The 144179-nt window shown below is 40.2% G+C and overlaps 1 protein-coding gene across 3 annotated transcripts; it reads right to left on the bottom strand.

Annotated features, from left to right (window-relative positions):
* Positions 1-45270: 45270 nt before the first annotated feature.
* On the bottom strand, positions 45271-126035 carry Agl (amylo-alpha-1, 6-glucosidase, 4-alpha-glucanotransferase). Of its 3 annotated transcripts, none has more exons than XM_004663950.2 (34): positions 125949-126035; positions 125290-125439; positions 105633-105843; positions 104164-104330; positions 102392-102595; positions 95210-95391; positions 94723-94834; positions 91641-91764; positions 90642-90744; positions 90455-90552; positions 88996-89135; positions 85358-85545; positions 82312-82435; positions 80964-81127; positions 80116-80217; positions 79857-80012; positions 79591-79741; positions 77729-77853; positions 77529-77641; positions 77285-77419; positions 75204-75334; positions 71239-71375; positions 70733-70866; positions 69986-70161; positions 66043-66145; positions 62288-62513; positions 60056-60167; positions 56770-56905; positions 55163-55275; positions 54150-54361; positions 52195-52292; positions 47137-47224; positions 46903-47036; positions 45271-45766 (listed from the first exon to the last, which is right to left on the bottom strand). In XM_004663950.2, exons 2-34 carry the CDS (start codon positions 125369-125371, stop codon positions 45649-45651), a joined length of 4599 nt encoding a protein of 1532 aa, XP_004664007.2. In that variant the 5' UTR covers positions 125372-125439; positions 125949-126035; the 3' UTR covers positions 45271-45648. The 3 variants fall into 3 exon arrangements, with proteins under 3 accessions (XP_004664007.2, XP_044993910.1, XP_044993911.1); XM_045137975.1 differs by lacking the exon at positions 125949-126035 and adding an exon at positions 125517-125593; XM_045137976.1 differs by lacking the exons at positions 105633-105843; positions 125949-126035 and having other exon boundaries at positions 125290-125396.
* Between the last annotated feature and the right edge of the window lie 18144 nt (positions 126036-144179).

Below are 144179 nucleotides of genomic sequence, written 5' to 3'. Positions count from 1 at the left end.
TTTCCCTGATGACTAGTGACGTAGAACATTTTTTTAGATGCTTATATGCCATTCGTATTTCTTCCTTTGAGAACTCTCTATTTAGCTCCATAGCCCATTTTTTGATTGGCTTGTTTGATTCCTTATTATTTAACTTTTTGAGTTCTTTGTATATCCTAGATATTAATCCTTTATCAGATATATAGCTGGTGAAGATTTTTTCCCATTCTGTAGGTTGCCTCTTTGCTTTTTTCACTGTGTCCTTTGCGGTGCAAAATCTTTGTAATTTCATTAGGTCCCAGTGGTTAATCTGTGGTTTTATTGCCTGAGCAATTGGGGTTGTATTCAGAAAGTCTTTGCCAAGACCAATATGTTGAAGGGTTTCCCCTACTTTTTCCTCTAGCAGTTTCAGGGTTTCAGGTCTGATGTTAAGGTCTTTAATCCATTTGGACTTAATTCTTGTGCATGGTGAGAGAGAAGAATCTATTTTCATCCTTCTGCAGATATATATCCAGTTTTCAAAACACCATTTGCTGAAGAGGCTGTCTCTTCTCCAATGAGTATTTTTGGCATTTTTATCGAATATCAGGTGGCTATAGCTACTTGGGCTTACATCTGGGTCCTCTATTCTGTTCCACTGATCTACATGTCTGTTTTTGTGACAGTACCATGCTGTTTTTGTTACTATGGCTCTGTAGTAGAGGTTAAAATCAGGTATGGTGATACCACCAGCCTCTTTTTTGTTGCTCAGTATTATTTTAGATATTCGAGTTTTTTTTGTGATTCCAAATGAATTTTTGGATTGATTTTTCTATTTCCATGAAGAAAGCCTTTGGAATTTTGATAGGGATTGCATTAAATGTGTAGATTGCTTTAGGTAAGATTGCCATTTTCACGATATTAATTCTTCCAATCCAGGAACAAGGGATGTTTCTCCAATTTCTAGTGTCTTCTGCAATTTCTCGCTTGAGTGTTTTAAAGTTCTCATTGTATAGATTATTTACTTCCTTGGTTAGGTTTATTCCAAGGTACTTTATTTTTTTTGATGCAATTGTGAATGGGAGTGATTCTCTGATTTCATCCTCTGTGTGTTTGTTGTTAGCATATATGAAGGCTACTGATTTCTGTGTATTTATTTTGTATCCTGCTACATTGCTGTAGGTTTTGATCAGCTCTAACAGCTTGCTAGTAGAGTCTTTAGGGTCCTTGATGTACAGAATCATGTCACCTGCAAATAATGATAACTTGATTTCTTCCTTTCCAATTTGTATCCCTTTTAGGTGTGTCTCTTGCCTTATTGCTATGGCTAAGACTTCCAAAACTATATTAAATAAAAGTGGGAACAGTGGACACCCTTGTCTTGTTCCTGATTTTAGTGGAAAAGCTTCCAGTTTTTCCCCATTTAGTAATATGTTGGCTGTAGGCTTGTCATAAATAGCCTTTATGATATTGAGATATGTTCAATCTATTCCCAGTCTCTGTAGGACTTTTATCATGAAGGGATGTTGGATTTTGTCAAATGCTTTCTCTGCGTCTAATGAGATGATCATGTGATTTTTGTCCTGCAACCCGTTTATGTAATGTATTACATTTATAGATTTGCGTATGTTGAACCATCCCTGCATCTCTGGGATAAAGCCTACTTGGTCAGGGTGAATGATCTTTTTGATATACTCTTGTATTCTGTTTGCCAATATTTTGTTGAGAATTTTTGCATCTATGTTCATGAGGGAGATTGGTCTGTAATTTTCTTTTTTTGTTCTATCTTTGCCTGGTTTTGGTATCAGGGTGATGCTGGCCTCATAGAAGGAGTTTGGTAGAATTGCTTCTTTTTCTATTTCCTGGAAAAGCTTAAGAAGCAATGGTGTTAGCTCTTCCTTAAAAGCCTGGTAAAATTCAGCAGTGAATCCGTCCGGGCCTGGGCTTTTTTTAGTTGGGAGATTATTGATAACTGTTTGGATCTCCATGTTTGTTATAGGTCTATTTAAGTGATTAATCTCATTTTGATTTAATTTAGGTAGGTCATATAGATCAAGGAAATCATCCATTTCTTTCAGATTTTCATACTTTGTGGAGTACATGCTTTTATAGTATGTCCCTATGATTGTTTGAATTTCCTTTGAATCTGTTGTGATGTTACCTTGTTCATCTCTGATTTTATTAATTTGTGTCTCTTTCTTTCTTTTGGTCAGATTTGCTAAGAGTTTATCAATCTTGTTTATCCTTTCAAAGAGCCAACTCTGTTTCATTAATGCTTTGGATTGTTCTTTTTGTTTCTATTTCATTAATTTCTGCCCTAATCTTTATTATTTCTTCCCGTCTACTGATTTTTGGTTTGCCTTGTTCTTCTTTTTCCAAGGCTTTAAGGCGAAGCATTAGGTCGTTTACTTGCGACCTTTCTAATTTCTTAATATAGGCACTCAAGGCTATAAATTTACCTCTTAGAACTGCCTTCATTGTGTCCCAGAGATTTTGGTATGTTGTGTTCTCATTATCATTTGACTCTATAAATTTTTTGATTTCCTTTTTGATTTCTTCATTGACCCATTCATCATTTAGTAGTGTATTGTTTAGTTTCCATGATTTTGTGTATGCTCTATAGCCTTTCTTGCTACTGATTTGTAGTTTAATTCCATTGTGGTCAGATAGAATGCAAGGAATTATTTCAATTTTCCTGAATTTGTTAAGATTTGCTTTGTGTCCTAATATATGGTCTATTTTAGAGAATGTTCCATGTGCTGCTGAAAAGAATGTATATTCTGCAGCCTTTAGATGAAATGTCCTGTATATATCTGTTAAGTCCCTTCCTTCTATGACCTCATTTAGTCCAGATGCCTCTCTGTTTATTCTTTCCCGGGATGACCTGTCAATTGATGAGAGTGGGGTGTTAAAGTCACCCGCCACTAATGTGTTTGGTGTTATCTGTGACCTTAGTTCTAATAGTGTTTGTTTGACGAATTTGGGAGCCCCCATGTTAGGTGCATATATGTTTAGGATTTTAATGTCCTCCTGTTGGAGTGGGCCCTTAATCAATATAAAGTGACCTTTGTTATCTTTCTTGACTAACGTCGGACTAAAGTCTACCCTGTCTGATATTAGGATAGCAACCCCTGCTTGTTTTCTAGGCCCATTTGCTTGAAACACCGTCTTCCAACCTTTAACCCTAAGATAATGTCTATCCTTTGTAGAAAGGTGAGTTTCTTGGAGACAACAAATTGTAGGATCCTGCTTTTTAACCCAGTCTGCAAATCCATGTCTTTTCGTTGGGGCATTGTGGCCGTTGATATTAAGAGATATTATTGAAAGGTGTGTATTTATGTTTGCCAATTGTGTGTGTGTGTGTGTGTTTGTGGTTCTACGTGCACTCTCTTCTGTTAACTAGTACTTGAGTATTGCTTGTTTTTTCTAGGTTCCTTATATGTGTGCTTTTCCTTTTCTTCAGCATGGTGGATTCTATCAAGTATTTTCTGTAGAGCTGGTTTTGTCTTCAAATACTCCTTTAACCTGCTTTTGCCATGGAATATCTTTATTTCTCCATCTATTTGAATGGATAAATTTTCAGGATAAAGTAACCTTGGTCGACAGTTGTTATCTTTCAGAACTTGCAATATATCACTCCAAGCCCTTCTGGCTTTAAAAGTTTGTGTTGAATAATCTGCTGTAATCCTGATGGGCTTGCTTTTGTAGGTAACTTGATTTTTCTCTCTAACTGCTTTCAATATTTTTTCTTTGGTGTGTGTGTTTGGAACTTTGATTATAATATGGCGAGGAGAGGTTCTTTCTGGGTTTTGATGGCTGGGGTTCTAAAGGCTTCCTGTATCTGCATTGGCACATCTTTCCCAATTTGGGGAAAATTTTCTTCTATGATTTTGTTGAAGATGCCTTCTATGCCTCTGGAGTGGAGTTCTTCTCCTTCTACTATGCCCTGAATTCTTATATTGGATCTTTTCATAGTGTCCCGAATATCTTGGAATTCCCACTCATACTTTTCTATAAGTTTGTCTTTCTCTTTGTTGGACTGCATTAGGTCTGCCACCTGGTCTTCTAGTTTAGATATTCTGTCCTCTCCCTCATCCATCCTACTGGTGAGATTTTCTACAGAGTCTTTTATTTCATTAACTGTGTTCTTCATTGCTAGTAATTCTGACTGGTTTTTCTTTATTATTTCTATTTCCTTATTTATGTCTTGTATTGCCTTCTTTATTTCATTAAATTGGTGTCCTGCATCTTCTTTGATTCCTTTGATTTCCTCTTTGATTTCTTCTTTGATTGTTTTGATGTGTTCTTTGACCTCTTTGAACATATTTATAATCATTCTTTTGAACTCCTTCTCAGGCATTTCCTCTAACTCTTTCTCACTGGAGGACATTTCTGATGCATTAATACTTTTAGGTGGATTTATATCGTCTTGCTTTTTAGTGTTTCTTGTGTTATAATGTATATATTTTTGCATCTTGGATTAAGTTAATGCTTGGATTTTCTAGCTAGCTGTGTATTCTTAGCTGTATCAATTGATTTGATGTAATATATTTTCAGGGTAGGACCTTAAGGTGTTAGGTGTGGCTCTTAAGACTCTCAGAGTATCTACAAAGATGTTCTTAGGGTTTGAGTTTCCCTGCTATAGGAGTATTCAAGCAGGCTGAGTTGAATAAAATACAGGTAGATTCTGAAATTTAACTAAACACTGTACACATTCAATCAAAAACAGCCCCGAGTATGTATGCAAGAGTGGTTATTATAATGACCAGATCCTCTATCAACAGAGAGGTTAAGATTTCTGGTCTGTCGAGGGATCCAAGTCAGCTTGCGACCAAGTGAGACCCTTCCCTCGTGCAATCCCAGTTACCTTGGATGATTTTGGTCTCAGTCAAGTTGCTGCCTGGGTCATCGGGCTGCTGTTCTGATTTCTGGAGCTGGGCACTTGCTTTTCCTGTGGGGTAAACCGAGCCTGGCAAGTGTGGCCCTGCAGATCAGCACCCCTGCTGCTGGAACTGCTGCTTCTCAAGCTGCCCCTGCTGGGCTGTAGCCACTGCTGCTGAAGGTGTTGCTGCTGGACCCACCGCTGCTGCTGCCTCTGCTGCTCCTGTAGCTGCCACTGCTGTAGCCACCACCACTGCTGCTGCTGCTGCTGCTGTATCCACTGCCGCTGCTCCTCCTGAAGCTGCTGCTGCCGAGTCTGCTGCTGCTGCCACTCCTGGGTGTGCTGCTGCTGGTGCTGCTGTTACCGGTGCTGGAGCCGCTGATGTTGCTGCTGAACTCTGCTTCTGCTTGGGTCCTGCTGTCAGCCCAAGTTGGCGTGGCCGGGTCCTGGGCCGCTGCTTTGTTTGCCGGAGCTGGGCTCAGGCGGTGGGGGAGGGGAGGGAGCTGCAGCTGCTCTGGTTCTCTCGCTGCTCCAAACGTTCTTCTACCTCGCGGTCTGCTCCTCCGCTGCTCGCTGCCGCTCTCCCCTCACGTTTCCCGAGTTGTGGAGAGCGCGGTGTGAGGGGAAGCACCCGCACCTGACTTTTCCTGCGGCTCGAGCCGAGCCTGGCAGCTTTATGGTGCGCCGCGGCCGCGGCAGTTGGCCAAGCTGCTGGAGCCGCTTTTCCCGCCTGTGCAGGCTCTGGATGCTCTGGAACTCTTCTACTTTTCCGCTGCCGCTTCAATTTCCTATACACCTCACTTTTTAGTAAAAGTGTGTATTTTGCTGAGTTTTTTTGGTCTATTTCCCCCCTAGGCTGCTTTGGCGTGGTACCTACGCCGCCATCTTTACCAGAAGTCTAGTTCAGACTTTTTGTAATTGATAAATTTATTTATATTGTCATGTTTCAAATCAAAGTTAATTAAACAATACCTATATTTCCTATTGTTAAATTCTGACTACAAAAAAACCCACAAAACAAAACAAAGAGGGGAACCTAGGGGGACTGCTAACCCAGGGAAATGAAGACAGACAATTAGAATCCAGACAGTCTATTTATAATTAACCATTAAGAAAAACATATGAGCCAGGCGTGGTGGTGCATGCCTTCAATCTAGCACTTGGGAGGCAGAGGTAGGCGGATCACCATGAGTTCAAGGTCACCCTGAGACTACAAAGTGAATTTCAGGTCCACCTGGGCTAGAGTGAGACCCTACCTTGAAAAACAAACAAACAGACAAACAAAAAATACAAGCAGAAGTTAGAAAATAAAACTTAAATGGTCTTATGGGTGCTGGAGAGATGGCTTAGCACTTGCCTGCAAAGCTTAAGGACCCAGGTTCAATTAGGTCCCACTAAGCCAGATGCACATGGTGGTGCATGCATCTGCAGTATGTGTAGCTAGAGGCCCTAGTGTGCCTATTCTTTTTCTCTCTCTCTGTCTCAAATAAATAAGTGAAAATAGATTAGAGAAACGGTCTTACGGTGAGAGTTTGTGTTGGTAGTTATAAGATGAACTGACTAAGGAAGATAAACTGGAGAGGAAACTTTAAGTGTTTGTAAATGTATGATAAAAAAAGATTGTTACAGAATGGTTACATATACTATAAGGTAAAAGTATGTACATAAAGGTATAAATAAAAGCAAGGCACTCAGGAGGCAGTAGTAGGAGGATTGCCATGAGTTTGAGGCTGCCCTGGGACTACAGAGTGAATTTCAGTCAGCCTGAGCTAGCGTGAGACCCTATCTCAGAAAACAAAACAAAAAAAAAAGGTATAAATAAAATATGTAGATGAAGGTATAAGTAAGCTTAAACAGAAGGTTAAAGACAAAGTTGATTAAGTCTTAAGGTACTTGATCCCATTAAAGACTCCCTGAGATATATAAAATGATATATAAAATTTTCCTAGGGCTTATATCAAACTAACAAAAGATGGTCCTGGCTGGCAATAGGATGGTATGGTATTCAGGTGGTAAACTTAAAAACTTTAACTCATTGATATTAAACTGATCATGATAATGGTTATAAAAGACTGGCTTTGGGCTGGAGAGATGGCTTAGCAGTTAAGCACTTGCCTATGAAGACTAAGGACCCCGGTTCGAGGCTCAGTTCCCCAGGTCCCACGTTAGCCAGATGCACAAGGGGGTGCACGCGTCTGGAGTTCGTTTGCAGAGGCTGGAAGCCCTGGCGTGCCCATTCTCTCTCTCTCCCTCTATCTGTCTTTCTCTCTGTGTCTGTCGCTCTCAAATAAATAAAGAAAAAATTTAAAAAAATTAATTAAAAAAAAAGAGACTGGCTTTAAAGTTCCCAACCAAGTTTACTATATTCCTCTATTTGTCAACCTTTTACTATTTAATAAGATTATTATATCTGAAAAACAAACAAAAAAAGCTGCAACTTAGAATGGTCCCTGTCTTGTTCATGCTGTTTTACTGGGTGATTATCACTGAGATTATTGTCTAAGGTGATTCAGTCATATAACTTTGTTCTTAGAAAAACTGAGGAAACTGCTCCTGTCCTAGGAAAGCCTATAGTATACAAGCAATGTTAATATAGTTTGTCTAGGCTTTATATATTCTACCATTCATCAATATTGCCTTATGTTAAACTTAAAAAATGGCTCAATGATTAAAGGTAGTTGATGAAAAATTCACTTTATATCTATCATAATGTCTCTAATGTATGTTAAAATCAAACTAATTTAGTTCAACAATGACCAGGTTTGGCTATGTATAATCAGTCTCAGTCAATTGTCTCATTTCTTGTTTTTAAGTTCATTGCTTATAGATATATTATACTTCAAACATATTCCCTGCTCTAAAAAAAAAAAAAAAATCTTAAATGCTGCTGTTGTGCTTCCAGTTTGGGAGGTAACTGGTACCCACACAGGTATCTAATCTAATCAAAGATGTTACCAAATACAAATGCCAAAACGTTATGCTGCCTTACTTGACATGTTCTGCCTGTACTTATAACTATTACGTATTTAAAGAATAAGATGTGCCTGCCTTCTAAAAAAAAAACTTTGTTTCTCTGTATTTCTGTTGCCTCAGTTGTTTACATAGTTCCAATGCTTCTCTATAATAGTATAAATTTATTTATAATGTCATACCTCATATTACAATAAAAGAAAAGTTAAAGGCCTCTGACCCAAGTTATGTCCTGTATTGTAATAAACTTTTATGCTAAATATGTCCCATACTACGTAGTCTTTTGTACTGACACTGTAGTTTTTATACTGTATCAAGGCCATAGTTTGCAGTACAGCTTTTGGCCAGTACTAAAATTATCTTATGTTCCTTCTTAACTCCACAACACAGCTACAGATATCTCTCTACTAATTAACCATTTCTCAGACTTTGGAAGAGATTCCCCTGGACTCATGCTGATGTAAAAATAGACTGATTCTTCACTCAATGTCTGGTACCAGTTCTATAAGCTTTTGTTTCCTATATCAATATCAAACTTAACAAGATCAAGATATATATTTTTAAATTTTTATTAGCATTTTCCATGATTATAAAAAAAATCCCATATACTGGGGCAACAGGAAAAATAGACTCCTTTGAAAGGGCCTGAGTGCTCAAGGAGTGTCCTATTCTTTAAAGTCTGCTTTATTCCCCCATGGATTAAAAAATTGGCACCCTACCTGGTATTATGGAGTATATGAAATGCAAGAAAGAGAGGGTCATTGAATTTGCAATACAGTCTTGTGTTTTGGAAATTGCCATAGGCAACGTGAAGCAGGCTTGCTGTATGCCTGCATAGAGACCCCATGGGACCATGTGGATGAACCAAGGCTTGCAGTGGAGACCCAGTGGAGATACTAGAACCACAAGATGACTGCCAAGGAGAGCTGCCAGCCCCCGATGAAAGTTGCCACGGGCAGAATTGGAACTCCAGAGAGTTGTTGTTGGTTAGAATTATTGGACTTGGAGGCTTGTCACTGCTGAGAGTTGTTGGACTTGGAGCTACAGAGTTTGGTGTTTGCCCAGTTTAAATCATGTATTGTTTGAGAATTTCGTTGCTATGCTTAATGCCATCTTTAGCAGTGTGAATGTTTATTCTGCATCATTATGGATTTTTTAGGTTATTTTTTGGTATTATAGCTCACTTAAAAGATCATGGACTATGGGGATGTATGAACATTATTGGAATTGATTAAAAAACTATAGGCAATTTTAAAGTTGGAATAATGCATTGCATTTTATATCATGTATGGTTATCAGTTTATGGGGGCCAGGGGTAGAATGTGGTGGTTTGATTCAGGTGTCCCGCATAAACTTAGGTGTTCTGAATGCTAGGTTCCCAGCTGATGGAGATTTGGGAATTAAAGCCTCCTGGAGGCAGTGTATTGTTGGGGGCAGGCATATGGATATTATAGCCAGTTTTCCCATGCCAGTGTTTGGCACACTCTCCTGTTCCTTTTGCCCACCTTATGTTGGCCAGGGGGTGATGTCCATCCTCTGATCATGCCATCATTTTCCCTGCCATCATGGAGCTTCCCCCTCAGGCCTGTAAGCCAAAATAAACTTCTTTTTTCTCACACACACAAAAAAAATCCCATGATAATTCCCCCCCCCCACTTTCCCCTTTGAAATTCCATTCTCCATCATATTACCCCCCATCACAATCATTGTAATTACATATATACAATATCAACCTATTACATACCCTCCTCCCTTCCTTTCTCTACCCTTTATGTCTCTTTTTTAACTTACTGGCCTCTGCTACTAAGTATTTTCATTCTCACACAGAAGCCCAGTCATCTGTAGCTAGGATCCACATATGAGAGAGAACATGTGGCGCTTGGCTTTCTGGGCCTGGGTTACCTCACTTAGAATAACCTTTCCAGGTCCATCCATTTTTCTGCAAATTTCATAACTTCATTTTTCTTTACCGCTGAGTAGAACTCCATTGTATGAATGTGCCACATCTTCATTATCCACTCATCTGTTGAGGGACATCTAGGCTGGTTCCATTTCCCAGCTATTATAAATTGAGCAGAAATAAACATGGTTGAGCACGTACTTCTAAGGAAATGAGATGATTCCTTCGGATATATGCCTAGGAGTGCTATAGCTGGGTCACATGGTAGATCAATATTTAGCTGTTTTAGGAACCCCCACACTGAGTTCCACAATGGCTGGACCAGATTGCATTCCCACCAGCGGTGTAGAAGGGTTCCTCTTTTTCCACATATCCGCCAACATTTATGATCATTTGTTTTCATGATGGTGGCCAATCTGACAGGAGTGAGATTGAATCTCAATGTAGGGTTTTTTAAATTTATTTTTTATTTTTTTGGTTTTTCGAGGTAGGGTCTCATTCTGGTCCAGGCTGACCTGGAATTAACTCTGTCATCTCAGGGTGGCCTTGAACTCATGGCAGTCCTCATACCTCTGCCTCCCGAGTGCTGGGATTAGAGGCATGTGCCACCACGCCCGACTCAATGTAGTTTTAATCTGCATTTCCCTAATGACTAGGGACATAGAACATTTTATTAGATGCTTATGTGCCATTCGTATTTCTTCGTTTGAGAATGCTCTATTTAGCTCCATAGCCCATTTTTTGATTGGCTGGTTTGATTCCTTATTATTTAACTTTTTGAGTTCTTTGTATATCCTAGATATTAATCCTCTATCAGATATATAGCTGGCGAAGATTTTTTCCCATTCTGTAGGTTGCCTCTTTGCTTTTTTCACTGTGTCCTTTGCAGTGCAAAATCTTTGTAGTTTCATGAGGTCCCAGTGATTAATCTGTGGTTTTATTGCCTGAGCAATTAGGGTTGTATTCAGAAAGTCTTTGCCAAGACCAATATGTTGAAGGGTTTCCCCTACTTTTTCCTCTAGCAGTTTCAGAGTTTTAGGTCTGATGTTAAGGTCTTTAATCCATTTGGACTTAATTCTTGTGCATGGCGAGAGAGAAGAATCTATTTTCATCCTTCTGCAGATATATATCCAGTTTTCAAAACACCATTTGCTGAAGAGGCTGTCTTTTCTCCAATGAGTATTTTGGGCATTTTTATCGAATATCAGGTGGCTATAGCTACTAAGATCAAGATATTTTAAATACTTGTGTTTATTTATTTTATTGATTTGTTTATTTTAGTTTTTCAAGGTAGGTTCTCTCTCTAGCTCAGGCTGACCTGGAATTCACTCTGCATTCTGAGTGTGGCCTCAAACTTTGTTTAATTTTTTATTATTAACAACTTCCATGATTGTAAACAATCTACCATAATAATGCCCTCCCTCCCCCCACTTTCTCCTTTGAAACTCCATTCTCCATCATATCCCCTTCCCTTCTCAATCAGTCTCTCTTTTATTTTAATGTCATCATCTTTTCCTACTATTATGATGGTCTTGTGTAAGTAGTGTCAGGCACTGTGAGGTCATGGATATCCAGGCCATTTTGTGTCTGGAGGAGAACATTGTAAGGAGTCCTACCCTTCCTTTGGCTCTTACATTCTTTCCGCCACCTCTTCCACATTAGACACTAAACCTTGGAAGTTGTGATAGAGATATTGAAGTACTGAGCACTGCGGTCACTTCTTTCTAGCATCATGAGGCCTTCTGAGTCATCCCAAGGTCGCTGCCATATGAAATGAGAATATTCTCTACCAAAAGTGAGAGTAGCATTAATATATGGGTTGTGAACGTTAAGAGAAGTACTTACTGGGCAGTTTGATAAGCAAATTATATACATTTAGTCAGACACCAGCAGACATTACACCCCTAGGGCTCATGACTACCCCTGTTTTAAGTTGTCAGTATCAGGGATGTATTCCCTCCCATGGAGTGGGCCTCCAGTCCAATTATAGGCAGTTGGTTTCCACCATGATAGACATGCCACTATTGCATCTGTTGGCTCATTTGGGCTGGCTGCCCAATTATAAAGCTTGCAGGGTCCACTGTTGAGTATCTTCCCTGGTGATTTCTCTCTCTCCCATTGAAGTGCATACAGAATGGCTTCTTCCAGCTTTCTGTCAGCTGGTCTACATTGAGGAGGTTATCAGCTCAGTTACAGCAGGATTTCTCAGTGACCTTGCAGCCCAAGTATGTGGAGTCTTCAGCAATAAGGTCTTACCATCTATTTCTGGTGGGAAACCAAGGGCCTTGGCAATGGCCTATAATGCTTTGGGGGCATAAGGGATATCCCTGGCCAACAACTCAATGGAATGTATCCTATCCCTGGCACTGAAAATTTTCTAGCAATAATCTACAGCTCCTGAGTGTTTCATTGTCCAAAACAGCAGGTTTCCATATGATTTATTTATATCCTCTTAGATTTTGATTAGCCCTCCCTCCACTTTCCTTTACTCAATCTCTTCCCCTGACCTCACTTGGGTTGTTTCACCCCCGTTAATCTATTCTTCTCTTTACACACATACAATACCATCCTATTCAGGACCCTCCTCCTCCCCCCCCCCCCATCCGTTCCTTTCTCTTCCCTTTATATCTCTTTTCTAGCTTACTGGCCTTTGCTACTGAGATTTTTTCCTACTCACACAGAAGTTCAGTCATCTGTAGCTAGGAACCTCAGATGAGAGAGAACATGCAACGTTTGGCCTTCTGGGCCTGGGTTACCTCACTTAGTATAATCCTTTCCAAATCCATCCATTTTCCTGCAAATTTCATAACTTCATTTTTCTTTACCACTGAGTAGAACTCCATTGTGCAAATGTGACATATCTTCATTATCCATTCATCCATTGAAGGGCATCTAGGCTGGTTCCATTTCCCAGCTATTGTGAATTGAGTGGCAATAAACATAGTTGAGCAAGTATCTCTAAGGTAATGAGATGAGTCCTTTGGATATATGCCTAGGAGTTCTATAGCTGGGTCATATAATAGATCTATTTTCAGCTGTCTTAGGAGCCTCTACACTGATTTTCTCAGTGGCTGGACCACATTGCATTCCCACCAACAGTGTAGAAGGGTCCCTCTATTTCCACATCCTCACAAGCATTTATGGCCATTTGTTTTCATGATGGTGGACAATCTGACAGGAGTGCTATGTAATCTCAACGTAGTTTTAATCTGCATTTCCTGATGACTAGGGATGTAGGACATTTTTTTAAATGCTTATATGCCATCCATATTTCTTCTTTTGGGAACTTTTTATTTAGTTCCTTAGTCCATTTTTTAATTGGCTTATTTGATTTCTTACTATTTAATTTTTTGAGTCCTTTTTATATCCTAGATATTAATGCTCTATCAGATGTATATCTGGCAAAGATTTTTTCCCATTCCGTAGGTTGCCTCTTTGCTTTATTCACAGTGTCCTTTGCCGTACAAAATTTTTGTAATTTCATGAGGTCTGAGCAGTTAACCTGTGGTTTTATCACCTGAGCAATTGGGGAAGTATTCAGAAAGTGTTTGCCAAGACCAATATGTTTACTTTTTCCTCTCACAGTTTCAGAGTTTCAGGTCTGATGTTAAGGTCTTTAATCCATTTGGACTTAATTCTTGTGGATGGAGAGAGAGAAGAATCTATTTTCATCCTTTTACAGATGCATATCCAGTTTTCCCAGCACCATTTGATGAAGAGGCTGTCTTTTCTCCAATGAGTATTTTTGGCATTTTTATTAAATATCAGGTGGCTGTAGCTACCCGGACTTACATCTGGGTCCTCTATTCTGTTCCATTGATCTACATGTCTGCTTTTGTGCCAGTACCATGCTGTTTTTGTTACTATGGCTCTGTAGTATAGGTTAAAATCAGGTATGGTGATACCACCAGCCTTATTTTTGTTGCTCAGTGTTATTTTAGATATTTGAGGTTTTTTGTGATTCCAAATGGATTTTTGGATTGTTTCTTCTATTTCTGTGAAAAATGCCATTGGAATTTTGATGGGGATTGCATTAAATGTGTAGATTGCTTTTGGCAAGATTGCCATTTTCACAATATTGATTCTTCTGATCCAAGAACAAGGGATGGTTTTCCATTTTCTAGTGTCTTCTGCAATTTCTCACTTGAGTGTTTTAAATTTTTCATTATAGAGATCATTCACTTCCTTGGTTAGGTTTATTCCAAGGTACTTTATTTATTTCATTTTTTTTGGAGAAATCTGGTCGTTGTTTCTCAATTTTTATTAACATTTTCCATGACTATAACTTTATTTTTTAATGCAACTATGAATGGGAGTGATTCCCTGATTTCATCCTCTGTGTGTTTGTTGTTAGCATATAGAAGGCTACTGATTTCTGTGCATTTATTTTGTATCCTGTCACGTGGCTATAGGTGTTTATCAGCTCTAACAATTTGCTGGTAGAGTCTGTAGGGTCCTTTATGTATAGAACCATGTCATCTGCAAATAATGATAACTTGATCTCTTCCTTTCCAATTTGTAATCCCTTTTATGTGTGTCTCTTGGCTTATTGCTATGACTAAGACTTCCAGTACTATATTAAATAAAAGTGGGGACAGAGGACACCCTTGTCTTGTTCTTGATTTTAGTGAAAAAGCTTTCAGTTTTTCCCATTTAGTAATATGTTGGCTGTAGGCTTGTCATAAGTAGCCTTTATTATATTGAGATATATTCCTCTATTCCCAGTCTCTGTAGGACTTTTTTTAAAGAGATGAATTTTTTTTTTTTTTTTGCTTTTTCGAGGTAGGGTCTCACTCTGGCCCAGGCTGGCCTATAATTCACTATGGAGTCTCAGGGTGGCCTCAAACTCAGGGTGAACCTCCTACCTCTGCCTCCCGAATGTGGGGATTAAAGGCATGCACCACCATGCCTGGGAAGAGATGAATTTTTAAAAATTTTTATTTACTTATCTGCAAGCAGAGATACAGAGAGACAGAGAAAGAATGGCCATGCCAAGGCTTCTAGCTCTGAAAATGAACTCCAGATGCATGTACCCCTTGTTCATGTGGCTTACGTGGGTCCTGGGGAATCAAACCTGGGTCCTTTGGCTTCACAGGTAAATGCCTTAACACCTAAGCCATTTCTCTAGCCCTCTGTAGGACTTTTATCATGAAGGGATGTTGGATTTTGTCAAATGCTTTCCCTGCATCTAATGAGATGATCATGTGATTTTTGTCCTTCAGTCCATTTAAATAATGTATTACATTTATTGATTTGTGTATGTTGAACCATCCTTGCATCTCTGGGATAAAGCCCACTTAGTTGGTGTGAATGTTATTTCTGAAATCCTTTTGTATTCTGTTTGCCAATATTTTGTTGAGAATTTTTGCATGTATGTTTATGAGGCAAATAGGTCTGTAATTTTCTTTATTTTGTTCTATCTTTGCCTGATTTTGGTATCAGGGTGATGCTAGTTGGTAGGATTCCTTCTTTTTCTATTTTATGGAAAAGCTTAAGAATCAGACCATGTTAGTTCTTCCCTGAAGATCTGGAAATATTCACCAGTGAATCCATCTGGGCCAGGAATTTCTCTGGTATCTGTTGTGATGCTGCCTTTTCCATCTCTAATTTTATTAATTTGTGTCTCTTCTCTCTTTTTTTTATTAATTTATTTTTGTACTCAGTGAATACAGTCAAGTTGGTACCGTTGTTAGCTTCCTCCCTGTCCTCCCCCTGCACCACCCCCTCCTTTTTGAGGTATATGGGTCATGATTGTGGAGTTAGCCCTCAGTTATGAGTAGGAGGAAATTTTTTTTTATAGTATGTCCCTATGATTTTTTGAATTTCTCTGGTATTTGTTGTGATGCTGCCTTTTTCATCTCTAATTTTATTAATTTGTGTCTCTTCTCTCTTTCTTTTGGTCAGATTTGCTAAGGATTCATCAACCTTGTTTATCCATTCAAAGAACCAACTCTTTGTTTCATCGATCCTTTGGATTGCTTTTTGGTTTCTATTTCATTAATTTCTGGCCTCCAGCTGTACAGAAAATACTTGAAAGAATCCTCTATGCTGAAGAGAAAGAAAAGCACATATATAAGGAACCTGGAAAAAACAAACATTACTCAAATACTAGTACAAAAGAGCAAAGGTAAAACCAAAAGATCTACAAAAAGAATTGCCAAAATAAATACACACCTTTCAATAACATCTCTTAACATCAATGGCTTTAATGCCCCAACCAAATGATGTAGGATTGCAGACTGGGTTAAAAATCAGGATCCGGGCTGGAGAGATGGCTTAGCGGTTAAACACTTGCCTGTGAAGCCTAAGGACCCCAGTTCGAGGCTTGATTCTCCAGGACCCATGTTAGCCAGATGCACAAGGGGGCGCACGCATCTGGAGTTCGTCTGCAGTGGCTGGAGGCCCTGGCGCTCCCATTCTCTCTCTCCTGCTCTCTATCTGCCTCTTTCTGTCTCTGTCACTCTCAAATAAAAAAAAAAAAATCAGGATCCTTCCATTTGTTGCTTTGTTGTTGTCCAAGAAACTCAACTTTCTACAAAGGATGGACACTATCTTAGGGTGAAAGGTTGGAAAACAGTGTTTTAAGCAAATGGACCTAGAAAATAAGCAGGGGGTGCTATTCTAATATCTGACAAGGTAGACTTCAGTTCAACATTAGTTAGGAAAGATAAGGAAGGTCACTTTATATTGATTAAAGGCACACTCCAACAGTAGGACATTTCAATCCTAAACATATATGCACCTAACATGGGGGCTCCCAAATTCATCAAACAAACACTATTAGAACTAAGGTCACAGATAACACCAAACACAGTTGTAGTGGGTGACTTCAACACCCCACTCTCATCAATTGACAGATCATCCTGGAAAAAATAAACAGAGTGGTATCTGGGTTAAATGTGGTCATAGAAGAAATAGACCTAACAGATATATACAGGACATTTCATCCAAATGCTGCAGAATATACATTCTTTTCAGCAGCACATGGAACATTCTCTAAAATAGACCATATATTAGGACACAAAGCAAATCTTAACAAATATAGGACAATTAAAATAGTTCCTTGCATTCTATCTGGTCATAATGGGATCAAACTACAAATCAATAGCAAGAAAAGGCATAGAGCATACACAAAATCATGGAAACTAAACAATACACTACTAAATGATGAATGGGTCAATGAAGAAATCAAGAAGGAAATCAAAAAATTTATAGAGTCAAATGACAATGAGAACACAATATACCAAAACCTTTGGGACACAATGAAGGCAGTCCTAAGAGGCAAATTTATATCTTTAAGTGCCTTTATTAAGAAATTAGAAAGGTCTCAAGTAAACGACCTAATGCTTCACCTTAAAGCCTTGGAAAAAGAAGAATAAGGCAAACTGAAAATCAGTAGACAGGAAGAAATACTGTCTCTTTTATTTTGTTGTCTTCATATTTTCCTTCTATTATGATCGTCTTGTGTAGGTGGTGCCAGGCACTGAGAGGTCATTGATATCCAGCCCATTTTGTGTCTGGAAGAGTACATTGTATGCAGTCCTACCTTTCCTTTGGCTTTTACATTCTTTCTGCCACCTCTTCTGCAATGAACCTTGAGCCTTGGATGCTGTGATAGAGATGTTTCAGTGCTGAGCACTTCTCTGTCACTTTTTCTCAGCACCATGGTGCCTTTTGAGTCATCACAGAGGTCATTGTCATCTGAAAAGAGAAGCTTCTTTAACCAAAAGTGAAAGTAGCATTAATGAATGGGTATGAACACAAGAAAAGTGCTTACTGGGCAGTTTGGTGAGCATATACACACATCTAGCCAGATAACAGCAGGCGTTACACACCTAGGGCTCATGTCCTTCTCCACCATGGGCTTTTTTTTTTTTTTTTTTTTTTGAGGTAGGGTCTCACTCTAGCCCAGGCTGACCTGGAATTCACTATATATTCTCAGGGTGGCCTCAAACTCACGGCAATCCTCCTACCTCTGCCTCCCAAGTGCTGGGATTAAAGGCATGCGCCACCACGCCCGGCCACCATGGGCTTTTGACTAGGTTTTCAGTATCAGGCAGTCCTCCAGTCTAATTAGAGAGCCGTTTGTTTCCCCTATAACAGACATGCCACTATTGCACCCATTTGGTCATTTGGCCTAGCTGGACAAAGTTAAGGTTTGCAGTGTCCACTGTTGTTTATCTCCACTGGTGGCTTCTGTCTCTCATAAGGGCTGCATGCAGTGCAGCATTTTCCAGCTTTCTGTCAGCTGGTCTACAGGGCAAAGGTTTTCAGCTTAGCTCCAGCTTGATTTGTCAGTGATCTTGCAGCCCAAGCATATGGAATCCTCAGCAACAAAGAAGTTTTTTCTGTGGTTTTTGAGGTAGGGTTTCACTCTACCCAGGCTGACTTGGTATTCACTATGTAGTCTCAGGGTGGCCTTGAACTCACAGCGACCCTCCTACCTCTGCCTGAGTACTGGGACTAAACGTGTTTGCCACCATGCTTGCCTATTAAAGAATTTTTTTTTAAAGTTTTTTTTTTTTTAATTTTTTATTTATTTATTTGAGAGAGACAGACACAGAGAGAAAGACAGATAGAGGGAGAGAGAGAGAATGGGCGCGCCAGGGCTTCCAGCCTCTGCAAACAAACTCCAGACGCATGTGTCCCCTTGTGCATCTGGCTAACGTGGGACCTGGGGAACCGAGCCTCGAACCGGGGTCCTTAGGCTTCACAGGCAAGCGCTTAACCGCTAAGCCATCTCTCCAGCCCTTTTTTTAAAAAAATTTTTATTTATTTAATAAAGAATTTTTAAAAACTTTTTTTATTGACAACTTCCATAGTTATAGACAATAAACCATAATTCCTTTTCCTTCTCTACTTTTCCTTTCACAAATCCACTCTCCATCATATCCCCTTCTCCTCTCAATTAGTCTTTTTTATTTTGTTTATTTTTTATTTTTTTCAAGGTAGGGTTTTGCTCTAGCCTAGGCTGACCTAGAATTCATTATGTAGCCTCAGAGTAACCTCGAGCCCACAGTGATCCTCCTACCTCTGCCTCCCAAGTGCTTGGATTAAAGACGTGTGCCACCACTCCCGGCTAGTCCCTTTTATTTTGATGTCATCATCTTTTCCTCCTACTATGAGGGTCTTGGTATAGGTAGTACCAGGCACTGTGAGGTCATTGAGGCCAATTTGTGTCTGGAAGATTGCATTGTAGACAGTCCTACCTGTCCTTTGGCTTCTTTCCATCATGAATTTTTTGTTCAAGGTAGGGTTGCTCTCGTTCAGGCTGAACTAGAATTCATTATGTAGTCTCACGGCAGCCTCAAACTCTTGATGATCCTCCTACTTCTGCCTCCTGAGTGCTGGGAGTAAAGGTGTTTACCACCATGCCTGGTTGGAAAGAAATTTTTGTTTTGTTTTGTTTTGGTTTTTTGAGGTAGAGTCTTGCTATAGTCCAGGCTGACCTGGAATTCACTATGTAGTCTCAGGGTGGCCTTGAACTCATGGCAATCCTCCTACCTCTGCCTCCCAAGTGCTGGGATCAAAAGCATGCACCACCACGCCTGGATGGAAGGAATTTATTTATTTATTTATTTGAAAGCGACAGAGAGAGAGAGAGGGGGGGGGGGGGGAGGGAGGGAGGGAGGGAGAGAATGGGCGTGCCAGAGCCTTCAGCCACTGCAAACGAACTCCAGATACATGCGCCCCCTTGTGCATCTGGCTAACGTGGATCCTGGGGAATCAAGCCTTGAACCGGGGTCCTTAGGCTTCACAGGCAAGCACTTAACTGCTATGACATCTCTCCAGCCCTGGAAAGAATTTTTGAATGGTGGCTAAAGCTGACTGAAGTTTGATAGTTTTACTTATAACACAAATTTTTCAATTTTTTATTTTGGGGACTGGAGAGATGTCTCCATGGTTAAAGTGCTTGCCTGCAAAGCCCAAGGACCCGAGTTCAATTCCGCAGTACCCACATAAAGTCAGATTGCACTATGTGGTGCATGTGTTTTGAGTTCATTCACAGTGGTAGGAAGCCCTTCTGCACCTATACTCACTCTCTGTCTCTTTCTCAAATAAATAAATAAAATTGAAAAATCTTTGTAAAAAAAATTGGGGGACTGAAGAGATGGCTTAGCAGTTAAGGTGCTTACCTGCAAAGCCTAAGGACCCAGGTTTGATTCCTCAGTACCTACGTAAGCCAGATGCACAAGGTGGTGCATGCATCTGGAGATCGTTTACAGTAGTTGGAGGCCCTCACATGCCCATTCCTCCTCTCCCTCTCTCTATCTGCTCTTCCTTTATCTTTCCCTCCCTCTCTCTATCACTTTCAAATAAATAAATAAAATATTTTATATATTTTTTATTTATATGTGTGCCATGTGTGTGTTTGTGCATGTATGCATGAATGGGTATGTCAGGGTCTCTTGTTGCTGCAAATGAACAACTGGTTTTATGTGGTCCCTGAGGAGTTGAATTGAACCCAGGCCAGAATAATTGTATATATGGCTTTTTTCAAGTTTACAGGTTTTATTGGATTATAGATAGCTTGAGAGAAGGAAGGCATACAGAGCTCACACCCAAGAAGCATGAGTAGGGGTTCTAGAAATAGGGAAGCCAGAACTTGAGAGAAGGAAGAATGACAGAATACAGAGAGTCCCTGCCCAAGAGAAGGCAGAAGCGGGATAATCCCCCAAGTGCAAGATAAAGAAGGAGAAGGAAGAAGTAGGGTAAAGCCTAGAGCACAGGGAGCCCATGCCCATGAGAAGGCAAGTACACAGTAAAGCCCCAATAGTTGTATTTGATTGTGTGAATATTATTATCTATAATCATATTCATTTTTATTTTATTTTTATTCATTTATTTGAGAGAAAGAGCGGAAGAAAGAGAGACATAATGAGCACACCAGGGCCTCCAGCCACTGCAATTGAACTCCAGATACTTGTGCCACTTTGTGTATTTGGCTTATGTGGGTCCTGGGGAATAGAGTCTCATTCCTTTGGCTTTGCAGGCAAATGCCTTAACCATTAAGCCATCTCTCCAGCACCCCCATGGTTTTATTATTAAAAAAAATTTTTTAGAGTTTCACTTTAGCCCAGGCTGACCTGGAACTCACTCTATAGTTCCAGGCTGGCCTCAAACTCAAAATGATCCTCCTGTCTCTGCCTCCCAAGTGCTGGGATTGGTGGCACGTGCCACCACACCTGGCACTTCTAAGTTTGTTGAGTGTTGTTGTTTGATACAGATATCCTCCATAAATTTACATGTTCCAAATGCTAGGTTCCAAGCTGATGGCAATTTTGGAATTTGAGCTTTCTGGTGGCAGTGTACTGTTGGTGATGGGCTTGTGGGTGTTATAGCCAGTTACCCCTGTCAGAGTTTGGCATACTCTCCTCCTGCTGTTGTCCATTCTCTGCTCATGCCATCATTTCCCCTTGCCATTATGAAGCTTCCCCTCGTATCTGCAACCCCAAATCGACCCTTTCCTCCCACAAGCTGTTCTTGGTCAGGTGCTTTTTACCAGCAATGATAAGCTGAATGCAATGGTAAAATTGGTACCAGAAGTAGGGTTATTGCTGCAAGAAACCTGACTGTGGGTTTTTGCCTTTTGGAACTGATTTGTGGGAGGAATGTGGATGAATTTGAAATCTTGTAGTAAGAGAACCCTTTCAGTGTTGTAAGTACAGCTTTATGGACTATTCCGGTCATAGTTGAAAGACCTGAAGGCAATAAGAACTAAAGACTATGAGGTTTGGTTTATGAGAGTGAGAAAGAGATTTTCCTCTACTGAGCTAGAAGCAGTGTGTGGAAGAGGCTTGCTCTTATGCTCATGTCCTGAGAATTTCTGCAGGATTGCACTGTGTAGAAATGGAGTTGTGTGAGCAGAGGGATATGGCAAAGAAAGAAATAAAATTTTTGAGCCAAAAACTGCTGCCAATTCAGCTGCAATATTTTGAGAAATTATAACCATTGAGATTGGGCCAGCTGATCTGCATTGGGACAACAGGAAGAATGCAAACTCTTTTAAAGGGGCCTGAATGCTGAAGAAGTGTCCTGTTCTTCAAAGTCTAGTTTATTCCCCCCTGATTAACAAATTGGTCACCCATCTGGTATTGTGAAGTATAATAAATGCAGGAAACAAGGGTCATTGAATTTGCAACCCAGTTTTGTGTTTTGGAAATGGCTATGGGCAGTGTGAAGCAAACTTGTTGGATTACCTGTGTGGAGGCCCTATAGAGCCATGAGGATGAACCATGGGTTGCAGTGGAGACCCAGTAGAGATGCCAGGACTAAGGAATGGCTGCCAAGCCAAGCTGCCAGCACCAGATGAAGTTTTTCAAGACTGTGAGTAGCCTAGCTGGAGGGGAGGAATTGGAACTCCAGAGACTCATCAGTAGTTAGAATAATCTCACTTGGAGATTTGTCACTGACTAGAGTTGTCAGACTTGGAGCTACAGAATTTGATGTTTACCCTGTTTGATTTAAATCTTGTATTGGGTGAATATTTCTTTGCTATGCCCAATGCCATCTTTTATGGTGTGAATGTTTATTCTGTGCCATTATGGTTTTTTTTTTTTTTGTTTTGTTTTTTGCTTTTGGTATGATGGCTCAGTTAAAAGACCTTGGACTATGGGGATGTATGAACATCATTGGGATTGATTAAAACTAATGGAATTTTAAAGTTTGACTGAATACCTGCATTTTACATCACGTATGGTTATCAGGTTATGGGGGCCAGGGTGGAATGTGTTGGTTTGATTCATGTGTCCCCTATAAATTTATATTTCTGAATGCTAGGTTCCAAGATGGTGGAAATTTTGAAATTTGAGATACCTAGAGGTGATATATTGTTGGGGATGGGCTTATGGGTGTTATAGCCAGATTCCCCTTGCCAGTGTTTGGCACATTCTCCTGCTGCTGTGGTCCACCTGATGTTGGCCAGGAAGTGATGTACACTCTCTGCTCATGCCATTGTTTTCCCCTGCCATCATGGAATTTCCCCTTGAGTCTATAAGCCAAAATAAACCTTTTTCTTCCACAAGCTGCTCTTGGTTGGGTGCTTTTTAGCAGCAATGAGAAACTGACTTCAACATTGAGTTTATTATTACTATTTATTTCAGAGAGAAAGAAAGAGGAAGCGAGAAAGAGAGAGAGTGAGAGAGGGAGAGTGGGAGTGAGAGAAAGAGAAAGAATGGGTGTGCCAGGGCCTCTTGCCACTGCAAATGAACTCCAGATGCACGCACCACCCTTGTGCATCTGGCCTACATAGGTACTGGGGAACTGAACCTGGTTCCATAGGCCTCGCAGGCAAGCATCTTAACAGTTAAGCCATCTCTCCGCCTCAACATTGAGTTTTACTAGCAAATATTATACAAACTAGAATTTGATTTTTTTGTTTTTTAATTTATTTTTTTAAATACAAATTTTGGATTACCTTTCTGCTTTAGAAAGAGGTTATAAGAATTGTTTCTTTTCATTTTCTGAGTTACTTCCATATAGAACAATGCTTCTGTGTCTTAATCTCTTGTGCTTAATAACTTTATCATATCCTTGATTACTTAAGAGGACAAAACCTTCAAGTTTTGGAAGAACCGGGGTTCTTTACAATTGTGTTACTTCCTATGTTTACTCTGTAATTTTTTTTTTAATTGTCATTTGGTTAAATACATAACCCATGACCAGCTTACTCAATTGCAGAACTGCAGTACAATTTTTTTGTTATTCAGACTTATCAGTATCAAATAATAAGTGATATACTTTATGCCTAAAACTGATTTCTTTAGAATCAAAAGAAATTGTTCTTATAAAAGAAAAGGTAGGACTGGAGAGATAACCCAAGTTTGATTCTACAGGTTCCATGAGAGCCAGATGCAGAAGGTGGCACATTCATCTGGAGTTCATTTACAATGCCTAGAGGCCCTGGCATGCACATTCTGTCTCTCTCTCTGTCTCTAATAAATAAAAGTAATTTCAAAAAATTTTAAAAAAGCAAAGATGCTAGGCATGGTTGTGCATGCCTTTATTCCCAGCCCTTGGAAGGCAGAGGTAGGAGAATCCCGAGACTACATAGTGAATTCCAGGTCAGCCTGGACTAGAGTGAGACCCTACCTTGAAAGACCACAAAAAAAAAAAAGGTTAAGATGCTAAACTGGGCATGATGGCTCATATCTTTAATCTCAGCACTTGGGAGGCTGAGGTAGGAGGATTCCTGTGAGTTTGAAGCCAGCCTGGCCTATAGAGTGAGTTCTAGGTCAGTGTTGGCTAGAGTGACACCCTGACTCAAATAAATAGGTGCTAAGATAATTAGTTTTATGTAGTGGTTGCTGTGATAAGTTGTATGTTAAATCAGAAAAGGTACTTAAGGGCTGGAGAGTGGTTTAGTGGTTAAGGTGTTTGCCTGCAAAGCCAAAGGACACAGATTTGATTCCCCAGGACCCACGTTAGCCAGATTTACAAGGGGGCACATGTGTCTGGAGTTTGTTTGCAGTGGCTGGAGGCCTTGGCACCCATTCTCTCTCTCTCCCTCTCTTTGTTAAATCAATCAATCAATAAAATAAAATATAAAGAAAAGGTACTTAATCTTATGCTGGATGAAAAGGTATTAATGTAAGTATTTCAGAAACTGTGTGCTCTATGAGAAGTTCTTAGAGGTTTTTCATGTTCTCCCATCCCTACTATGTTTCTATTTGCCCCAGTGGTGCTGCTTGCTAATAATATATAGAAAGTGTAGTGATATGGGCTGGGGATCAAATCAGGGCCTTGCATAGGCTGAACAGGCACTTTTCCACTGAACTACATCCCCATCTCAACTATGTAAATGTGTGTATGTATGTATGTATATGCTATTTTAATTTTTGATGCTAGGGGTTGGACATTCATGCTAAGTGCACTCTTTTTCACTAAGCTACACTTCTGACTCCCAGGTTTTTGTTTTTTTTTTTTTTTTTTTTTTTTGAGGTAGGGTCTCACTCTAGCCCAGGATGACCTGGAATTCACTCTGTAGTCTCAGGGTGGCCTTGAACTCACAGCAATCCTCCTACTTCTGCCTCCAGAGTGCACCACCATGCCTGGCTCCCAGGATTTTTTTGATTTCTTAAGCATGTTTTGATTTTATTTTAATTTATTTGTGTGTGTGAGAGAGAGGGAAAGAAGCAGAGAGAGGGAAAGAGAGAATGGGCACACCAGGTCCTACAGCCACTGCAAATGAATTCCAGATGCATCTGGCTTATGTGGGTTCTGGGGAATTGAACCCAGGTCCTTTGACTTTGTAGGAAAACCCCTTAACTGCTATACCATCTCTCCAGCCCGTTTTTGTTTTTCTTTTTTTGAGGCAGAGTCTCACTCTAGCCCAGGCCTACCTGAAACTATGTAGTCTCAGGCTGGTCTTGAACTCACAGCATTCCTCCTGCTTCTGTCTCCCGAGTGCTGAGATTCAAAGCATGTGCCACATGCCTAGCTGTCCAGTTTTTTTTTTTTTCAAAATTTTTTTATTAACAACTTGTATGATTATAAACAATATCCCATGGTAATGCCCTCCCTTCCCCTACTTTCCCCTTTGAAACTCCATTCTCCATCATATCCCCTCCCCCTGTCAGTCTCTCTTTTATTTTAATGTCATCATCTTTTCCTCCTATTATGAAGGTCTTGTGTAGGTAGTGTCAGGCACTGTGAGGTCATGGATATCCAGGCCATTTTTAGTCTGGAGGAGCACATTGTAAGGAGTCCTACCCTTCTTTTGGCTCTTACATTCTTTACACTACCTCTTCTGCAATAGACCCTGAGCCTTGGAAGGTGTAATAGAGAAATTGCAGTGCTGAGCACTCCTATCACTTCTTTCCAGCACTATGATGCCTTCTGAGTTATCCCAAGGTCACTGCCATCTGAAAAGAGAAGGTTCTCTACCAAAAGTGAGAATAGCATTAATATAAGGGTGTGAACATTAAGAGAAGTGCTTACTGGGCAGTTTGATAAGCATAGTGTATACATTTATCCAGACATTAGCAGATGTTACACCCCTAGGGCTCCTGACTACCCCTGTTTTAAGTTTTCAGTATCAGGGATGTATTCCCTCCCATGGAGCAGGCCTCCAGTCCAATTAGAGGGCAGTTGGTTTCCACTATGACAGATGTGCCACTATTGTACCCGTTGGCTCATTTGGCTTGCTGGCAATGTCCACTGTTGAGTATCTTCTCTGTCCAGTTAGTTTTTAAAATGTTAAATTGGGGTTAGGGAGATAGCTAAGAGGTTAAAGGCACTTGCTTGCAAAGCCTGCCAGCCTGTGTCAGCTCCCTAGTACCCATGTAAAACAAGTCACACAAAGTGGCACATGTGTCTGGAGTTCATATGCAAGTGGCTCTAATGCACTCACTCTCTTTCTATTTCTCTCTCTGTGTCTCTCTCAAGCTGCTTGTGAATAAATTTACAATAAAATATTAAATTGATCTCAACTTTCTTCAATTTGAATCTATCAAATTTTTGTCCAGTGGTTTCCAAATGTGTATTCACATCACTTCTCAATGAGGTTTTACATTATTGTATTCCTTCTCTGAAATGCTTGGTACCGGGAGTATTTCATACTTAACTTTTTTTTGTGTATACTGTAATATTTGCATGTACATAATGTAGTATCTTGGGGATGAGAATAAAGTCTAAATACATTTATGTTTCATATACAACTTAGACACATACCCTATCTGCCAACTATTGAACTAGTGACAAGCCCAAGAATCAGCTGTCTTAAAACAAACATGTATTCTGTGGGGACATATAAGACACTGACCATTTTCATATTAAGTGAAGAATTAGCTGGAAAGATGATGAAATGAAATTAAATCATGAGTTACTAGCTGTAGCAGCCAGCCTCAAATTGCTGAGATGTACCTCCAGATCAGACACAATTTATGAGAGGAAGAAGGAATTTATTGAAGCTTACACATTCAGGGGAAGCTTCATAATGGCAGAAGAAGCTAGCCTGCTTTCACAGGTCCAAGCAGAAAAGAGAAAGCCAAAAGCCACACCACCACACCCGCAAGCACACTTCTGGAACACAGGCAGAACTCAGCCACTTTGTAACCATAGGCTGGAATTCAGATCTGCCCTCAATGACACCTCCTCCAGCCAAGAAGCTGGAAATCCAAGAGAGAGAGAGAGAGAGAGAGAGAGAGAGAGAGAGAGAGAGAGAGAGAGAGAGAGAGAGAGAGGGAGGGAGGGAGAGAGAGAGAGAGAAGGTGTACTAGGGCATCCAACCATTGTGAACAAATTACAGACACATGTGCCTCCTTGTGTATCTGGCTTATGTGAGTACTGGGGAATCGAACCTGCGTCCTTAGGCTTTGCAGGCAAGCACATTAACAAATAAGCCACCTCTCCAGCCCTTTTTCCAGCTTTCTGCCAACTGCTCCACAGGGAGGTTTTCAGCTCAGCTCCAATTTAATTTGTCTATGACCTTACAGCCCAAACATGTGGAATCTTCAACAGTAGGGTCTTACCATTTATTTCTGGTGGGAAACCAAGAGCCTTGGCAATGGCCTGTAATGTTTGGGGGCAACAGGGACCTCCTCAGCATTTGTTCGTTTTTGAAGTAGAGTCTCACTCTAGTCCAGGCTGACCTGGAACTCACTCTGTAGTCCCAGACTGGCCTTGAACCCATAGTAAACCTCTTACTTCCATCTCCTGTGCTGGGACCAAAGGCATGCACCACCATGTGCAGCTGGCTTAGACTATTCTCTTTTTCTTGTTGTTGTTGTTTTAGTTAGGGTCTTACTCTCTTGTCCAGACTGATCTTCACCATGTAGTCTCACTCACAGTGATCCACCTACCTCTGCCTCCCCAGTGCTGGGATTAAAGGTGTGTACCACCATGCTTGGCAGGACTATTCTTTATAAGAGATGATAAAAAAAAAAAACAAAAAACTTTTTCATTAACTTTTTAGCAATCTGCCTAGGAAATACAGATTACTTATTTGTCTTAGTAATTTTCCATGCTTCTGGCTGTGTTTATAAGGCCTTTGCTTTGGAAAACTGAATCTTCTTTATGAAAAGAGCTAAAGTTTTCTCCACAATTGTTCTGTATTTGGATCTCAAATCTTTCAATTGTCATATTGTTAAATGTATGACTATTGTTTCATAGTGATCTGTGATCGTAGTTTAGTCATATACTTACATGTTTTGACATTTCTTTTTGAAAAATTTATTATTTATTTATTTATTAGAGACAGAGAGAGAGAGGGCACACCAAGGCCTCTAGCCACTACAAACGAACTCCAGATGCATGTGCCACTATGTGCATCTGGCTTACATGGGACCTGGAGACATGAACCTGGGTCCTTTGGCTTCGCAGGTATGCGCCTTATTACTAGGCCATCTCTCCAGCCCACATGTGTTCACATTTCTGACATCACTACTTCTCCTCTTCTTTCTTCCTTTTTCTCCTCCTTCCTCTCCCTCCCCCACTCATTTGTTTGTTTGAGTGTCTGGCTCTTTCACCAGGGCCTACACGAAAATGTTGCCTTCAGCCTGTGAGAGTAAATCTCTACTTAGTCTGCCAACTCTCACATCATTCTATGCTGAAAGCATCCTCACTGACATATCCAGGAACCATGATCCAGTTAAGTGTTCCAGAGTCCCAGTGAGCTGATACTCAAAATTCAACCACACAGCCTTCACGTTCTGTCATTCCCTGGAAGAAGGGCTAATGAGTAAGCTCAAGATAGAGAGGAGAGGCCCAGTTCCACCCTTGCTTTTTCTTTTTTTTTAAGCTCATGTGGGAACAAAAGTTACTTTTACCTTTTTACACTTAAAAAAAAAATACTTTTTAGCTGGGCATGGTGGCACATGCCTGTAATCCCAGCACTTGGGGAGCAGAAGCAGGAGGATGGCTGTGAGTTTGAGGCTACCTTGAGACTACATAGTGAATTCCAGGTCAGCCTGGGATAGAATGAGACCCTAACTTGATCTCCCCCCCCCCCCCAGCAAATCATTTACTTTCAATGAGAGAGGGGGAGAGAGAATGACATGTCAGGGCCTCCTGCCAGGGCAAACAAACTTCAGATGCAAATCAATCCCAAGGCTGTCAGACTTTGCAAGTAAACACCTTTAAATGCTGAGCCATCTCTCCAGCCCTTATTTTTTTTTAATTTTTTTTTGAGAGAGAATGGGAATGCCAGTTCCTCCAGCTACTGTAAAACTCCAGATGCATGTGCCACCTTGTGCATATGGCTTATGTGGGTACTAGGGTATAGAACCTCGGTCCTTAGGCTTCCCAGGCAAGCGCCTTAACAGCTAACCCATCACTCCAAGCCCCTGCAGCCCTTACTTTTTATTTATTTTTATTTTTTTGAGGTAGGGTCTTGTTCCAGCCCAGGGTGACCTAGAATTCTAAGGGTGGCCTCTTGGACTCGCGGTGATCCTCCTACCTTTGCCTCATGAATGTTGGGATTAAAGGTGTGCACCATCATGCCTGGCTCAGCCCTTTAAATTGACAACTTCCATGCATATACACAGTGTAGCCTGATTATAATCCTTTCCTACCACATGCCTCTGTTCCCCTTTGCAGTCTCCCTCACTGAACCCCTTCTTGTGCAGATATCAAAAGCTACCATGAGCTATAAATGTAACCACCACTTCATGTCCGGAAGACAGCATTCCTCCCCAACTTTTGGCTCTTACATTCTTTTTTGTTTGTTTTTTTGAGGTACAGTTTCATTCTTGCTCAAGCTGACCTGGAATTCACTATGTAGTCTTAGGGTGGCCTCAAACTCATGGCTCCTCCTACCTCTTCCTTCCAAATGCTGGGATTAAAGGTGTGTGCTACCATGCTGGACTCTTCCTACATTCTTTTTTTTTTTCCCGATATGGGGTCTCACTCTAGCCTAGGCTGACCTGGGATTCACTATGGAGTCTCAAGGTGGCCTCAAACTCACGGCAATCCTCCTACCTCTGCCTCCCAAATGCTGGATTAAAGGCGTGTGCCACCATGCCTGGCTTCCTACATTCTTTTAAAAATATTTTATTTATTTATTTGAGAAAGAGGCAGATGGGGGGATAGGCATGGCAGGGCCTCTAGTCACTGCAAACGAATTCTAGACCCATGCACCACCTTTTGCATCTGGCTTTACATGGGTACTGGGGAATCAATCCTAGGCCCCTGGGCTTTGCAGGCAAGTATCTTAACCACTAAGCCATTTCTCCAGCCGGTTCTTACATTCTTTCTACCACTTCCCCGCCCCCCCCCCCCCCCGCCCCAGTGGTCTCTGAGCCTTCAAGGGTTTCACAGAGATTTATCAGTGCTTAACACTCAACTGCCACTTCTCCGAATCTTGATGAATTTTGAGTCTTCCCAGTAGTCCCCACCATCTGAAAGAGAAACTTCTCTAACCAAATGTGAGAGCAGCACTAATAGATGGGCATAAACACAAATATACAGAGGGAAATTTGGTAAATGTACTATATCCATTTTAGCCCAACAATAATAATAGCTTCCCCCTAGGGCTTATGACCTTACCAGCCATAGGCTTTTGACTAGGTTTTCAATATCATATATGTGTTCCCTCCAGTGGGGTGGCTTCAAATCCAATCAGAGGGCAGATGGTTAATCCCACAACAATCAAGCCACTATTGCACACATGGCACATCCTGCCCAGCTGGCCACTTGTGTAGCTTGCAGCATCTACTGCTAGTTAAGACTATGGATGACTTTTATTCCGGCAGCAGGAGGAGACCAATTCCCAGCACTCTCACAGCTAGGAGGAAGCTTCTGGAACAGCTCTAGTTTGATTTCTCAGTGGACTGCAATTGAACTACGTGGTGTCATCAGTAATAGGGTCTTAACATCTAGCTCTGGTGGGCAACTAAGAGGCTTTGCAATTGCCTGTATAATTTTGATTCCTCTCTTTTTTCAAGCAGGAATCCACTCCTGTGGTAACTATCCTCCCATAACACCATCATCATATGTTAAGAGGTTAGTGCCTTCATGAATTACTTACTTACCTCTTGAAGACCTCCACTCTTCATGCAATTCCAGTTCAAGTACCTTTTATATAAGAGGTTTGGAGAGGATCTTCAAACCAGTGTCCCATAAACTTATGTGCTCTGAATGCTTAGGTGCCCAGCTGGTGGCAATTTGGGAGTTGGAGCTTTCTGGAAGTGATATATTGTTGGGAGTGGGCTTATGGGTGTTATAGCCAGCTTCTCCTTGCCAGTGTTTGGCACACTTTCCTGGTAGTGTTGTCCACCTGATGTTGGCCAGGAGGTGATGTCCACTCTGCTCATACCATTGTTTCCCCCTGCCATCACAGAGGTTCCCCTTGAGTCCGTAAGCCAAAACAAACCCTTTCCTCCTATAAGCTGCTCTTGTTCAGGTATTTTCTGCCAGCAACACAAAGCTGACTGTAACACACAGCAATCAATATCTTATTTGGTGGAATATGGCCTTTAAAATAGGAGGAACTTTTTTTTTTTTTGAAAGTAGGGTCTCACTGTAGCTCAGGCTGGCTTGGAACTCACAGCAGCCCTTCTATCTCTGCCTTCCCAGGGCTGGGATTTAAGGTATGTACCACCATGCTGACTGAGGAGGAAATTTTTTTTTTTTTTTTTTTTTTTTTTTTGAGGTAGGATCTTGCTGTAGCCCAGGCTGACCTGGAATTCACTATGTAGTCTCAGAGTGGCCTTGAACTCACAGAGATCCTCCTACCTCTGCCCCCTGAGTGCTGGGATTAAAGGTGTGTGCCACAATGCCCAGCCGAAATCGTTTTTAATATATTATTTTTAATATATTATTCATTTGAAAGCAGAGAGTGAGGGAAGAAAGAATGAAGGAGGAAGAGGGAGAGAGAATGAACAAATGTGCACACCTGGGCCTCTTGCCACTGCAAACAAACTCCAGATGCACTTTGTGCATCTGGCTTTATATGGGTACTAGAGAATTGAATGTGGCTGTCAGGTTTTGCAAGCAAGCACCTTTAATTGCTTTAATTGACCTTGAACTCACAGTGATCCAGAACCTCTGCCTCCTGAGTGCTGGAATTAAAGGTGTGCGCCACCACACCCAGCTTTGTACCTAATTTTTAAAACTTTTTTTCCTTCAGTTTTTTTGAAGTAGGGTTTCATGCTAACCCAGGCTGACCTGGATCTCATTATGTAGTCTTAGTCTGGCCCAGAACTCATAGTGATCCTCACACCTCTGTCTCCCAAGTGCTGGTATTAAAGGCATGTGCCACAATGCCTGGCTTTTAAAAAACTTTTTTTTTTTTTACCTAAAAACCTGTATTTTTAAGTCTAATGTAATTTTTAACAACCTCCAGTTAATCAAACATTAATTTAGGTAGCGTATCCAAATGGATTTCGCAGATGTACTGGTGATGGGAACCCATCAGGGCATCACTCGACCACTGAGCACATGGTCAGCCTTTCCCCTCCTTTTCCATCAGGGTTCCCACAAACTGCCTGCCAAGGGTGGTTAATTACAGACCCGAGTCACTGCCCATACACTTGGTTTCAAGTTATGTTTGGGCTGAGGTGGCTAAACGGTTAAGGCTCTTGCAAAAGTCAAGGAGCTTAGGTTCGATTCCCCAGCACCCAAGGCGGTGAATGCATCTGGAATGCGTTTGTAGACCAAAGGCCCTGGCGCGTGCATTCTCCATGTGCTTCTTTCTTTCTCTTTCAAATCAGTGTATGCAGCTCCTGTCCAATCCAACTTCCAAACTGATTGCACATCCCAGTTGGGTTGGAAATCACCCAGGGCAGCGGACATGTTGTGGAAAGGAAAAGTGTGCGGATGTGCGCTCCCTGGGCACTTTCGCCTTGACTGAACACTGCCTGCCCCCCTCCAGGCCTGGGACGGCGATGTGGCTCATGGTTAAAGGGGCCGCCCGCGTAAGGCCAAGTTATGCGCGAGCGCATACTGTGGCGCCGCAGCTAGACCCCCTTAAAAAACTTTTTATTGGCAACCTTTGTACATATATATAATAATACCATGATCATAATCCCCTCCTACAACCCTACCTTTTTCTCCTTAAAGCTCCCTCCCCTTCATCTTTCTACCTAGTTTCTCTTCTATTTTGATGTGATCATTTCTCCCTCCTACTAGGTAGCTCTTATGTTGACAGCATCAACCCCTGTGAGGTCATAAATACCATGGCCACTTTGTATCTGATAGACAGTATTGAAAAGCACTCTTTCCTTTCTTTTGGCTCATACAGTCTTTCTATAACCTCTTTTGCAATCGTCCCTGAGCCTTGGAGTTATGTGATACAAATGTCTCAATAAGTGACACATCACTGTCATCATTTCTACTCAGTAGTTTGGTGAGTTTTGACTCCTCAGTGATCACTGTCATCTGAAAAGAGAAGCTTCTCTAACCAAAAGTGAGAGTAATATTAATATATGGACATGAACATAAGTATTTAGAGAGCTGTTTGGTGGGCATAATAGATCTATTTGGCCAGACAACAGCAGTAGTTTCCCCCAAAGGGCTTATAACCTTCCTGGCCATAGGCTTTTCATTATGCTTTCAGTAGCAGACATGAATTCTCTACCAATAGAGCTGGACTCAAATCCAATCAGAGAACAGTTGGTTTCCCCCATAACAGACATGCCACCAGTACACCAGTTGGTATATTTGGTCTGGCTCTCCATCCATAAAGCTTGCAGGGTCTACTGCTGGTTAACACCACTTATGACTTTTCTCCCCAACAGGCTGGATAGCTTTTTCCAGCATCACATCAGCTAGTCAACAGGGAGGCTTCAAGCTCAGCTCCAGTGACCTGCAACCCAAGCATGTGGTTCTTCAGCAATAGGGTCTTACCATCTAGTTCTTGTGGGCAACCAAGAGTCTTGGCCTGTAATGTTTTGGGGTCATCAGGGGTTTCCCTGACCAAGAACTTACTGGAAAGTATCCCACCCCTGGCACTGAAATTTGTCTAATAACAATCTGTTCTGGGCACAGCATTATCCACACCCACAGGGTACTTCTGCCTAGACTCTCGTTTTTTTGGCATTAACCAATTTTAATTGTTCACTTTTTTTCAGAAAATTTGTAACAAAAATATATGGAATCACGAGTTATAGCACACCGGGCAATTACATAATCTAAACAAGACAAGTCTGTGGAGTATTACCCTTCTTGTAGGGGTAGAATACTCTGTTCCACTGAGAATCATACAGTTATGGACTCTATCCTTTTAACATATAGGTTAAATGCAGTGAAGGTTTCCATATGGCTTATTCATAACATCTTTAATTTTAATGAGCCCTCTGTTGCAGTAACTTTTCCCTGCTAGAACAAATACTCAACCAAAAGCAGCTTATGGGAGCAAAGAATTTCATTCAAGTTTACCTAATCCAAAGGACGTTCCATCATGGTAGAAGAAGTTGGCTCACTTGCCAGATTCACAGCAGAGTGACAGTACCAACAACCAGCACGCAGGACCAGCCAGAGCTCAAACTACTGTGAACACACCTTAGGGCTGGACTCAAGAACCACCCCAGTGATACCTCCTCCAGAAGACTGCTAGAGATTTAAGTTGCAAGCTCACTTATACAAGATCATCATAATAGGAGAAAAAGATCATGACATCAAGATAAAAGAGACTGACTGAGAGGGGGAGGTGATATGATGGAGAGTGGAGTTGCAAAGGGGAAAGTGGGGGGAGAGAGGGAATTAACATGGGTTATTGCCTACAATTATGGAAGTTACCAATAAAAAATAAAATAAAATAAATTAAATTTTAAAAAGAAAAAAAAAATTCAATCTGCTGAGGACATACATTCACATTCAAACCACCACATTCTACACCTGGTCCCCACAGTCTTTATTAACTTTAACATTGTTCAAGAACCCAAAATGTCACCTGAGATTTAAGGCTCTTAACTGTAAGCCCTGTAAACTCAATCAATACACAAGTTTCATACTTCTAGTACATAATGGTATAGGGCAAACATTTCCATTGCAAAAAGGCATAACCAGGAGAAACCAGACTAGCTGGGCGTGGTGGCGCATGCCTTTAATCCCAGCACTTGGAGGCAGAGGTAGAAGGATCACTATGAGTTTGAGACCACTCTGAGACGATATAGTGAATTCTAGGTGGGACTGAGCTAGAGTGAAACCCTACCTTGAAAAAAAAAAAAAGAAAAGAGGAGAAACTAAGACTAGTGCAAAATCAAACATCTGCAATTCAAGGCTAATATCTGTAATGACTGACAAAAGTCTCTGGGTTCCAATTCGCCCCCAGAGAATTCTTCCCCAGGGAATTCCTTCCCAGTAGCCAGGGAAAATTCTGTCCTGAGCTAACAGCACTTCTTGGCAGCTGTTCCGCAGTCCTGGTATATCCAAAACATCCTTAGGTGTACACTGTAAACCATGGCTCATCTTCATAGTTCCATAAAATGCCCTTACTTATGGAGGCACACAGAGATTTCAGTCCCACAGATGCAGCTAGAACCAGTTCATCTTCATACAATGGCTTTACTAGTCTCCCCACAGGCATATCAACAACTGCTTCACATTCCAGTGGCTCTGGTTCACATTCACACAATAGTCTTAGTGAGCCTCTACACAGGGATTTCAACTCTGTTTCACTCTGCTCAGGGGCCATTTCCAAAAAACAAAACTGTATTACATATCCAATGATGCTTTCTTTCCAGCATTTGTTATGTTCAATAGTACTAGGTGGGCTAAAATTTGTTAATCCAGGAGGAAGTAAATCTTGACCTTGAAGAGCAGCATACTTCTTCAGCATTCTTTCTCCAAGCCACCTCCTTTACGTGGTTTACTCTCAGGGCATAATTTCCATCGTTTCAATGCAAAACAGTTGGTCCACCCTTGATGGTGGGTAATATGCTTAGCAATTGTACCTAAAACCTGTCTCTGTTGTCTGTAATTTTTCCTGGATAAATCATACATCTTTCATACCTTTCTGCTCTATACCTTCCTCCAAGCACACCAGTCCATTACTTTTAAATTCAATCTTGATTAAACTCTTAGGACTTGAGCAGAATACAGCCAGCTTTTTCACCAGTAGCTGAGTTCCAACAAAATCCTTTCTTTCCCCTTTGAAAGTTCAAAAGCCAAGTCTTCACAGTCCACAATCCTCTCTGCACTGAGAATTTTCAAACTCTCAACAGAATAGCCCATAAAGATATACCACTACAAGGCTTTTCCAGTCCACAGTACCAAATTCTTCCATATTCCTCCCACAAACACATTACAAAAGACCAAAATCACATGGCTAAATTTAGTACAGCAACAAATCTACTCATGGTACCAATTATACTGTCGCAATTACATTTTGTTGCTTAAACACTCAACAAGAAGCAGCTTATGGGAGGAAAAAATTTATTTCAGGTTTAAAGGATCCAAGGGAAGTTTTATCATGGTGGAAGAAACTGGCTCAGTTCCATAGATTCACAGCAGAGAGATAACACCAATAATCAGCAAATAGGAAGGCTCAAACTACTGTGAACACACCTTAGGGCTAGACCTAAGATCTGCTCCCAGTGATGCCTCCTTCAGGAGGCTGTTGGAGACTTAAGGTGCAAGCTTAATAAAAACTACCTCAGGGCTAAAGAGATGATTTAGTGGTTAAGGCACTTGCCTGCGAAGCCTAAAAACTCATGTTCGAATCTCCAGGTCCCATATAAGCCAGACACAGTGATGCAAGCACACGAAGCACATGCACACAGAGGGCACACACATTTGGAGTTTGTTTGCAGCAGCTGGTATGTCCATTTTTTTTTTCTCTCTGCCTCTTTCTCTCAAGTAATAATAATAAAAAAACCCTCAGGCTATGAGGGACACGTATTCACATAGAAACCTCCACATCCTCCTCCCATTCTCTTCTCTCCTCCATCCCCTTCTCTGACCCCATTTAGATCAAATATCCTTATTTTCATGGCAATATAATTATTTGCATAAGTTCAATAATAATTTGTTTTGTGCAATGGGATATAATTGGAAACATTGGTAATATGACTGAAATGTCATATTGTGGATGTTAGGTATAAGAACAAATATGGCCTGACAGTTTTGAGGAAGTAAGTTTAACTTTATGATGCAAATAAATCACCTTGAAGAACAAATGGCCTAGTACCTTCCTTGTGAGTTCCTAGACTTCCTGTGAATAGGGAAGGTCACTTTCTGGCAGGCCCTGCAACCTAGAGTATTGGTTGAGAAAACATGACCTGAGACCCCTGAAATCCCCAATTACGGAGAAATAGCTGTATAATTCATGATTACAACTGTTTTATGGGTTAACACATTTATATAAAATAGGTTTGTAGATATATATATATTATACCTATTATAATTTGGATTTTTTTTCTTGAGTCTACCTCTCCTCTAGCCCAGACTGGCCTGGAACTCACAGTGATCATTCTATCTCAGCCTCCTAAGTGCTGGAATTAAAGAAATGGACCAACTTACCTTGCTGAAAATACAGAAATCATGGTGTCATGAATATGAAAGTAATGCTTGACTTCAAATTGTTTTGCATTTATATTTTAAAACACATTCAGGACTTTTGGGTAAGATGGTGGCATAGTAGCCACACCAAAGCAGCCTAGGGAGGGGAATAAGTAGAAAAATACCAAAATACACTTTACTAAAAAGTGAGGTAAAGGAATTATCAACCACAGCAGAGAAGTAGAAGAGACTCAGATCTCGTAGCAAGCAGGAAACTGGCCAGAATCCCACTGAGACACCAGTAGCCCCAATCCATGCACTTGCCTGGCCAGTGCAGAGCTGCAGGAGCAGAAGGCAGGTGGAAGGATTTTCCACTCACACCAGCCTCCTTGCAAAGTCAAGAAACCTGAAGAAGACAGCAGGGACCAACTGAGCAGTTCCAGTGCAACTCCTGGCATCCTACACAGCCTCCCATTCCCCAACTGCCAGTGCTGTGAACTACTTGAGAACCCATCCCCTCTTCTCCCACCACACAGCAATGTAAAAATTGTTCTAATTTTTCTAAATGGTGGCAATTGCAACAAACTATGACTACCAAGAATCTTTATAGAAAAACAACCGAAGTCAGAAAGAGTTCAATTGGGGGGACCAAAGTCTAAGTATTGGAGGGACGTGAAAGGAAAATTCAAAATAAATAATTAAAGGATACATGGATCTACTGGATCAGTGATTAATGATGGGAAGCCCCATTTGTGGTTGTTCTGCCTCTCACCTTTAATAGAGTAATTGAAAGTAGAAGTCCAGGAAATCACAAGTGCTTGACCGCACATACATGGGGAAAATGTGAAAACAGTTCATCATTATAGGGGACTGACGACTTTACTAGAGGTGGATAATTACGGGATTGTTTGATAAGGAATAACAAAAAGTTTCTATGAATTCTGTGAAATTGTACCTTTCTTTAAGTTTGTTCTTGCATGACGTGATCAGAACATAAAAGACTGAGGTTAAGAACTGTGGAAAGAAAGAAAGAAAGAAAAAGAAAAGAGAGAAAGATGGAAAAACTCAGCTGCCTTCAGCATTAGCCTGTCAGCTTGCACCAGAACTTGACTTCGAGTTGTTATTTCACTGCTCCCTTTCACACCTCTCCTCAGAGACCCTCCTTCAAGCCAGGGCTGGACCCCGGCAAGCATATGATGGAGGATGTAGTTTCAAAGGGGAAATTGGGGGGGGGGGGATAATTATCATGGGATATTGTCTACAATAATGGAAGTTGTCAATAAAAAATAATAAATTTAGGGCTGGAGAGATGGCTTAGTGGTTAAGGCATTTGCCTGCAAAGCCACAGGATCCTGGTTTGACTCTCTAGGACCCATGTAGCCAGATGCACAAGGGGCACATACGTCTGGAGTTTGTTTGCAGTGGCTGGAGGCCTTGGTATGCTTATTCTCTCCCTCTCTCTGCCTCTTTATCTCAAATAAATAAATAAAAATAAAGTTAAAAAAATAATAAATTTAAAAATTAAAAAAAAAGATTGAATCTTGGAAGCTGTATAGACACACACATTTTTTTTCCCCCTCGAGGTAGTGTTTCACTTTAGCCCAGGCTGACCTGGAATTCACTATGTAGTCTCAGGGTGGCCACAAACTCACGGCGATCCTCCTACCTCTGCCACCCAAATGCTGGGATTAAAGGCATGCATCACCACACCCATCTTCACGCACACAGTTTTAAGAGAATGTGAGCAGAGCACCAACATTCTTCGCTCTCTGCTTCCTGACAGATTTGAGTGTGACCAGCTGCTCCATGACCCTGATGGCATGCCTTTCCTGCCATGATGGACTGTGTGTCTTGAACTGCAGGCCAACATAAACCCTTTCTCCCTTATGTTGCCTCTTGTCAGGTTCTTTGCCAGACCGAGGAAACAAGTAACTAATACCAGGTTAACTTGAACATTTGCCAAATTAAGCACCATATTTACCTTTAAAATTCCATAGACAGAACTTGCTTCCTCTGGCTTAAGCACACCTGAGCATGAGACCTATCAAACATTTGGCCAAATTATCTTATACTAATGTTAACAACAGTTCCCTCTTAACTATTTTGCTCATTATTGTCTTTGACTTTCCTGTCTCTTTTCTTTTTCACTCTTTTTTATTAGATACTGACATTTACAAATTTCTCCCTGCTTTATAACTTAGCCTATGTTTGGTAATTTGATTGTAAATACTTTGAAATGGGAGGTGCACAGCAGGTCTGCTCTCGGTGAGCTGTGCAAGAATGAGTCCTTGCTCAGAGGTTTACTGATCATTACCATTCTGGGCCTTGAGATAGCCACAAGACCAATAGGGGAATATATAGGCTTCATTAAACGGGATTCAGATTTACAGTACAGGGAGAAACACCAGACAAGCAAGAAAGTTTCCAGTAACATGGATGGGAGACTCCAAAAGTGAGAAACTCAAATGAGGGCTGAAGTTGGGCGAGGGGGTTAGGTATGTCGAGGCTGTCTCTGTCCCTAATTGAGAGTGTCCTAAACTGATTGTCTATTGAAAGTTTAGTAGTAACAAAATTCTAATGAAAAAATAAAGAATAACAACAGGTGAGTCTGACCTGCAAGCTGACTAAGAAGTATTAAAAGCAGCCACTGTACTGTAACTTTCCCAGCTAAACTTTTTTCTCTGGCTAAGCTCCCAGGGCCCTTTTTAGTTACCTGTGTAGTTTCTCAGTATCCAAACCAGCCATATAGTTTCTAAGTGTTTTTTTTTTTTTTTTGAGGGGGGGGTGGAGGGAGAAAATGGGCATGCCAGGGCCTCTAGCCACTGCAAATGAACTCCAGATGCACATGTCACTTTGTGCATCTGGCTTTTGTGGGTCCTGGGGAATTGAACCTGGTCCTTTGGCTTTGCAGGCAAGTGTCTTAACTGCTAAGCCATCTCTCCAGCCTCAGTTTCTAAGTTTTTTAACTGTGTAATTCCCAGAAGTGGAGGATATCTTCTTCAATTTAGCCAGCAGGACATGTTGTCTTAATTTCCATAATCAGAGGGGCAACTGGTGATAGCCACAGCTGGACCCATGAGTGGATGGTGGGAGAGAACCTAAGGGCAAACACAGATCAGCAAACTCTTGAGGATCTGTAAAGGGAACATTTTTTGTGAGAAGGTCAGATTTAGTGTTGTCCCAATATTTATCAGTTGTGTGACTTAGGTCAGTGTTTTCATTTACAAAACAGTATAATACAGGTAATGTAAAAATGTTAGGCACATAATGGAGCTTTATAAATGTCTATTAAGGGCTGGAGTGGTGGCTTAGCGGTTATGTGTGCTTGCCTGTGAAGCCTAAGGACCCCAGTTCGAGGCTTGTTTCCCCAGGACCCACTTTAGCCAGTTGCACAAGGGGACGCATGCATCTGGAGTTCGTTTGCAGTGGCTGATGCCCTGGTGCGCCCATTCTGTCTCTATCTCTCTCTGCCTCTTTCTCTCTGTTGCTCTCAAATAAATAAATAAATAAAAATAAATGTCTATTAAATCAGAATTTCTCTTTTTAATTTTATTTAGTTAATTCTTAAAATTATTTTATTTTTATTTATTTGTTGGAGAGAGAGAGAGAGAGAGAGAGATACAGAAATAGGCAGGTAGACAGAGAGAATGGGCACACCAGGGTCTCCAGCCACTGCAAACAAACTCCAGATGCTTGTGCCCCCTTTTGTATTTTGGCTTATGTGGGTCCTGGAGAGTCAAGCCTGGGTCCTTTGGCTTTGCAGGCAAGTGCCTTAACCACTCAGCCATCTCTCTAAACACTGTAAACTGCCAAATTGCCAATGAGTATTCATGAGTACCACACTGCATCTGGTTTTTATGTGGATGGCTGGGGAATTGAACCTAGGCTGACACGCTTTGAAAGCTTTAACTACTGAGCCATCTCCCTAGTCCTTTGAATTTGAGTTTTTTATTCTGTCCAACTGGCCATTAAGATGAACCGTAACTGATCACAGCAACCCAAGCCATAATCACTGGGAAGAATCAGCAAGCTAAAAATATTAGAATGCAGACATCCAGTGTCTTAGCTTGTATGATTAGTTACTATAAATATGCTAGTACTTATCAATTTATTTATTGTATGAGTAGAAGTTTAATAAAAATGCTAATAGTTTTAGAGTTTGTAAAAATACAGCAAATAGCTGGAATATAGAACAAGATTTTTTTTATTTAAAAATGCGTATTTAATGCCATTTCACTAAAATCAAGCAAAATCACATTTTCAAAAGCATTATATATATGTATGTATATTCTTAAGGTGCATTTTCAGGTGTTATTTGGCTTCAATTCATCTGGGCTGTTGAGGCTTTCCTACAGATACAATGAGCACAGGACACTCTGGCAGCTTCTCCTGCCCTAGAAGAGCAGATCCTCTCAGATGCACAGATGGTGGATACACTAGAAATTCTGAGCACCCTATATGATCTCAGGAAACTAATACCTGTTATGAAACACATTTTCAACATATAATTTAGGCACTCTGGGATAGCCACAACATATTCCAATCAGTTAATGCACTTTGTGAATACATCTAATCATATGTCAAGCTCTAGTAAAATCCATACATATTAAAGATGATTGCATTTTGGTAATTACTGTGAACAATTTGTATCACTGAGTTGAAGTTAGATAATGCTAACTATGTCTATCACTGACCCTTTACTTATCCTTCATGTTACTTTCTTTAATAGAAGACTCTACAGTAGAACAAGATTTTTAAGAAGAACAGTAGGGGACTGGTTAGAGAAGACTGTGGTGAAAAAGGTATTCATAAATATTAAAACAAAACAAAACTAGGGCTGGGGATTTAGCTTAATGGTAAAGCACTTTCCTATCTAACACAAGGCCTTGGATTTAGTCACTGGCATGGCTGCAGAGTGGGGAACAGGGGACTACAATAGTTATAGTGACAAAGCAGTTAAGTCCAATAACATATTCTAGAAGTAGACTCAACTATTATAGAAAAATTCAATGACTAAAAGAAAGATCACCATAAATCATGTTAAAACTAATAGTTGTGGAATATAGTAATTTGGAAATACCTTAGTAAGGTGTTACTTCATCTCTGATGCAGTTATAAAACACAAAACAAAGGCAAAAGTATATTGAATTATTGAGTTATTAAACTGTGAAGGGATAAAAGGGGTCACGCAAGTCAACACTGCAAGATTTAATTAAAGAAAACTTGAAAGCTTCTGTAAGTGAAACAACCACCTTCTAACTAAAATATTAAAGACAAATATTTTTTAAAAAAAGCACTGGTCTAAATGATAGTATCACTACTACTTTACAATTCAGGCTCATAGAAATAGAAAACAAAACTAAGCCCAAACGAAAAACTACTAACTCAGTCCCTTGAGTTCCTTATACTTGTACAATGAGGGTCTAAATAAGAAACCTAGAAAGGACGGCAAGTTCACATAGATTTGGATTTTTTCTGAAGATAAAGATTTATGAGCTATAGTAAAAATGAAGCAGCACTAATGGGTCAACTTTGGTCATGGTCATCAGATGTTACTTTATACGTGTATGAATGATTCTGTGATCAAAAGTGAAAATTTTTTGCTTCTCTTAGGAAGCACATGTTCATACTGCATCTGTTCTGACATGCTGGAGTGGTCTTTAATGTGCTGATAAAAGGGAAATAAATTCATGGGGGCTGGAGAGGCTGCTCAGTGGTTAAGGTGCTTGCCTGCAAAGCCTAACGACCTGGCTTTAATTCCCCCAGTACTCATGTAAAGCCAGATGCACAAAATGGTGCATGCATCTGGAGTTCATTTGCAGTGGCAGGAGGTCCTGGCACGCCCATATATTTTCTTTCTCTTTCACACATAAATAAAATATTTAAAAAAACTTTCATGGTATTTACATTATACCAAAGTAGCATATAGTTGTTAACAGACCTATTTGTACACAAAACCTACTTTTCCCTCCCTAATTTTGACATAGCTAATTAAATAACTTTCCAAACAATGCAAACTCTTCTTCTGATTCACACATTGCGAGAAAAGGGAAGCACCTGTAATAAACACACACTGAAAAAATGCAAAAGTAGTTGGTAAATGATGGAATGAAAGTAAGCAGAGTCCTTCAGAATTTTTTTTTTTTTAATTTTGGACACACACACATGTACATGACACCTGTGCAGTGATAGAGAAGTTTAAGACATATCATAAACAGATTACCATCACACATTACAATATGTATCACTAAGACAGGTCGTTTACTGAAACAATAAAATACCACAGCATACCGGCTAAATTAGCAAGTTTACTTCCATTTTGAAGAGTAAGGTTGCTTTAGATAAGAAAAAAACCAAGGCACAGACCACTGGTGCAATAAATAACACCTTATCCTGCATTAAGCAGTAATGAAGCATTCTACCAAAATGCTCTTTAATCAAAATGACATTTATTCTCCTAAAGTCTAAAATGATTACTCTACTTACTACCAATGAGATAATATAGAACGTGCCTTCTGAGACTCATAGACTATGCAGAATACAGTTTTCTTCCATGAACATTCCTCACCAGGAACACAACATCCTAAAGATTTACTGAGGTGGGCAGTGCGCTATTCTATGTAACCTAATATGGCTACATTTAATTTTTTTCCTTCGTACTACCCATCCATCCAAACTGAGTGTCAGCTGTTTCTTCTTGCTGGCTTCCTGTTCCTTTCTTACCCTCTTAATACAGAAGTTAGAACAGCGCAAGACACACCTTTGTGAGCTAATGGTTCATTAAGGAAGGCCATTTCTTTCCCTGGCAAAATCTGAAGGATGCCCTGGAGGAACAAGGAAGGAACTGAAGCAGGAAGAACTATCCGGAAGTCCAGGTTGTGAATGCTGGTCAGATAACTAGTATGACTGCCCTTGAATTTACAGGCTTTAGGTGACTCTAAGTGGGAAACCAGAACAGTAAACTAGCTAAAACTGTTTCTAGAAAGCAGGCCAGTGTTAAGGAAGGGCAGGTAGGTAATGTTACTTTGAGAAAGTGCTATTGTACTACCATTTTATTGATCACACATATACCCTGGGTAATACAAAATAGTAATAATATTAAACACTAATAATAATAATATGAAACACTAATGGAAGGATTCTCACAACTATTTTATTCAAAATGGAAGCAATATGATCTAATTTATTGTTTTTTTGGGGGGGAACAAATAGCAAAATAGTAAAAAATTCCATCTAGGAACTATTCAAAAATGTTAACACATATAAACATTAAATACTTTTCCTTTTATGACTTTTTCAGATTGATGGTATCTTAACATAAAAAAATTTCAAGATAACAACTGAATTCACATCTAATGTATGATGTTAAACCATCCCCAAGACCAAACTGATCAGTCTAGGTCTTAGTTAAGAGAAAGCAGTATCTACTCTGATTAAGATTTTTTATAACAAACTAAAAAACAAAAAGGTGCTGTGCTTTAGATACTTAGTATAATATTTCTTTTCTTTTCTTTCTTTCTTTTTTAAAAATGAGGTTTTGGGGATATAACTTGGCCTTACACGTGCTAGGCAACCACTGTACCTCTAAGCTACATCCCTAGGCTTCTGGTTTTTATCTTTGAAGTTCTCATAGGTATGCCCAATAATTTCCATTTTGAAAATGTAAGGGACCTCACAGTACAAAACTGGGAGTACAGACCAATTTTAGAAAACTGTTTTTAGGAAACAAATGTCCTAATGTAGTTTATTTTCATATATCTAATGCACCCTAACTATACTGTTGACATTCATTGTATTAAAAACATAATTAGTGAAAAAGATAGATGTACATCTTGAACATCTGTGCTTCATTTGTGAACACACTTTGTAGATGTAACTTCCACCATTCTACATTATGAAACATTTATCAAACACGCCTTGTTCTGGGTATTAAGTATTAGCATGTGTTGTTCCTAAAGAAAACATACAGCAAACTTAAAGGTACTTTCCATTTTTCCACTTCTCCACCGTACAAGTCAAGGCGATCTGCCTTTTCTCTTTTAAAAAATATTAAATTATTTATTAGAGTGGGGGAAGAAAATGGGTGCACCAGGACTTCTAGCCACTGCAAACAAACTCTGGATGCATGTGGCACCTTGTGCATCCAGCTTTACATGTGTACTGGGGAACTGAACCTGGGTCCTTTGGTTTTGTAGTCAAGTGCCTTAACTGCTAAGCAATCTCTCCAGCTCATGCCTTTTCTTTGTTGTTTTATTTCGAGGTAGGATGTGCACCATGCCTGGCTATGCATTTTCTTTTTTAACTCTGCATTTTTATGCATTTGAAGAATACTTACTGAACTCAAAAGAAAAGCATTGTATTGTTAAGGATCATTTTTCTTTCTGAAGCAAATTGAAAACTACTGTTGTGCAATGAAAACAGAAAAAGAAAACTAATGTTTTATCTTACCTAACAGGCCATCAATGCTATACCACTAAGTTTTAAATGACTTGAGCCTCTTCATGTAAGGCATTTACACAATACTATGACCTTACACACTTGTTAAATATCTATAACTCAGCTAGAGATCATAAAGTGTTTCAAGAACAGTAGCAATTGACCATGCTTGTGTCTCACAGCTGAAAGGACAGTACTGGCCATTTTCATTGGTCAGTTCTGGAAGTCCTTTCCAAGGGGATCTGAAAAAAATGAAAGAACACTTCATGAGACATAATTCAACACATATTAACAAAGCTTGCCAGACCTATTACTTTTGCTTTCTAATCCACAAAACCATTATTTGGGGGCTGGAGAGATGGCTCAGCAGTTAAGGTGCTTGTTTGCAATGCCTGACAACCTGGGTTAAATTGCCCACCCTCACGTATAAAGCAAGATACACCAAGTGGCTCATACTGGAATTTGTATGCAGTGGCAGGAGCCCTGGCAAATACATACACGCAATCTCTCTCCTTACAAATAAATAAAAATATTTTAAAAAAGAAAACAATAATTTGGGGTAATTTTCTATATAATAAAACAGAATATCCTAAAGCCACACCTATTATCTATTTAAAGCATTTAGATTGAAATTAGTGTTTTGATATATTCTACCTTTGGTTTAAGACTTTTAAATATAAAAGAATTCCTTTATTATTATTGTTATTTATTCATTCACTTATTTATTTTGGTTTCTCAAGGTAGGATCTCACTCTAGCTCAGGCACAGTGGAATTCCTTATGTATTCTCAGGGTGGCCTCTAACTCACGTGATCTGAGCTCCCCCCTCCTGAGTTCCCCTTCTCTCCTGAGCTTCTCCTGTCTTCTGAATTCCCCTTCTTTCCTGAGCTCCCATACTCTCCTGAGTCCACCCTCTCTCCTGAGCTCATCCTCTCCTGAGCTTTCCCTTCTTTCCTGAGCTCCCCCTCTCTCCTAGCTCCCCCTCTCTCCTAGCTCCCCTTCTCTCCTAAGCTCCCTCTCTCTCCTGAGTTCCTCTTCTCTCCTGAGCTCTCCCTCTCTCCTGGCTCCCTTTCTTCTGAGCATCCCTTCTCTCCTGAGTTCCCCAGCTCTCTGAGCTCCCCATCTCTCCTGAGTTTCCCCTCTCTCTGAATTCCCCCTCTCCTGAACTCCCCTTCTCTCCTGTGCTTCCCCTTTCTCTAGAGCTTTCCTTCTCTCCTGAGCTCCCCTTCTCACCGGTACGTGGATCGCCATGAGTTTGAGGCTACCCTGAGACTACATAGTGAATTCCAGGTCAGCCTAGGCTACAGTGAGACCCTACCTCGAAAAACCAACCCCCCCCCCAAAGAAAAACTAGAAATTGTGGGTCCATAACAACTTACCTCTCAAGATGAGCATAATGTCGAGAAAGAACATTTTTCACTAAAAACATAGTCTTTGCAGCAGTTTCTGGACCCATCACTTTGGAAAAGTATAACTTTGCACGAAGAAAATACCCAATAGGCCATAGCCACTCCTAAAATATGATTTGAATTAAGAAAAGAACTGTGATTATCTGAAATAATTTAAAAAATAACATAAACTGAAAAGTCTGAGAAGATAAATAAAATTCTTACAGGTCCTTGGTGGTAATTGAAGCCTCTAGCAAGATTGTAGTTGTCATTGTCTAAGGCATTGTCATATACTCCACAGTAAACCATGTCACTGCAAAATGATTGGAATAGAAGTTAAAGTCCAGTATGATATAGGAGAAATAATCAAATCACTTCCTCTCCCACTATAGGAAATAAGCTCAGCACCAGTGCATCATTTAACAGTAAATGCACAAATACTAAATTCAGAGGACTTTAATGTGTTTGGCAAAGATGAGCAAATGTTTGCTAATATAAAAATAGAAAACATTCAAGTATGCTCATGTTTTCTCCCATATGCAGATTCTAGATTTATAAACACACACACACGTGCACATGCATGTGTGAGTGAGTGTAAATAAATATACAGGGATCATGAGCAAGGGGGAAGAAGGAAAGGGTAATAGAATATTTGTAACGTGAGAATTGAGAATGGAAGGAGGGCTACAGGAGGAAGGATACCAGCAGGGTGGGGGCACAGGAGGGTGGGGGACTGGGAAAGGGGAGTGGTCAACAAAAACAAAGTAAGTAAGAAAATGCCACAAAGAAATTCATCACTATGTATGATAATTTTTAAAAACTTAACAAAACACAATTCAGATATACTGTCCTTCATGGATTTAGCCTGACACTAAATCTTGATCAGCCTAAATTCAACCACTTCATTAGACTTTTAATATAAGTAGAAGTAGTAAAATATTCATATAATTATTTGGACTAGTAAAAATTAAAGGTAAGAATTTTCTTTTTTTGTTACACTAGGATCAAACCCAGGGTCTTACACATTAGGCAAATCACCTTACCATGGACCTACATCCCTAGCCCATGCAAGGTTACACACACACACACTTTTTTTTTTGAGGTAGGGTCTCACTCTGGCCCAAGCTGACCTGGAATTCACTATGTAGTCTCAGGGAAGCCTCAAACTCACACCAGTGCTCCTACCTCTGCCTCCAGAGTGCTGGGATTAAAGGCGTGCGCCAGCACACATGGCCACACACACATTTTTTTGAGGTAAGGTCTTACTTTAACTCAGGCTGAACTGGAATTTACTATGTAGTCTCAGGGTGGCCTTGAACTCATGACACTCCTCCTACCTCTGCCTCCGAGTGCTGGGATTAAAGGTATGCACCACCATTCCTGGCTAAAATTTACTTTTAAAAAAGTAAATTTACTTTTCTTGTTATTGAGACAGGAGTAGACAGACGAATTAGCTTTAACTGAGGTTTAGTTGTTTTTTTTTTTTTTTTGAGGTAGGGTTTCACTCTAGCCCAGGCTGACCTGGAATTCACTATGTAGTCTCAGGGTGGCCTCGAACTCACGGCAATCCTCATACCTCTGCCTCCCAAGTGCTGGGATTAAAGGCGTGTGCTACCATGCCTGGCTTTGAGGTTTAGTTTTTATTTATTTAAGTTTATTTAAGAGAGAGGGAAGGAGAGGGAATGAATGAGCATGCCAATGCCTCTGGCTGATGCAAACAAGCTCCAGATGCATATGCCAATTTGTGCATCTGGCTTTACTTGGATATTGCGGAATTGAACCAAGGACATCAGACTTTGCAAGCAAGGGCCTTTAACCCATGAGTCATCATTACAGCCCCTGAGGTTTAGTTTTTTTTTTTTTAGGTGGGATCTTACTCTAGCCCAAGCTAGCCTGGAACTCACAGCCATCCTCCTATCTCAGTCTTTCTGTCTCTATGCCCGGCTCCTGAGGTTTAGTTTTGACTAGAGGTTTTCCACTACTCTGTGCATCTCACTTTACATGAGTACTCGGTGCTGGCAAGTTTTGCAACCAAGTTCCTTTAAGCACTGAACCATCTCCCCAGCCCCCAAACTATTGTTTTTCTTTTTATATTTATCTATTATTTATTTGAGAGAGAAGCAGAGAAAGAGGAAGAGGCAGATAGAGAGAATGAGTATGAGAGGGCCTCTAGCCACTGCTAATGAACCCCAGACACATTGTGTATCTGACTTATGTGGGTCCTGGGGAATTGAACCAGGGTCCTTAGGCTTCGCAGGAAAATGCCTTAACCACTAAGCCATTTCCCCAGCCTTATTTTTAAAATTTTTATTGCTCTGCCTTTATTCCCACCATTTGGGAGGTAGAGGTAAAAGGATGGCCCTGAGTTCAAGGTCACCCTGAGAAAACATAGTGAATTCCAGGTCAGCCTTAACTAGAGTGAGACCTTATCTTAAAAAAATAAAAAAAAAATCATCACAGTCCTATTTTCAATCTCACATACCCTTATATACATAAATACAAACATTAAAAGTTAGGATCTGCATATGAGAAAGAACATGTGATTTTTGTCTTTTTAGGCCTGGGTTACCACACTTAGTATAATTTTTTCCAATCCCACCCATTTTCCTGCAAATTTCATGACTTTGTTTCTCTTTATAGCTGAATAAGTTTCATTATCAATATGTACCACATCATCCAGTCTTTTATTTTGATTCCACTTCCCAGGTACTGTGATAGCAATAATGAACATGGACGTGCAAGCATCTCCATGACAGGATGTAGAGTCTTTTGGGCATATACCCAAGAATGGTACAGGTGGGTCACATGATAACTTATTTTTAGCCTTTTGAGAAACCACTAAGGATAGTATCTTACCAGTCAGCTACATCCCAATGATTGTTTTTCAAATACAGTCTCACTCTGTAGTCCAAGCTAGCCTGGAACTCATTAGGTAGCCATGCCTGGTCTCAAATGTACAATAATCCTCTTGCCCCAGACTCCTCAGATCTGGGATAACATATGTGAGCCACCATGCCTGAATAAGTTTTCCTAGGTATGTGCATGCATGGTCCAAACAAAAATGAACCGAAGAGTCTGAGTAATAGAGAAGATTAGAGTGATGTTTATTTCTGGATTTTTCTTTACATAGTATTAGTGCTTTCCAGTATCCATAATAATCATGTTATTGCTTCTTTAGTCAGAAAAAAACTGACAAATATTCTTGCCATATTAATTTTATAAACATAAAACTTTTTTTAAAAAACTATTTTTGTTCATTTATTTATTTATTTATTTGAGAGTGACAGAGAGAGAGAGAGAAAGAGACAGAGAGAAAGAGAGAGAGAGAGAGAGAGAGAGAGAGAGAGAGAGAGAGAGATTGAGAACAGGCGCGCCAGGGCTTCCAGACACTGCAAATGAATTCCAGATGTGTGCGCCCCCTTGTGCATCTGGCTAATGTGGGTCCTGGGGAACCGAGCCTCGAACTGGGGTCCTTAGGCTTCACAGGCAAGCGCTTAACCGCTAAGCCATCTCTCCAGCCCTAAAACTTTTTTTTGCATCTGCTTTTACATGTGTACTAGAAAATCAAACTTGGGCCATCAGGCTTTGTGAGCAAGTGCCTTAACTGCTAATCGTATCTCCAGCCCTCTTTTTCTTTTTTTGAGGCAGGGTCTCTCTAGTACAGGCTGGTCTCTAACTCAACAGCAATTCTTCTACTCTGGCCTCCCAAGTACTGGGATTAAAAGATTATGCCTCAATGCCTGGCTTCTTTTTTGTTTGTTTTGAAGTAGGGTTTCACTCTAGCTCACACTGATCTGGAACTCACTTTGTAGCTCCAAGCTGGCCTTGAACTCAAGGTGATTCTCCCACCTTAGCCTTGAAGTGCTGGGAATTAAAGCCTGTGCCACCACACCCATCTAATGTCTGGCTTCTTCTTTATTTTTATTAATTTATTTGAAAGAGATAGGCAGATAGAGAACAGGTGTGCAGGGTCTCTAGCCACTGCAAATGAACTCTAGATGCATGTACCACTTTGTGCATATGGCTTTATGTCAGCACTGGGGAAGTGAACCTGGGTCCTCAGGTTTCGCAGGTAAGTGCCTTAACCACTAAACTCTCTCTCCAGCCCATGTATGGCTTCTTAAACATAAAACTTTTTTTTTGTTTTACTTTTTGGGGTAGGGTCTTGCTCTAGCCCAGGCTGACCTGGAATTCTCAGGGTGGCCTTGAACTCATGGTGATCCTCCTACCTCTGCCTCCCCAGTGCTGGGATTAAAGGCGTACACCACCATGTCTGGCTTTCATAAAACTTTTTATACTGGTGAGTATAAGACAACAAAAAGGCATTGCTAGCACTGGCATTCAACAGAGCAAAAGATGCTTTAACAAGCTCAGATTAAATGCAACTGAGATGTGATTACAAGCAAAAGCATGATGGTCATTGTCAATATATTTGGATTAAATATGACACCAATAATATTTTATTTTTGGTTTTTCAAGGTAAGTTCTCACTCTCTAGCCCAGGCTGACCTAGAATTTACTATGTAGTCTCAGGGTGGCCTTGAACTCATGGTGATCCACCTACCTCCGTCTCCCGATTGCTAGGATTAAAGGTGTGTGCCATCATGCCCAGCAACAACGAATTTTTTTGAGGCAAGCCCAAATAAGTGCCTTTTAAAAAGTTTTTTAAATATTTTATTATTTATTTATTCAAATTTTTATTAACAACTTCCATGATTATAAAAAATATCCCATGTTAATACCCTCCTTCCCCCCATTTTCCCCTTTGAAACTTCATTCTGCATCATATTCCCTCCCCATCTCAATTAGTCTGTCTTTTATTTTGATGTCATGATCTTTTCCTCCTCTTGTGTAGGTAGTATCAGGCACTGTGAGTTCATGGATATCCAGGCCATTTTGTGTCTGGAGGGAGCACGTTGTAAGCAGTCCTACCCTTCCTTTGGCTCTTACATTCTTTCCGCCACCTCTTCCACATTAGACCCTGAGCCTTGGAAGATGTGATAGAGACATTGCAGTACTGAGCACTGAGTGCCTTTTTAATGTCAGTGTGTGAGAGAGAACTGGCATGCCAGGGCTCCAGCCACAGCATTCCAACTTCAGATGCATGTCCGCAACCCCACTGCCTGTGTGCATGTGTGACCTTGTGTGCTTGCGTCACTGTGCATCTGGCTTATGTTGCACTTGGAGAGTTGAACATGTGTCTTTAGGCTTCACAGGTAAATGCCTTAACCAGTCATCTCTCCAGCCCAACAATTCTATTCTTAATACTATATTTCAACTTACTCTGGATCTAAGGTTTTCATGCCAAGGGGACCAAGCAATTTCTTTTCTGCAATTTCCAAAGCTTTCCATGCTTTTTCTGCAGTAAAGAGCTCAGGGGCCTGAAGAATGTCAAAAACAAATATACAAATATTTTAAGATCACAGAAAAATTAGTTATTCACATAAATTAACCATAATGTTTGTAGAGAATAAAAGTTTTAAAATTAAAGCCCTGGGTCAGACTTCTAGTTTATATGGGTCATGGGTCAGACAAGGCTGACTGTTTTTGGCCTTTGAAATTAGAGATGACTATTTTCTTGAGCTACTTGGAGAAGGTATACCACATTCAAAAGGAAGCTCCCAGGGTGTAATGATAGTAGAGCTCACCGACACTCTTGTTTATTCTTAGATTTATAGGCATTTCCCCTCTCTTTTTTTCCTTGAGTTATAATAAGATACAGATGATCTTATACTGTAATAGAATGAACCATTTCTTATAATATGCTGAAAGGATTAAGATGATGGGTCAGCTGGTAAAGTACTTGCTTCATAAACAAGAGGACCTGAGTTAGAACCCCAGAACTCATATAAAAATGTTTTGTACTTTAATCCTAGTGCTGTGAAGGTGGAGACGGGGGGGGGGGGGGAACCAATGCATTCCCTTCTAGGGTACCCACAAATACATGTGCATAATGCATTCCCTCACAGGGTACCCACACACATGAACACATACATACATATTAAAAAATAAAATATGCAAAAGGATTAAAGAAAAGTCTGCATTAATTTTAATGATTAAATGAAATGTGAATGGATTTATGCACCTTTGCATTTTTCATATGACTATTAATTCATTATGTTTTGTTTACTAATATTTTGACAGAAAGATAGGGAAAGATGAACACACATCTTCCTGGTTCACCGCCCTTAGAGTTTATTTTTTTAGGCTGAGATAAACAAAAAGATAGAACTGGGCTAGAGAGATGGTTCAGCAGTTAAGGTGCTTGCTTGCAAAGCCTAACAACCTGGGTTTAGTTCCCCAGTACCCATGTAAAGCCAGATGCACAAAGTGGTACATGCATCCTGAATTCATTTGCAGTGGCTAGATTCCCTGGTGCACCCATTTTCTCTCTCTGTCACTGTATGTCTCTCTTATCTGTCTCTCTACTTATAAATAAACAAAAATATTTTAAAATAGAGAGAGAATCAAGAATTCTTGGCTAGGACTGAGGCAATGGCTTAGCAGTAGGAGGTGCCTTCTTGCAAAGCCTGCCGGCCAGCTTGGGGGTTGATTCCCCATGACCCATATAAACTAGAAGCATGAAGGGGAACATGCCTCTGGAGTTCCTTTGTAGTGGCAAAAGGCCTTGATGTACCCATTTTCTCTCTCAAATATATAAATAAAATGTAGTTTTAAAAATTCTTTCCTAAATAGAATTAATGATCACAGAGAAGAGAGAATGTGCTCATTACCTAGCTCAGAACTTTCAGACTTATATGTTGGGTACCAGCTATGGTTCCAGCTTGTAGAAACAGAGATGCCCTTAGCTTTCAGGCGGGGGAAAGGCCTGGGCTAAATGAAACGGTTTCTTTGGCACACACAGCTAGTCTAGCTAGCTCAGTGTGCTGTCCTGATGATATCAAGTATGACAATGTGAACAGTGGGCAGCACTGTATTTGCCATCACTGCTTTCTGTTGTGGACATGGATGGTGTGGGTTCAAGGAGAGACATATACTTTCCTAGTTAGCAAAGACTGTATCAACCATCTAGAAAGCATATCTCTCCCTGCCTCTCCATCCCCCCCACCCTGCCTGGTTTTCTGAGACAGTCTCACTCTAGCGCAGGCTGAACTGGAGCTAACAATATTTTTTAACAGTAAAATTGAGCTTGAAAACACATGGGGAAAAAACAAACAAACAAAAAAGTAACTCCTGTCACAACATTTTTTGAAATTTGGAGAAGACAATGCCCTTACCACGACCATTGCTATGGTAAAATTAGGCCTGAGCTGATAGTCACACCACGGGCTCGAGGCTCTGTAGCTATCCTTGTATATGCCTCGCTTGTGCACGAGGTCTGGATGCTCCTCATTAGGATCTGAAGGGTCTTCTGAAACGTGAAACAGTTTTTCAAAGTTATCCTGGATCTTTCTGTTCCATTCATCATATGAGACTGTTACAACCTTCCCTGAAAAATGATAAAAGACATGGCAGGATTTTAAATATGTTGAATTAAATGTCTTATAATTAATTTCACTCATTTCTTTTCATTCTTTCCCAATATGATTACTAGAGAATTAAAAATTATATATGTGGCTCAAATAATACTTTGATTAGACAGAAATCTTTCTAGAAAAGGACATTAGATTTCAAAATTTTTCATGGAAATGTAACTTGCTTGCAATCAAACAGGAAAAAGAAAATGATATGGCAGTAAGACTGTTCTTAATTCAAAGTTGCTGTAAGAATACTGGGGAGATACTCAGTGGATAAAGTGCTTGCCACACAAGTCTGAGTCCCTGAGTGAGTTTGTATCCCCAGAATCCATATAAAAGCTAGATGTTGTAGGGGTATCTATAATCCCAGTGTACCTATGGCAAGAAGGGGGGCAGAACCAGGAGAATTTTCTGGACACTCACAGGCCAGCAAGGTTGGTCAATGCAGTGGTGAACAACCAGAAGAATGAAAGACCCTTCCTCAGGCGAGGTGACAGGCAAGGAACCCACACACTCAGTTATCCTCTGGCCGCTACAGTGCCATGGTGCACACACCCCCATATTCATATATGTGCACACACACAACCATACACATACAAATCTGTTTAGTAACCATGATTGCCATAATGTCTGTGCTAATAGATTACTAATTTCTCTCTCCTCTTACCATTTAGGATTTTCTAGTGTCAACTGACTAAATCCAAAGATGATGACATGGTTAAGAACATGGATAGTATATAAGGAACTTCTTTGTAAATAAATGTATAGCTTACCATGTCTTTTTACTCTGACTTCATGATAAGGGAAAATATTTTTTTTGGATAATTCTAACAACCAGCGGACAGTAGATTTACACAGACCCACGATTTCTACAGCAGATCCATCTCTAAAATTAAAAATAAAACTTATTTAAATATTCGGATTTAGCATTACTCCATTTTAAATACAATTAATACAAAATTTTTGGAGGATGTAGTTCAGTGGTAGAATGCTTGCATGAGAAAGGCCCTGGGTTCAATCCTCATACCAAAACAGAACAACAACTAATTTCGATAAATATAATGGATGTATTATAAAAAATAACTTTGTACTATAAATCCTCACTTTACTTATTTGCATGTGTATGTGTGTCCTATGTGGTGGGGTGTGCACATGTGTGTGCAGATGTGCAAGCCACTTGTACGTGTGGAGAGGCCAGGGGAGAATGTGGGCATCCTCCTCTACTGCTCATCTGCTTGTTTCCTTCAGATGGTATTTGTGAGCCCTAGAAATTCTCTGGTCTCTGCTTCCTACAAGTCAAAGGTTACAGAATGCATAGTCATGCCCAACTGTCTATACAGGTACTGGGGAATTGAATGTGGTGGTCTCAGGCCCATTAAGCCCTCATGATTATGGGATAGCGTTCTTAACTACTGAGCCATACTTCTAGCCCCCTCAAATCCTCACTATATAAGGAATTAATTATGTTATAGAACAAACCTCTGTCCTATTTTGTCATTTCTTAATTTCTTGCATAAAAGTTCATTTTTAAGGAAATAAAAGAAAATATAAGCTATAACAATGTACACTAAAACAGGTTTGAAAAAGAATTTGCAGAGCATGTACAGATGGTACTGTTAATTTGGTGCATTTCTAGGGACCGAATCCAAGGCCGCAAACAGGCTAGGCAAGTGCTCTGCCACTGAAGTACATCCAGAGTCCAAGATTAACTATGACAAGATTAGCTTTTGGATAATTCTAATTGAAAATAAAAGATAAAAATTTTAATAAGAAAATAGCTTCTTAGTTGAGCATGGTGGCTCATGCATTTAATCCCAGTACTCGGGAAGAAGAGGCATGAAGATCTCTATGAGTTCGAGGACACCTAGAGACTACATAGTGAGTTCCAAGTCAGCCTGGGGTAGAGTGAGATCCTACCTCAAAAACAAACAAAACACATAACAAAAACACTAAAGACTAAAAACCCATGAACATTTCTAGAACAGAATATCTAGCTTTGCTTGATGACTTACACCAAGAGGACTGTGTACTTGTATAATGGAGGAAAACAAGGGGAGAGTGGAAGAGAAAATGGAAGAAAAGGAAGGATAAAGACAGATGCGCATATTTTTTTTTGTTTGCTTTCAATTTTTTTCGAGACAGGGTCTCACTCTAGACCAGGCTGACATGGAATTCACTATGCAGTATCAGAGTGGCTTCAAACTCACAGTGATCCTACCACCTCCCGAGTGCTGGGATTAAAGGTGTGAACCACCATGCACGGCAAAGACAGATTTTGATTGATGCATTATGAAGAACTCATTGCTAGTAAGTGTGTTTAGGAAAGGGAAAGGTAAGCTCCAGGAGCATACTTACAGAAGCAGTAGAAACTAAACCATACCTTGGAGTGGCTGGAATTCCTCTGTTTCTAGCTCGATCACTTTCTCCCATTTTATCCATCCATGTGCCACAATTTAAGCGATTCCCTCCATAAACAAACCCTGTTTTTTCATCAATCCCTGCAGTTATATTAAAACCTAAAATAGCAAAATAAGACAGTTATAAAATAAAAGTTTATAATATTAGACATACTATATGAAAATAAATTATTTTAAACATAAAACTTTGTGCAATGGTATATGTGTGGTGTATGCATGTGTAAACATGCGTGTCCCCCATATGCATATGCAGGGTCCAGCAGAGAACACTGGACATTTTTCTCTTTTTGCTCATCTACTTGTGTGATTTGAGACAGAATCTCTCATTGAGCCTAGAACTACCATTTTTGCAAAGTCCAGCGATTATCAAGTCTGCAGCCACAGGACCAGGGTATGTGCAGGTCATCAGGCCCTCTTGGGTCCTCATGCTTGCAAGGCAAGCATTCTGTCCCCACTTACAAGATTTTTGTTGACTTGGAACTCACTATGTAGTTTCAGGGTGACCTTGAACTCATGGCGATCCTCCTACCTCTGCATCCCAAGTGCTGGGATTAAAGGCATGCGCCATCACACCCGGCAACACTTATAAGATTTTTAAAGAAATAAATAAGACTAGGAAATCATTCTGAAGTTAAATCTGGTAAAAAGTTGACGATGTACATATTCTAGCACCCAGTAACTTCTTGTCTCTAATACTTTAGAAAAACTCTTAGCTAGGTGCACAGAGTGGTTCTGTGGGACTATAAACAGGTACACAAAAGTATTTGTGGTAATGGATGAGTTCTTTATCTTGTTTGTGGTAGTGCTTTCATAAAGCAAAATGCACGAGCGCGCGCGCGCACACACACACACACACACACACACACATCCATTCCCATGAGTTAATGTAAAAACTGGTGAAAATGGATATAGTTTATAGTTAACAGAATCTTACTTGATTTCTTCACTTTTTAATATATTTTTTTAATTATTTATTTATTTGAGAGCGACAGACACAGAGAGAAAGACAGATAGAGGGAGAGAGAGAATGGGTGCGCCAGGGCTTCCAGCCTCTGCAAACGAACTCCAGACGTGTGCGCCCCCTTGTGCATCTGGCTAACGTGGGACCTGGGGAACCGAGCCTTGAACTGGGGTCCTTAGGCTTCACAGGCAAGCGCTTAACCACTAAGCCATCTCTCCAGCCCTGATTTCTTCATTTTGATATTACAGTTCAGTTACACAAAACGTCATTTTGAGAAACTGGGTTCATTTTGCTCTGTGTATCATTCTTGTAACTTTTCATGAATCTTTAATTCTTTCTGAATTAGAGTTAACACTCTACCTGCTCATAAAGTGATACCTATTTATAAAAAATATAAACTAGAGCTGGAGAGATGGCTCAGCAATTAAGACACTTGCCTGCAAAGCCTAATGACCTGGGTTTGATTCCCTAGTACCCATGTGAAGCCAGATGCAGTGGCACATACACCCGGAGTTCGTTTGCAGTGGCTAGAGGCCCTGGTGCATCCAGTCTCTCTCTTTCTGTCTCTTTCTCTCTCTGCTTGCAATTAAGTACATTAAAAAAATATAAACCAAACCTGTCAAAATGGTTGTGTAAGAGGAAAGAAGAAAAATGAACAAAATTATTAGCCTTGTATAGGCTGGTAATGAATAGCGTGCCAAAAGAAGAACATGGTAAACACAGAAGTAGCTAAGAAAGGGCATTTACTTTCACCTGTATACATATAAACCTTCTTACAAATTGTATCCTTTTAAGTGCCTAGGCCATAGAGGTAAAGCACAGGCGATATCCTGCCTCTGGCACCTAAAAGCTGTGTGACTCTTCAGTTGTCCCATCACAACTTCTTCTCGATGAATACAGGTAAAGTCTAGCACAATGCTTGACACACAGGAAGTACTTAGTTTGTGGAGTATTTTTTTTCCTTACGCTTTCTAAGACAAAGCTTACCATGTAGCACAGGCTGGTTTTGAACTCATGACTCTACCTCCACCTCCTGAGTGCTGGATTACAGGTGTGTGCCGCCATGCTTGGCTTAAATTACTATTATTTAAGAAATATTTTATTTACTTATTTGCAAGCTAAGAGATAGAAACACACATAGAGAGAAACAGAGAGAGAAGGAGAGAATAAGAGCGCTAGGGCCTCTAGCCACTTCAAATGAACTTTAGATGCATGTGTCACTTTGTGCATCTGGCTTTACGTAGGTACTGAGGAATAGTAATTAATATTACTGTCATGATTATAAATTATAACAGCAGGGTTGGAGAGATGGCTTAGTGGTTAATGCACTTGCCTGCAAAGCCAAAGGATCCAGGTTTTAGTCCCCAGGATCCACGTAAGCCAGATGCAAAGGTGGCGCATGCATCTGGAGTTCATTTGCAGGGCTAAAGGCCCCAGCATGCCCATTCTCTCTCTCTCTCTCTGCTTCTCTATCTCAAATAAAATAAAATATTTTAAAAATACTTTAAATTACAACACCAATATTACCTTTAAAAAATTTTGTTTATTTTTATTTATTTATTTGAGAATGACAGACAGAGAGAGAAAGAGAATGGGTGCACCAGAGCCTCCACCCACTGCAAATTAACTCCAGACGTGTGCGCCCTCTTGTGCATCTAGCTAACGTGGGTCCTGGGGAATTGAGCCTCGAACTGGGGCCCTTAGGCTTTATAGGCAAGTGCTTAACTGCTAAGCCATCTCTCCAGCCCCCAATATTACCTTTTAAATTGGCTGAGAAAAGATACAAGCTTTTGGCACATGTGTGTGTACATTTATGTGTGACTGCAGGTGTACAGATGACAGAAAAACTTCAGGTATTGGTCCCTGACTTCCACCTTGTTTGAGGCAGGGTCTTTCATGGTTCACCTCTGCATTCACTAGGCTAGCTGGCCCGTAAGTTTCTGGCAGAGTCTCCTGTTTCTGCCTTTCTGCCTCCTTCTCACCATCAGTGTGCTGAGAGTACAGACAATTACCAGTGTCCTCTTTTCTTTTTGTTTTTAATGTGGTTTCTCAGGATTTGAACTCATGCTTACATGGCAGCAAGCACTTTATCCATTAAGCCATCTATACAACCTCCAAAGATAACAATTTTATCTTTCCTCTAGAAACAAAACCTGGGTAAGATAAGAAACTATCAGTCTTTTTCATGTTAAAGTCTGATGTTCTGCCTGAGTATTTATAAAGTAAAGGAACAACTGCAAGGTTTGATGGTATCAGTAAATGTTAGCTATGGAGTTAAGATTACATACCCTCATCCTTCATGTTTCGGTCTATCTGTGGCCCAGCATTCCTCTCTCGGAACTGAATGCCTTGCATGTGTCTTTGCATAGCTTCCTGAATAACTTCGAACAATGGTTGATCCTGTTTGAGACATCATGGATGTTACCTCCGTTCTTATCTTCCCCCAAATCCCTCAACTCAAGCAAAGGGAAAACATATACTTTCCTTTGGAGAGAGAAACAGGAATTGGATTGACAAAGAAGCTTTTATGAATCAAAAAACAGTACCCAGCATAAGAGTAGTGTGAATAGTGAACATTTCTGGTTTAAATTATCAGGTCTGTGGCATTTAACAGTCAAACTTTGCTTGTACATGAAAACAAACCTAGTGAGTGAATACAGCTTCTAAGAGTAATGAATACATACCCAGCTTTTCATTCAGCAACTATAATTTATTTTAAATTATTTCTGTGTGTGTGTGTGTGTGTGTGTGTGTGCGCGCGCGCGCGCGCACAGGCAAGTAAATGGAAGTCAGAGTACAACCATGGGTGTTGGTCCTTTTCTTCTACCTTGTTTGAAATAGGGTTTCTTTCATTTGCCACTGGAGAAGGCCACGATGGGATTACAGACACATGCGGCAGGCTTGAGGAGCAAGTCCCTCTATCCACTGAGCCATCTCCCCAGCTCAGCACTTAAAATTTAAATGGGCATAGCTGTTCTTATTCATACATACATGGTAATAGGGTTGAATTATGTGCAGAAATGGTGCTCAGATTTCAGATCTATTATGACTTTAGAAAATAACCACAGTGGGGCCAGGAGTGGTGACACACACCTTTAATCCCAGTACTTGGGAGGCAGAGGTAGGAGGATTGCCATGAGTTCAAGGATACCCTGAGACTACATAGTGAATTCCAGGTCAGCCTGAACTAGAGCAAAACCCTACTTAGAAAGCAAAAACAAAAACAAACAAACAAACAAACAAACAAAAACTACAGTGAACATAAAATTCCATAGAATTTTATTTTATCTATATAAGTAATAAATATAATGCTCAGGATATAGATATATATTCAAATAAAGAATTATAGAAGCAAAATGTTTAGAGTTCTTATATGCTTAACTATACTTCATTTAAAAACTTCTGAATAAAACCAAAACTCTATCATATAAAAACGCTGCTACTAAGCCATGTGTGGTGGTGCACGCATTTAATCCCTGCACTTGGGAGGCAGAGGTAGGAGGATCGCTGTGAACTCAAGGCTACCCTAAGACTATGTAGTGAATTCCAGCCTGGGCTAGACTGAAACCCTACCTTGAGGAAAAAACAAACAAACAAACAAACAAGCAAACAAACACACACACAAACAAACAAACAACAAAAAACCACACCTCTGCTAGTAACTATAACAATAGTGAAGTAGAGCTGGGCATGGTGGCACACACCTTTAATCTCAGCACTTGGGGAGGCAGAGATAGGTGGATTGCCGTGAGTTTGAGGCCACCATGAAATTACATAGTGAATTCCAGGTTAGCCTGGGCTACAGTGAGACCCTACCTCGAAAAACAAAACAAAACAAAAAAAATAGTGAAGTATTTTAAAATTGTTATAAAAATTTTTGAGAAGCCATGGGAAAATAATACAATGAATTATGTGTAAAGTAAGCACATATCATGTAACTGAAACATGACAGCTGGCAACAGAAGACAGAAAAATTATAGGATACCTTTTTTAAAAAAGTACTTTGTGATAAGAACATCACGGGAAAAATGAAGTGGCTTTCATACCCCCTTGCCCATATGCCAAATAAATTATAGAAATAGACCCATACATCCATATCAGTGTATACTCCTGACAGGGGGAGGCATTCAAAAATGTTTATCTGTTCCCTACTTTTTCAAAGATTAACTGAATTCCCTGGACTGGTTGTTAAGACCCTCTCCAACCGCACTCACCTATTCCCCAACCTATCACTATTTATTTGTTGTTTAGTTGATCCTTTTTGAGATATCATGGATGGATGGCTTAGTGGTTACAGGCACTTGCTTGCAAAGTCTGATGGCCAGATGCACTAAGTGGCCTATGCATCTGAGGTTCCTTTGCAGTGGAAAAAGGTCCTGGTTCACTCATTCTCTGTGTCCTTCTCTACTTCTCTTTCTCTCTCAAATAAATACATAGGTAAATAAATAAATATTAAAAAAATTAGTAGAATAAATACAAGTCATATTCCAGGAATAATTATTTTATGAAACAGTCTTTACCAGTGTGCCAGCAGGCAAGGGAGCAGAATCATCTGTTGGGTACATTCTGGAAACTGGGCACCTGAGGATGTCTAGACCATTCGGAACCATTTTGCCATAGTCTTGAATACACTGCAGCCACCACCACACAGCATCCCGGCAATTGTATCTGGCGTAAGTTCCTTCACCAAGGAGATTGGGAATAAGACCATGCCTCAAAGTACTCGCAAAGGCCAAGATAATATTCCTAAAACAACAGAAATAAGTGGATTATTTCAAATGACAACAAACACTTTGAAAACTGAAGAAAAACCAAACAACCAAACAAAAAACATCACTTTACCAGGTGCACCAACTTCTAGTCTTATCTTTTTTCCTATAATAACCTGCCCTCTCTGCTATTGGCTTTTCATCTTTGGAGTCAGGTATTGAGATTAGCATTTAAAATAAAACTGTTGTTTTATAGTAGTGGCACACGCCTTTAATCCCAGCACTCAGGAGGCAGAGGTAGGAGGATTGTTATAAGTTCAAGGCCATCCTGAGACTCCATAGTGAATTGTACATCAGCCTGGGCTAGAGTGAAACCCTACCTTGAAAAACCAAAAAATAAAATAAAATAAACAACTGTGGTATATGCATGTGTGTGTGCACATGCATGTGGAGGCCATAGGTAGATGTCAGGTGTTTTATTCAGGTGTTCTCTACCTTTTTTATTGAGACAAAGCCTCTCACTTGAACCCATGGCTCAATGGTGGTTCAGTTAGCAAAGCACTTGCTGTACAAGTGTAAAGACCTGAGTTCAGACCCTAGCATCATATAAATGCCATGCAGATGTGGAGGCCCATATGTTATCCCAGCATTAAGGAGGTAGAGACAGAGAATTCCTGGACAACCTGGCTGGACTACCTAGGTTCAGTGAGAGGCCATGCCTCAATAAATAAGGTGGGAATGATCAAAGAAGGCACCTGACATCAAAACTTTGACCTCCACCCTCCACGTACATGCAAATGTGCACATCACTAACATGCAAAAAAAAAAAAAGGAGGAGGTTGAAGCCACCCTGGGCTACACTGTGAGACCCAATTCAAAATTGAAAAAAAAAAAAGGCAGGGCATGGAGGTCCTGGTGTGCCTGCTCCCCTCCCCTTCTCTCTCTCTCTCTCTGCTTGCAAATATTTTTTTCCTTTAAAGTCAGTTGCAGTTCTAAAATAATTAGAGACTGGGGCTGGGTAAATGACTTAGTGGTTAAGGTGTTTGCCTTAGAAGCCTAAGGACCCAAGTAAGCCAGATGCACAAAGTGGCACATGCGTCTAGAGTGGCTGGAGGCCCTGGCGTGCCCATTTTCTCTTCCTCTCGCTCTCAAATAAATAAATAAATAAATGAGATTAAAAATCACACTTCTATAGAACCCAGGTGAAAGAAGACATCTTGAGAAAAGTTGAAAATACTTTGAAATGATGAAGATAATGATGAAGAGACAGCTGGCTAGGACTTGGAGGATGCTGGGCTGGAGATGGCTCAGTGGCTAAATGTGCATGCCTGCCAAGCCCAGTAGCCTGGGGTTCAATTCCCAGCACCCACATAAAACCAGAGCAAAAACTGGTGCAAGCATCTGGCTTTCATTTGCAGTGGCGAGAGACCCTGGTGTATACACACACACACACACACACACACACACACACACACACACAATATTGAAAAACTAATTTGTAAGATGCACAGAAAGCTGTGGTTAAGAAAAATCTGGGAAGCCAGGCGTGGTGGCCCAGTCTTTTAATTCCAGCACTTGGGAAACAAGAGATAGGAGGATTGCTGTGAGTTTGAGGCCAGTTTGAGACTACATAGTGAATTCCAGGAGAGCCTGGACTAACATGAGAAAAACCTTGAAAAACCAAGCCAAAACAAAACAAAAAGTTGTAGTATGGGAAAGGCAAGACTCTTAGCCACCACATCATGCTGAATCCTGCTACCCAAGAACCTATTGCTAAATAATTCACTTAGGGGTCTGGGAAGAAGCAAATGGCCTACTACCTTTCAACAGTTCTATTAACTCTAAGTAGCCAATAAGAAAAGTTCTTAGGTAAGGAAAGGAAAGATTCATTTCATATACCAATACAGACAGGTCAGTTTTATTTTACTTTAACAGCTTAGTTTTAAAATAGTCAAAAACAGGGCTGAAGAGATGGCTTAGTAGTTAGGCATTTGCCTGCAAAGCATAAGGACCCAGGGTCAATTACCCAGTATGCACGTAAGGCAGATGCACAAAGTGGCACATGCATCTGGAGTTTGTCTGTGGTGGCTGAAGGCCCTAGCAGGCACATTCTTTCTCTAATAAATATTTAAAATAAATAAAACTATTGCCACCTGGAAAGGTAACCATTAGTTGTTTTCCTGATGACATCACAACAAGGCATTATATAAAAAAGGTTTTTAATTTTTTTTCCTTTTTTTTGCTTTTTTGAGGTAGGGTCTCACTCTGGTCCAGGCTGACCTGGAATTCACTATGTAGTCTCAGGGTGGTCTTAAACTCACAGCAATGCTCCTACCTCTGCCTCCAAGTGTTGAGATGAAAGGCATGAGTCACCACACCTGGCTTTTATGCCAAGACTGTACACTTATAGATCAGTGCTACTAAGCTGTGGCTTCAGGATGCAGATAATCACCTACCTTGTTCAAACAGTAACTATCCCCCAAGCTGACCCTTTCCCATGCCTAGGCTTGGATTTGGGGGTATTATATAGGCACCAAGAGTTTGCATCTCTAACAAGGTCTCAGCTGACAGCGATAATGGTTTGTGGAGCAAGCTTTGAGAGGTAATACTGCAGAACTTAAGGTTTTTTTAAGAAATATTTATTTGCAAGCAGAGAGATATAAGAGAGTCAGACAGAGAGAATGGGCATGTCAGGGCCTCTAGCCGCTGCAAATAGACACCAGATGCATGCACCACTTTGTGCATCTGGTTTTATGTAGATACTGGAGAATCAAATTAGCGTGGTTAGACTTTGCAGGCAAGCACCTTAACTGCTGAGAAATCCATCTAGCCCTAGAACTTCTTTTCTTTTTCTTTTTAATTTACTTGAGAGAGAGATACAGAAATAGGCAGGGGGAGAGAGAGAGAGGGAGGGAGGGAGAGAGAGGGAGAGGGAGGGAGAGCACGTACATGTGCGCACTCGAGGGCCTTCAGCCACTGCAAATGAACTACAGATGCGTGCACCATCCTTGTGCATCTGGCTTACATGGGTCCTGGGGAGTGGAACCAGGATCCTCTGGCTTTGCAGGCAAGCACCTTAACCACTAAGCCATCTTTCCAGCCCTAGAACTTCTTTTTTAACCAGAAGTAAATTCATTTATATTACTGCACTATATGAAAACATCACAATAAACAAAAACAATATACAAAAACAAAACAAACCTGAAGGCTATAAAATCTGACAACAAACAGGGAAAAACTTGGTATAATTCTTTTTATAAGACTCAAAGAAAGCAATCCTTTCATCATAGAAGTCATAAAATCATTACACAAGTTTGTTTTATCAAGATAAGTTTGCAAACCCTAAAGATGATCAGACCTGTCATATGAAGAACTAGAACTTAGCTACTTCAAGATTTTTCCTCCTTTTCAATTCTGGGATACTATTAAATGAGCATACAACAAATAAAACTAAGTCTAAGGCAAACACACTTTTCAAATGTGGTTGCAAACAGATGGCTCAAAGGGAACATTTGAAAGGCATGGAGAAAGTACTGAGATATAAACTTGCCTCCCAACTCTCTTACCTGGCCTCTAAGTAGCGTCCAGTGACCAGCAGCATTCCCCTCAGAGCAATGAAAGTATCCCTTCCCCAGCAGCGGAAAAGACCAGAAGAAAAGTGAGGTAAGCCTAACAGAAACGATATCCAAGTAATGTGTTAATCATAATAATATAGTCAACTCTATTATTATATACACTCACTTGAAGACTGGGGCCAAAGGCAACTGCAAAAACAAAAAAAAATGATCTCCAAAATGTGTGTCTACACACGCAAGTGTCTGTGGAACGGAGTTCTGAGGTCTTATCACTTCTGAAAGGAGTCTATGGTGCAAGTGATTAAGACTAGCACTGGGCAAGGGCTCTACCATTGGGTTATACCCTGGCCCCAAGTACTAGGAGCTCAGAGGGATTCCTTACTGAATGGATTTCAATTTGTCTTTTCAGACTAAGTAAATCTAAATATGAAATGATTACCTGAACAATACCTAATTCAATATGTTTATTAATCAATCATTCTATAGTTAAAGTTTACTACAATATTTTCCATTAATTTAGAACTTAATACTGCCACATTTGTATATAATATATATAATTATGTAAAAACAGTTTTAAAAGTGTTGTGCTTTTACAGAAATAGGTTTTGAAGATGAAATCAAGGAATTCACATGTTACTAGCTTTAATGTTCCAGGTAGCTGCACCTCAACCACTAAGTCATCTCTCCAGCCCCTACTTTTTTTTTTTTTTTTTTCGAGGTAGGGTCTCACTCTAGCCCAGGCTGAACTGGAATTCACTATGGAGTCTCCGGGTGGCCTTGAACTCACGGCAATCCTCCTACCTCTGCCTCCCAAGTGCTGGGATTAAAGGCGTGTGTCAACACTCCCAGTGCTGGCCCCTACTTTGCTAATTCTTATAAAAGCCAACAATTATATATTTTTGCAATATTCTTATAAAAGGAAGGCATTCCCACCCATTTAAAAATGAACTTTGCAATAATTTGCCTGCAAATCTGAACAGAGTCCTATTTTTTGCCACTAAAGATTAGGTAAAACACTCCTTTGGGATACCAGAAATAAATACCAGAACTTTAAAAAAATTTTTATTTATTTGAGAGAGAAAGAGGGAGGGGAGAGAGGGAGAGAATGGATGCACCAGGGCCTCCAACCACTGCAAACAAACTCCAGACACATGCACCCTCTTGTGCATCTGGCTAATGTGGGTCCTGGGGAACCGAACCTGGGTCCTTTGGCTTTGCAGGCAAACACCTTAACTGCTAAGCTATCCCTCCAGACCCAGAACTTTTACTTACATTTATTTGCCGCACACAGTATATATCAGGTGCTAAAGATGAATATGAGGTATAATCAAATGCCTCTGTTTTGGGCAGTGCACAGTCAAAAAGATTGGTGTTAAATAGGCTTGAAATAAATCATCTAATTTCCTGACACTCCAGTTTAATTTTAAGAGCACCTGCTTAGATTTATAGGAATAATAGGTATCAGAAAGAGATCAGACAAATGACAATCTGAAACAAAATTACACAGTTAAAACAGAGTTTGTATTTCATTCCTCTTAAAATAACTAAAAGAAAATTGTGGTAGTGGGAATAGAACCTAGGGCCTTGTGCATAATAGGTAACTATGCTACCACAAAGTTAAATCCCTAGCCCTTAAAACAGAGTTTATGAATTTTCAAGATCATTCTAAGTGAAACAGCCACATGAGGTACCACCAAGTCTGAGCAGATACAAATTTACAGAAACTAAATGGTAACAAAGGGGACGATATAGATAATATTACTGTTTTTCTACAATGTTATATATTTCAGTTTAATTGGGAATGCTCTAAACTTTAGTGGCCTCTATTACTAGCACTTTTTAGAAACATACTGGAAGTTTATTTAAAAAACAAGACTTTCTTTCAGCCTATTTTTAAAAATATTCTTTTATTTTCATTTATTTATTAATGAGCAAGAGAAGGAGAGAGGACGGACGCATCAGGGCCTCTAGCCACTGCAAATGAACTCCAGATGCATGTGCCACCTTGTGCATCTGGCTTACATGGGTCCTGGGAGAATGGAGTCCTTAGACTTCACAGGCATGTGCCTTAACTGCTAAGCCATCTCTCCAGCCCTCTTTCAGCCTGTTTTGCAGGCTTGGATTTGTCACTTGGTTTGGGTTTTAAATCAACTTGCAGAAGAGATTAGCAGTAAATATGGTTTAAAGTATTTGACATTAGACATGCAATAAAAAAATCATTTAATATTTGCTTTGTTTTTTGAGGCAGTGTCTCATTCTAGGCTGTCCTTGAATTCACAGTGACCCTTCTTTTTTTCTTTCTTTATTCTTTTTGGTTTTTCGAGGTAGGATCTCACTCTAGCTCAGAGTGACCTGGGATTCACTATGTAGTCTCAAGGTGGCCTTGAACTCATGGTGATCCTCCTCCCTCTGCCTCCCGAGTGCTGGGATTAAAGGTGTGCACCACTATGTCCGGCTCACAGTGTCTCTTCTACTTTAGCCTTCTGAATGCTGTAATTAAAAGCATTTGCTATAACATCTAACTAGTATTTTTTTGTTATTTTTCAATTCATAATCTCTTAATTATTATGATGTTATGTTTACTTTTTAAAACGGGGAATGAAGCCAGGCATGGTTGTACACACCTTTAATCCCAGCATGTGGGAGGTAGGGAGGTAGGAGGATCACTGTGAATTCGAGGACAGCCTGAGACTACACAGTGAATTCCAGGTCAGCCTGGGCTAGAGTGAGACCCTACCTTGAAATACCAAAACCTGGGCATGAAATATAGAAAAAAAGGTACCAAACTAGATTTGATTAAAATATATAAAAAATTCCAAGAGTTGGGAAAAAACCTTCACAGACTTACAGAAGGATAAACCAGCCACAATAAAACACATACATACACAGTACTTGGTGCAGTTTTAATTAAATAGTAAGTATGGCTGTTATGAGTAAGCAATGGCATAAAACCTTTGATAATATAATGAATTAACAAAAACTCAATAATTTAGCTGGGCACATGGTAGATGCCTTTAATCCTAGCACACAGCAAATTCCAGGTCAGCTTGGGCTAGAGTGAGACCCGCCTCAAAAAAAAAAAAAAAAAAAAAGCCAGGTGTGGTATAGACCTTTAATCCCAGCACTTGGAAGGCAAGGGTAGGAGGATTGCTGTGAGTTTGAGGCAGCCTAAGACTACATGGTGAATTCCAGGTCAGTCTGGGCTACAGGGCTACAGTGAGACCCTATTTCAAATAACTAATAAATAAATGCTATAAAACAATAACTTTCTCGTAGGTTTTTCTTTTCTTTCTTTCTTTTTTTTGGAGGGAGGGTCTCAATTTATCTCACGCTGACTCTGTAGTCCAGGCTGGCCTCAAGTCACAGTGATCCTATTTGAGCCTCCTGAAAGCTGAGATCATACTTGATTTGGCTATTGGGGGGAGGGGGAAGAGACAGGGAGAGAGAGAAAGAGAGAGGCAGACATAGAGAGAGAATGGACACGGCCAGGGCCTCCTGCTACTGCAAACGAACTCCAGATGCATGGACCACCTGTGCATTAGGCTTATTTGAGTTCTGGGGAATCAAACCTGGGTCCTTAGGCTTTGCAGGCAATTGCCTCAACTGCTAAGCCATCTCTCTAGCCTGACTTTACTTTTTTGTGCATGCTAGAGACATGGCAGGCATCTTCCTTCGTGGCTGTCCACCTTATTTACTGAGGGCAAAGTCTCTCGCCTAAACCAACTGCTTGCTGATTTAGCTAGTCTAGCTAGCCAGCTTGCCTTGGGATTCTGTCTCCAACTCCCAAGCACTAGAATTGGGGGAGGCGCAGCATAACCCTGGCATTTACAGGGTGCTAGAGATCTGAATGCTAGTCCTCATACTTGTACTGTGAGTGCTCTATCCATGGAGCCTCTACAGCCTCTCTGACTAGTACTGACTTATTGAACCTTACCTGCAGCTACAGAGACACAGCACTGCTCCTTCTCCTTTGTGACCTCATTGAGCCGGTATGGCACATCCAAAAGTGAGGGTGACAGAAGTGGCAGAGAAGGGCACCTTCCCACTCCACACATCTGGACAGATCCCAATGAAAGGTGCTTTACAAAGGTTGAGCCATTCTGAACAAAGCTATACAAAAAAGTGTTAAATTGAAATATCATTTATAGCAATTCCAACATTTTTAGCAATTTTCTTATGCTTTCTGTTCTGTTTGTTTTTGAGCCTGCCTCTCATGTAGCCCAGGAAGGTACTGAATTGCTATGTAGCCAAGGATGGCCTTGAACTTCGGATTCTCCCCTGCACCCTCTAGGCTAGGCTTTCAGCTGTACACTAGCACATTCAATTTCTTATGCTTACTTTCCAGTGCTAATTTTTCTACACAAATATATCAAAATAGCAATACGGTTTGTTGTAAACTCTTTAATAGTTTTAACTCTAACAAAAAGTTAGTGGATAAACAGAAACAAGTAACCTAAAACAATTTAGTTTTCCCCAAACATGGTTTATTGGCTTTATAAGACAGATGTTTAATATCTAAGTTTGATTTTGTATGTTTCTGACTCAAGGATGCTAACAAATGTCTGATTCACTTAACCACTTTCTCAGTTGAGTGTTTTGGTCTGTAAGGGTATATGTACAGTGATGATGCATACAGTTCCCACATAATATGTCCATTTACTCCAGCCTTGTGGATAGATACCTTGACATCTGCTTCCATGCCGTATCTAGAAGGGTGGTGTATGCACCAACTAATATAGCATCAAAGTAACAGGGAATTAGATATCGTGGGATTTGTTTCAGGTAGAAGAACATAGCCTGCAACCATTTGCCAACCTGTTACAAAAATAATTTAAAAATTAATTGGTGTTTACAGGCTAGGTGTATTTTAAGAGTTAAGTCTAAATACGTAATTCTGCTATGCAGTAACCTATTAACCAGATTTCCATTCGTTAGAACTAAAAGATGATGCAGAGAGGAAAATAGTTCAGCTAGTATGGTGCACACCTTTCATCCCAGCACCTCGGGAGACAGAGGTAGGAGTATCAACTATACAGTGAATTCCAGGCCAGCATGGGCTAGAAAACAAACAAAACAAAATAAAACAAAACACCAAAAGCAGAAAGGAAAATGGTTCAAAGAAACCATAAATATTACATACAATATGGTCCTTGATGTTTTCCTAGACTACAATATAACTCTACTTACTTGGGCAATATTTCCTGATCGTGAAATAAGCCGGCCACTGACATAGTCAATCATCCAATCTCCAGATCTCAAATTTTCACAGAATGGATGCCCCAGGTCATTCTTTGGTCTTATTTCTGCCAACACGGACATTAACCCTGAAAATCCACACATTACTGTATTATTAGCAAGGTCAAGATGCTCCCAGCTTAGGGTGTGGCTGGTCTCTAAATGATATGGGGAGAACACAGGTATAGTACAAGGACTGCTGAGTCCACAGTGGCAGCAGGTAGCGTGGTTGAAGGCAATTATGGGAGCAGCAGCTTATACCAAGTCACAATAGACATGCAGAGCTTTCCAGGACCAGAACTACTAAGACTGCTCACTTTTTTAAAATTTTTTATTTTACTAGTGTAAGATTCAAAGGCAATTAGCATGGTTTCTCTGCCTAAGGCATCAAACTAGCCAGTATGGGTATTTTTTTTTTTTTTTTTTTTTTGGTTTCCCAAGGTAGTGTCTCTAGTCCAGATTGACCTGGGCTAGAATGAGAACCTACCTTGAAAAAACTATCCACTATTGATATAGTTAAGCATTTAATCTCCAGATCTCAAATTTAAACTAGAAAACCTAGATTTAACTACAAACATACAATACATATGTGACATGAAAACAGAAGGGAGACGGGGGGGGGGGGAGGAAGAGGATCAGAAAGAGAACAGGGGCAGAGGCTGGGAGATATAGCTCAGTGGTTACAGATGCTTGCCTGCAAAGCTTGCCTTCCCATGCCCCCATGTAAAGCCAAATGCACAAAATGGTGCATGCATTCAGAGTTTGTTTGCAGTGGCAAAAGGCCCTCGCACACCTGTTCTCTTTCTCTCTCTCAAATAAACAAACAGAAAGCTGGCACGGTGATACACACCTTTAATCCCAGCACATCACTGAGGAGGCTGAGGCAGTCTGGAGCCACTCTGGGGTTACAGAGTGAATTCCAGATAAGCATGAATTAGAGTAAGATCCTACCTAAAAAAGGAAAAATATCCTAATTTTTTTTTTTTTTAAAAAGGGAAATAGAAGGAGAGAAGAATGAGTACAGCACAATGGTGTGTGTCAAAATGCCAAAATGAGTCAGGCATGGTGGTGCCATGTCTTTAATCTCAGCACTTGGGAGGCTGAAGTAGGAGGATCACTGTAAGGGCCTCTTGCCACTACAAACCAACTCCAGACATACGTGCCACTTTGTGCATTTGGGTTTATATGAGTACAGTGGAATCAAATCTGGGCCGCCAGTCTTTATTTGTTTTTTGTTTTTTCGAGGTAGGGTTTCACTCTAGCTCAGGCTGACCTGGAATTCACTATGTAGTCTCAGGGTGGCCTCAAACTCATGGTGATCCTCCTACCTCTGCTTCCCAAGTGCATGTGCCACCACGCCTGGCTCCAGTCACCAGTCTTTATAAGCAAGCACCTCTAGCCACTGAGCCATCTCTCTAGTCCATTTGTTTGGTATTTTGAAAGGTCTTGTAGCACTAGACTAGAACTCATGGTCACCTTATTTCAGTTTCCCAAGCGCTAGGATTATAGATGTATGCCACCATGCTATCTAGACAAACGAAATTATTTCAAGAAAAATCTACAAAAATATTACCAGCCAGATGGTAGTATACATTGGTGGTTGTCACAGGTTTACATGCTATCTGGTAACATTCTTAGCTTTTTGATGGGTGGGAGCCAGTGGTTTGTGAAGAACACATTTTAAAGGTATTGATAGCCATAAGGATATTAGATCAGATAAAGGAGCGGGCAATGAATGGCTTTCAAAGGGGCAAAGAGCTGCCCAAAATAATTTAGGTCTAATCTGCAATATTTTAATTCTCCATAATCACAAAGTTTGGTCACCTGGAAATTCTCTTTGTAGGATAAAAAAACTTTTTGTCAGCTAGACACAAAACAAATAAGAATATATTTTATTTCTTTTGTTGCTTTTTTTTTGAGGTAGGGTCTCACTCTAGCCCAGGCTGATCTGGAATTCACTATGTAGTCTCATCATGGCCTTGAACTCATGGGGATCCTTCTACCTCTGCCTCCCAAGTGGTAGGATTACAGGTATGCACCACCACACCTGGCAAAATGTATTATATTTCTAGGCCAGTTCTATTTAACTTTTAGCAAATAACTTTTTTTTTTTAAATTTTTATTTATTTAATTAATTGATTTATTTGAGAGCGACAGACACAGAGAAAGACAGATAGAGGGAGAGAGAGAATGGGTGTGCCAGGGCTTCCAGCCTCTGCAAACGAACTCCAGACGCATGCGCCCCCTTGTGCATCTGGCTAATGTGGGACCTGGGGAACCAAGCCTCGAACCTGGGTCCTTAGGCTTCACAGACAAGCGCTCAACCACTAAGCCATCTCTCCAGCCCCAACTTTTTGTTTTATTTTAATTCACTTTAGCTCAGCATACAACATAAAGACATTTTTGTATATATGTGTTATTTTGTACACTTTTCTCATCCATTCCTCTCTCACACTCTGGCTAGTTCCTTTCTTTTAAAAAATATTTTATTTTTATTTATTTATGAGAGAGATAGAGAAAGAGAATGAGAATGAGGATGGGCACACCAGGGCCTATAGCCACTGCAAATGAACTCCACATGGATCACCATGTGCATCTGGCTTACATGGATTCAGGGTCCTTAGGCTTTGCAGGCAAGCACATTAACTGCTAAGCCATATATGCAGCCCCCTTCTTCTTCTTTTCTTTTTAAAATAATCTATTTATTTGCAAGCAGAGAGAGATACAAGAGAGACAGAGAGAAGGGGTATGCCAGGGCCTCCAGCCACTGTAAATGGACTCCAGATGCATGTGCCACATTGTGCATCTGGCTTTACTTGGATACTGGGGAATCGAACTAGGCTCTGAAGGCAAGCACCTTAACAGCTGAATCTTCTCTCCAGCCGACCAGTTTCCTTCTTTAGTCCAGATGATTCCCTCTTCTGCTTTCTCATCACACATATTTCATTGCCCACTCTTATTTCTCCACTCCACTAAGGCCTCTTCCTTCCCTTTCATGTTTCAGCCTAAATACACACACACACACGTGTATAATTTTAAGTCTAAGTTATGCAGAAGAGGGAAAACTTGGTACTTGTCTTTCTGAGTCTGCATTATTTTGTTTAACATAATGATTTCCAGTTGCTTCCATTTTCCTGAAAATGCCATTATTTCATTTTTTATTTTGGCTGCATAAGATTCCATTGTGTATGAGTATCACATATTTTCTAGCCATTCTTTTGTTATTAGACATTTAGTTTAATTCCATTTCTTGGATATTGTGCATAGTGCAGCAATAAACATGGGTGTGCAAGTATCTCCGTAACACAACATTTCTGAACTCAAATTTCAAGGACACTCTCCTTCTTGTTATATAATAAACTAAGTCAAAAACAGTAAGGTAAAAAAGCATAACTGATTTTAACTTAAAGAATGACCCCATAAAACTAGAAACTCTAGACATCTTCTCAGTGAATGTTTTACATTATTGACTACTTATAGTGTTTTATACAAATGATCTATCTCATTTAATCCTCACACAATTTTACATTCTTTTCCTTACACAGTCTTCTGAATTAAGTAACATTATTATCAATATTATTATTATTAGGTTTTTTTGAGGTAGGGTCTCACTCTAGCTCAGGCTAACCTGAAATTCACTATGTAGTCTCAGGGTGGCCTCAAACTCATGGTGCTGCGATTAAAGGCGTGTGCCACAATGCCCGGCTATTTCTTTTTTTCTTCAAATAGGGTTTCACTGATAGCCTCATATGCACAATCTTCCTGCCTTAGTCTCCTGAGTAGAAAGAAGTACAGTTGTGCTCCACTGAAGTTCAGAAGCGCTAGTACCTGGCAAAGGTCAATCATGAGAGCAGCAGCACAATCTGAGCTCTGCGCTCAGCTCCATGCGAACAGTCACCTCTCTCATGCTCACTCACCCTGGAGACCTGCATACTTAAGTGGTGACCAGTTGGGTATGTCGTAGCAGCCTCCACCGTCTTCTTGTTCTTCTGACTCACACCGGTAAAGAATCTGATTTAGCTCAGCCAAGGTTAAGTTAGAGGCAACACTAAGAATTGGAAAATAAAGACAAATAGTTAATATACTTGCCTTAATAAAAAAGATCTGCATGTAGCACTACATATTTTAGAAATTCAGTGTTGAAATAAACATATACTGCTATATTATAAATAGTAATGGGTAAAACATAGCAGAAATTAAGTTACAAGTAATGTTATCTCAAAACCAAGTAAATAATCAAATTTACTTGGTTAAAAGTATGCTGGCCAGGCATGGTGGTGTATGCCTTTAATCCCAGCTGTGGTAGAGATAGGAGGACTGCTATGAGTTCAAGGCCATCCTGAGACTACACAGTGAATTCCAGGTCAACCTGGGCTGGAGTGAGATCCTACCTCAAAAAGCAAAAAAAAAAAAAAAATCTTTAGTTTGTATATAACCTTTCATGAACTTTTAAAATCTTTTCCATTTAAACTTAGGGTTTTCCTTCCTTTATCATCTTTTTAAAAAAATATTTTATTTACTTATGAGAGAGAGAAAATTGATAGTCTAGATGCATGTACCACTTTGTATATCTAGCTTTACATGGGTACTGGGGAACTGAACAGAGGCTGTCAGGCTTTTCAAGCAATGACCTTAAATCACTGAGCCCTTTTTCCAGCCCTCCTTCATATATTTTTTTTAAAATTTTTATTTATTTGAGAGCGAAAGACACAGAGAGAAAGACAGATAGAGGGAGAGAGAGAGAATGGGCGCGCCAGGGCTTCCAGTCTCTGCAAACGAACTCCAGACACGTGTGCCCCCTTGTGCATCTGGATAACGTGGGACCTGGGGAACCGAGCCTAGAACCGGGGTCCTTAGGCTTCACAGGCAAGCGCTTAACTGCTAAGCCATCTCTCCAGCCCCATATTGTTTGTTTTTAAGAGGTAGGGTCTCACTGTAGCCCAGGCTGGCCTGTAATTTACTATGTAGTCTTGGGATGGCCTCAAACTCATGGGCATCCTCCTACCTCTGCTTCCCAAGTGCTGGGATTAAAGGTGTGTGTCACCATGCCAGGCCTCCTTCATCTTCTTTTGTGTGTGGTATATGTGTTTGGTTGCATGTGTGTATGAATCTATGTCTTCCTCCATTTCTTACCACCTCTTTTGTTGGTTTTGTTTTTTCAAGGTAGGGTCTTACTCTATCTAGCCCAGGCTGACGGGAACTCATGGTGATCCTCCCACCTCTGCCTCTCAAGTGCTGGGATTAAAGATGTGCACCACAACACCCAGCTTTTTATATGTATGTGTACACACACATACATACATTTTTGTTGTTTGTTTTTTGAGGTAGGGTCTTGCTCTGGCTCAGGCTGACCTAGAATTCACTATGTATTCTCAGAGTGGCCTCAAACTCACAGTGATCCTCCTACTTCTGCCTCCCGAGTGCTGGGATTAAAGGTGTGTGCCACCATACCTGGCCCAGCTTTATATATTTTTTAACTCTTTAAAATGTATTTATTTATTTATGAGCAGAGAAAGGAAGGAAGGAAGGAAGGAAGGAAGGAAAGAAGGAAGCGAAAGAGAGAGGAAGGGAGAAGGGAGGGAGGGAGGGAGGGAGAAAGGATGGGTACATTAGAGCCTGTTGTAACTGCTAAAGAATTCCAGATACATGTGCCACTTTGTGCATCTGGCTTTACATGAGTACTGGAGAACTGACCCAGGCCATTAGGCTTTGCAAACATGCATTTTTAACTAGTGAATCATCTCCCTAGTCCCAAATTCTCACAATTCTTCATAAGACTCACTACAATTATATCTTTGGGTAACTTGTCCAAGGTCTTACTGTTTTTGCCTTCCCCTCCTTTTGCTTTTTGAAACAGGGTTTCAAAATGAAATGATAACAAAGCTGATGCTCACTGTGCTTTGAGCAGCAAGGAGATGGAAGATCCAAATCTGCTCTCTCATCAGCAGTGCTAGCTCACTCGTTGTGTAAGTAGCACATCGGTACAAGGAATACTTACGAAGCAAAAGGGACTTTAAGTATAGGATCAGAGTTGTCAACAGCAAGGCTCCCAGATTTGAAATGAGGACTGAACTGTGTCAGATGACTACGAAGAATCCCAACAGCGACTTGTGCATGTGGATCAAGGCTAACTCTAGGTAATTGATAAAAAAAAAATTGTTAAAATTTTAGTTTACTCAAAGTTAACAGGATATACAAGCTATTCTAAATATAAATCAACCCTTTGAGTCCATTTAACATACCTGAATATGATGACACTTCCTGGAGATAAATTTTCAAATTCTATCTCTTGAATATATTCATTGGGCCCTTTTGTGGCAACTCCAGCTTGTTTAACAACTTTACTTTCATTAAGCTTGGAAAAAAATATAGAAAACTTATTCAAAGAATTTTATTGTCTTTAAAATACTAAACAAAGTGAAGAGACCAGAGACTGCAATACCTGTATGTGTTCTCTAACTTCTACTGTGATGTTCGGCATTCCGTTAATTGAGTTCTCATCCTTCCTGTAAGGCTTTGTGTTTCTCTCAATAGTTCTAGCTTCAAGAACTACTTCTTCAATTTTGCCTTGTCATAGATAAAAATTTAACAAAAATTATTCCAGCACACAATCAAACTTAAAATACTTAACAATACTATAGAATCTTCAAAAGAAGTCAACACTAACATAAAATATGAAACACAATGACAATCACAATTATGTAGACTGAAAAATGTTCTGAGAATGCTCAATGATGAAAACCTGAGATAATATTGCACACTGACTGAGTTTTGCAAAAGTATCTATGGGGTTGGGAGTACAGGTAGTGGCAGAATGTGTGTTTGGTATGAATGATGCCTTGGGTTTAGTAGTCAGCACCAAAAAAAAAAACCTAAACAAAAAAACAAATTAACTAACAATTAGCATTAGCAAAGACCAGACAAGAATTCTGATTATAAGTTAATCAAAAGTTAAATAAAGTAGTGAATACTGAAAACTGAAATTGTTCAGCTTCATAATTTTTCATAATTGGTGCTATGAATATAGCAAACATATAGAATATGATGATGTTTATGAGACTTTTCATTCAATTACAAATGATAAGCTACTGCTTGCCCAAGAGTAAGCCATGTAAAATATAGACATTAGAAAAGAATAAAAAAACAATCAGGACAGATCTCAAGGACATATAATTGTCAAAAGAGAGAGGTAGGGCTAGAGAGGTGGCTTAGTGGTTAAGACATTTGCCTGCCAAGCTTAAGGACGCATATTTGACTCTCCAGGTCCCACATAAGCCAGACATTCAAGGAGACACAAGTGTGGAAGGTCACATGTGCAAGGTGGCACATGTGTATCAGGAGCTTGATAGCAGTGGTGGCACTGGTATGCCAATTCTCTCTCTCTCATTAAAAAAAAAAAAATTAGGGGCTGGAGAGATGGCTTAGCAGTTAAGGCACTTGCTTACAAAACCAAAGGACCCAGGTTCAATTCTCCAGGACCCACATAAGCCAGCTGCACATGGTGGTGCATGCATTTGGAATTTATTTACAGTGATTCGAGGCCCTGGCACTCCCATTTATTCTTGCTCTCTCTCTCAAATAAAAATAAATTTTTTTAAATTATAAAAAAATAGAGACATAGACTATAATTGCTATAACATTTAATACAGTAAAATTCATCTGTCTGTCTGTCTGTCTATCTACCTACCTACCAACCAACCAACCAACCAACCAACCAACCAACCAACCAACCAATTATCTAAGGAAGTAAAACTACTCGGGGAATAGCAAAAATATCTATTTGGCTAGATAGTGGTTTGACAGAGGGATGGGAGAGTAGATGAAGATAGGCTATGAAAAGTCATACATATTGTTAGAATATTGTTCACTTTTGCTTTTGTTTTTAAAGTTAGGTTCTCACTCTACCCCAGGCTGACTTGGAGTTCATTATGTAGTCTCAGGCTGGTCTTGAACTCACAGTGATCCTCCTACCTTTACCTCCTGAGCATTGGCATTAAAGGCATACATTACCACACCCAGCTCATTTTTAATGTATATGTATGATAAGTATATATAAACAAAAATGTAGATGTTATCCATAGTATAAGAGAAACATGACATATAAATATGGAAAAGGGGAATGTATTAAGATATTATACACACACACACATACACACACACACATATAATTTAACAATTGGGAGTATTTTGTCCAGATTTTGTTTTATGCAGTAAAAAACATAACCTTAAATTCTACCTTTTCTCACTTCACTCACACTTGTACTAGTTCACATGCCATGTGAAGACAATTTTTGATGGCATTACCAGGGATGCACATTTGAGGTACTTCCTTGCTGTAAAATGAAGTTTTAGGATTCCTGAAAGCAGTTCGAGATACAGCCACCACAGACTGATGGGTGCTTGGACAGTGTCTCGTTACTGCCACTATGTCTTCGTCCACCTGATCCACATACACCTGGGAGAGCAAAAGAGCAACTCGCTTAGAGCTTAGGTGACACTAGTACTCAGGATGGAAAGCCTGCCTTTGAAGTTGACAGTTCAGAAAGAATTTACAAAATGTAAAATCTTGCCTGAATGAAACCCTTGGCTCCAAGCTCCTGATGAAGTTTATTGATGGCACGCCTGGCTGCAATAATCCCGCTCTGGAAGCTGACGTCGCCTGTATTAGACGGCAATGCTCCAGGGTTCCACTTGGTATACAACCGTTCTTCAGCAACCACAGATATCTAGAGAAAGGTAAGCTTTTTTCAGGCACACACTTTAATTACAATGAGACCTTTTGATAAAAATAATCAAAGTGGGTGGCCATGTGGACTTGAGGAAACCAACCTGGTGAGGCACTAATTCATCATAGCCCCGTGTGCTTCCACTGGCACAGCATGCCATGGAAACGATCGTGGAACTTGGAAGAGCATCATAGGTTGATCTGTGCTAGAAAACCACAAAACAAGAATTCACTTTGGGAGGTGAAGGCAGGATGATCAGCCATTCAAAGTCATCCTTAGCTACACAGAGTTTGGGGCCAGCCTGGGCTACTTGAGACAAATAATGGATTTCAATTACAAATACAAGATACTACTTGTAAGTATGTGACTATTACTGTCATCAAGTATCAGAGAACTAAATACCAAAGCAGTAAAGCAAGTCAATATTAAAAGTGGATTGGAAAAAAGAAAAAGAGGGCTGGAGAGATGGCTTAGCAGTTAAGCACTTGCCTGGGAAGTCTAAGGACCCCAGTTCGAGACTCAATTCTCCAGGACCCACATTAGCCAGATGCACAAGGGGGCGCACGCGTCTGGAGTTCATTTGCAGTGGCTGGAAGCCCTGGCGCACCCTTTCTCTCCCTCTCCCCTCTCCCTCTCTCTCTCTATATATATCTGCTTTCTCTCTCTGTCACTCTCAAATAAAGAAATAAAAATGAACAAAAAAAATTAAAAAGAAAAAGAAATGGATTGGGGCTGGAAAGATTGCTCAATGGTTAAAGGCACTTGCTTCCAAAGCCTGATGGCCTGGATTCAATTTTCCAAAGCTCACATAAAGCCAAATTCAAAATGTGGTGCATGCATCTGGACTTCATTTGCAGTGGCAAGAGACCCTGGAACACCACACACATTCTCTCTGAAATAAATTAATAGAAATCTTTTAAAAAAAAAGAAAAGGAATAGATTGATGCTTACCACAATTGGACATTCATTATCATGGGTAATGTCCATAAACAGGGCATGTGCGATAGCTGGCATCAAAGGTCTCAAACAGGGCTGAACAAAGGATCCAACAGGTTCTCCTCCATATCGGTAAACTAGTCTTCCCTCTTCGTGGCTGTTGTACGCACTCATGGCCTCTGCACAGCATTACAGATTTGTTGAACAGTGCAGTGTCCAGGAGCTAGATTCTTATGACTGACTTAGAACATATCAACTCTTCAGAAATTTCACACCTTTACGTAATTACGCAAATACCTGAAAAGTTTAGGTAACCAAAGACATCTTCCTACAACTTAACTGGAAAAACAGTTTATATACAAAAAAAAGAAAACAATAGTTGTTCAGTGGAATGTCAATTATACCAAATCTGTGGAGAAGTATCTCAGGATTACATCAAATATCTAGGTAGGATATAAAAAACAGATTTGTATATTTTCAAAATATACAAATAAAAAGCTGAGCATGGTGGCTCATGCCTCTAATCCCAGTACCTGGGAGGCTGAGGTAGAACTGTCATGAGTTTGAGGCCTACCTGGGCTACAGAGTGAGTTCCAGGTTAGCCTGGGCTACAGTGAGACCCTGCTTCAAAACAAAACTAACAAACAAAAGCCCCCAATAATGCTGTGATGAAATCATTAGTCAGAAGTTTCCCCAAGGATTCTGCCCTGCTTGGCTCCCTCTGCTGAAGCCTGATGATTTTGTTCTCTTCTTTCCCGTCCTTGTGTGTAGGCAGAAAAATTCCCTCCCCTCCCTCCCTCCCTCCCTCCACAGCAAGGTTGAGTTGTGTATTATTTTTGTGTTGTTTCTATTGTTCTGAAATTAAAGTATGCAAAATAAATAAGATGTAGTTTTATACAAACACATACAACAAATAAGGTTCTGTCTGTGCATCTTCAGTCACCACACTGGTTGGTCTGTCTTCCCTTTCCCTTTCCCTTTTCTTTTCTTTCCTTTGAGACAGAGGCTGATTATATAGCCCAGGCTACTCAAGGACTTACTATGTATCCCAGAAGGCAGGCCTCAAACTTGTGATCATCTTGCCTCTTCTCCTAAATGGGGGGATTACAGGTGTATGTCACCACGTCTGGCCTCACTGTTCTTTCAATTTGAAATAAAGTATCTTATTGTAAAGTAAAATGTTTTATTGATAAAAGCAGATTCAGTTATACTTGAATCAAGAAATTTCCTATAGACCATTTACAATTAATATTGCAGTGTTAAAAATTATCAAGCATTGCATATAAAGCTGTAACATACTTTACATTCCTTAAACAAAAGCTAAACTTTCAGATAGGAAATAGATTTCAACAGGCCTACCTACCTCTTATTAAGGAACTAATGCCCAGTCTAGTAACAAAGACATTGTCCAGGTCCTCACTTCCCGTGAACAGCTCGGCTACCACATATAAGTTGGGCTGTAATTTCCTAGCAGCATCCAACATGTACTGCAAAAAGCATAGTCACAAATATAAAAAAAAGAAAAAAAAAGCCAAGATGGGGAGGAGGCATGACTAGATATAGATATAAGATAGGTAGCAAGACAAAATGAAAATTATGAAAGAATTTCAAAATAAATTGTGTTGTACTTATGTAAGAAAACACTGCACAGATCAATGTATACAAGGAGCCAGAGGGTTTTGAGTACCACAGAAAAACATATCAGATTTTATAAAGACATGAGGATACAAGACAAGGGAAGGAAAAAAGAAAAAGAAAAACATTAGTGTCATTAAAAGTATAAGTCAAAACTCAGTAATTTTGTCAATCATCCTCCCTATTTTATTTGTTTTGAATGCCTCTCATAGGATGGTTAATTTCCAGCCAGCTGATTTAAATCATCACTGATAATTCCCTGCTGGTGAATTATTTAGCTGTTGAAAAGACTGCATTTGGCTGGCCAAACTAAAGACTGCAGATAAAATAAACTTTTAAAGTCTAACACCTTACAATTTCCAGTTGTGTGATTTATGTGTGCTATCTAGAAGCAATCAAAAAATACTGGCTGATAATCAGAAATTAGTTTGCTTCCAATATTTTTAAAGTAATATTTGCAAAAAGATTAGTAAAATATCTGAAATTCAATCAGCTGACAAGTACAACCCTAGAGAATTTTATAGTTTAAATTTTAAAAAAATACTTTAATTTATTGGGCAGTAGGGATGGCTTAGCTGCTACAGAATTTGCCTGCAAAGCCAAAGGACCCAGATTCGATTACCTAGGACCCACGTTAGCCAGATGCACAAGAGGGTGCACATCTACAGTTCGTATACAGTGACTGGAGGCCCTGGCATGCCTATTCTTTTCCCCACCTCCCCCTCCTTCTTTCTGTCAAATGAAAATAAATAAATAGATATTTACTTATTTATTTATTCCTGCAAGCAGGAAGACATAGAAGACAGACACACAGAATGGGTGCACCAGGGCCTCCAGCCACTGCAAACATACTCCAGATGCATATGCCACTTTATAAGTCTGGTTTTACATGGGTACTGGGGAACTGAACCCATGTCATCAGAGTTTGCAAGCAAGCACTTTATCTGCTAAGCCATCTCTTCACCTTTACAATTTAAAATTTAACATAATGTTTTAATATATTTTTATTTATTTGTGGGGCTGGAGAGATGGCTTAGTGGTTAAGGCACCTGCCTGCAAAGCCTAAGGACCCTGGTTCAATTCCCCAGGTCCCATGTAAGCCAGATGCACATGGAGGCCCATGTATCTGGAGTTTGTCTGCAGTGGCTAGAGGCCTTGGCGTGCCCATTCTCACTCACTCTCTCTCCCCACCCCCATCTTTCTGTCTCTTAATAAATGAAAAATTTAAAAAAATTATTTATTTGCAAGGAGAGAGAAAAGAGTGGTACATTAGGGCCTCTTGCCACTGTAAATGAACTCCAGATGCATGTACCACTTTGTGCATCTGCTATATGTGGGTACTGGGGAATTGAACTTGGGCCATCAGGCTTTGCAATCAAGTCCCTTTAACCACTTATCCATCTCTCCAGACCAACATAATATTTTAACATTGTTACAAGTATGCTTTTTTTTTTTTTCCTTTTTGTTGTTGTTATTGTTGCTAAAAGAAAGGCACAATTAAAAGGAGACCCTCTGCCACTGTCTGGAGCTAAACAATGTTCTACCAGCCCGACTAATGCTTGTCATTAAATCCCTCCAAATCAAAGCCAATTTTCATCACAGGCCTCAAAATAGATATTTTAATACTACAAACTTAGAAATAAATCTTTATATAACACATATTTATATGGAATACCAGGTTACCCCTAGAAACCACCCAAGATTTATAAGCAGGGTGAAAGTTATGTGTTTATTTCTCAAGTTGAATTAGGTAGAAGATAGCACTATAAATATTAAGTGCTTAAATGTTCAAAAATCCCCCAAATGGATGTTATGTTTACATTACATTTCTAAAGATGATTAAGAACTTGAATCAGGGCTGGAGAGATTGCTTAGAAGTTAAAGGGATTAGCTTGTAGTCTGCTGGCCCAGGTTCAAATCCCTAGTAGCTATGTGAAGCCAGATGCACAAAGTGTTCATTTGCAGTGGCAGGAAGTCTTGGCACACCCACATGCACTCTCTGCCTGCCTCTTTTTCTCTCAAATAAAAGTATTTTTTTACAAAGAAATTGAGTCAATGAGATCAAAACTAGTTTCAATATGCTACAGTGTTAATGTTTAAATGCTTCCCATAAGGGCTAGTTCAGCAATAGGGCATTTTCCTGAGAGAGCAGGTGCAAGAGCCTAGGTTGCACTCCAGTAAATAAAAAGCAAAACAAAACGGAGCTCTTTTTGGCTTTTCACCTTTCCTGAACTTCCAGGTCCTACTCTGGTAAGCCCCATCATCTCAGTATACCCAACCCCATGGGTGCTCTTTACCCTCCTGCCTTCCACATGACAAGAGCTCTCCACACTTTTCTTCTCTTAATCTAATAAAGTCTCTTTGAGTCTAAAAAAAAATTAAATAAGATAATCACTATAATGTGTGTTAAGACATTCAATGTTACACTGGCTATTAATATATATCTTGGAAATAACCTAAAATACAACAAATTCACATTTTATATCTTACCAATGAACAAGTTACAATGTATGTTACGAGAGAAAAATATTATCAAGTTCCTTAATTAAAATTTAAAAGTTAATTTGTTAAACCTTCCCATTCCACTATTCCATAGTAATTGTGTCAAATGAATTGTTAGAATTGGGTAAACTATGCAAAAGTGTTAAGTAATGCTACCAAATTAGTGCTGGTGTTCAGTTAGTAGCATGCTGCATGTATCTGCAGAGTGCTCTTCAGGAGTGCCGCTGAGGAACACTGTGCTTCTGTCAATGCAGACGAGCTGCGCGGTGTACCTCAGCAACGTGCAGTGGCGTGGAGTGGCAGTTATCCAGACGCACTCCCTGAAAGTAGGTTGCGGTGATTTCGGTGTATTTCTTCATGTGTGCCCAGAGATAAGGACAGTCTTCTGGTTTACTCCCATAGCGCAGTTTAACACTGTCGCCCCAGCAAATGAGTTCTCTCCTTAAGTAAACATTTGAACCTGTAAAAGATGCACAATGTAAGGATGTCAAGGGAACACTTGTTTTTATATTGTATTATTTCTGCCCCAAATGATGTGTTGGCTAAAATTTTGTCTATAATGGGAGTGAAGATGCAACTCTAGGGAAAGAGCATTTGTCTTGTAGCATAAGGCACTGGCTAAACAAATAAATGGCAAAAGCTAAAAGTTTTGAAAATTAAAATTGCCAGGTATAGTGGTGCTTGCCTTAATCCTAACACTTAGAGCCAGAGGTAGGAGGATCTCTGAGTTTGAGGCTAGTCTGAGACTACATAGTGAATACCAAGTCAGCCTGGGCTAGAGAGAGACCCAACCTTGAAAAAACAAAAAGAAAAAACAAAAACAATAAAATCTCACTTATTTTGCAAAAATCCTAGCTTATCGTCTCTTCTAAAAATGTGAGTTCAATTTCAAATCTTAAAGCTGTTTCTTAAGGAAAAACAGTAACAGTAATGTCATGAGCCCTTAAAAACTTTTGTTTGCTTTTTGACACACAGTTTTGCACAGAAGCCCAGGCTGGCCTTCAACTTGTGGTTCTCCTGCCTCTCCCTCAAATGCTGGGATTACAAGCATGTACAGCCAACCACACAGAGCCTTAAATCTCCATTTCACTTTTTTTTTTTTTTTAAAGGTATGAGCTACCATGCCTGGCTTGCTTTTTCTTTTTCCATTTAGAATGGCTAGAAAAGAGAAGGCAGAGCTGCTTTAAACCAAAACACTACACTTAAAAAAAAAAAAAAAGAAGAGAAAATTCAGGTGTGGTGGTGCATGTATTTAATCTCACTACTCAGGTGGCAGGGTAGGAGGATCACTGAGAATTCAGGCCAGCCTGGAACTACAGAGTGAGTTCTAGGTCAGCTAGGGTTACCTCACAAAAACAAAACAAACAAAATAATAGAAAATTTTCTAAATCAACTTTACTGGCACTAAAATAAACTAGGTTTGAAATGGTGAAAAAAAAATGTATAAACTGACTCCCTGCAAAATGTTTAAAAAAACTGGAGAAAAACAATGAGTTTCTAGTTTGCCTTCCAAATATCTTAATATAAACAATTTAAAAAAAAAACCAAATAATTCAGGCTGGAGAGGTGGCTTAGTGGTTATGCGCTTGCCTGTGAGGCCTAAGGACCCCGGTTCGAGGCTCAGTTCCCCAGAACTCAACGTTAGCCAGATGCGCAAGGGGGCACATGCGTCTGGAGTTTGTTTGCAGTGGCTGGAGGCCCTGGCACACCCATTCTCTTTCTCTCTGTCTGTTGCTCTCAAATAAATAAAAATAAACAAAAATTAAAAAAAAACAAGTAATATTTCTTTGGCTAATGAGGGAAAATATATCTCATGGCAATGTAATTTAACAAAAATTTCTATCATCTATCTGTCTATCTACCTATCTATCATCTATTTATTTGAAAGAGTGAGAAAATAGGTACATCAGGACCCTCTGCCACTGTAAACAAACTCCAGATGCATGTATCACTTTGTGCATATGGTTTTACAGGAGTACTGGGGAACTGAACCTGAGCATCACTTTGCAAGCAAGTGGCTTTTAGCTCTGAGCCATCCCTCCAGCCCCAACTTTTTTGTTTAATTTTCATTTTTATTTACTAATTAGCGACAGAGAGGGAGAGAGAGAGAGAGAGAGAGAGGGAGGGAGGGAGGGGGGGGGAGAATGGGCACACCAGGGCAAATGAACTCCAAATGCACGTGTATCTGGATTATGTGGGACCTGGAGAATCGAACCAGGGTCCTTGTGCTTCACAGGTATGTGCCTTAACCACTAAGCCATCTCTCCAGCCTTCACCTTCTTTTTAAAAACAGACTATTTTTTTTTCCAAATTAAAGCACATACAGACCTATAGTATATAGGACCGTAAAGAGAGCAAAGTGTTTTATTTCTCTACATTTCTTTATACCTAGCCTTGTTATGCCCAATTTTCGGCACCCCCAGTGACCACCAAGGAGAACCAAATAGGTATGCAAGGGCAAGGAGCTTTACTTCGGGCTAAAGTTTGGTCTCTTGACTTCACCACTGCAGTGGATCTGTACAAGAGTCCCGGCAGCAGGGGGCAGGTTTTTTATAGGGATTTGAACAAAGAAGTAGGGAATGGGTACATGATTGGTCACAGCAAGGGAGCTGGGTAACTAAGCAACAAGCAGCAATAACATTTGTATGTATTCCATTGGCTGAGACAGGGAGGTAGGAGGGACAAGTCTTTGGCCAGTCTCAGGTGTCCTGGGCAGGGGGCAGGGCAGCTGCCCCTTTGTTCCTTTGTTTAAGCTGAAACTTGTAACTTAGGCCCAACTAGGGTGGCACTCTACTGAAGCCTGTCATGGCATCATTCAGTTTCTGGGTCTTTCAGCCCAGAGAAATGTAGAAGTCACTTCCTTGCTCTGCTGTTAGCATACAAACAGGAGGCTCTGCAAATAGCAGGTAAACAAGAGGTTCTACTGGGATGAACAGCATTTCCTGGGGCCTGCCTTGTTGAGCCAACTCCTTAAAATAAGCGGGATTCCTGGTCACAGGCCTGCCTCGCACCCCTCCAGGTGGTGCTTCCTGTAACTGACTGACAGATTTGTTTTCAAGTTCCTTTTTTACTTTTATGGCTGTAACTGTCACAGGTAAACTGTGATTTATGGTTTAACTCCCATCCTGTTTTTTTTTCTTTTTTTAAAAAATTATTTATTAATTTGAGAGAGACAGACAGACAAAAAGGCAGAGAGAGAGAAAGAATGGGCATGCTAGGGTGTCCACCCACTGCAAATGAACTCCAGATGCATGTGCCACCTTGTGCATCTGGCTTATGTGGGTCCTGGGGAATTGAGCCTCAAACAGGGGTCCTTAGGCTTCACAGGCGAGTGCCTAACCGCTATGCCATCTCTCCAGCGCCCATCCTGTTTTTTTCTAACATCATGTGGTTATTTCCAATAAAAGCTGACTCTCCCAACAGTTCAGCGCTGCTGCCCCCTCCCCTCCCTACTTTTTCTTCTTTCTTTTTTACCCAATAAAACATTGCCTCACATTCTGCGAGTTGATGGTCTTACTTGTGTGACATGGGACCCCATAACAGGATAAGCACTAGGAGCTAGTTGGCTTGAGAAAAGGACAGGCACAGAAGGAAGGCAAAGAAGGGAGATAAATCTCTTCCTTTGTGTCAGTTCCTTCTCTTTTCTCAGAAGCCAGTACACTTCCCCCATCTCTGGTGAAAGTTTAAAAACCACAAGCCTGGCACAGGAAAAAAAAAAAAAAAGTCAACAAAGCATCATATATTTGAACTTTCATTAAACTCTCGTTTCTTTTTTTTAATTTTTTATTAGCATTTTCCATGATTATAAAAAAAATCCCATGGTAATCCCCCCCCCACACTTTCCCCTTTGAAATTCCATTCTCCATCATCTCTTCTTTCATTATTTGCAGGGAAGTCAAAAGTCACAAACCTGGTTCAGCAAAGTTTCGAAGGGGATCATCTCCCATCACCCACCCATTGTGTGCCATCAGGAAGCAAGCCTTATCCGGGAGGTGGATTATAGACTCCTCTGTGGACAAGGGCATTTCTCCAAATGGGAAAGTAAAATACCTTCAGAGAGACAAAATTAAATCCATACAGAAACTCCTTGAAGGGAATTTGAATTGGCAACATTAAAAATTAAATTTCTCCCCTAGTGAGTAAAATATATAAAATTACTCTGACATCATTTACACAATTTAACTTTCAATATTGATGGAAGATTTTTGGTAGCCTTTTTGAGTAAATCAGGACATGAAGAATGAACAGTTAATACTGTGCCACAGAGGTTAACATCTTAAATTTTAAAATCCCCATACAATTCAAAACAATAATTGAGGTACTGTGGCTAATTTGCAAAGGCTTTTACTACCCTCTAATTGCCTTACTTGTGCTAAGTAAGAAGGTAAATGCCTGCTTGATTAGCACTGAATTCACTACTGCTAAGGGCTATAGTTTGAGTATAACCCCCTAGCACTTGCAAAGGTCATGAGATAAAGCCTTAATTCCTGTCTTTTTTGAAACAGAGTCTCTGTATGTAGTCCAGGCTATCTTGAACTCATGATGCACCTGCCTCTGCTTCCTGCTTGCTGGGATAACAGGAACAACTACCACATCAGGCTTGGAACCTTAAGTTGATGGTGGTGGTGGGAGGGGCTAGAGCCAGGTGTTTGGCTCACTGGGGCAGTACCCTGATGAATGGAATACTGTCTTTCTTCTGTGAGTGACTTCTTCATCTCAGGGACAGAAATAGTTATGATGGTAGGTGTTTAGAAAGTGAGGCCCTCTAGTCTGCACCAGCCTTTCTACTTTTTGTCATGTTCTTTTTTTCCCCGATTTTTTTGAGGTAGGGTCTCTCACTTTAGCCTGGAATGACCTGAAACTCACTCTGTAGTCCCAGGCTGGCCTCTAACTCATGGTGACTCTCCTACCTCTGTCTCCCGAGTGCTGGGATTAAAGGTGTATACGACCATGCCCTGCCCCTTCTTTCTGACACAAGCTGCGGCAGCCTGAGGCCCTTGCCATAGGCTGAGCAGATACGAGTGTCCTTCTGTACACCTTAAGCCAAAACAGACTTTATTTCGTTATAAATTACCCAGTCTCCACTATGTTCTAGCAACACAAAGCAGACTGACATTAAACATGTAGTCCTCCAGGAAAATCAATGCAAATAACTATAAATTAGTTTGGATCAATGATAAGTTTTTTAACTAAAGATTTACCTAACAAAAATGAATTAACATAAAGTCTGTTTCTGAATCAAAACTTCTATTCAATTTAATAAATGTACTGAAGTCATACCTTAAAGGAAACATTTAGGTTACTTTGAAAAGTTAAATACAGCTTTTAATTTTTAACCATCAATGAGAAGAAAAACAAAAATGCAATACCTGGTAACTAAAGGATGTTTTCTAGTGACAGGTCCCAGCTTAGGACCATGGCCAGCCAGTCGTTCATAAAACACATTTCCCAAAAGGCAATTGACTGCCTAGGAAAACATTGAATTATGTTACCATGCTAATTAACACACAATAGTATGAAGACTCAATGAAAAACAGTAGATCAAAAACATAAAACCTGGTCCTGATGGCAGCTCATGAGGTGATGCTTCTCAGAGTTTAGTTCCTCAATTTTCCTCCGGAGCCCATGACAGCACTCCTCAATTGCAGCTGGCCCATTGCTGGAGCAGACAGTGATACAAACTTACTTTGTGGTTTGTCTTATGTGTGTACCTGTGTGTGATATGCATACATGTACGTGTACCGTGGGTACACTTTCACATGGAGCCATAGACTGTCTTCCTTTACCACTCTCCACTTTACTGAGATGGGCTCCCTCACTTAAGGCAGTGCTTCCTCGTTAGGCTAGTCTAGTTAGCCACTCCTGATGCTGGTATTATAGGTGGGCTGCCATGCCCACCTGGGAAGTGCTAAAGATCTGACCTTAGGCCTTTGGATTTGTACTGCATGAGCATATTTACCCATGGGACCATCCCCTCACCTCCATCATTTAGTGATTTTACCTACCCATACACATTTTCGGGCAGGTGTCATAAAACCTTAGAATATAATCAGGGCCAGGCATGGTGGCTCACGCTTTTAATCCCAGCATTCGGGAGGCAGAGGTAGGAGGATCATTGTGAGTTCGAGGCCACCCTGAGACTACACAGTGAATTCCAGGTTAGCATGAGCTAGAGTGAGACCCTACCATGGCAAAAAAAAAAAAAAAAAAAAAAAAATCAGGATTTCATTATGACAGAAGAACTTTTGCAATTGTTAAAAATTTTTTTTTTTAATTTTGAGGTATGGTCTCACTATAGCCCAGGCTGACCCTGAACACAGTTATCCTCCTACCTCTGCCCCCAAGTACTGCGATTAAAGGCATGTGCCACCACACCCTGCTCAATTGTAAAAATTGTTACATCCATTCACAGGAGCATGGCCTGACAGAGAAAGTGGGAATGTCAGGTGTTGAGATAGAAGAATGATGGTGCATTCCTTTATTTCCTTGTCCATGAAGGGTTTTAATAACTAGTATAAATGTTCATGAGTGTGTCATAGAACAAACCCAACATACTCATGTGGTATGAAGGTCGCTAGAGCAATGCTCATGTCTACAGTGCAGCTGAGCCGTCTGTATTCAGGATCCTGAATAATTGTAAGATGCTGAATTGGACCAGACTTGCTTACTTGCCAGTTTTCTGAAAGAAAAGATGACATCTTAGATGCAAATATCCACAAGGAGATTGTAACTTTGCTGTTTTAAATGTTTAGTATGTAGCAATTTCATAGAACATAAAGTAAAAGTTTCATGAGCATCTTTTCTACATCCCCTCCCCATTCTTTTGTCTATCACCCCTCACCATACAAACACACAGAGAGATACACAATTATTAGAGAAAACCACAGGATTCTTTCAGTTCAGCCTCAGTGCCTTTTTTTTTTTTGCCTTAGCATTCATTTATTGACTTACTTATTTTTTGAGGGTATTGAGGATTTGGGGCATCTTCGTACCAGGCTCTACCAAAGAGTCTGTAGAACACATTTCTGCCGTTCAGGCTTCTATGGGCATAGCAAGTACTTCACCATTGAATCCTTTGCCTAAAAACTTTCTAACACACACCAGGTGGTTCAATAAGTATGGGGAATGAATGAATGAATGATAACATTGGAAATCATGTACCAAAAACACCAGTTAAATAAATTGAGCAACTTTATTTTTTTAAGATTTTTATTTATTTAGGAGAGACAGAGGGGTGGGAAGGGGAGAGAGTGTGTGTGCGAACAATTGTACCAGGGCCTCTAGCTACTGAAAACAAACTCCAGACACATGCACCTGGCTTATGTGGGTTCTGGAGAATCGAACCTGGGTCCTTAGGCTTTGCAGGCAAGTGCCTTAAGTGCTAAGCCATTTCTTCAGCCCAAATTGAGCTACTTTAAAAAGTGTATTGCAGCCAGGTGTGTGGCATGTGCCTTTAATCCCAGAACTCAGGACACAGAAGTAAGATGATTGCCTTAAGTTTGAGACCAGCCAGGGACTATAGAGTGAGTTCCAGGTCAGTCTGGACTAGAGTGAGACAGTACCTGAAAAACAACAATAACAAAATCCCCCCAAAAGTGTATTGCTATTGCTATGCAGATGTTAAAAGAATTTTGTTGTTGCTGTTGTTCTTTGTGAGACACAGAGAGAGTGTGAGAGAGAGAATGGGTGTGCCAGGGCCTTCCACTATTGCCAACAAATTCCAGATGCACATCCCACTTTATACATCTGGCTTTACATGGTTACTGAGGAACAGAACCCGGGTTGACCGGCTTTGCAAGTAAGTGCCTTTAGCTGCTAAGTCATCTCTCTAGCCCAAACTTTTTAATTTTTTTTTTTTTTTTTTTTGAGGTAGGGTCTCACTCTAGCCCAGGCTGACTTGGAATTCACTATGTAGTCTTAAGATGGCCTCAAACTCATAGCAATCTTCCTACCTCTGCCTCCTGAGTGCTGGGATTAATGGTATGTGCCACCATGCTGGGCTTCAAGAATTTAAATAATAAATGCATGTTGTTAATGAAAAGTAACACACACACACACACACACACACACACACACACACACACGAGTTTAGGAACTAGTATAACTTGTTTTTATAAAATAGATATTAATATAAATGTACAATATACAGAATTATATGAAGCTATACATTTTTTAATTAATTTATTTATTTGACAGAGAAAAAGAGGGAGAGAGAGAAAGAATGGGCTCAGGGCCTCCAGCCACTGCAAATGAACTCCAGATGCATGCAATACCTTATGCATCTGGCTAATGTGGGTCCTGGGAAATTGAACCTGGGTCTTTGGCTTTGCAGGCAAAAACCTTAAGCACTAAGCCATCCCTCCAGCCCAAGCTATACATTTTTAATTTCTTTGAAAAAGAAATTTGGAAATCAATTACTACTTTTTTTTTTAAAAAATATGTTATTTATTTATTATTTGAGAGTGAGTAAAAGAGGCAGATAGAGAAAGAAAGAATGGACACTCCAGGGCCTCTAGCCACTGCAAACAAACTCCAGACACATGTGCCACCTTCTGCAGCTGGCTTTACCTGGGTACTGGGGAACCAAACCTGGGTCCTTTGGCTTTGCAGGCAAGTGCCTTAACCACTAAGCCATTTCTCCAGACCCTCAATTACTAGTTCTAAGAAGATCTAAGGAAAAGGAAGTTATACAATGTTTTGTTTAGTTTTGTAGTGCTGGGGGTTGAGCCCATGGTCTCATGCACACTAGGCAAAACTCACCCCTGACATTGTTGGGCTTTTAAAAAAATTCTATTTTGAAACCAGGTCTCACTAAATTGCCCAGCCTAGCTTTCAATTTGTGGTTCTCCTGCCTCAGATTCCTGAATACCTTGGATTATAGGTATGTGTGCAAAACGTCTTGATTTGTTAGGTCCTTAACTGAAGATTCACTTTCTGCACCTTTTGTTACAGCTAAGATATGCCTTCAGTCTCAACAAGGTAAGAGGCCGTCATAGGTGGGCACCATGAGCTGACAGCTCTATTCATTAGTTAAGATGCTTACTATAGACAGCAGAGGGCTATCACATCTCTTCTATTTGAGGCTGGTTTCAAGCCTTTCTCAGACAAAGTAAGCTTCTGTGTCTAATTCCTATTCACAGTTTGAACAATGCACACTGAGCTGAACCAGCATCTCAGGATTCTGATGAGGAATCAACAGGAACAAAAAGTCCCTAACAGACATAATTATGTTATTTCTGTGGTTTGCATGGTTGGTATCTGCTATCAGCTGCCAGAATCATAGTTTTTAGTATCATAAGTAACAAATATTACATGATAATTTAGATTTAGAACTGGAGAAATGGCTAAGTGGTTGAGCCACTTGCTTGCAAAGGCTGACAGCCTGGATTTGATTCTCCAGTACCCATGTAAAGCCAGATGCACAGAGTGGCATATGCATCTGGAGTTTTGCATCAGCAAAAAGCCCTGGGGTGGCCATTCTTTCTCCCTCTCCCCATCTCTCTTTACAAAAAAAAAAAAAAATGAAAACAATAGATTTAGTAACAATGTGAATAAAGATAAAAAGATTAATTGCCTTAAGAATGACATTAAGTAAGCTTAAATTTCTGAAAAGTGATACAGACAAAATGTCCTTTACCTTGAGTGAGAAGTCTTCGAAACTGCTCAACTGCTTTGGTAACATCAACTTGAAAAAATTCCCAGAGTTGAATTTTTGGAAAAATTTCTTCCCAAACTATTTTCCGAATGCACTGAAAAATATCAATATTAAAAAATGTAAAATGGGGCTGGAGATGGCTTAGCAGTTAAGGCGCTTGCCAGCAAAGCCAAAGGACCCAGGTTCAATTCCCCAGTACCCACATAAAGCCAGACGCACAAGGTGGCACACGCACCTGGAGTTCATTTGCAGGAGCAAAAGACCCTAGTATGCCCACTGTCTTTCTCTATCTGCCTCCCTCTCCCTTTCAAATAAACAACATGCACGCACGCATGCGCGCGCGCACACACACACACACAGTTTTTACCAGATAAATTGTATATTGGATTATAGATTCTAAATTTTTTTATCCTATACTTACTTTGCTTTTTAGAAATTCAGTTATTCTGACCCTTTCTATACAACTTACATTCATGTGGTGATCATTTTCAATCAACACAGGTATTCCTTTTTCTCTGTACTTCCCATCTGCAATGTCACAGGAGAAATGCCACAAGGCTCTGTCTAAGACCCAGGCAGGTTTCAAGTGCGGAGAATTCACAAGGTTATAAGCAGATTCTGGGTGCTCATGGATCCACTTACTATTCGTAGCTTAAAGAAAAGGGAAACACTTCTTGTAATGAAATTAAATGCACATAATTAAATTTAAACATAACATCTTTCATATGATAAAGGTAAAATATTAGTATCTACCACTCATTTCTATCCATATTTTACTTTATTTCTGTTTCTCTTGTTTTTTTTTTTGGAGGTAGGGTCTCACTCTAGCTGGCTAGAATTCACTATGTAGTCTCAGGTAGCCTCAAACTCACGGTGATACACTTACCTCTGCCTCCCAAGTGCTGGGATTAAAGGTGTATGCCACCACGCCCAGCCTTTCTCTCTCTCTCTTTTTGTTTGTGTTTTGTTTTTTGAGGAAGGGTCTCACTCTAGCCCATGTTGACCAGGAATTTACTCTCTAGCCTCAGGGTGACCTCAAACTCATGGCAATCCTCCTACCTCTATCTCCCAAATGCTTTCTCTCTTTTCTGAAGTAGCTTAGCGACTTGAATACACCATGTAGCCAAGGATGACCATGAACTCTTGATCTTCTGGCCTTTACCTCTCAAGGGCTAGGATTATCAGGGTATGCCACCACATCTAGCTATATATCAATATTATCCCATCTTCTTTTCCTCTCTTCCTTCCTTATTTGGATAGGCTCTCATGTAGCTCAGGCTGGCCTCAAACTCTTGATCATTCTGCTTCTACCTTACAACTTATTTTTCTCTTTTGAGACATTTCTCACCCTATAGCCCAGTCTGGGGTGTTAATATGTAGACCAGAGAGGCTTGAACTTGTTAAGATCTCCTTATCTTTCTTTACCCCCAGTGTTGAGCTTACAGGCATGTACCATCATGTCTGGCTCTGTTTTTTGTTTTTTTTTTTCCCCCAATACTGCTTAGAAAATGCTGATGGAAGCTAGAGAAATGGTTTAATGGTTAAAAGCACTTCCTTGCAAAGTCTGCAAGCCTGAGTTTGATAATCTAGTACCCACAGCCAGATACACAAAATGGTATGTGCATCTGGAGTTTGTTTGCAGTGGCTAGAGACCATCACATGCCCATTCCTTCTCTCTCTCCTGGTAAATAAATAAATATATTAAAAAGTACTAATGGAGGCTGGAGAGATGACTTAGCAGTTAAGTGCTTGCCTGTGAAGCCTAAGGACCCCAGTTTGAGGCTGTATTCCCCAGGACCCACGTTAACCAGATGCACAAGGGGGTGCATGCATCTGGAGAGTTCGTTTGCAGTGGCTGGAGACCATGGCATGCCCATTCTCTCTATATCTGCCTCTTTCTCTCTCTCTGTTGTCACTCTCAAATAAATAAATAAAAATAAAAATATACTTTTTTTAAAAAAAGGAAAATGAAGCTCATCCTCAAGTGAAAACCTTTAAAAAAATACTAATGGCCTCTGAATTCATACTGAGAAGTGTGGATAGTTAATAAAATAAAAAGTGAAAACAAGCAGGGAATAATGGTGCACACCTTAATCCCAGCACTTGAGAGGCAGAGGTAGAAGGATCACTGTAGTTCAAGGGCAGCCTGGGTCTACAGAGTGAGTTCCAGGTAAGCCTGGGCTAAAGTGTGCTCTTACCTTGGTGGGGGGGGGGCGAAGAGCTGGAGAGATGGCTCAGCGGTTAAAGACTTGCAAAGCCTGATGGCCTGGGTTCTATTCCCCAGTACCCATGTAAACACAGATGCATAAAGTGGAATATGCTTCTGGCATTTGTTTGCAGTGGCAGGAAGCCATGGCACATCCATATCCACTCTCTCTCTCTCTGCCTCTCTCAAATAAATAAGTAAACAAAATATTAAAAAACAGCAACAAAAAATAAGATAGGTGTAGCGGCAGATGTCTTTAATCCCAGCACTCCGAAGACAGAGGTAGGAGGACTGCCGTGAGTTTGAAGCCACTCTAAGACCTCACAGTGAATTCCAGGTCAGCCTGGGCTAGAGTGAGACTCTACCTTGAAAAACAAAAATAAATAAATAAATCAACATAAAGTTAAATTGATAATTCTCCAAATTAGCACTGCTACTACCCACTAGATGATCCATTTACTGAAACTCAAGGTATTGGCTAGCAAGATAAAATATAGTGCTAATTATATCAATTAGGATTTTCACGATATGGCTGAGAGTGTGGTACAGTGATAAAGTGCTTGTAGCACATGCATAGGCCAGGGTTGAAGCCCAATCCACTATTCGTACACAAAGTTACACATGTTAAGAATAAGTCCTAACCAGTAACTACCAATAACCCCACTGAGGAAAGCTCTCAATGGAACAGGGGTGGGGAAAGGGTACATAAGAGTATAACCTGGGGCTGGAGAGATGGCTTAGTGGTTAAGGAGCTTGCCTGCAAAGCCTAAGGACCCATGTTTGACTCTCCAGATTGCACATAACCCAGATGCATAAAGGTGAGGCAAGCACAAGGTCACACATGCCCACTAGGTGGTATAAGTGTCTGGAATTCTCAACTACAGTGGCTGAGGCCCAGGCATGCTAATTTTCTCTCTCTCTCTCTCTCTAAAATAAAAACAAAAATTTTTAAAAAGAAAGAGTATAACCTGATAGAAATATGACCAACTTGCAATATGTTCATACATTCAAGTCTTCAATTAAAAAAAATGCTAAAAGGGTTGGTGGGGATGTAGCTTGATGGAGAGTGCCTACTTTGCATGCATTAGGCTCTGGGTTGGCTACTAATTAGCCCCCCCCCCACCCACACAAGAGAGCCAAATTTATCCTCCTTTTTCTTCTTTAGTAGTGGACTCTTGCTATGCTGCCTAGTCTGCTTAACTCATTCTATTGCCTCAGCCCCCCAAGTATCAGGATCATTACTTCCAGTTCTACCTCAGTACTTTCAAGGGTTAAATCTTAACCCTTTACCACCCTCCCCCATTCTACATTAAAGAGTGAAGGGCTAGAGGGATGGCTTAGCACTTAAGGTGTTTGCTACAAAGCCAAAGGACCCAGGTTCGATTCCCCAGTACCCATGTTAGCCAGATGCACAAGGGGGTGCATGTGTCTGGAGTTTGCTTACAATGGCTGGTGGCCCTGGCATGCCCATTCATTCTCTCTCTCTCTCTCTCTCTTTCCTTCCCTCCCTCTTTCTCTGTCAAATAAATAAATAAATAAAAATATTTTTTTTTTTTAAAAAAGAGTGAAACTTCAATCTGGGTTTCATCTCATACATCAAAATTATCAGGCTTCTGAAGATGTATGGTAACAAATTCAGCAAACATGCCAAATGGAGCAACATCCCATGTGAAAAGCACAAGGCTCTGCAGCACATGAACCAAGACTTGCTCAAGGTTCCCGAGTACCGTATTCTTAGCCCACTACAGCTGGGTATGAAACCCTAGGAGCTGGGTGGGGGAGGGGGTGACATGCATCTGGAATGGGACCAGGGGACTGAGAGACACAAGCATCCTGCACCTCCAGGATAACACAAGAAGCCCAGACTTGGAGGTTAGGGGAGAGGGAATCTTTGTTTTGACAGCATTGCCTGGAGTAGAGCACATGGGAGAGGGCCTCCATTACTGAGCCATTGAGGGTGATGAAGCAGGTCTTACTCACACTGGCCTGAATGACCTGGTGATTGACACCTGTCCTGACCAAGATTTCATACACTGTTATTAGAGCTTCATGTTTCTCTATATGCCAAATGTTCTTCACACAATATCAGGGACTTTAAGTGAGTGTTTTAAAATGATGTCTACCAATTATGGTTGTTTTGCAGAACAGGGTGTGTGTGGAACCTTCTGCTGACAATCCTGGAAGGTGATGGTCCCTGGATGGTAACTTTGTAAGCAAAATCCTGTTCACAGAAAGGTCATTATGACTCACACTTTCCAAGTAAGACAGTGGAAAAGTTCACATGGTTTATACTGTGTGTGACTTTTCAAATGCTTCAGAAATACTAAGGCAGAGACTGACCTCACCAGTTTTATTAATTTTTTTCTTTTGGTATAGAAGTTACAAAGTTCAGTTGTGTCTATGGCTAGCAAACTAAAGACTACATTGCAAGAAACCTTTATAGCTAGATATGACAAGAAACAAAATCTTATGTGATGCAATGTGGACAGAGGTAACATAGATATACCAAGTCATCCCTTTAAGAGGCATGACTTCCTTTGACCCATTTCCAGTAGGAGGAAGATGGTAGAGGAACGGGAACATCCACATTTGACTAAAAGCTGAACATAAAGTATTGGAGATGGCAACACCACATGAGAGAAAAATCCTAGCTCTCTATCATCAACTGGTTCTTTAATGTCCACCTAATCCTCGATAGGAGGTAAATACAACTTCAGTCGTGTTCAAGTCACTATATTTTTGTCTCTATTATAGCCACCTAAGCAGTATTCTAAGTCCTATAATTTGTAACTTAACTGTGTGGCTTGGTAAATTTGATAGGAAATGTTATGGATGTCTAAGTAATTATCAATACTGTCAAATTTTCAAGTGATGAGATACTAGATTACAAGACTCTCACTGTAGACTTTTTAGTATTTTATTTATCTTATTTGAAAGAGAGAAAGAGAAAGAAATAAAAAAGAGAAAATGGACACACCGGAGCCTCATGCCATTGAAAACAAACTCCAGACACGTGTCACTTTGTGAATCTGGTTTACTGGGCACTGGGGAATAAAATCCAGGCTGTCAGACTTTGCAAGCAAGTTCCTTTAACTGTTAAGCCATCTCTCCAACCCTCACTGTAGACTTTGAAGCCTGGTTCCTACATGAATGCAGAAACTCTAAATTTTAAAGACATCTGTTCTTACTTTTTAAAGCTTACCTTTTTTTGGTTGTTATTTATTTATTTATTTAATTGAAAAAGAGAGAGAATGGGTGCACCAGGGCCTCTAGCAATTGCAAATGAACTCCAGATGCATGCACCACCTTGTTCATCTGGCCTTACGTGGGTAATGGGGAATCAAACCTGGGTCCTTTGGCTTTGCAGGCAAGCACCTTAACTGATAAGCCATCTCTCCCTTTGATTTTCATAATTGAATTTTTATTTATTTATTAGAGACAAAGAGGGAGAGAGAGAGAAGGAGAGACTGGGTGTGCCAGGGCCTCTAACCACTGCAAATGAACTCCAGATGCATGTGCTACATTGTATATCTAGCTTATGTGGGACCTGGAGAATGGAACCTGGGTCCTTTGGCTTCACAGGCAAGTGCCTTAATGGCAAAGCCATCTCTCCAGCCCCAGTTTGTTTGTTTTTGAGGTAGGGTCTTGTTCTAGCCCAGGCTGACCTGGAATTCACTATGTAGTTTCAGGCTGGCCCCAGACTCACAGTGATTGTTCTACCTCAGCCTCCTGAGTGCTGGGATTAAAAGTGTGTGCCACCATGCCTGACAAAGCTTACCTTTGATTATTTGCCATTACTATAAGCTGATTCATTTTGGTGAGACAGTTGCATAAGTTTTAATTATTTTCATAATTCCTATGGCTAATTAGGAAAGATTTTCATGGAATGAACATTTCTTTAAAATTTTTAACCTACCCAGGGCTTCCATTATTTATACATGTAAATCCGTTGTGACACACACAGTGGATATGTGCAAGGCGTACTGGGTTAAAGTGAGAAGCTCACAGCCACAGGCTTCATCAGACCAGGTCCAGCTGCTCTGGCAGGTAAGGGAGCAATCACCTCTGAGAGTCACAAGTTGGGAATATACAATTCTATGTAGCTGACATATCTAGGGAACCCAAATGGTCCAACCTATTCTCTATCAAGTAAAAGCTTCAGCTTTTGAGACTGTACCAGTAACTTTTTCTGTAATAATGGGAATCATTATTATTATTTTTTCCTTTTTAAAGCAACATCTCACTATGAAGCCCTGGCTGGCCTAGAACTCATGGTGCTCCTCCTGTGTATGTCTCCAAGTGCTGGGATTATAAGCACACACTACCATGCCCAGCATTATTTTTTTTTTGTATATGCTATAGTACAAGCGCTTCTAATAAATTTAATTCACTTATTAGCCTGGAAAGTATTTATATTTAAATTGAAGTAGGTGGTTATTATGTCCCTTATTATCATTCTTCAATTTTATAATAATCACATGCAAAGTACTCACATATTAACTCTACTTCAACTAACACTAATTCCTTTGGAAGAAAAAAGTGTTACTTTATGAAATGGTTTTTAAAATTAAAGGACAATTAATTATCTGTATCTTCAAGAAATATGTTCACCCCTTTTTGGGGGGGTATTTTTTCTTTTTTGTGTATTTTTATTTATTTATTTGAGAGTGACAGACAGAGAGAAAGAGGGAGGGAGGGAGAGAGAGAGAGAATGGGCACGCCAGGGCTTCCAGCCACTGCAAACAAACTCCAGATTCATGTGCCCCCTTTTGCATCTGGCTAATGTGGGTCCTGGGGAATCAAGCCTCAAACTGGGGTCCTTACGCTTCACAGGCAAGCACTTAACCGCTAAGCCATCTCTCCAGCCCTGGGGGGGGGGGGTATTTTTTCAAGGTAGGTTTTCACTCTAGCTCAGGCTAACCTAGAATTCACTATAGAGTCTCAGGCTGGCCTCAAACTCACAGTGATCCTCCTACCTTGTCTCCTGAGTGCTGGGATTAAAGGCATACACCACCATGCCTGGCTTAAAAATATGTTCTTTAAAAAATACTTTTATTCATTTATTTCCTAGAGGGAGAGAGAAGGTAATTAAGAAAATGAATATGGGTGCACCAGGGTCTCTTGTTGCTGCAAACAAACTCCAGATGCATGTGCTACTTTGTACATTTGACTTTCTGTGGGTACTAGAGAATTGAACCCAAGCAGGCAGGCTATGCAAACAAGCCTTTATCCACTGAATCATCAACCCCACGCTGAAATGTATGTTTTAGAAGGGTTGGAGATCTAGCTAAAGACTGAAGTGCTCATCTAGCCTTTTTGAGGGCCAGAATTTAATCCTTTGCATTGCAAAAGGGTAATAATAATAACAGTAATAACAACAATGTAAAATAAAAATAAATGAAATAATCAGTTTAGTATTCTCATCAAAATTAGTGATGCTTATACCAGTGTGATTGTAGACAACATCTGTAATACAAAGAATATTCCATTCTTTCTTCAGTTTTTCTACTAGCTGTCCAACATCATTCCAGGTACACTTCTGATTAGGTCTTGAGAAGTCAGGATTTAATTCTAACTGATCAGCAAGGGAATAGCATGACCTGGATAGTCCAAGAGTCTGCAGTGGGGTGAAATGAATCATGTTGTAACCTACAAGGCAAGGAAACAAGACCACTGTGTGAGAAAACAAACAAGGCTACTGTATCAAATGACCAACAAATGACCAACTTAAAACTAATCAAAATGTAGCTGTAAACTTTCACAGGTACTTATAAATAGAAAGTTATAACATTTTACTAACATGTTAGTAAAAAATGAACCAGACATGAGATTAATTCCAAAGTGTACCACAGACTTTAATCAAAGTCTTGCAGGTTGTTGTCATCATTATGTATGAGAGACTGGGATAATGATATAATTTGGAAACCACAATCACAATGCTTAGCTATTACTAGAGATTCAGTTTTAAGTGCTGAAAGGATATATCTATATGTAGGAAATGTATCCTATGCAAGTATATCAATACACATCTTGCATTTTATTTTTCAATTTTTAATATATGTATGTTTGAGAGAGGCAGATAGAAAAAGAATGGGCATAAGGCCTCCAGCCATGGCATACAGACTCCAGACTCATGCGCCACCTTGTGCATCTGGCTTTACGTGGGTACTGGAGAACTGAACCTGGGTCCTTAGGCTTTGCAGGCAAGTGCCTTAACCACTGGGCCATCTCCCCAGCCCCACTGTCTAGTATTTTAATGTTGCATGGTACCAATGGCCACAGTACCTAATAATGTCACTTTTTTCATTGTGTTCTTCAGACTACATTCAACTTGAAAGTAGAAAGTTAACATTTATCTCATTCTACTTAGCAGGCAAATATAATTTACATACAATTTATGCTTCCTTTTATTCTTGTTTGTTTTGTAGTTGTTGTTTGTTTTTTTTTTTTTTTTTGAGGTAGGGTCTCCATCTATACAGACTGATCTGGAATTCACTCTGTAGTTTCAAGGTGGCCTTGAACTCAGTGATCCTCCTACCTCTGTCTCCAGAGTGGTGGAATAAAAGGCAAGTGTTCTACTTTTAGCATTGTCTTCTGATTTTTTTTTTTTTTTGAGGCAAGCCTGATAGACTGGCTTTTTTTTTTTTTTTTTTTTTTTTTATGAGAGAGAGCAAGAACGAGAATGAGTAGGTGAGAGAAGTAGAATGCCAGAGCCTCCAGTGACTATAACTGAACTCTAGAAGCATGCGTCACCTCGTGCATCTGGCTTACATAGGATGTAGGGAATTGAATGTGGGTCCTTAGGCTTCACAAGCAAGCACCTTAACCAGTAAGCCATCCCTCCAGCTTCAGTGTCCTCTTATTTTGAGAGGTTTGATAGTATATTCCTTTTACATGAAAAATGGCTAATCAATATTTGTTGTTACATTTTCATAGTTTGCTTATTACTAATTACATGCATGAAATACAATCAGAAGTGATAAGGCTCTCATTTTATCACAATAATTTCATTTTTTTAGCTTGAACCATAAAATAACAAATTTTATTATTTTTATTTTATGGTAAAAATGGTCAGGTATATAAAAATCATATGATTCTATTACTATCGGTACTTACAAACAAAATTAAAAATATTAGTAAAGCCTCTGAAATCCACATGTAGAGATTAATTACATATGTTGTTTAAAAAGAAGAAAAATAAAGTGAGCTGACATTACCTGCTTCTTTTGCAACCCTAAGCCTGCTTTCCCATTCATCAAAGGGTCCCAAACACTTAGCTAAAAATGTCTGTAGAGTAACACAGTCCAAAGGTAGCACGTGATTATCAGCCCCTACACGTAAAACAGGATCTACGACTATGTAACCTCCACCACTTTTCTCAGTTCTAAAGGGAAAAAAAGAAACAAAAAAAAAATTCAGTTAATGAGAGGAAAACAATCCTCACCTAACAGTCTGACTCTAACTGGAATGAAGGTCAAGTATTTTACTTAAACAGTTGATTTGTTTTCCTTCCTTCTCTTCCTTTTCTTCCCTCCCCTCTCCCTCACTCTTCAGCATTTTATGTAGTCTAGGTTGGCCTCAAACTCGCCTTATAACTAAAGATGACCTCAAACTCCTGCTTCCACCCTCCAAACACAGGGATTACAGGTGGACATCACTAAGCACAGTTAAAAATAGGTGTATTTCTTTTTTAAAAGTTTTTTCATTTGTTTATTCGCACATGTGTGGGTGTTCACACACATATGTATGGGCATGGTAAGACTTCTTATAGCTGCAAATGAATGCCAAATGCATGTATCAGTAGTTGCATTCAACTTTATGTGGATGCTGGGGAATCTAACCTAGGCTAGCAGGCTTTTAAAGCAAGCACCCTTAAAGACTGAGGCATCTCCCCAGCTCCCAGCACTGTGGTTTTTGTTTTGTTTTGTTTGTTGAGGCAGGGTTTCACTTTAGCTCTGGCTGACCTGGAGACCTGGAACTTACTATGTAGTCCAAACTGGCCTCAAACTCAGGGTTATCTTCCTACCTTAACCTCCCAAGTGCTTGGATTAAAGTCATGCACGACCAATCCAGGATACTTTTTTTTTTTTGTCTTTATTACACCCTGGCTATTTCTAAGCACTTAAACCTTACAACGTTGCAACAAATCAAATGAACAGCTTTCCCAATTACAATGATTTTTTTTACATAATAAGATATAACCTAATAATAATAATATTGGCTTATTAAAAAATAAATGTCGGGCTGGAGAGATGGCTTAGCGGTTAAGCGCTTGCCTGTGAAGCCTAAGGACCCCAGTTCGAGGCTCGGTTCCCCAGGTCCCACGTTAGCCTGATGCACAAGGGGGCGCACGTGTCTGGAGTTCGTTTGCAGAGGCTGGAAGCCCTGGTGCGCCCATTCTCTCTCTCTCCCTCTACCTGTCTTTCTCTCTGTGTCTGCCGCTCTCAAATAAATAAATAAATATATAATTTAAATAAATAAATAAATAAGTAAATGTCACATGGTCTATTACTAAAAACCTCAAATAAATAGCATCCTATAGTCTGGATGCAGGAATGGGCTACTCAGAAACCAGAATCTGAAGAGCCACGTTCTATTTGCACTGTAGAAATTGTGCTGCCACAGTTCACAGTGACATTTCTGTTCAGGTGGCTTGAGGCTCCCCCACACAGAGCACAGGACTCACCCCTGAAGGAAGTAGTACTGAAACGATCCAGACTGCTGCAGGTTAAGCTTACAGTATTTGTCGGAGTCATCTTCTCTTGCTGTTGGGTTTTCCCAGTCCAAGCAACGGAATTTTTCTCTATTAAATGTTTCCCCAGGAAATGGGTAATTTGTATACACAGTAACTGCTTTTCCCTGTAAAGTTGGGCCTAATCGAAACTGCAGTTCAAACCCTAAACAAGAAGCACAGTTTAATAAACCCATTATAGGACTTAAATTACCACAGTAAAATGGAGGTTATAAAGTATTACAAGAACTAGGATTTTTCAACTATGTTTAAAATGATTCCACATACCTAATGCTATTTTAGAACTACTTTTTATTTTGATTTGGCCAAATTTTATATTTAGCAAATACAGAAAATATCATAGAAACGTCTGCTTTGTAATACCTCCCTCTCCTCTACCTGGAAGCTGAAGTCGCATTCACACAGCTGTAAGATGTGCAGTTCTTATACCCGTTACTGCTGCCTGCCCTCTCACCCTTGAATCTACCACCAGAGGTGTGAATCTCTGCAGAGACCTTGATTTTTCAAACTGCAGCAGAGAAAGTGAGCTTCTCTATGGTATCAGAGTATAGAAGCATCTGTAAAGCTTGGGAGATGCTATGGGACAATCTGTGATACTTTAGACTTGCCTCAAAGGGAAAAAAAAAGTCAACTTCAAGAAGCAGACTTCAGACTTTTTCATTTTTATTTATTTATTTATTTATTAATCTCTCTGAGATTAAGAATGGGTGTGCTAGGACCTCTAGCCACTGCAAACAAACTCCAGACACATTTGTCATTTTGTATATATGGCTTTATGTGGGTACTAGGGAACTGAACTCAGGTTGTAGGCAAGCACCTTAACCACTGAGCCATCTCTCTATCCCAAGACTTCAGACTTTTTAACAGGTGTTCTTTAGGCATCTGAGTGAGTCTCTAATGTTGCTCAAACAAAGTGGTATGGCAACAAACGTTTGGATGGGGAGGCAAGAAACACCAACATGCAGTGTTTGTGGACTTCCTAACGGGAACAGTTCCACCACAGATACTCTTGAGCTACCAAACATCACTGAACTTGGAATGGTTCACTGAATTTGGAAGGGACATATGCAGTAGGTTCTTATGAGCCAGCATGTATAATTGCAATGCACTGCTGCCTAGATCCCCATGCCTCATAGTTGTTAAAGTCTTACTGGGACTCCTGAGAGCCAAAATATTCTTTTTGCTGAACAAACTTAGGTTGTTTCTTTTTCCTGAAAATTTTTTTTGAGACAAGGTCACACTCTAGCCAAGGCTAGCCTGGAATTCACAGAGATCTTCCAACCTTAGCCTCCTGAATTCTGGGATTATAGGTATGAGACATTACATCCAGCAGGCTGCTTCTATCAAAATACATTCGAAGGTTAGGAAAATGGCTCCGTAGTTAAAGTTTGCTTGCAAACCTTGCTGACCTGAGTTTGATTCTCTAGCAACCATGTAAAGCCAGATGCATAAAGTGGCACATGTATCCGGAGCTTGCAGTAGCAAGAGGCCCTGGTATGACCATTCTCTCTCTCCGCTTGGAAATAAATAGGTTAAAATATTTTTAAAACACATTTGTGTTACAATAATTTTACCATAAGAAGATAAAAGTGTACATATCATAGTTAAAAATGTGCTGGGAGAAAAGCTTTGGCTGGTTTACAGAAAACTAAACCTTTACAATTACTAGAATATGAAAGTGCAGACTATAGTCAAGTGGATTAGAAATACAGGGCATTACACACTGGTATTTTATTCGGCCATAAAGAAAAATAAAACCTGTAGGAAAATGGATGGATCTGGAAAATATTGTATTAAGTGAAGTTAACTCAGGCTCAGAGACAAACATCACATGTTCTCTCTCCTCTGCAGATCCTAGCTTCTACTTTTTATTTGTGTGTATTTTTGCGGATGCTAGTGTGTAGAAAGGTCATGAAACTGGAAAGAGTCCATGAGAAGGAAAATGAGGCCCAAGGAAGGTGAAAAGGGAAGGTAACAGACCACATGACATTAAGGTTTTTGGAAAGGGGGTTGGCTGGAGGTACAATGATACAATGGGGAAGGTAGTCAGGGGAAGTGATCAACCAAAACAAAGAATTATGAAAAGTGCCTTGAGGAAACATGTTATTTCATATGCTAACAAAAAAAGAACTACAGGGCTGGAGAGACAGTTCAGCAGTTAAGGCACTTGCCTGCAAAACCTAATGACCCAGGTTTGATTCCCCAGTGCAAAGTGGCTCATGTATCTAGAGCTCATTTACAGTGGCTGGAGATCCTGGCATGCCCATGCTCTCTGTTTTATTATGTCAATCTTTCTCTGCTTGCAAATAGATAAATAAAATATTTTATTTTAAAAAGAACTATAAGGCACATGCATTTTAAATATGGATGACTCAGTTAACAATAAACAGGAACAACTGAAGGAGGCTGAAAAAAGTTCTGATGAGTATAATTTTTATTACTTAAAGGATTATTAAAAATAGCTTGATTTATTTGAGAGCAAGAGAGACAAAGAGAATGTGGGCATACCAGGGCCTCCGGCCACTGCAAATGAACTCCAGATACATGAGCTCCTTTGCGTATCTGGCTTTTTATGAGGGTACTGGGGAATCAAACCCAGGCCAGTGGGCCTTGTAAGCAGGCACTTTTAACTGCTGATTCATCTCCCTAGCCCTACTGAAAGGATTTTTTGGAGGAAACATTGTAATTGTTACAATGCTTAATTTATTAAATACCTAATAAACCATAAAAAGTAAGTATGTACCGAGTCCCTACCAGGTACCAAACAAGACAGATGATTCTTACCCATGCAGACATTGAATTCTAAAGAGGGAAGGCAGCCATAAACAATGAACACATAAAATGAGTAAGAAAAAAAGAACAGGGGGATTTAAGTGATAAAAGGAAAAAGAGGGTGTGGTAGCACATGGCATGCCTTTAAGCCAAGCACTCAGGAGGCAGAGGTAGGAGGATGGCTGTGAGTCTGAGACCATCCTGAGACTACATAGTGAATTCCAGACAGGTCAGCCTGGACTAGAGCAAGACTCTACCTCAAAACAACAAAGAGGGAGAGAGAGGGAGAGAGAGAGTAGAAAAATGGGAGCATTGTAAGGACAATGGGGGCTGGGAAAAATGGCAAGGCAGTGACAGAAATTTCCCATAGGATGGTAACTGGAGTGAAGTGAGGTACCGGACACCTAAGGGAAGCAGTGACTAAACAAAAGAAATGGGTCACCGTTGGGTGGAAACAGACCTGATGGTTCCAGTAATAACATGAATCTTAGTGTAGCTGGACTGGAGTACTAATCAAGCTGGGGGAGAGTAGCAGAATGTGAGGGAAGAAATGTAACAGGGGCAACAGGCCATGTAGAGCCTTGCTGACCACTGTAAGTATTTTGGTTTTTCTGACTGAAATGTAACAGTTTAGATCAGAAGCATGACATAGCCAAGTTTATATATTACACATATTCTGAAAACACAGACAACAAAATCACTCTGGACAAACCATGACAGATTGATACTGGGCTTGCCCACTACTGGAAAAAGTGAGAGAAAATGCATGAAGCAAGTATTTTCAGAAGAAATGAGTGAAAGACTGTGATCCCTCAAGGTTTCTAGCTGTCACATAAAGAGAACTTCCTGCACTGTCACACACATTGTAGAAACAGTGGCTTTACTAAGTTGGAAAATAGTTTGGAGAGTTTGAAGACACTGAAATTTGGGGGTAGAAAAAAAACCTATGCAAAAGTGCCCCAGAAATATACCTAGAGTCACCCTGAGTCTATCTAATACTAACTTATACACAGTACACACTGACTCCAAGAGGTATAACAAAGAACTAACAGGAGCTATAAAGAGAATGATTCAAGAACTCTCACAGGCTGGGAGCTGTTTGATTGTTCACTTGCCAGAGTGCTAAGGACTTGTTCACTTGCTGCAGTGTTCGCTTGAAGATTGAGACAAGTCATGCCTTAAGTAGATGGGTTAAAGAAAGCCTACAGGAAAAGATGAGCTTCTAAGTGAGCTGCAGGCAGTATAAACAGCTAAAAAACCAAAATTCACTAGTCCTTTTAAATTAGACAATTAAATTCAGACTTAACAACAGAATATTCATCATGTCCAGAATCTAAGAAAAACCACTGAACGAGAGAGGGTGGGGGAGGGGAAGTAATTGGCCACACATCTGGGGAAGAGCATTTCACTCAGAAGTTAAAAGAACAAAACCCAAGAGCTCTGCTTCTTAGTAAAGATTGGAGGAGGAACTAGATTTATCCTCCTGCCTGAAACGTGAAGGAACAATTATATATATATATATAAAATAACCAACAACTTCCCCCACAAAGGAAACATGAGACAAATTAAATCAAGGAACATAAAAGTATCAAGCATTCAAACTCAGAAGCCATAGATTGTTACCAGAAAATTTTAAGTGCCAGGGATGGGATACCTTCCAGTGAGTAGTTGGCCAGGGAGGTCCCCGATACCCCCAAAACATTACAGGCCATTGCAAAGGCCCTTGGTTTCCCACCAGGAATAGATGGTAAGACTCTATTGCTGAAGACTCTACATACTTGGGCTGCAAGGTCACTGAGAAACCCTGCTGGAGCTGAGCTGAAAACCTCCTCCTCAATGTAGTCCAGATGACAGGAAGCTGGAAAAAACTATGCATGCAGTTTAATAGGAGAGAGAAATCACTAGTGGAGATACTCAACAGTGGACACTGCAAGTCTTAAATTTGGCCAACTAGGCCAAATGAGCCAATGGGTGCTATAGTGGCATGTCTGTTACAGGGGAAACCAACCGTTCTCTAATTGGACTGGACGCCTACTCCATGGGAGGGAATACATTCCTGATACTGAAAACTTAAAACAGGGGCAGTCAGGAGCCCTAGGGGTGTAACATCTGCTTGTGTCTGGCTAAATGTATATACTATGCTCACCAAGCTGCCCAGTAAGCACTTCTCTTAATGTTCATACCCATATATTAATGCTACTCTCATTTACAGTTATAGAAGCTTCTCTTTCCAGATGGCAGTGTCCTTGGGATGACTCGGAAGGCACCATGGTGCTGAGAAGTGACAGTGGAGTGCTCAGCACTGAAATATCTCTATCACAACTTCCAAGGCTCAGGGTCCATTGCGGAAGAGGTGGCAGAAAGAATCTAAGAGCTAACGGAAGGGTAGGACTCCTTACAATGTGCTCATCCAGACACAAAATTGCCTGGATATCCATGACCTCAAAGTGCCTGATACTACCTATACAAGCCCATCATAATAGGAGGAAAAGATCATGACATCAAAATAAAAGACAGACTGATTGAGGGGGATGGGGAATATGATGGAGAGTGGAGTTTCAAAGGGCAAAGTGGGAGGAGAAAGGGAATTACCATGGGATATTGTTTATAATTATGGAAGTTGTCAATAAAAATAAATAAATTTTTTAAAAAAGGGCAGGGAGGATGGCTTAGAGGTTAAGATGTTGGCCTACAAAGCCAAAGGACCCCGGTTCGATTCCCCAGGACCCATGTTAGCCAGATGTACAAGGGGGCACACGCGTCCAGAGTTCGTTTGCAGTAGCTGGAGGCCCTGGCATGCCCATTCCTTTCTCTCTCTGTCAAACAAATAAAAATAAAATATTTTATTTTATTAAAAAAAAAACTATCAAGTGTTCAAAACCAGTGATGAGTAAAATATTTTACAAGAAGCCAGAGGGAAGACACGGTATGTACTCAGTGAACATACAGGATGGCTGCAGTTTCTTAAAGCACAATGCAAACCAGAAGACAATGGAGTGGCTCAGTTAAGAGTACAAGCCTGCCATATTTACTGTGTGTGCTCTCTATGTTCTCATTATGGAGCTTAGCCAAGACTGGTTGTGAACTTGGATTCCTCTACCTTCAGTCTCCGTAGTGCTAGGATTTCAGGCACTTCCCATACCTTGCTAAGCTTTTTATAAGTTGAAAGGTTTGACAACCTTGCTTTAAGTAAGCCTACTGATGCCATCCTTCCAGGAACACGTGCTCATATGTGTCTCTGCATCACATTTTGGGAATTCTCATTTCAATTCTTTTTTATTAGTAGTGTATCTAGCAGTCTGGATCAGTGACCTCCAATGCTATAATTTTAATTGTTTTGGGAAGTACCATAAATGTACCCATAAAAGATGAAGAGCTTCAGGGAAGGGGATGAAGGAGAGAAGGGGGGAGAAGGGTTAATCAAAATTAAAAATGTGGGCTGGAGAGATGGCTTAGTGGTTTAGGCACTTGTGTGCAAAGTCTAAGGACCCAGGTTCAATTCCCCAGTACCCACGTAAGCCAGATGCACAAAGTGATACATGTATCTGGAGTTTGTTTACAATGGCTACAGGCCCTGGCATACCCATTATTTCCCTCTCTCTGCCTCTTTCTCAAATAATAAATAAATAAATATTAAAGTTATGATTAAGCCATATGGAAACATACTTCTTTACCAGATAAATAATATATTTTTTTTAAAGGGGGGGGGGCAGAAGTACCCTGGGGGGTGGATAAAACCATGTTCAGAAGCCGTAGATTGTAACAAGAAAATTTCAGTGCCAGGGGTAGTGTATCTTCTTGCAAGTTGTTGGTCAGAGAAGTCCTGATGCCACCAAAACATTATAGGCTACTTATTGTCAAGACCCTACTGCTAAAGATGCCATATGCTTGGACTGCAGGTCACTGAGAAATCAAGCTGGAAGCCCTTTCCCTGTTGACTAGCTGTCAGGATATTGCAAAGACCTATGCAGCTTGTTGGGGGGTTAAAGTCATTACAGCATTAATCAGCAGTGGCCCCTGAAGCTTTACAGCTGGCCAGCAAGGCCAAATGTACCAACTGGTACAATGTTGGCATGTCTGCTGTGGGGGAAAACAACTACTTTCTGATTAGATTTGAGGCCCGCTCCAAAGGCAATTCATGCCTGTTTCTGAAAGCCTAGTCAAAAGCCTATGGCTGGGAGCTCATAAGTTCTAGGAGTTAAATTACTACTGTTGTCTGGCTAAATGATATTTAAGGCAGTGATCACCCGACCTCTGCCTCCTGAGTTCTGGGATTATAGGTATGCCACATTCCTGGCAGGAGTTGTTCCTTACAGGTGAGCAAAGAAAGCCATTTCTTTCTTTTTTTTTTTAAATTTAATTAATTCATTAAATTTTTTTGTTTTACAATTTTTATTAACGTTTTCCATGATTATAAAAAAATATCCCATGGTAATACCCTCCCCCCACCACTTTCCCTTTTGAAATTCCATTCTCCATCATATTACCTCCCCATCTCAATCATTGTACTTACATGTATACAATACCAACCTATTAAGTACCCTCCTCCCTTACTTTCTTGTCCCTTTATATCTCCTTTTTAGCTAACTGGCCTCTGCTATTAAGTATTTTCCTTCTCACGCAGAAGCCCAATCATCTGTAGCTAGGATCCACATATGAGAGAGAACACTGGCGCTTGGAAAGCCATTTCTTGAGACAGAATATACTCTTGAGGAAGATGCTATGATCTATGTGGAAATGGAAACAAAAGGATTTAGAATGTTCTGTAAACTCAGTTGATAAAGGACAGCATGGTTTGAGAGGACTGACCCCCATTTTGAAATAGCATTATGTGCTGCAAAAGAATCTTTTGTGAATGTAAGAGTTAATCAATATTGCAAACTTCAATGATGAATTATTTTTAAAAATTGCGGCTGGGCATGGTGGCTCACACCTTTAATCCCAGCACTCAGGTGGCAGAGGTGGGGAAGATTGCCGTGAGTTTGAGGCCACCCTAAGAATACATAGAGAATTCCAGGTCAGCCTGAGCTAAAGTGAGACCCTACCTCGAAAACACACACACACACACACACACACACACACACACACACACACTATATCTATCTATCTATCTATCTATCTATCTATCTATCTATCGCAAAATCCACTCAAACATTCAGCAACCATAACCCTCACCAGTTAGCAGCGACCAACCCTTTTTAAAAACAGCCCAAAACTTTTTAAAAAAGTCTTTCTCAGGCTCATGTGATCATTAGCAAATTTTAGCAGTAAAAGATCTATTTTTCTTTTCTTTTTTGTTTTTTTCCAAGGTAGGGTCTCACATTAGCCAAGGCTGACCTGGAACTCACTTTGTTGTCCCAGGCTAAGCTCAAACTAAGCACATCTTTAATCTCAGTACTTGGGAGGCAGAAATAGGAGGATTGCTCTGAGTTGGAGGCTAGCCTGGGACTACAGAGGGCTAGAGTAAGACACATTAAAAAAAAAAAAAAAAACAGAAAGAAAGAAAGAAAAACATCTATACATTATTTGTCAGACAATGCTATTGCACAATTAATAGACTATAATATGATAAAAACCTAACATTCAAATGCACTGGGAAACCAAAGAATTTGTGGGATTTATTTATTGTGCTAGTCCGGAGCAAAGCCTGAGGAATCTGTAAGGTTTGCCTCTACTGAAAGATTAAAGTTGTCACATCAGCTTAGAATTCTGTATCTGGTCTAAAAAAAAAAAGTCCTTTAAAATTAAAGGTCATAAATGGTTTCTTCTCACTTTCCGGGAAGATATTATATATATAAGCAGGGAGGAAAGCTACAATGAATCCCACTGTACTGGGTAGGATTTAGAGAAAACAATGTAAGCTGCTATATATTTACATATATTTAAAAAAATTAATCTGGGAGCTGGAGAGATTGCTTAGCGGTTAAGGCGCTTGCTTGCAAAGCCAAAGGACTCAGGTTTGATTCCCCAATACTCAGATACAGCCAGATGCACAAGGTGGCACATGAGTCTGGAGCTTGTTTGTAGTGGCTAGAGGGCCTGGTGCAACCATTCTTTCTCTTTCTTTTTCTCTCAAATAACTAAATTAGGGCTGGAGAGATGGCTTAGCGGTTAAGCGCTTGCCTGTGAAGCCTAAGGACCCCGGTTCGAGGCTCGGTTCCCCAGGTCCCACGTTAGCCAGATGCACAAGGGGTCACACGCGTCTGGAGTTCGTTTGCAGAGGCTGGAAGCCCTGGCGCGCCCATTCTCTCTCTCTCTCCCTCTGTCTTTCTCTCTGTGTCTGTTGCTCTCAAATAAATAAATAAAAATTAAAAAAAAATAATAACTAAATTAAATACTTTTTAAAAAGTCAGTCTGGCTCTAGGAAAATCCTGCAGTTGAGAATACGTACAGAAGCTCTCCACAATGTCTGACACTGCTCCATGGTAGAAGTCAGTCCCTTCCGGTGTCTAACAGCTATACCACAACAGAACTTCTAGGGTAACATTCTATTCTATTTCATTACATCTTATGCATTAAGGCAGGACTGTAACATGGCAGAAAGCATGTAAGTAGGAAAAACACATCATAATACTATCACAAGTAGGGTGAATAAACAGGTTATAAAATTATTCAAATAGCACAAGTCCATCTTTTAAAACTAAAAAAGAAAAAAAGAGGATGTTAAATATCTTCCTATTTTATAGCTGGGGAAAATAATTATTCAAAGATAGATGGTGTGGTAGAGTATTTAAAAGGCAGAGGCAGGGGGATCACAAGCTCAAGGCTAGCTTGGGCTAAATAGCAAGTTACAGCTACTTAGTGAAACCCTGTCTTAAAAAAAATTATATCTGCTGGGCGTGGTGGTGCACGCCTTTAATCCCAGCACTCGGGAGGCAGAAGTAGGAGGATCACTGTGAGTTTGAGACCACCCTGAGACTACATTATTGAATTCCAGGTCAGCCTGGGCTAGAGTGAAACCCTACCTCAAAAAACCAAGCAAAACAAAACAAAAAAACCTTTAAAAATAGGGCCAGAGGGACGCATTTGCCTGTAAAGCCAAAAGACCCAGGTTCAATTCCCCAGGGCCCACTTTAGCCACATGCACAAGGGAGTTTGTTTGCAATGGCTGGAGGCCCTGGCATGCCCATTCTCTCTCTCTCTCCCCCTTTCTCTGTCAAATAAATAAATAAATAAATAAAAATAAAATATAAAAAGAAATTATAAGCCGGACATGGTGGAGCACACTTTTAATCCCAGCGCTTGGGAGGCACAGGTAGGAGGATCGCCATGAGTTCGAGGCCACCCTGAGACTACATAGTGAATTCCAGGTCAGCCTGAGCTAGAGTGAGACCCTACCTCAGAAAACCAAGAAAATTATAGCTGTATGCACACCTTTAATCCCAGCACTCAGAAGGCAGAGGTAGGAGGATAACTGCAAATTCGAGGCCAGCCCAGTACTACAGCATGTGTTTCAGGTCAGCCTGGGCTACAGTGAGACCCTATCTTAAAAACAAAGCAAAACAAAACAAAAGAATAGTGATTATTGGAATTAAAAATACCAATAGCTTCAAAAGAACAGTTAAATTTGCCATCAGGAAAGGGGTAACATCTTGAACATGTACAAATATTAGAGACTACCTGACTGGTATTTAAACAACCAATCCTCTGTTAAGTTTATACAAATATTGTTTTAATAATTACACAAGGGTTCACAGTACAAAGGTTCAAACTCACCTAAAATCCCTAAATAGTATTTGGATAAGCACTCTAACTTAAGAAAAAAACTAAGCATTCCTAAAATATGAATATATATATTTAGTACATATACATGTGCATATATATATATTCCTCATAAACTATGTAAATTATGAAACACTCAAATAAACTTAGAGAAGATAGAGATGCAATAAGAACTATTTTCATAAATAACATCATTTATTAACAGATAGAAAAATGTTAGTACTGCCATAAGTATTCATTATTTTTTAAAGTCTTGGATTAATATTTTGTGATAGAGTAATTCAAATATTTCAAGTTCTGTGTATTTTGGCAATTAGCAATTGGTTTAACTTAACTCAAAGATAAAAGAAAAACATACAAAGATATTCAAATTCAAAGGGAGTAAATTCTTAGTGGCGCTGTTTAATATTAATCTTGAATCCCATTCACCAATTATGCATACTTTTGCTGAAATCTGGCTAGTAATTTTCCATATTCTCTGACATCCAGCAATTGTTTTCACAATCTAATAAAATGGCATTCCATATTTAATCCAGTAAACAGGTAGTTAGAAAACCAATAGAAATATTTTGTTTTGTTTCACAGGCTTACTCCAGGCTAACCTGGAACTCACTCTTTAGCCCAGGCTGTCCTCAAACTTCTAACTCTGCCTCCCAAGAGCTGGGATTAAAGGCGTGCACCACCATGACTGGCTAAAATCTTTATTTGGAAGATATTAAACAGATTAGAAACTCTCTAAGTGAGTAGGTATTCATTTATACAGGTAAGAATCATATAATGAGCTAGGCATGGTGGTACACGCCTTTAATCCCAGCATTGGACAGGATGAGGTAGGAAGGTCACTGTGAGTTCTAGGCCAGCCTGAGACTAATTCCAGGTCAGATTGGGCAAGACCCTATCTCAAAAGAACAAACAAACAAAAACATAATGATAAAAACATTTCTAAAATATATTCATATTATTCCCAGCCCAATACATGTTTTTTGTAAGTAAAGTTTTATTGGAACACAGCTACACCCACTCATTTATGCCTAGCCTATGGCCACTTTCACATTATAGAAGCAGAGCTGATTAGTTACAACAGAGTTGAGGGTCTGCAAAAGTCTAGAGATTTCAAACCTGAACATACACAGGAAAAAAAAAAAGGGCCAAATCTGCTCCATCAGTTCAACTGAAAAAACAAACAAACAAACAAACAAAAAACATAATTAGGGCTGGTGAGATAGCTTAGCAGTTAAGGCATTTATTTGCCTGTGAAGCCAAAGGACCCAGGTTTAATTTCCCAGGATCCACATAAGGCAGATGCACAAGGTTGCACACGCGTCTGGAGTTCTATAGCAGCTGAAGGCCCTGGCATGACCATCATTCTCTTTCTCTCTATCGTCCTCTCTCACACAAATGAATAAAATAAATAAACTAATTAAAAAGGCAGATTTCTATTTAAAACATAAAATATTGCCGGGTGTAGTAGCACACACCTTTAATCCCAGCACGTGGGAGGTAGAGGTAGGAGGATCTCCATGAGTTCAAGGTCACCCTGAGACTACATAGTGAATTCCAGGTCAGCCTGGGCTACAGTGAAACCCTACATGAAAATAAATAACTAAATAAATAAAACAAAATAAATAGGGCTGGAGGGATGGCTTAGCAGTTAAGGCTTTTGCCTGCAAAACCAAAGGACCCAAGTTCAACTCCCCAGGACCCAAGTAAGCCAGATGTACAAGGGGGAGCATGCATCTAGAGTTCGTTATCAGTGGCTGGCGGCCATGATGCACCCATTCTCTCTCTCTACCTGCCTATTTCTGTCTCTCTCTCAAATAAATAAATTAAAATATAAAAAATGAAATCAAAAACATTAGCTTGATCACTTAAGTCTACCTTACAGAGTCAAATTAAGTATTTTTTTTCTGACAATATTTTCCAAGTTTCATATGGTAAGAGGCTACTTACTCGTTATTTCTGAAAAGGACAAATCTCAAACAGTGTTTAATTCATCTATTTATTTGTTTTTTACTTTTTTGAGGTAGGGTCTCACTCTAGTCCATGCCGAACTCGAATTCACTATGCAGTCTTATGCTGGCTTCAAACTCATGGTGATCCTTCTACCTCTGCCTACCAAGTGCTAGCATTACAGGCATGCACTACCATGCCTGGTGTGATTTTATATATATATATAAAATTTACTTATGAGAGAGAGAGAATGAGCATGCCAGGGCCTCTAGCCACTGCAAATGAACTCCAGATGCATGTACCACCATGTGTATCTGGCTTACTTGGGTTCTGGAGAATCAAACCTGGGTGCTTAGGCTTTGTAGGCACACACCTTAACTGCTAATCCATCTTTCCAGGCCTGTCTAAGGTGTTCATAGTTATTCTTCCTCTTGCTCTGGACAGTCTAAAAATCTCATTTTAATTTTAATTTGTGTGTGTGTGTGTGTGTGTGTGTGTAACTAGTATTTCGCACATACAAGGCGAGCACTCTATCACTGAGCTACATCCTAATCTACTATTTAAAGTAATATAACTTGTTTACCTAGCTTAGGTAAAAGTGTAATCAATGATGAGCCAGGTGTGGTGGTGCACACCTTTGATCCCTGCACTAGGGAGGCAGAGGTAGGAGAATCACCAAGGAGGCCACCCTAAGACTACATGGTGAATTACAGGTTAGCCTGAGCTAGAGCAAAAAACAAACATTTAAAAAAAGTGCAACTGGGGCTGGAGAGATGGCTCAGCGGTTAAGGTGTTTGCCTACAAAGCCAAAGGACCCAGGTTCGATTTTCCAGGACCCACGTTAGCCAGATGCACAAGGGGGCACACGCATCTGGAGTTTGTTTGCAGTGGCTAGAGGCCCTGGCATGCCCGTTCATTCTCTCTCCCTCTTTTTCTCTGTTAAATAAATAAATCAAAATAATTTTTTTTTTAAAAGTGCAATTAGCCAGGTGTGGTGGTGCATGCCTTTAATCCCAACATTCAGGAGGCAGACACAGGAGGATCACCATGAGTTCAAAGTCTCTCTGAAACTACATAATGAATTCCAGGTCAGCCTGGGCCAGAGTGAGACCCTATCTCGAAAAATTAAAAAAAAAAAAAGTGCAATTGATGACAATATACAGCAAATGTGGGAGGGTTTGACTGTCAGCTCCATTAGACAGACACCTCTCCTCCTTGGTAATGTCTCTTTTGTTTTTAACTCATTTGACATATAAGCAGAACTACAATGTTGACTCACAGATTAACAAAACTGAATTTTTTTTTTTAGTTTACTTTTTTGCAAGCAGAGACAAAGAGGGAGAGAGGCTGAGAATGGGCACACCAGGGCCTCTTGCCACTGATAATGAACTCCATATGCATTCACTACCCTGCGCATCTAGCTTTACATGGGTACTAGGGAATCGAACCTAGATTGGATCATCAGGCTTTGCAATCAAGTACCTTTAAGTGCTGAGCTATCTCACAGCCCAAAGACTTTTAAGAATTACATTTATTTATTTATTTGACAGAAAGAGGGGCAGAGAGAGAGAATGAGTGCACCAGGGCCTCCAGCCACTGAAAATGAACTCCAGATGCATGCGCCCCCTTGTACATCTGGCTAATGTGGGTCCTGGGGAATAGAACCTGGGTCCTTTGGCTTTGCAGGCAAGCAGCTTAACTGCTAAGCAATCCCCCAGCCCAAGAATTACTTTTAAACAACCAAAACAGAAAGAAAGAAAAAATATTCTATATATATTTTCTTTCTGTATCCTAGAATGTAGATCAGTAAATATCCTCAGGGCAGAGGGCCATACTACACTGCTAATCCAAATCAAGGAAACAGAAATTTCTCTGTATGTTCAGAATACTAGAGTATGTTGGATTCCACAATTAATCAGTCTGCTAAAATTAGCTCAGGTCACAGCAGTACATAGTGTGGTTATCTTATTCCTCATGTTAACACTAAAACACTTTACTTAGAACAGCCTCAGTCCTCCTGTGAACTAGCAAGACAGGTGACAAGATTAGGACTGCAATGAAAACCCTCCCATCTACTCAGTGTACAGAAATACAAGCCCCTGATAAAGGAACCTTTATTTCTAAACATTTTTTTAAACTAACAACTGTAAATATGACCAAGCTATATAAAAGGTGGGAGAATTGCAGGTTTGAGGAATACTGACTTTGTTAATGTTCTGATACTGAGATATATGAAATAGAAAAATAATGATTTCACAAGAAAATTACTTAGGTTTCTGCTCAATGAATTCGAAGAAGCTACACAGATGTCAGTCCTAAAAATACAAAGAATTCTTACTGGGGGGTTAGAAAAACTGAAGGAAAATTTGATTACAGTAAAATATGAAAAAAAAAATCTGCTAGAATTTTTCTTCACAAGTCCTATGAACTTAAACTTTCTTACTGTCTCTTTTAACTCTGAATTAAATCCTTATCTTTAACCATATTTTTAAAAACAATTTTGTTTATTTTTATTTATTTGAGAGCAACAGAGAGAGAGAGGCAGACAGAGAGAGAGAGAATGGGCACACCAGAGCCTCTAGCCACTGCTAATGAATTCCAGCTGTGTGTGTCCCCTTATGCATCTGGCTAACATGGGTCCTAGGGAATGGAGCCTTGAACTGGGGTCCTTAGGCTTCACAGGCAAGTGCTTAACCACTAAGCCATCTCTCCAGCCCCAGATTTTTTTTTTAAATTAAAAAAAAAAAGAAAATCTTTCTTGGGCTGGAGAGATGGTACATGCGTCTGGAGTCTGTCTGTGACGGCTAGAGGCTCTGGTGTGCCCATTCTCTCTCTCACTCTTGCTCTAGTAAATAAATAAAGAAAAGAAAAAGAGTTTTGTTTTGTTTAAAAAGAGCTTTCTTAATGATTACCTGTCTCAAATGTCCTCCCTGAGGGAACAATTACTTTATAAATGATCTTCTAGCATTACAAAAGTGACATATTCCCATTTATAACATTTAGATTTACTGGTTTTAACTACAGCTACAGTCAAGCACAATATTCTTATTTAAAGACCCGCCTGGACTACAGTGAAACCCTACCTCCAGAACACAAAGAAACAAACAACAAAAAAGAAAACCTTAAGTTTACCCCTGTAAAATGATTAGTTGAATTTATAATTCTGACTTGTTTTTAACTGGAGTTTTTTTTTTTGTTTCTCCAGGTAGAGTCTCACTATAGCCCAGGCCGACCTGGAATTCACTGTGTAATCTCAGAATGGCCTTGAACTCAGGGTGATCCTACCACCTTTGCGTCCTGAGTGCTGGGATTAAAGGCATGTGCCACCATGCCCGGCTTAACTGGAGTTTTTAAAAATTTTTATTTCTTTTTCTAATTTTTTTTTTAAGTAAAAACTTTGTATGGATACATCATGTGTTGGTAACATCATTTCCCTTCTCCCTGCCCCCATTCCAGTGAGGGCCCTCCTTGGAAGGACTGCCTATATTCACCATGGAGTTGTGGGTTGAGTTGTGAGAGCAGCAGTCAGTCACTGGGTGGGGGGGGGGGGGGGAGGGTGGCTCTTACATTCTTTCTGTCCCCTCTTCCACAAAACTGCCTGAGCTGAGGTGGGTGTGTTTTAAGTCTCCTTTACTGTTTACCTCTCAGCAGCTTGTGAATTTCTGCTATGTTTTCTAACTGTAATTTTGTTTTTAAATATTTCTATTTTGTATTTATTTAAGAGAGAAAGAAAGGGGGAGAGAGAGAGAGAATGAATGGGTATACCAGTGACTCCTGCTACAGTAAACAAAGTCCAAATCATGAGCCACTTTGTGTTTCTGCCTTTTACATGGTTACTGGGAAATCAAACATCAGGCTTTGCAAGCAAGCACCTTTAATTGTTGAGTCATCTCCCCAGTCCTCAACTACATTTTAAGAATGAATCAGTAAGTATTTATTTGTTGCACATGGCATCAGATATGTGGACTGCCCTCATCCACACAGATCTCAAACTCTAGCTGGGCACTGTCACAGTAACAAGTTTTACCCTGCTTCATGCATAATTCAGCTCTTAACTGATAGAATGAAGAATTAGGGAAGGACTTCACCAAGGAGATAGACTTTCAGCCGAAAGGTGAACACATGAAATGGTAATGGACGGCTGAGCAGACAAAAAGGCATGTGGCGAATTGGGGATGTAGGCACAGGCATGAGAAAACTACTGGAGTTAGAATTAACAGGAATGAATGGGGAAACTACAAAGATGGCAGACATTAACCATGGGTCAATGAGATTCAACCTTAGCTTCAGATAATGGAATCTCATTCTAAAATGTCTTGGAAGCCAGGCAGAGGTGTTAGGTATGACTTTATAGGTACTAATAAATAAAAAGGGAAGAGACTGAATAAGATTATGGGGACTCTTGGATTTGGTCAGATGGAAGAGAAGGGCAGAGATACATGTAAAGCATTCGAAGATTTGTGGCTGGAGAGATGGCTTAGGGTGAAGACATTTGCTTGTGAAGCCTAAGAACCCAGGTTCCCCAGTACTCAGGTAAGCCAATGCACAAAGGGGCACATGCATCTGGAGCTCATTTGCAGTGGCTAGAGTACCTGTCATATGCATTCTCTATCTGTCTCTTTCTCTCTCTCTCTCTCTGTCAAAATAAATAAATTAATCAATCAATCAATTGCAAAAAGAATTAGAGGATTTCAAAAGAGATGACAGTTAAAGAGGAGAATTTATAACCAGGCGTGGTAGTGCATGCCTTTAATCCCAACACTCAGGAGGCAGAGGTAGGAGGAATGCTGTGAGTTTGAGGATCGCTGTGAGTTTGAGGGCACCCTGAGAATACTGAGTGAATTCCACCTCATCCTGCGCTACCTTAAAAAAAAAAAAAAAAAAAAAAAAAGAGAGAAGAACTCATGAAAGAAGAATGGAAAGTCCTAGCCTGGGGAGCTATGAAGACAGAGACATACTAAAATAAATAGGGATACCCGGCAGTAAGGTTTAGGGATGGGGATAGAGTAGTTTGGGACCTGGTAGATGAAAAAATAACTTAATAGAGCTATCCTAAGGCTATTCTGCAGCATAGCATCAGAATAAAATCAGGCTTCAGGGACAGAATAAACAGGGAGTCTTAACTGTGTTATATCTACTTAGGGCTTTATCACTACAAAGCAGTATTTTATTAATTTTGAGCCTGAAAACTGAACTTAATAAAAGAGCAAAATTATCTTCATTTTACATTAAAATTACTGCATAGTAGTAATATAATTTTCCCAAAGTCAGTTTGCTTTCAGCAGAGCAAAGGAAATGCTGATTCGTTACCCCTGTCATTCAACTGTATTAAGAAGGTCCCAGAAGAAGATGAAACTCAAGGCCTTTTTTCAGAGTCCTCAGCAGTGAGACCAAAGCTGATGCCATAAGAATTAATTAAAATATGGAATTAAGAAAGTCCAATGAAACACCTCTAAGTGACAGAAATACTCGATGGTATGGGGAAAAAAATTAAAAATTGGGGAAGTGTAGAATCAGAAAAGCCAAAACTCAGGCAAGTACTCAGTGATCTTAGAGTTAAAGAGAGTTGAAAAACGGGTGTAATTTGACACAGAGGTATCATGTTAAGTAGCTGAAATTTTTTTTCTACAAACTTAACTTTTAACATATTAAAAAAAATAGAAGAATATTCTTCAAGATGCTTATCAAGGTTTTAACACAAGGATTGCATTTTATGTTTCATATATTAAAGGTTCATACTTTTATTTCACAAGTTGTATTCATGTAAAATAAGTGAAATGCTTTTCAGCACTGAAAAATTACAAGGTCTAAACATAAAACATCATAGGCTTGTCTTATAGAAACATAATTTGACTTTTTGCAGTGCTGGGGATCAAACCCAGAGCACTGCTTCTGTCAAACTATATTTCTGGCTCAAATCTGATCTTTTAAATAATAACTTACATATATTTCAACATAAGCTTATCAGTTTTCTCACTTAAAATTTTTTTTTAAATTTTCTTACTTATTTGAGAGAGAGAGAGGGAGGGAGAGAATGGGCATACCAAGGCCTCCAGCCACTGCAAACAAATTCCATACGCATGTGCTACTTTGTGCGCCTGGCTTATGTGGGTATTAGAGAAGTGAACCTGGGTTCTTAGGCTTTGCAGGCAAGCACTTTAACTACTAAGCCTAAGCCATCTCTCCAGCCCAGTTTCTTCACTTTTGATTTGGCAAGAAAATGTTTCAGCTTTTACTTAAGAGGCTTTTGATAACATAATCAATAGCTTACTATGCTTTTTACTCTTATCTATTTTATCAATGCATGAGTTCAATAAAAGGCAAACATTTGTGATAAAAGAGCAATGTTCCAAACATATGTGAGGCAAAATTATATATGAAGTATTTACCAAATTGTTACAATAAATGCTATTAGGAATAGTATGTCAATCCTCAAATTACTATGTAGCTTCTGTCTCCATATCCCACACTTTGTGTTATGGACTGAACCCAGACCATGCACACACTAGGCAACTCTAACCACTGAGAATTATCTTCTACCCTGTATTTTCTGTCATAAGTGGGACTCTGCAGCAAAATGAAGTGTGTTCTATTTATTTTATCACAACAGAAATAAACTATTTTTTATGTAGCACCAGCCTTCATTGGTGGTTTTCCTGCCATTTTTGCACAAGTCAAGTTTCAGGTACAGAAAATTTCATTTAACTTAAAATTTTGTTGCTGCTGTTTGTTTTGTGCTTGAGATTCAATCCAGAGCTTCATTTAATGCTAAGGACATACTCTGCTACTGAAGCAAACCTTCTAATTTCAGACCCTAAGTTTAAGTTTAAAAAAAAGTTAATAGGGCTGGAGAAATGGCTTAGCGGCTAAGTGCTTGCCTGTGAAGCCTAAGGACCTCGGTTCGAGGCTCGGTTCCCCAGGTCCCACGTTAGCCAGATGCACAAGGGGGCGCATGCGTCTGGAGTTCGTTTGCAGAGGCTGGAGGCCCTGGCGCGCCCATTCTCTCTCTCCCTCTATCTGTCTTTCTCTCTGTGTCTGTCGCTCTCAAATAAATAAATAAATAAATAAAAATTAAAAAAAAAGTTAATAGATCATCTACGAATTAAAAGTTTTAAAGAGGAAGGGAATGAAGTAACTTGCTACGGACCTTGCTCAAGTCTGAAGAGGGTCTTCTCCAGCTTTTCCATTTCGTTCAGCAGCAAAATTCGAATCTGTTTACTGTGTTCCATGTTGGCCTCTGTAGGACTGAAAATCTTTGGATAGAACTGAAAGAACTCCAAAGTCGAACGAGTTACCCCTGTGAAACAAACAGGAATTATGATACAGAACTCAAGAATGACCTTAAACTCCAGAGCTGACAGTTCTGGAACTTACATGTCCCAGGTGTTTTAACCCTAGCACAGCAATAAGAAGGAATCTTATCAATGAAATCCGAGAAGGCACATTAACGGTTGATTTTTCCCTCAGAGCCAATGAGGAAGCCTGAAGCAAACACTACAGTATTTTCTTTTCAGTTTGAACTAGAAAATAAAGCAAACTATAGCCTTCTCAGAGAGCAGCAAAACACTCGGGGAAGCCTGGGGCTGGGGGTAAACATTCCTATCCCAAGCCAAATGGTCCTGAGGGTTCCAGATACTTCTGCTTCCAGGAGATTGGTCTGCTCAGAGATAACAGGTGAGACAGATGTCCCCGCTCCCAAATCCCGGTGGGCGCCACCCATGGGGAGATGAGCCCGGGGAAGCAGTTGTCCGGATGTACGGAGCAGCTATAGATAGAAAGACCGCGCTCCCGCCGCAGAGCACTTACGACCGGACGCTGCGGGCCGCAGGGCCGGCCGCGAATCCAGCCGCAGCCCGGCGAGGGCAGGACACCGTGAAGGGCACGGGGAAGGACGGCGGCGCCGCGCCCGGGCCCAGGCCGGCAGCTGCGACCGAGACTCCGCCCCGCGGCCCCCGCGCGGCCAGGGCGTGCCCGACCCCGCGCGCTTCCGGAGCCTGCGAGCCGAGCCGAGACGGGGCCGCTAGTCTCGCGAGAAGTGGACGCAGCGCAGGATCCAGCTTGGGGCCCGGGGAGCTGGTGGCGGCCAGGGCGACCTCCAGAGCAGCTGAGGAGCTCCTGTTTGAAGGGAGAAATTCCTTTTCGGGCCGTGACTATGCTGAGCCACACTGCAGAGTCTTCTGGTGGGGAGGCAAGATTGATGAAGAGCAGGAGACCCCCACTTGCCGTGCATCCAACCCCCCGGGTTGTGTTTGATAGGTTTAAAACAACAAATGGGGGCTGCAGAGATGGCTCAGCGGTTGAGGTGCTTGCCTGCACTACCTAACTACCCCTGTTGGATTCCCGAGTACCCACGTAAAGCAGATGCATGTGTCTGGAGATCGTTGGCTGCGGCCAGAGTCCCTGGTTTGCCCATTCTCTCAGGCATTTTCTGGGACTCTAAAAAAAGACTGTTAACTGGGTTTACAGAAAAGGTAACTTACCTTCCTGTATCCCTGTGATCTGGAATTTTTCCTTATCAATTGTATCACTACTATGTACTCCTCAAGAACCACACTGTGATCACATTTAGATTCAACAGCCCTTTGAAGTCAAGGCTCACCAATATCCTGTGACTATTGTAAAGACAATGAAGCATGATTCTCAGAGAAGCTCACCTTATGCTCTCCAGTGAATCTTACTTTGGGGGTGCCTCTCTTTCTCTTACCCCTCATGCCTACAGTGTTAAAATCTCTTTTAATAAATTTCTAACTCTGCTTCACACTGGCTTGTCCTGAAATTTCTTTCTGTGTCAAAGCCAAGGATCCAGTTTTACCTAAGTGGAGGTCCCTTAAAGATCAAAGGAACTCCTCAGGTGGCAGCCCTGTCACCATGGACAGTAAGAGGCAAGTGAATAATATAGAATAAAAAAGAAATAAAAGCAGGGAAAAGGGAAGTATGGAAGAGTCAGAAGGAGAAAGTTTCATTTTTTAGCTCTGCCACAAACTACCTGTGAAGATTTGGAATGCTATCAATCTCTTTATACGTTGCTTTTTTTCCAACTGTAAAATGGGGATAAATATTATCTACGGTTAATTACATGAGGAATTGGGACTATGACTGATACTTACTAAGTACTGGTGCAAGTAAAATGTTAGCAGGGAAGCACTTTATGCTGTGGGACATCTGTCACACTTATGCTTGTCTTCAGATTCTCCCTTTCCACACCCCCTTCCACTTTCACTCATTATGCTGCCCTTCTGTTAACTCGTGTTCTCCAGGGCTTCAAAATTAGCCTTACCAGTTGTCCTCCCTCAACAGAACTTGTTCTACTGCCCAGTATTTCAACTAAATATAAGGAGTAAAGCAGATTAAGGATAGGAGTTCCTTTAGCAGTGATCTGTTCTGGTGCAAATGCTTGAATTTTACAAGAAGTTAATTCAACCAATCTTAACCTTGGAGAGTTCATGTTGTGAAACAAAGAGAATGGTAATAGAATGATGATTTCATAGGATATGTCTCTAAGATGAGTTGTACGAGTCATATACTATCTTTAAAAAAAATGTTGGGCTTGTTCTCTCTTATAGGTGGATCCTAGCTACAGATGATTGGGCTTCTGCGTGAGAATGAAAATACTTAGTAGCAGAGGCCAGTACGTTAAAAAGGAGACATAAAGGGTAGAAAAAGGAAGGGAGGAAGATACTTAATAGGTTGAGATTGTATATATGTAATTACAATGATTGTACTGGGGAGGTAATATGATGGAGAATGGAATTTCAAATGGGAAAGTGTGGGGGTGGGGAGGGAGGGAATTACCATGGGATATATTTTATAATCATGGAAAATGTTAATAAAAATTAAAAAAAAATGTTGGGCTGGAGAGATGGCATAGCAGTTAAGGTGCTTGCCTGCAAAGCCAAAGGAACAGGTTCGATTCCCCAGGACCCACATAAACCAGATGTACAAAGTGTGTCTAGAGTTTGTTTGCAGTGGCTGGATGCTATAGCATGCCCATATTCTCTCTCCCCTCCCCACTTTCTCTTTCTCTCTCTCTCCCTCTCTAAAATAAATAAATAAAAATAAAATATTTTTTAAAAGTCACAGGAGTGTGAGAGACCAAATATATAATTTTTTTAAAAAAGGCCCAGGCCTAACTTAGAGAACTAGCTGGCCAATGTGCTGACCTTTTGCTTCTGTAAACTTTGCTTGCTTAATTGCTGCCTTTCCCCCTAAAGTTTCTGAGGAATCTCCACTTCAAGGACAATGGAGATTACTTCATCTGCCTGGAGTGCCCCTAGCTCCTGCCCCCAACTTTGCCCACTGAAACCCCAAGCCAATCAGAACTGTTTAAATCAAACAATCACGTATCTATCCCCTGCTTCTTTGTTCGAATTCCTATATGAACCCTTTCCCCCAAAAGAAAGGGGCTCTCTCCCTCACTACCGCTGTGCCAGACTGTGCCAGACTGTGGGGATGGAGCCCAGGCCTAGGCTTGCAATAAAGAAACCTGTTGCTTTTACATTCCAGTATCTCGGCTCTGTGGCAGTTCCCTGGTGACTCCTAGGTGACCAGGGGACTTGGCTACTGGTCAGGGGTCTTGGCACAATAAGTGTACTATTTGTAAAGTTCTTGGAATACTAATGAATTTGCAGCCTAGATCTACCACGGTCCCATGTGTTCGTGCCTGATAGTGAACACCCTACTTAAAAGAAGAAAAAGAAGGAGAAGAAGAAAGACTAGTTGGAAAGAAGAGGTTCAGTAGGCCAGGAGAAAAAGACAAAGGAGGCTTATGAGTAGGTTATTTATGATAAGGGTACATTGTATATATGCATGGAGGTTGTCAATAAAAAGTTTTAAAAAACACAAATAATTCCCAAATATTGATATAATAAATTAGCACAAATGAATATATAGGATACTTTAAAACTGTTTGGAGGAAAGTCAAGAGGGTTTATTCAGTGATGCATTTATTTTTTTCCATAAGAAAGGTCTTGTAAAATGTTCTTTGGCCTCCAATTCAAAATTAAATAAGGTTACTCTTTCCACAGTTTCCATTCTGGAGGACTTAGGCTTGGCAATTTGGGTGGGGAGAAGAGTCCAAGAAAAGGAAATGTGGTTCTGACCATTTGGCAAGCTGTGGGTGAGTTTTTCCCTGGCCTGAATATCTTTTAGTTTTTATTTTTATTTTTTCCCTTTTTCTATTACAAGTCACTGTGCCACAAGACACATGGCTGCCTGGGGGGAGGAAGGGGTGGAAGGACTGAGCTCCAACTCCTGCTCTGGGCTCTGCCCCTCCTGTAGGACAGGCCTCTGTCCAATTCAAATGGAGACTTTCAGGCTGCACCTCCAGGGAGCCATCAACCAGAGACAGTGGGTCTCTGGCTACCTAAATGAGGGGGAGATGGAAAATGCCCCAGCCAAGCCCCAAGCCTAGGCACTTGGCTGGTAAAGTCTTCAACAGGCCTGAATTCCAACCACATGCCTCCTCCCCCCTGTGGAATTGAAGCCTCTAGCTGTGTCAGCTGGGTGCAGGAGGCAACCATGCTGCCTCTCAGGAAATACAGTGACACGATGCGAAAGATATGCCTAATGGTGGTGTAAGTCATTTATTCAAACAGATATTATAAACAGTAATATGAGCTAAGCCTGATGGCATAGGCATATTATCCTAGCTACTTGGGAAGCTGAGACAGGAGGATCTCCAAGGTTCCATTGCGATAGCCTGACCCCACATTTAAAAACCAAGTGACTTTTAAATTGCTTGGTAAAAATAAGTACATGATTTTAATTTGAACTGTGCCTGATATTTTCTCTTTTGGTTAGACTTTAAACAAATAAGATGTTTTTTATAGATATCATTTGGTTTCTTTATTAATCTAAACAGTCCAACAGATCCCTCCTAAAGTTTTTGTTGGCATTTGATTTATTTCAAGGCTTTTTTTTTTATTTTTGTACTTTAAAGTCAGATTTAACTAGGGCCTATAGTGAGCTAAAATTTTATGTAAACAGGCCCTAATTTGTTACATGATATCATAAATATAATTACTGTGTTTATGTTCTAGGTCAACTTCATCTTACATTGAAAACAGCAAAATTCTCTCTGAGGTGATGGCTCTTAATTTGCCAGATATTTTAAAAGATTGTAATTTCCTATTATTTAATAGGAGGAGGTAACTGGCTTGAATTACAGGCCAGCCTGCCTGAAGACAAAAACAAAAAATTGCCTTAGTTACTTTGTTGTTTGTTTGTTTGTTTTTGAGGTAGGGTTTCACTCTAGCCCAGGCTGACCTGGAATTCACTATGTAGTCTCAGGGTGGCCTCAAACTCACAGTGATCCACCTACCTCTGCCTACTGAGTACACTACCACCCCCGGTACTTTTAATAAAAGCATTTCCAAGTGTGTTAGACATACTGTTAAAGATTATCCCCAGCCAGGCATGGTGGTGCACGTCTTTAATCCCAGCACTCGGGATTATGGCAACTTTTGTTTTATTATAACTGGGAAGCCAAGAGAAAGGAAAAGTGACCAGAAAGGAAGATAAAGAAAAAGGATAGACATCACCAGGACATCATAATGGCAGTGAAGGTTGCTCAGGGAAGGCCCCTTCATGGAAACATTTAATTGGATAAAATCTAATATGTTTACTTGATGTCAAGGTTTTAACCAGTAGAGAAACTGAGTCTTATGGTTAAGACCTCACTCATTAACAGCTCACTGATGCTAATTTGTTGTGGTTTAAGGGGCATTAAAAGTGACTTTAAGACTCTCAGTAAAATAAATAGGTTCCTCTGTTTGCCAAAGTTTTAACTGTTGGAGAAACTGAAGGTTCACATGTAAGTGTTAAATTTCCAAGGATGAGGTACTCATACCTAAAGACATTGTTATTTTAAAGACACCTTCTTTTTTTTATGATAATTCTATCAAGTAGTCATCACTAGGTTTAATCACTTAGGCTTAAGTGATTTAATTTTAGTCACTATAACTTTTATCATCCTTGGGGTCCTTTAGAATAGTTTCTCTCTCTGGGAGAGACTCTCTAACTGCCACAACTTTGTGCCCCTTTCAGTAGGAAATAGTTCACAATCTGACATCATAGTCCCTTATCCTTGAACAGCAGTTAGAGTGTCTTCTCATGTGAGGGGGGAATGAGAAGGGGTAGAGTTAGCTCTTTTAGCATCTAGTGAGATGATCATGTGATTTCTGTCCTTCAGTCCATTTATACATTTTATTTATTACATTTATCGATTTGTATATGTTGAATCCTCCCTGCATCTCTGGGACAAACCCTACTTCATCAGGGTGAATGATCTTTCTGATATATTCTTGTATTCTGTTTGTTGATATTCTGTTGAGAATTTTTGCATTTATGTTTATGAGGGAGATTGGTCTGTAATTTTTTGGTGGTGGTGTTCTATCTTTGTCTGGTTTTGGTGTCAGGGTAATGCTGGCTTCATAGATGGAGTTTGCTAGTGTTCCTTCCTCTTCTATTTTATGGAAAAGTTTGAGAAGGGTTGGTGTTAATTCTTTCAGGAAGGTCTGATAAAATTCACCAGTGAATCTATCTGGGCTTGAACTTGTTTTAGTTTAGTTGGGAGATTTTTATAACTGCTTTGATCTCTGTACTTATTATAGGTCAGTTTAAATGGTTTATTTCATCTTGATTTAATTTTGGTAGGGTGTATAAATCTAGGAAATCATCCATTTCTTTCAGATTTAAAAACTTTGTGAGTATATGTTCTTAAAGTACGTCTTCATGATTTTCTGATTTCATTGGTGTCTGCTGTAGTACTGCCTTTTTCATCACTAGTTTTATTAATTTTTGTCTCTTCTCTCTTTCCTTTGGTCATATTTGCCAGTGGTTTATCAACCTTATTTATTGTTTTAAAAGAACCAACTCTTTGTTTCATTGACTCTTTGGGTTTTTTTGGGGGGGGGTTCTATTTCATTAATTTCTGCCTTAATCTTTATTATTTTTTCCCATCTACTGATTTTTGGTTTGCCTTGTTCTTCTTTTTCCAAAGCCTTAAGGTGAAGCATTAAGTTATTTACTTGTAACCTTTCTAATTTCTTAATATAGGCATTTAAAGCTATAATTTTTCCTCTTAAGACTGTCTTCATTGTGCCCCAAATATTTTGATGTGTTGTGTTCTCATTATCATTTGATTCTATGAATTTTTTTGATTTCCTTCTTGATTTCTTCATTGACCCATTCATCATTTAGTAGTGTATTGTTTACATGATTTTGTGCATGCTCTATAGCTTTTCTTGCTGTTGATTTGTAGTTAGATTCCATTGTGATTAGATAGAGTGCAAGGAATTATTTCAATTTTACTATATTTGTTTAAACTTGCTTTGTGTCCTAATATATGGTCTATTTTAGAAAATGTTCCATGTGCTGCTGAAAAGAATGTGTATTCTGCAGCATTTAAATGAAATGTCCTATATATATCTGTTAGGTTTATATGTTCTATGACCTCATTTAATTCAGATGCTGCTCTGTTTATTTTTTGCCATGATGACCTGTCAATTGATAAGAATGGGATGTTGAAGTCACTCACTACAACTGTGTTTGGTGTTATCCATGACCTTAGTCTAATAGTGTCTGATGGAATTGGGTGCCCCATGTTAGGTGCATATATATTTAGGATTGTAATGCCCTCCTGTTGGAGTGTTCCTTTAATGAAAATAATGCAACCTTCCTTATCTCTCCTAACTAATGTTGGTCTGAAGTCTACCCTCTCTGATATTAGGATAGCGATCCTTGCTTGATTTCTAGGCCCATTTGCTTGAAACACTGTTTTCCAACCTTTCACCCTAAGATAGTGTCCATCCTTTGTAGAAAGGTGAGGTTCTTGGAGGCAGAAAATTGAAGGATCCTGCTTTTTAACTCAGACTGAAAACCTGTGTCTTTTGGTTGGGGCATTTGGCCATTGATATTGTTATTATTGAAAGGTGTGTATTTATTTTTACCATTTTTCTCATTTTGTAGTTCTTCCAGTTTTACCTTTGCTCTCTTATATTAGCTAGTAATTGAGTATGGTTTGTTTTTTTCCAGGTTCCTTATATGTGTGCTTTTCTTTCTCTTTAACATGGAGGATCCTTTCAAGTATTTTCTGTAGAGCCGATTTTGTCTTCAAAGTTTCCTGTAGTCTGGGGCTGGAGAGATAGCTTAATGGTTAAGGCCCATGCCTGCAAAGCCTAAGGACCCAGGTTCAATTCTCCAGGTCTTACGTAAGCCAGATGAACATGGTGCATGTGGTGGTTTGATTTAGGTGTCCCCCATAAACCTAGGTGTTGTGAATGCTAGCTCCCCAGCTGATGGGTATTTGAGAATTAATGCCTCCTGGAGGGAGTGTATTGTTGGGAGCGGGCTTAAGGGCTTTATAGCCAGTTTCCCCATGCCAGTGTTTGGCACACCCTCCTGTTGATGTGGTCCACCTTCTGTTGGCCAGGGGTGATGTCCACCCTCTGCTCATGCCATCGTTTTCCCCTGCCATCGTGGAGCTTCCCCTTGAGCCTGTAAGCCAAAATAAATCTCTTTTTCCCAGAAGCTGCTCTTGGTTGGGTAATTTCTACCAGCAATATGAACCGGACTGCAACAGTAAAGTGGTACCAGGAGTGGGGTTGCTGCTAGACACCCGACTGTGTGGCTTTGACCTTTTGGAGCTGATTTTCAAGAGGAATGTGGGAGGATTTGAAACTTTGGCCTAAGAGATGCCTTGCAGTGCTGTAAGTACAGCTTGATGGACTGTTCTGGTCTGAGCTGCAAGGCCTTAATGCAGTAAGAACTATGGACTGTGAGGTTTTGCTTATGAGGGTGAGAAAAAGCTTTGCCTGGACTGGGCTAGCAGTTGTGTGAGAAGCTTGCTCTTATGCCCATGTCCTGAGAAGTTGTGCAGGGTTGCTTTGCGTAGAAATGAACTGGTGTGAGCAGAGGGATATGGCACAGAAAGAAAAATTCTTGGGTGAACTGTTGCCCGTTCAGCTGCAACTGAAAGATTACAACCTTTGAGACTGGGCTAGCTGACCTGCGCTGGGGCAACAAGAAGAATGTCAACTCTTTTGAAGGGGCCTGAGTGCTCAAGGAGTCCTGTTCTTCAAAGTCTGCTTTATTCCCCCCTGGATTAACAAATTGGCACCCTACCTGGTATCATGGAGTATAAGAAATGCTGGAAAGATGGTCATTGAGTTTGCAACATGGTCTTGTGTTTTGGAAATGGCCATGGGCAGTGTGAAGCAGGTTTGCTGGTTGCCTGCATAGATACCCCATGGGGCCATGAGGATGAGCTGTGGCTTGCAGTGGAGACCCAGTGGAGATGCCGGGACCATGAGATGGCTGCTGAGGAGCTGCTGGCCCTGATGAAGTTTTCCAGGACTGTGAGTAGCCTAGCTGGAGGGGCGGAATTGGAATGCCAGAGACTTGTTGCTGGTTAGAATTACCAGACTTGAAGACTTGTCACTGGCTAGAGTTGCTGGACTTGAAGCTACAGAGTTTGATGTTTGCCTTGGTTGTTTTAAATCTTGTATTGGTTGAATGTTTCTTTGCTTTGCCCAATGTTATCTTTTGCAGTGTGAATATTTATTCTGTGTCATTATGGGTTTTTTGAGGTTATATTTTGGTATTATGGCTCAGTTAAAAGATCTTGGACTATGGGGATGTATGAACATCATTGGGATTGATAAAAAACTATGGGGACTTTTAAAGTCAGACTGAATGCAATGTATTTTACATCATGTATGGATATCAGTTTATGGGGGCCAGGGGCAGAATGTGGTGGTTTGATTCAGGTGTCCCCCATAAACCTAGGTGTTGTGAATGCTAGCTCCCCAGCTGATGGATATTTGGGAATTAATGCCTCCTGGAGGGAGTGTATTGTTGGGGGTGGGCTTAAGGGCTTTATAGCCAGTTTCCCCATGCCAGTGTTTGGCACACTCTCCTGTTGCTGTGGTCCACCTTTTGTTGGCCAGGGGTTGATGTCCACCCTCTGCTCATGCCATCGTTTTCCCCTGCCATCGTGGAGCTTCCCCTTGAACCTGTAAGCCAAAATAAATCGATTTTTCCAGAAGCTGCTCTTGCTTGGGTGATTTCTACCAGCAATGCGAACCGGACTGCAATGGTGCATGTATCTGGAGTTCATTTATAGTGGCTAGAGGCCCTGGTGTGTTTATTCTCTCTCCTCCCTTTCTGTCTCTAATAAATAAATAAAAATAAATCTTAAAAAAAATTTCCTTTAGCCTGCTTTTTTTTTTTTTTTGTGGGATGTCTTTATTTCTTCATTTATTTGAATGGATAGCTTTGGAGGATAAAGTAACATTGGTTGACAGTTGTTATCTTTCAGAACTTGCAATACATCACTCTAAGTCTTCTGACTTTTAAAGTTTGCGTTGAATAACCTGCTGTGATCCTGATGAGCTTGCCTTTGTATGTGACTTGATTTTTTTCTCTAACTGGTTTGTGTGTTTGTTGGTTTAATTATAATATGGCGGGGAGAGGTTCTTTCCAGGTTTTGTCTGTTTGGTGTTCTAAAGGCTTCCTGTATCTGCATTGGCATCTCTTTCTCGATTTGGGAGAAGTTTTCTTCTATGATTGTGTTGAAAATGTCTACCTTGCCTTTAGAATGAAATTTTTGTCTTTCTGTTATACCCTGAATTCTTATGCTTGATCTTTTCATAGTGTCCCGAATATCTTGAAAGTCCAATATATATCTTTCTATTAGTTTGTTTTTCTCTTTTTTGGACTGTATTAGATCTGCCATGTGATCTTTTAATTTAGATATTCTATTCTCTCCATCCATTCTACTGGTAAGATTTTCTACATAGGTTTTTGTTTGATTTACTATATTTTTCATTGATCATATTTTGACTTGTTTTTCTTTTTTATAATTAATTTATTTTTATTAACAACTTCCATGATTGTAAACAATATCCATGGTAATGCCCCCACTTTCTCCCTTGAAACTCCATTCTCCATAGTATCCCCTCCCCTTCTCAATCAGTCTCTCTTTTATTTTAATGTCACAATCTTTTACCTCCTATTATGATGGTCTTGTGTAGGTAGTGTCAGGCACTGTGAGGTCATGGATATCCAGGCCATTTTGTGTCTGGAGGAGCATATTGTAAGGAGTCCTACCCTTCCTTTGGCTCTTACATTCTTTCCTCCACATCTTCCACAATGGACCCAGAGCCTTGAAAGGTATGATAGAGATATTGTAGTGTTGAGTACTCTTCTGTCACTTCTTCCCAGCACAATGATGCCTTCTGAGTCATCCCAAGGTCACTGCCATCTGAAAAAAGAAGGTTCCCTACCAAAAGTGAGAGTAGCATTAATATATGGGTGTGAACATTAAGAGAAGTGCTTACTGGGCAGTTTGATGAGAATAGTATATACATTTAGCCAGTAAGACCCTCTTGCTGAAGACATCACAAACTTTGGTTGTAGAATATAAAGAAATTAAGATGGAACTGAATTATAAGCTTCCTCCCTGGTGGCTAGCTTTCATACTGCCAGAAGTTGCTCTGCTGGCTGCTGGGAGAGAAAAGGTAGCAACAGTTTACCAAGCTACAGACCCTATGTGCTTCATAACTAACCAATCAGTCAAGTTGTGCCCAGTGAAATAGTGGCATGACTGTTGTGGGGTTAACCAACCACTTTAAGATTGGATTTATGGCATGTTCCACAGAAAGGAATTCATGTCTATAAATCTGGTCAAAAGCCTGTGACTGGAAAAGTCAAGGAAGGAGCTACCCCTGTTGCTTTGCCAAATAGACAGGCTGTGACTATCTAACTGCTTTGTAAATGTTTATGTTTATGTCCATTGGATTAATGCTTGGATACAAGATTCTGCAGTGGCTACTGATTATTATAGTGACTCCTAATGACTCAAAGTGCTGAGAATAAGTGACTGTTGAGTGCTCAGCCCTAAACTGGACATTCCTATCACCACCTTCAAAGATCAGGAAACATTGTGGAGGGAGTGGGAAGAATGTAAGAGCTGGAGGAATGGACAGAAGGCTGTGGAATGCTGTCTTCTGGACATGGCATAGCCATTGCATTCAAACTCATAGCCATTGTGGTTACCTGCAGAAGACTTGAACAAAAGTTAGTCCATTGACATTCTGCCATGGATGGGAGCAAGACTTACAAGTCCCCACTCTTCCTTAAAGAAACAAAACAAAACAAAACAAAACAAAAAAACAAAACTACTGGATGGGCTAGAGAGATGGCTTAGTGGTTAAGCACTTGCCTATGAAGCCTAAGGACCCTGGTTCAAGGCTCGATTTCCCAAGACCCATGTTAGCCAGATGCACAAAGGGGCACATGCATCTGGAGTTCATTTGCAGTGGCTTGAGGCCCTGGCACACCCATTCTCTCTCTCTCTCTTTCTCTTTATCTGCCTTTCCCTCTTGTGTCTTTCACTCTCAAATAAATAAAAATGAACAAAAATCAATAATTAAAAAAAAAAACTACTGGAAAAGGAAATATCTCCTTTGGTAGTGTAGCCACTGGCAAGTTGCCCATGCCCCTCTCACCCTTTCTCCATGCTCTAGTAAGCAAACCTAATTAAACTTACTGGGTCACCAATAAACAGAGGCATTGAAGTAGAAGGGAGACTTATTGGGAATTGGGAAGGAGATTTACCTGGAGGGGGAGGGAACAAGAGAAGGTAGTAGGGGTGGGTGTAATTAAAATACATCATGTAGATATACAATAATTGACAATAAATAATCTTTAGAAGATCAAACTTTCTTTTATGAAAAATTCTAGGCTGGGTGTGGTGGTGCACGCCTTTAATCACAGCACTCTGGAGGCAGAGGTAGGAGGATTGCCATGAGTTCAAGGCCACTCTGAGACTCCAGAGTGAATTCCAGGTCAGCCTAGGCTAGAGTGAGACCCTACCTCAAAAAACAAACAAACAAACAAAAATTCTGAAAACACCATATCTGTTTATTTCTCATTAAGCTTACAAAGTATACACACACACACACACACACACACACACACACACACACACACGCACACACACACAGTGCAGGTTCAAGGAGGAATGCTGGCAAGAATTTAAAAAAGAAAGAAAGAAAGAGAAAAAGATACAAAGAAAAAAGAAAGGTTGACCATCTACTGTGGCTTGCCACATTGAGAGGTGTTTTAGAAATGTAGTGATTTATGTCAGAAAGCTTGGCTGTGGGTCAATGTTTGACACACAGAAAACTAAGCAAACACACACACACAGTGTAGTTGGAATGGAACTTTAGGTTAATTAGCCAAAGAGCTTGCTGAAACTAACCCTAAACTGGGCCAATTTACTGCTCCCAGCCACGGCAGGGCTGAGAGAATCATACTTGCTACATGTTCTCTCTCAGAAAGAAGCCTCGAGGTGAACAGTCTTCAGAAATTTACCAACCAGAGGAACCACTGCCTCGCCAGGAGCAGAGAGAATAAAAGAGCAAAGAGAAGCCAGGATCTTGTTTAGCGAAGCTGTCTGCAAAGAAAATGCAAGTTAGGGAAAAGTAGCTTCCTCAGCTATTATGCAAGTTGTTTGAGCTCTTTGTACCCTAATTCTTTTTTTTTTTTTTAATTTATTTATTTGAGAGCAACAGACACAGAGAGAAAGACAGATAGAGGAAGAGAGAGAGAATGGGTGCGCCAGGGCTTCCAGCCTCAGCAAACGAACTCCAGATGCGTGCGCCCCCTTGTGCATCTGGCTAACGTGGGACCTGGGGAACCAAGCCTCGAACCGGGGTCCTTAGGCTTCACAGGCTAGCGCTTAACCGCTAAGCCATCTCTCCAGCCCTGTACCCTAATTCTTAAACTGTTATTGATCTTCAAAGAATAACAAAAATAAAGTGGATGAAATTATTTGAAATACATAGAATACATATTTATAAAATATGTATAAATATATAATGTATAAATATATATAACTATTTCATGGTAGCTCATATTTAACAAATGTATAAAAGATGCCAGATACTTAAGTATTCTATGAATGAACTAAATCCTCAGAATACATACCATTACCAACCCTGATTTAAATATTAAGAAACTGAGTCCCCAAGATTAAATGACTTAAGGCCACGTAGCAAACAAATAGATGAATGTGATTTCAGTTACCTTCTCAGTGATTCTGTTTAGTAAACCCTTTATTTGACATAATTACTACAGTATCAATAAAGATTTTATAAACTGTTTTAGAATGTTGTGGCTTCACAGATGGCTGTGTCAAGAATGGTTTGCTTTCTTTTTTTTGCTCCTAGGACATTTTGGCTGTTCAATGACAAGCATCTCAGGATTCCCCCTTCAGGATGTCTCTGTGCTATCCTCCATCTAAAAGATGTATGGTTTGTTCTTTAAAATATCTCTGATAGCAGGACATGGTGGCACAAACCTTTAATCACAGCACTGGGGAGACTGAGGAAGGAAGATTACTGTGAGTTTGAGGCCAGCCTGGAACTACAGAGTGAGTTCCCAGTTAGCCTGGGGTAGAGTGAGACCCTGCCTTGAAAACAACAATAACAACAAAAAAGTCTCTGGTTGCCTTCATTATGCCCCAACTTTGGATACCAAAGGAAAAGTAATTTGATACTGATCTGTTTTGAAACTAATTTCCATCATATTATTTGAATAATCTGTAACATTCTATGGTAGTTTGAATGTGAAAGGTCTCTTGTAGCCTCATGTGTTTGTGATTAAGCCTGATATTCAATCCCCAGCTGGTGGTAATTTGAGATACAACCTTGTTGGAGGAGGTATGTTATTTGGGTCAGGTCTTAGGATGTGATAGCCCAAGTTCCCCTTGCCAGAGCTAGCTCACTCTTGCTGCTACCTTCCAGCTGTGGTGACAAGATGTGATGTGCAGCCTCAGCTCTGCAATGCCATGATGAAACTTCCTTTCAAGACTAAAAGCTGAAAAACACCCCTTCCTTCCATATGCTGCTTTTGGTCAGGTGATTTTTGTTGTTGTTAGGCTTGGTTTTGTTTTTTGAGGTAGTGTTTCACTCTAGCCCAAACTGACCTGTAATCTCAGGTCCCAGCAATCCTCCTACCTCTGCGTCCTGAGTGCTGGGATTAAAGGTGTGTGCCCCCATGCCCGGCTGTTTCACCTCTTTAACGTGGATGATACGGTAGAGGTGCCCCACTACCAGTGAAGTGCTTATTTCTTTGAAGTAGCTGTCTTGTTCTTCCTACATCCCTTCCTCTCCCTGCATCTCTGTAGGATTGTGCCTGGCACAGGGAGCAGAATCTTACATGAACATGAACATGCTATCATTGCAAAATTCTGGATTCATGGGATGTAGGTCTGGTCCTGATCCTGGTTATGCTATTGATGTCTGTAGCTGGTAGATAACTTTCTGACTATTATTTGTTGGCTTCATCAAAGTACAGGGTTGCTCCTCCTCCATGCACCTCAACCTTCCCTGAGATCCTGTTTTCACTGCAGAGCACTCTGGGTAGCTCAAGTGTTATGTCTCCATTTCATAAGCCTTTGCTAGAGTCACCTCATCTTTGCCATGGTGGATTCATGAAATGTGTGTACTAATCAACTTCTTATTGCTGGAAAAAATAAATACCCAAACAAAAGCAGCTTAATGGAGGAAAGGGCTTATTTTTTATTTTTAAAATATTTGTATTCATTTATTTTCAAGCAGAGAGAGGGAGAAAGAGAATGGGCATGCCAGGACCTCTAACCACTGCAAACACACTCCAGATATGTGTGCCACTTTGTGCATCTGGCTTTACATGGGTACTGGGAAATCCAACCTGGGTTGTTAGGCTTTGCAGACAAGCACCTTAACCACTGAGCAATCTCTCCAGCCCCAAAGGTTCATTTTTAGCTTGCACAAGGGGGAAATTTTAGCTTTCACAGGGAAAAGGAAGAGGGATGGAAAACAGAAAACAAAATTTGGTTGAAAACACTATAATGAGAGTTCAATGGTTAATAACATTTCATTGCAAAGCCTGCTGGCCTCGGTTCAATTCTGAGTACCCATGTAAAGCCAGATGCACAAAGTGATGTATGAATCTGGAGCTTGTTTGCCGTAGAAAGAGATTCTAGCATGCCTATTTTTTTTCTCTCTGTCCTTGCAAATAAATTTTTTAAAAATTGAAAAAAGAGAAAAATGCCATAACTACACCCAATTTCTATATTAATAAATTTATTTGAAGAGAGAAGTGTGTTTTGTTATTTAGAGAGAGAGAAAGAGAGAGAGTGTGTGCGCATGCATATGTGTGTACCATGGCACATGTATGGATGTCTGGAGGACAGCCTCAGGGTGTCTATCCTCTCTTTCCTTCTTTGAGACAGGGTCTCTTGTTTTGCTACTATATGGAGTTTCTGGTTTCTCCTGGCTCCATTTTTCATTGCTGCAGGCATGTTGAGATTACTGGAGCATGTGAGACGTTGCATCCAACTTTATGTGGGGCCTGGGGACTTGAATTCAGGCCAGCAGGCTTGCAAGCCAAGTGCCTTTAGTTGCTGAGTCATCATCTCTCCAGCTTTGAACTGAGTTCTTTTTGACCATGTCATTATTGATTGATTTCTCTTTTCAAAGTAATGTTGACTCATGAATTGTTCGATCTCAACAACTAATTTGATAGACTGTTTGGGAGTAGATGGGAAAATAGTAATATGAAGCCAAGACTGAAAATAAAGGCACTTAAAAAAATGTTTTTATTGACAATTTCCATAATTATAGGCACAAAACATGATAATTCCCTCCCCTCCCCAACTTTTCCCTTCACATATCCACCATGTATTATATTTCCTCCCCATCTTAATTAGTCTCTCTTTTATTTTGATGTCATCATCTTTTCCTCCTATTATGAGGGTCTTGTGTAGATAGTACTAGGCACTATGAGGTCATGGATAGCCAGGCCTTTTTGTATCTAGAAGATTGCATTGTAAGCAGTCCTGCCCTTCCTTTGGTTCTTACATTCTTTCCATCACCTCTTCTGCAGTGAACTCTGAGCCCTGGAAAGTGTGATGGAGATGTCTCATTGCTGAATACTCCACTGTCAATTCTCCTCAACACTACAGTAAAGGCACTTTTATTAGCTTCTCAAAGCAGGTTTTTATTTTGCACAGATCATTACATAGTATACTATAGGGCACATAGTATACTATAAGGAACTGAAATGAGATAAGGTATTATCTATGAGTGCTACCTGCTACATAGATTGGTGACCACAAACTTGTCAGGGGTAATTCACTGCCAGCTAAGTAAACTCAGAAGAAAGGTCAGTGGTATAACTACAAAGGCCAATCTATTTTCACTACCCAAGGTTTAAAAAAAGCCCTCTTCTCAATTTACTGTAACTGTGAGAGTCATTTTTCTGCTTACACAGTATTAAGGGGCTTGGATATCTTGAACGCAACACAGAAGAAAATCAGCAAAATGGAAAAGCAACAAAAGATTAAATTAAATTAATTAGCACTTTGCAAAGTTTAATCCATGAACATAGGTTGCATGTTCTGTGAAGTCAAATTTTTGCTCAGTGATGGTGTAGTAAAATACCATTAAGGTTTCATTTTTTGTTTCTTTTTTAAATGTTTTATTCAGAAGAATGTAGAGAGTCAAAAACCACACAGTTACACTCAAAAAGTTACATTTGATAATCACAGTATTTTGAGGTTCAAATGTAAGAAATACACATTAAATTCTAAACCAATTCCAAATTTTGCCTTTGAGCTTGTTTTGTTAATCATGCTTTATTTATTTAATTTATTTGCTTGGTTTTTAAACTTTTTTATTGGCAACTTCCATAATTACAGATAATAAACCACAATAATTCACACCCCTCCCCCAATTTCCCCTTCACAAATTCAGTCTCCATCATATCCCCTCCCTTTCTCAATTAGTCTCTCTTTAATTTTGTTGTCATCATCTTTTCTTCATATTATGAAAGTCTTATGAAAGTGTGGCTTGGCACTGTGAGGTCATGGATATCCAAGCCAATTCCTATCTGAACAATTGCATTGTAAGCAGTCCTGCCCTTCCTTTGGCTCTTAAATTCTTTCCACCACCTCTTCCACAATGGACCCTGAGTCTTGGAAGGTGTGATAGAGATGTTAGAGATGTTTACATGCTGAGCATTCCTGTCTCTCTTTCTCAACACTCTGGTGCCTTTTAGGTCATCCCAGTGGTCACTGCCATCTGAAAACAAGCTTCTCTAACCAAAAGTGAGAGTAACATTAATACATGGGTATGAACGTTAAGAAAAGTACTTACAGGACAATTTGGTGAACATAGTATATGTATTTAGCCAGACACCAGCAGGCATTACACTCCTAGGGCTGGCCAATGTTGAGATATGTTCCTTTTATTCCCAATTCCTTTAGGACTTTTACTGTGAAGGAATATTGGATTTAAAAAAAAATTTTTTTATTTTTTAAATTTAATTTATTAGTTTTCTTTTCAGCAAATACAGGTAGTTTGGTACCATTGTTTAGGCTCATCTATGATCTACCCCCTCCCATTGGACCCTCTTTGTTGATGTAAATGGGTCATGCATTGTAGAGTTAGCCCACAGTTTTTGGTATGATAAATGTCTCTGCATATCATGACCCAACATGTGACTCTGACATTCTTTCCGCCCCCTCTTCCGCAAAATTTCCCTGAGCCATGTTGGGTTCATTTTTGGTCTGCTTCAGTGTTGAGGTGTTGGGGGCTTCTGGGGCTCTGGCTCTCTGATTTGGTAGGAGTTGATTTTTCTCTGTGTTGGTCTCCTTCCCCTTTGTGCTGGTATCCGGTTCATCAGGAAAACATCACCCTTGCTTGTTTCGCCAGGAATAATGGATTTTTTTCAAATGCCTTTTCTGCATCTATTGAGATGATCCTGATTTTAGTGGAAAACCTTCAAGTTTAAAATAAAAAAGTTAAATGTAACAAAACCAGGTGTTGGGGCATATATCTTTATTTTTATTTATTTATTTTTTATGTTTATTTATTTATTTGAAAGTGATAGACAGAGAAAGAGGCAGAGGGAGAGAGAGAGAGAGGGAGGGAGAGGGAGAGAAAGGGCACGCCAGGGTCTCCAGCCACTACAAACGAACTCCAGACG

Source organism: Jaculus jaculus, chromosome 19 (genome assembly GCF_020740685.1).
Source record: "Jaculus jaculus isolate mJacJac1 chromosome 19, mJacJac1.mat.Y.cur, whole genome shotgun sequence".
NCBI lineage: Eukaryota > Metazoa > Chordata > Mammalia > Rodentia > Dipodidae > Jaculus > Jaculus jaculus.
This window is presented reverse-complemented; position numbering and strand designations above follow the sequence as displayed.

Bases quoted from the DNA above. Each gene is read 5' to 3' on its own strand.
- Agl (XM_004663950.2), bottom strand. From the start codon at position 125,371: ATGGAACACAGTAAACAGATTCGAATTTTGCTGCTGAACGAAATGGAA. The intron at 71,376-75,203 runs GTGAGTGAGCAT...GTGGATTTTCAG, and splicing joins TAAGTATGCAGGTCTCCAGG to GGTTAATGTCCGTGTTGGCA. The intron at 70,867-71,238 runs GTAAGTAGAGTT...TTTTTGTAACAG, and splicing joins GATCAGGAAATATTGCCCAA to GTTGGCAAATGGTTGCAGGC.